Source organism: Henckelia pumila, chromosome 2 (genome assembly GCF_033568475.1).
Source record: "Henckelia pumila isolate YLH828 chromosome 2, ASM3356847v2, whole genome shotgun sequence".
NCBI classification, from domain to species: domain Eukaryota; kingdom Viridiplantae; phylum Streptophyta; class Magnoliopsida; order Lamiales; family Gesneriaceae; genus Henckelia; species Henckelia pumila.
In genome coordinates this window covers 107,687,148-107,831,326 of record NC_133121.1, presented here as the reverse complement: position 1 = coordinate 107,831,326, position 144,179 = coordinate 107,687,148, and the positions used below count along the sequence as shown (strand labels likewise).

Genomic DNA, 144,179 nt, shown 5'->3' with positions numbered 1-144,179 from the left:
TCTCGCCATACAGATAATGACGCCAGATCTTCAAAGCAAACACAATGGTTGCTAACTCCAAATCATGGACTGGATAGTTGTCCTCGTGAAGCTTCAGCTGTCTAGAAGCGTATACGATCACATTCCCATTCTGAGTCAGGACACAACCTAACCCCTGAAGAGAAGCATCAGTGTACACCACATACCCTCCAAATCCTGACGGTAATGCCAACACCGGCGCAGAAGTCAACCGCCGTCGAAGCTCACAGAAGTTCTCCTCACACTCGGAGGACCACTCGAAATCCACACCCTTGCGGGTAAGCTGCGTCAAAGGTCAAGCTAGCTGAGAGAAGTTCAGAATAAAGCGACGATAATATCCTGCTAGACCCAGAAAGCTACGGATCTCAGCAACCGTCGTCGGACGTGACCAATTAAGCACCGCCTCAATCTTGCTTGGATCAACAGAAATCCCCTCCCTGGATATGATATGGCCAAGAAAGACCACTCGATCCATCCAGAACTCACACTTGCTCAGCTTGGCGTATAACTGCTCATCTCGAAGAGTCTGCAGTACCAACCGCAAGTGAGAAACATGCTCTTCCGTATTACGTGAATACACCAAGATGTCGTCAATGAAGACCACGACAAACTTGTCCAAATACTCCCTGAAGACACGGTTCATCAGGTCCATGAATATAGCCGGCGCATTATTCAAACCAAATGGCATCACTAGAAACTCATAATGCCCATAGCGAGTACGGAATGCAGTCTTGGCTATGTCTTGATCTCGGACTCTCAACTGAAAATACCCAGATCTCAAGTCAATCTTGGAGTAAACTGAAGTGCCCTGCAGCTTATCAAACAAGTCATCAATACGATACAAGGGATATTTGTTCTTCACAGTGACTCGATTCAGCTGCCGATAGTCAATGCATAGCCGCATAGACCCATCCTTCTTCTTTACAAAAAGAACAGGAGCTCCCCAAGGAGATACACTAGGACGAATGTACCCCTTGTCCAAAAGATCTTGTAGCTGATTCTTCAACTCACGCATCTCTGACGGAGCCAGACGATACGGTGTTCGAGAAATAGGCGAAGTTCGCGGCATCAACTCTATGCCAAACTCGAATTCTCTAACAGGAGGAAAACCCGAAATCTCATCAGGAAATACATCTGAAAATTCATCCACGACCGGAATGCTCTCTATCCCAACGCTCTCAGCGGACAAATCAACTGCATAGATAAGGTAGCTTTCCCCGCCAGACTCTAGAGCTCGACAGGCTCTCAAAGCTGATATCAAAGGCATCGGGGGTCGCGCTCCCTCTCCATAGAAAAACCAGCTATCACTCCCCTCCGGATGAAAGCGTACTAATCTCTGGTAGCACTCCACTGAAGCTCGATAGGTAGTCAACATGTATATCCCCAGAATGCAATCAAAATCATCCATCGCAAGAACCATGAGATTCGCTAACAGAATGTTCCCCTCGAACTCTAAAGGGCAACCCATCACTAGACGCTTAGCCAAAGAAGATTGGTCCGTCGGAGTAGAAACAGACATCACTACGTCTAGTGCAATGCATGGTAACTTATACCTCTTAACAAAACGTGCAGAAATGAAGGAATGAGATGCACCAGTGTCAATAAGTACAAGAGCAGGTATACCATAAAGCAGAAATGTACCTGCGATGACTTTCTCATTCTCCTCCACTGTCTGATCATGTCTCAGGGCAAACACCTGGCCAGAAGCTTGTGGCCTCAAATGAGAACTCCCAGCAGGCTGTCCCTGCGACCTCTGCTGAACGGTGGCCTGAGAACCAGATCCTGAACCAGAACCAGAACCGCCTCCCCCAGATAGTGGACAATCCCTCCGGATATGACCAGTCTCTCCACAACGGAAACAATCTCCAGAAGCTCTACGGCAACGGTCGGTCGGATGGTTCTTCCCACAGTGATCACACTTGTCCTTCTTACCAAAATGTACAACACCAGCAGAGCCAGAGGAAGAAGAAGTAGATCCAGACTTCTTGAAAGATTGGGCACGGGGACCCAAAGAACTAGCAGGTCTCGACTGAGAGAAAGACCTGTTTCGCCGAATGCTGTCCTCCGCCTGGTGACAACGGCTCACCAAACTCTCGTAAGACATGTCGTCGCCAACCGCCACACGATCATGGATCTCAGGGTTAAGGCCCTGAAGGAACAGATTATACTTCATCTCGGAGCTGTCAGCAATCTCGGGGCAATAGGATAGCAGATCAAAGAACTTCTGCGGATACTCATCAATAGACATGGCTCCCTGTCGCAGACTCAGTAGCTCACCTGCCTTCGTCTGCCGGAGTGCAGGAGGAAAATACAGCTTCTGAAAAGCTGTGCGGAACTCGGCCCAGGTGGCCACTCCTCTCGCCGCAACAAAAGGTGCAGAAGTAAACCTCCACCACCTGCGCACACGTTCATCCAGAAGATAACCCAGGGTCTCCATCTTCTGCTCCTCGGTGCAGTGAAAAGTCTGAAAAGTCGTCTTCATGCGATCTAACCAGTTCTCCGCATCCTCCGGAGACTCACCCCCAACCAAGGGCTTAGACTCCGTCTGCAAGAATCGACGTACATTGAAACGGTCCTCATCTCGATGACGATGGCGGCGTTCCCGATGAGGCTCCCGATCGGCATCACCCCAATGCCCACCAATACTACCATGAGAACTCTGGTCATCACGATCTGCCATCTACAAAATTAACCTAACGGTTATCTTATGTAGAATCTAAATCCCAAGAATACTTTGCATGCTCTGATACCATAAATGTAGTGACCCTTACCTGGATCACCTACTAAACAGAACTTAGGCATGCAATTAACTTAATCAAAACAGTAATCAGAATTAAGCTGCGGAAACCATAGACATTATACAATCCCAAGTAAAGGAATCTGTAAATACACAAATATAATACAACCAAATCGAATAGTTGTATCAATCCAATAACAACAGAATAAAACCTAGGCGAAGCTCCAGCTGGCCAACCACTGCCTAGCCCCTCTTGGATCCATACGCCTCGTCCAATCGCAAACCTGCCCCATGGAATAGGGTGTCCAGAAACACAGAGTACGAGACGTGAGCATAAAACGCTCAGTACGAGAGTATGAGTATACATGCATGCAAAGTGAACTCCCTATAACTCGAGGTCAAAGATCAGATAACATAGACAGACCGGGCCCTGGTATGTAGCACGCTGTGGCGTCGCTTCAGGAGGTGGCTCCCATACCATAATACCAGTGGATTTACCGGACCCAAAGCCATGGAAGTCCATCCACTAACAGGATAGGGTACAACCCTACTAATAGACATCTCGAAGGAGATAGCTCAATATGCAAATGAATGCAGCATAAATCATGACATATAAATCATGCAGTCACATAATACATGCATACTCAGTCAGGATATCTCGAACAGTACTTTCGTACCTCAAATCAGTGCAAGCTCTACCAACTCTAGGTCCACGCCTATAGTCTGCTCTATACTGCCAAATGATACTACTATCATTATAGTGCTCTAAAAGCCTTAACTAAGCTATTGTATACTCCTAAATATTTATAGGAAGCAAAAGCTACACCTTCGTCCGTCGTTAGCCCTTTGATGTCGATGCCTCCAGAACTTGGGCACAACTCCGCTACGACTATCGAACGCCTCGCCAACCCCCGGATCAAGCCTATGAAGACTAGAACTACTCAAATATGCTTGGAATAGAGAGGAATTCTCGGAATTGGCAAATGAAAGTGAAGCCTCGGCCTTCTATTTATAGACATAGATCGAAACTTCCGATCCTACATCGGAGCTTCCGATGTCGATCGGAACGTCCGATCCTGCCATCGGAGCTTTCGAAGATCCTCATCTGCCATGTGTCAAAATATCACTGGTTGACTTCGGATAGGGGCGATCGAAGCTTCTGATCCTACATCGGAGCTTCCGATGTCGATCGGAACGTCCGATCCTGCATCGGAGCTTCCGATCCGTCCGATACCCAATCTATTTAATTAGCGTTGATTAATCTTTAATCATTGATTTTGGGTACGGGCTACAACACTACAATTCATATTCTCAAAACGAGAATCTAATTCAAGTCTATTTCCAGATCAATGAATTTGTTAAACGCGCTAGAGCCGTCAAGATCCATGCCTACGTAATTAGTCATCTCAAGAAAGAAATGCCTACTTTAATGGGCAAAGCAAAAACTCAAAGGAAACTTATCGCTAATCTGGATAACGTATTTGCAAATTTAAACCACCGAATACATATCTTAGTTTTACTCTCTTTTAAAATTATGGTAATAAAACACAAACTCAAAGGTTATGATCATAATCCATGATTCATGACAGGTCCAGCGAGAATTTCATCTCTCCGAAGGGGACTTCCTGATGTTGATCTGTTCAAGGAAGTCTTGGCTTGTTATAACATTGATGAATTTGAGAAACTAAAGCCCAAAATGATTCAAACTGTTGATGAAATGCTTGGTTATGACATCCCAGAGTTATTGAAAAATCTAAGGAAAGGTACACAAACACCTTCTTCAGTCCCAAATTCTCAATTTCCTGCATTTTCATCACAAGTCAAACTCGAAGTTATCACTGTCCATAATAAACGGAGGCAGGCCAAGAATCAGATGTAGATACTGGAAAAAAAACTGCGTGGATAGTTGCAAATAAATAAAAGAAATATTAAATATTTTAAATTTAATGAAAAAAATTATAAATTAAATTAATTATAGTAAATAAATAAATAAAATAAAAATTTTGAAGGCTGTGATATATAGATAATGACGTGAAAATGCTAAAATGACAATGAGTCCCATAAATATTTGGTTGGTAGGATGTTTGATTGTGGAATGTGAGATATTTGAGAGGTGGAATATTTGATAAATGATGTGAAATGATGGACCCACACATGTTTGGGAGAAATATCCCACTTATTGTGGCTGTCCTAAATAAAGGAATATGAAATCTAGTAAACTTATCTTATGACTAGCATCAAGATGATGATACTGGATACAATTGATAATGTAATCACAGGATGGTGGGCCCGCCCGCCTCGTCCCCACCTCACCCTACCAAATGTCGGGTTTTTGGTGGGACGGGACGGGGCAGGGCAGGGTTGATCCGTCTGACAGAGCTATGACAGTAGGTGACCAAGGCTTGGGAACGGAGGTTTCCATTGACTTGGTATAAATTTATTTTTGATATTTATGTTATTCGATTGAGTTGTAAATTTGTATTTTGGTTTTCAGTTATTGTTACAGTTGTATACTGCCACATTAGTAACTTTTTTTAAGTTCCGCAGTTTTACTCTGATTATGATTATTTGTTTAAATTAATTGAATGCATCAGTTTCCTATTAATAGGTAATCCAGTACGGATCATTGTACTTGTTTTGCAAGGAGGGCCCGATTAAACTCAATAAGACTCCGAAATCCAAAACCCCCAAATTATTTTGGTTTACTCAATTTTTTCCATTGAGCCCAGGTACATACCACCTTCATTTGAGTTCGAAATCCTCCAAAATTTTGCACAAAGTTGTTCCATTTCATGACACAATGAAACCGGCAAGATTGAACAATATGTGGCATAATTCGGAGCAGCTTGCAACACTATTTTATAAGAGTTTGTTTTCCCCCAGCCGAGAAAAATCTAAAGTTTGCAACACTGATTGAGTTTGCAAATAAAAGATAACAAAACGACCATTTGATTTCTTAACGCATAGATAATGTTGAAGGCACAAATCAAACAATCAAGTAATTTTGAAGTGATACTTAAATATGAACATTTGCTCGCGTCATAAATTAGTATCTCTTTTAATCCCTAGATCGAGGGCTCAATATATTTAGTTACTACTTCATTGTCCAAGATGCGGGTGAGTTCGAAGTTTTATTGGAAATATTACAAAAAAGCACTCCCACTATAAATAGGTAGAGTTGGGTAATGTCATATATGTGTTGAAAGTAAAACAAAAATAGAAATATGAATGTATAGAAATCCCGACAATAAAAGATCAAATAAAAGGAAATATACTACGAATAAAAAAAAGATCTTAGTTAGGTATCATCTAGTACCAAAAATTTCACAGTAAAGGCATAATAAATTGTCTAAAAAAAAAATTATTTGTGTAGAGTGTCACTAAACTGTAGTTGTACTGGTTCATCCCGTAAAATCTGATAAAAAGTCAATCTGAAACAACACTCATTACTTCAGTTAAGTCTAAAGATGTATACACAACTACGTCCTCTCTTCAGTTGGCCTCATACTTCGAATCTGACATCACCAGGGCAAATCTCAGATCATGATCATCAATCATCTGTTAATACACACAAAATAATGATCAACACCGTCAGTATACCTTAATAACATATATGATCATAGGCTCTTACATAAAACAAGCAGTTAACAGAATCAGTACAATGCAGCGTCAACTATCCAAGGCTATTTTTCCCTCTTTACATTGAAAGAGTAATTGTTAAACTCGATATATCCATCAAAATACAAAGAAAATGTTACAGTCCTTGAGGTTGACAATGCTAAAATCTGAACCTCGGTTCCCGATAAATCCTCCAACTTGATGTTCGACAACTCAAAACATCAAACAAATTATCAAAACCATCACACAATCATTAGGTTCCTACTAAATGAAAAGAAATGCATTGAGAAATTAAACTAGTGGCATGGGAAGGTTTGAGGGTGTCTTGGTGTAAAAAGGTTCCATTAACTCATCGCTCAAAAGCCAAAATACTATTACAATAGATTTATTAGAGACTAAGTATTAAAATATGACCTTCCTTCTCAGATTCCACAATTTTTTCTTCAACAAAAAAATTTTTTAGAAACCAAGACAACTTCTTGCACAGGCTCGACCAATAACATGTCATTCCATAACAAACCACAGACATAACAACCGCTATATGTGTTTACCAAGCAAAGAGCAGCATATTCCAGTCGCATTAAAAACTCAATCTCATTAGAAAATATGTCGATGGAAAGTTAACATAAAATGGATCTGCCATTTACAAAAAATTGGAGAAGAAGATTCCATTGAAGAATGAGGACAGTAAGATTGTGAACCTTATGCTGAGAAGCAAGACTAGAATAATTTCCATACAGAATAGACATAAAGGATTTGTCACTCAACGAGCAACGACAAATATTCATCCTCCTTCCCATAAAAATATTTCGTATAAAACGGTAATTAACATAACATAACATTTACATGATTACTACAAAATCTAATTCTATTGTTATGACATATTTTCTTTAATTCTATTTTTTTTCCTTTTTAAGAAACATCTTCTACCACTTTTTCTCCAGAGAATTAAAATCTAAACTTAATCAAGAGCAAAAACTATAGATCCACACAACATGATCGCGAGCTGCAATTACTCCTCAATTGTTCTGGTACAAATCCATCCAAATAAATTTAAATCTATCTATTTTTTCCTCAGATACACCATATTGCAGAATAAATCAACTGGAATGAATGTGGTATACATAAATTAAGTGGGCATATAGATCAAATACAGTATAATTACTTTAGTTTGCATATTCAAACTCAAGGTCTACTTTGTGAATTTGCATAATTTCAGTATCAAAAATATTATATAAAATAAGCGAATATTATATAAATAAGCTTAAAAATGAGAAATGACATAATGAGACACGTGGAGAAATTACTCACCTCATGGCACAACGGGAGTAGAGATGGCAATGGGAAGGGCGGGGACGGGGATACCTTCCTCATCCCGTCCCCAAATACAAAACCCATTTTCATACTCGAATATATATTTAAAAAAATTTAGTTTTAGTTTTATATAAATTTTTATTCCATTTTATTGTAAAATACATTTAAAAATAAATTGGTATAAACAATTTTGATTCTAAAATTAAAATTTAACATTAATCACAATATCTTGAATAAGATATATCCCTACCAATCAACATTATCTATATAAAAGAGTGAATAAAAGGTCAAAGTTTTACCATTGTGAAATAACAATGTTGTCCTTTATTTACATTATAAGTAAAATCATATAATAATATATAGGGTTAGAAAAGTAAAAACAACACTTTAGTTATAGGACATAAACGTAAATAAATTCCGCTTGTCATAATCTTGTCATCTATGTGGGTTCAATAGCTATTCCTTCAGCTTGCTTTGCTGGAGCTGCTTCGGCCTGATGCCTGACCTTGGCTTCTAGCTTCATAAAGAAGAGAATAACTCGATTCACACTGAAAAGATAAATTCCGATCACTGTGAACCAAAAAAGATTTTTGAACTTGAAACAGACCACCCCAAAAAATACCGTATAAACGAAATCAACAAAGAATAAATCTACATCGTGGAGTAGTCATATCTCTACCATAGATATAACTATAAAATCTAATACAATACAGAGCAGTGCATCAATTCATTCGAGTTCATTAGTCCATTTTCCACAAGTTCATGCTAAAAATTCAACCATCAACATTTCTACCCATGCTAAAAATAATGAAAAATAGACGTTAATTAGTTTTTATGTGATACTCTACTAATAACTGTGGAACTAAAAAATATCAAATTTAGCGCGCATTGCAAGATCCCTGTCAATCAAGATTATTTTTTAAGTAAATGAAAATTGTTCTTTTAAAATAAAATATTATATATCAAAATTTTAGTAAGAATATATTTTTTCTCAAGTTTTTTTTAAATAAATAATAAATATACATGATTAATATTAATAGTTTATTTATGTTACGTAATTAAATAATATTTTTATATTATAAAAATTATGTTATAATAAGCGTAATGATTATATATAATGGATAAAAATAATACAAAATAAAAAATACTATTATTTTTAATTTTGGAGATAGCATCCCATACCCGCTCCAATATGCTTCGGGAATTTTAAAAATCCCCGAACCCAAGACCCAAACACATACCCGAAAAATCTCTTCCATAATCGCCCCGTTTCAGGTTTTTTTTGCGGGTCCCCGAACCTTTGGGAAAAATTGTCATCCCTAAACGGGAGAGAAACCCACGTCAGGAACAAAGTGAGTATGTATATAATCGGCAAGAGCCGTGAATGTCATGAAGTCAGCTTCATTATAAAATTCTTTGTCTTCACTACTCTCCTCAGCCTCAATACATAAACTTAGTCATCTATGTGGGTTCAAAAGCTATTCCTTCAGTTCCTTCAGCTTGTATTGCTGGAGTTGCTATGGCCTGTATTGCTGGAGCTGTTTCGGCCTGATGCTTGACCTTGGCTTCTAGCTTCATAAAGAAGAGAATACCTCGATGCACACTGAAAAGAGAAATTCCGATCACTGTGAACCAAAAAAGATTTTTGAATTTTAAACAGGCCACCCCAAAAAATACCGTAAAAACGGAATCAACTAAGAATAAATCTACATCGTGGAGTAGCCATATCTCTACCATAGATATAGCTATAAATTCTAATACAATACCGAGCAGTGCATCAATTCCTTCGAGTTCAGTAGTCCATTTTCCACAAGTCCATGCTAAAAATTCAACCATCAACATTTCTATCCATGCTAAAAATAATGAAGAATAGACGTTAATTAGTTTTTATGTGATACTATACTATTAACTATGGAACTAAAAAATATCAACTTTAGCGCGCATTGCAAGATTCCTATCAATCAACATTATTTTTTAAGTGAATGAAAATTGTTCTCTTAAAATAGAATATTATATATCAAAATTTTAGTAAGAATATATCTTTTCTCAATTTTTTTTAAATAAATAATAAATATACATGATTAATCTTAATAGTTGATTTATGTTACGTAATCAAATAATATTTTTATATTATAAAATTTATGTTATAAAAATCGTAATGATTATATATTATGGATAAAAATAATACAAACTAAAAAATAATATTAATTTTAATTTTGGAGATTTAATCTCATACCCGCCCCAATATGCTTCGGGGATTTAAAAAATCTTGGAACCCAGACCCAAACCCATACCGATACCCAAAAAATCTCTTCCATACTCGCTCTGTTTCATGTTTTTTTCGCAGGTCCCCAAATATTTGGGAAAATTGTCATCCCTTAACGATAGAGAACCCCACGTTAGGAACAAAGTGAGTATATATAATTTGTAAGAGCTGTGAATGTCATTAAGTCAGCTTCATTATAAAATTCTTTGTCTTCAATGCTCTCCTCAGCCTCAATACATAAACTTGTCATCTATGTGGGTTCAAAAGCTATTCCTTCAGTTCCTTCAGCTTGTATTGCTGGAGTTGCTATGGCCTGTATTGCTGGAGCTGCTTCGGCCTGATGCTTGACCTTGGCTTCTAGCTTCATAAAGAAGAGAATATCTCGATGCACACTGAAAAGAGAAATTTCGATCACTGTGAACCAAAAAAGATTTTTCAACTTTAAACAGGCCACCCCAAAAAATACCGTAAAAACGGAATTAACTAAGAATAAATCTACATCGTGGAGTAGCCATATCTCTACCATAGATATAGCTATAAATTCTAATACGTGCATCAATTCCTTCGAGTTCAGTAGTCCATTTTCCACTAGTCCATGCTAAAAATTCAACCATCAACATTTCTATACATGCTAAAAATAATAAGGAATGACGTTAACTAGTTTTTATCTGATACTATACTATTAATTGTGGAACTAATAAATATCAACTTTAGCGTGCATTGCAAGATCCCTATCAATTAACATTATTTTTTAAGTGAATGAAAATTGTTCTTTTAAAATAGAATATTATATATCAAAATTTTAGTAATAATATATTTTTTCTCAAATTTTTTTAAATAAAAAATAAATATACATGATTAATCTTAATAGTTGATTTATGTTACGTAATCAAATAATATTTTTATATTATAAAAATTATGTTATAATAAGCTTAATGATTATATATAATGAATAAATATATTTCAAACTAAAAAATACTATTATTTTTAATTTTGGAGATTTAATTCCATACCCGCCCCAATATGCTTCGAGGATTTAAAAAATCCCCAAACCCAGACCTAAACCCATACTTGAAAAATCTCTCTCATACTCGCTCCGTTTCAAATTTTTTTGGCAGGTCGCCGGATCTGTGGAAAAAATTGTCATCCCTTAACGGGAGAGAAACCCACGTCAGGAACAATGTGAGTATGTATATAATCGGTAAGAGCTGTTAATGCCATGAATTCAACTTTATAGTAAAATTCTTTGTCAACAATGCTCTCCTCAGCCGCAATACATAATCTTGTCCTCTGTGGGTTCAAAAGCTATTCCTTCAGCTCCTTCAGCTTGTATTGCTGGAGTTGCTACGGCCTTTATTGCTGGAGCTGCTTCGGCCTGATACCTGACCTTGGATTCTAGCTTCATAAAGAAGAGAATACCTCGATGCACACTGAAAAGAGAAATTCCGATCACTGTTAACCAAAAAATATTTTTGGACTTGAAACAGGCCACCCCAAAAAATACCATAAAAACGGAATCAACTAAGAATAAATCTACATCGTGGAGTAGCCATATCTCTAGCATAGATATAGTTATAAAATCTAACACAATACCGAGCAGTGCATCAATTCCTTCGAGTTCATTAGTCCATTTTCCACTAGTCCATGCTAAAAATTCAACCATCAACATTTCTATACATGATAAAAATAATGAAGAATATACATAAATTAGTTTTTATGTGATACTATACTATTAACCGTGGAACTAATAAATATCAACTTTAGCGCGCATTGCAAGATCCCTATCAATCAACATTATTTTTTAAGTTAATGAAAATTGTTCTTTTGAATTAGAATATTATATATCAAAATTTTAGAAATAATATATTTTTTTTCAAATTTTTTTTTAATAAATAATAAATATACATGATTAATCTTAATAGTTGATTTATGTTAAGTAATAAAATAATATTTTTATATTATAAAAATTATGTTATAATAAGCGTAATGATTATATATAATAGATAAAAATAAAACAAACTAAAAAATACTATTATTTTTAATTTTGGAGATTTAATCTCATACCCGCCCCAATATACTTAGGGGATTTTTTAAATCCCCAAACCCAGACCCAAACCCATACTTAAAAAATCTCTCTCATACTCGCTCCATTTTGGATTTTTTTGGCAGGTCCCCGGATCTATGGAAAAAATTATCATCCCTTAACGGGAGAGAACCACACGTCAGTGTTGGAAAAACGTGTTCAGATCAATTAAGAATTGATACCCGATGTAGTGGAAGTTTAAAATTTTATTTTTATATATGGAACGATTCCATATCATGGGTATCAAAACTTTACGATTAAATTATGCAAGTAAAAATAAAATCACAATTAAATTTTTACCTCTTCAAGCAACGGCTTGATTATGGACACCAACAGAATTTAATCTGCTCTTTTTGTATATCCCGGGAACCGATGGCTTCACGATCAATCTTCGAAATCAGGTCCACGAACAGAAAACAGAAACCCTCTGATTGATTGCACTAGAAATCAATCAGATGTTTATCGATGAGAATAAACAGATTTGATCTGTCAATTCAGAATGTAATTTTCCGTAAAAATCAGAAACTGAATTTTCTCAAAAAGGGACAGAGGATTTCGAAAATCCCCTTGAAATAATATGAGTGATTTTCGAAAATTGGTAGAATGAATTCCTATGATTTTCGAACACTACTCATCTATTTATAGATAATTTTTAGACTAGATTAAGTTATGATTGTATTAGGACTCTAACTCCTTAGGGCCTACAATCCATAACTTAAGCCCAACAAGCCAAACCCGTTATTATAGAAATTAATATAAAATTCATCATGACTCCGATTGATAAACCGATTTCACCAATGTGCACAGAAACCATTTCTGCACCTTTTAAAGTCAAGATAATTTTTTTGAATCCGAATTCAGTGATTTCCAAAAAGGCCCATCCCTATGTTATTTTAGGAAATTTCACTCCCTTTTAGTTAAGAAGTACAACTTCTCTTTCATTAAATTTAACTCTTTAAATTTAACTATCTCAACGGGGTTTAGTAATCCATTACTTGTGTGACCCTCAATGGTTCAGGGATACAGCTAGCCGTGGGCTCACAACTCTTTGTTACTCGGAACAACAATTTCCGACTTGCCCAACGAATCATGGTAAGAGCGTCTAGCAACATCGCCCCATGATTCCCTAGGTATCACTGATAGTGCCTGCAAGAACCAGTAGATTTTGGTTAGCGTACAGTACGGTCCCTTCATCCATATATCCCGATCGAATCAACAACCATTGGTGCATCGAGAGTCGTTCGAGATTCGATAACTATGCATTACATCTTGGAGATCAAATAGTGACATTGCATGTGTTACTAAAAAAACCGAGTAACCTAAAACACATCATGTACTCTGGCCAGAGATTCGTCACACTAATATCTCCTCAGATCGCATAGGATATCCACACTCGCAAGTATGTGGTGAATCCTTGACAACAAAGCATCGACTCCTATATTTGTCATAACTGTACCCAATCCCGACACTTGTTGACCCCAATATAGTCGGTAAACGAGTCAAAATACAGTACTAGCATATAGAATCTCAATGATGTTTCAAGTAGTAAGGACTAATGGTGTACAACCAAAACCGCGGACTTTATCCACTCGATAAGTGATAACCACTTGGAAAGTCCGAATAGGGTAGTTCGATCATTCATCATATGAATATCCATTTGCATGCTTTGAACATCTCCATGTCCATTACCAATGAAACGTGGTACTTGGCATCACAAATGCTAGTCTCAATCTCGAGCGATCCTTATCCTTATTAGCGGACGGCTCAATTGACTAGGAACTGTTTAGAATATACAGTGACTATAATATGTGTTTCATAATAGTGATCTCTCTTTATTCACTATCTTATCTTACTTACACTATAGTATATTCAAGGTCTTTATCAAAACATCAATAGTATATCACAATATAACAATATGAAGAAAGACAAAGAAAATGCCATTAATGAATGTAAATTATATTAAACAAAGATTGTTTATACATAGAGTCACAAAAGCCCTTAGCCACAAGTTGGCTAACCGAGCACCCACTCTTTCAGTCAGGAACAAAGTGAGTATGTATATAATCGTTAAGAGCTGTGAATGCCGTGAATTCAGCTTCATAGTAAAATTCTTTGTCTGCAATGCTCTCCTCATCCGCAATACATAATCCTATCCTCTGTGGGTACAAAAGCTATTCCTTCAGTTCCTTCTGCTTGTATTGCTGGAGTTGCTTCGACCTGATGCGTGACCTTGGCTTCTAACTTTATAAAGAAGAGATTACCTCGATGCACATTGAAAAGAGAAATTACGATCACTGTGAACCAAAAAAGATTTTTGAACTTGAAACAGACCACTACAAAAAATATCGTAAAAATGGAATCAACTAAGAATAAATCTACATCGTGGAGTAGCCATATATCTACCATATATATAGCTATAAAATCTAATACAATACCGAACAGTGCATCAATTCCTTCGAGTTCATTAGTCCATTTGCCACTAGTCCTTGCTAAAAATTCAACCATCAACATTTCTATACATGCTAAAAATAACGAAGAATATACGTTAATTAGTTTTTAAGTGATACTCTATTATTAACTGTGGAACTAATAAATATCAACTTTAGCGCGCATTGCAAGATCCCTATCAATCAACATTATTTTTTAAATGAATGAAAATTGTTCTTTTAAAATAGAATATTATATATAAAAATTTTAGTAATAATACATTTTTTTCAATTTTTTTTAAATAAATAATAAATATACATGATTAATTTTAATAGTTAATTTATGTTACATAATCAAATAATATTTTTATATTATAAAAATTATGTTATAATAAGCGTAATGATTATATATAATGGATAAAAATAATACAAACTAAAAAATACTATTATTTTTAATTCTGAAGATTTAATCCCATACCCGCCCCAATATGCTTCGGGGATTTTTAAAATCCCCGAACCCAAACCCAAACCCAAACCCATACTTGAAAAATCTCTCTCATACTCGCTCCGTTTTGGATTTTTTTGGCGGGTCCTTGGATCTATGGAAAAAATTGTCATCCCTTAACGGGAGAGAACCCCATGTCAGGAACAATATGAGTATGTATATAATCGTTAAGATCTGTGAATGCCATGAAGTAAGCTTCATAGTAAAATTCTTTGTCTACAATGCTCTCCTCAGCCGTAATACATAATCTTGTCCTCCGTGGGTTCAAAAGCTATTCCTTCAGCTCTTTCAGCTTGTATTTCTGGAGCTGCTTCGGCCTGTATTGCTGGAGTTGCTTCGCCCTGTTGCCTGACCTTGGCTTCTAGCTTCATAAAGAAGAGAATACCTCGATGCACACTGAAAAGAGAAATTCCAATCACTGTGAACCAAATAATATTTTTGAACCTGAAACAGGCCACCCCAAAAAATACCGTAAAAACGGAATCAACTAAGAATAAATCTACATCGTTGAGTAGCCATATCTCTACCATAGATATAGCTATAAAATCTAATAAAATACCGTTTATGTTACGTAATCAAATAATATTTTTATATTATAAAAATTATGTTATAAAAAGCATAATGATTATATATAATGGATAAAAATAATACAAACTAAAAAAATACTATTATTTTTAATTTTGGAGATATAATCTCATACCCGCCCCAATATGCTTTGGGGATTTTTAAAATTTCCAAACCCAGACCCAAACTCATACCCAAAAAATCTCTCCCATACTCGCTCTGTTTCGGATTTTTTTGGTGGGTCCCCGAATTTGTGGGAAAAATTGTCATCCCTTAAAGGGAGAGAACCCCACGTCTGGAAAACAAAGTGAGTATGTATATAATCGTAAAGAGCTGTGAATGCCATGAAGTCAGCTTCATAGTAAAATTCTTTGTCTACAATGCTCTCCTCATCCGCAATACATAATATTGTCCTATGTGGGTTCAAAAGCTATTCCTTCAGCTCCTTCAGATTGTATTGCTGGATCTTCTTTGGCCTGTATTTCTGGAGCTGCTTCGGCCTGATGCCTGACCTTGGTTTCTATCTTCATAAAGAAGAGGATACCTCGATGCACACAGAAAAGAGAAATTCCGATCACTGTGAACCAAATAATATTTTTGAAGTTGAAACCGGCCACCCCAAAAAATACCGTAAAAACGGAATCAACTAAGAATAAATCTACATCGTGGAGTAGGCATATCTCTACCATAGATATAGCTATAAATGCTAATACTATACCGAGCAGTGCATCAATTCCTTCGAATTAGTCCATTTTCCACAATTTCATGCTAAAAATTCAACCATCAACATTTCTATCCATGCTAAAAATAATGAAAAATAGAAGTTAATTAGTTTTTTTTGTGATACTCTACTATTAATTGTTGAGCTAAAAAATATCAAATTTAACGCGCATTGCAAGATCCCTATCAATCAACATTATTTTTTAAGTGAATGAAAATTGTTATTTTAAAATAGAATATTATATATCAAAATTTTAGTAAGAATATATTTTTGCTCAAATTTTTTTTAAATAAATAATAAATATACATGATTAATTCTAATAGTTGATTTATGTTACGTAATCAAATTATAATTTTATATTATAAAAATTTTGTTATAATAAGCGTAATGATTATATATAATGAATAAATATAATACAAACTAATAAATTTTATTATTTTTAGTTTTGAAGATAACATCATCATACCCGCCCCAATAAACTTCATGGATTTTTATAATCCCCGAACCTAGACCCAAACCCATACCCAAAAAACATCCTCCATACACGTCCTGTTTCGAAGTTTTTCCCGCGGGTCCCCGAAGATTTGGGGAAAATTGTCATACCTAAGCGGGAGAGAACTCAACGTCGGGAACAAAGTAAGTATGTATATAATCGGTAAGAGTTGTGAATGTGAAGACAACTTCATTGTAAAATTCTTTGCCTTCAATGCTCTCCTCAACCTCAATACATAATCTTGTCATCTATGTGGGTTCAAAAGCTATTCTTTCAGCTACTTCGTTTTGTATTGTTGCAGCTGTTTCGGCCTGTATTGCTGGAGCTGCTTCGGCCTGATGTCTGACCTTGGCTTCTAGGTTCATAAAAAATAGAATTCCTCTATGGACACTGAAAAGAGAAATTCCGATAACTGTGAACCAAAAAAAAATTTTGTAATCAACTAAAAATAAATCTACATCGTGGAGTAGCCATACCTCTACCATAGATATAGCTAAAAAATATAATACAATACCGAGTAGTGCATCAATTCCTTGAGTTCATTACGCCATTTTCTACAAGTCCATGTTAAAAATACCACCATCAACACTTCTATCCATGCTAAAAATAATGGAGAATAAATGTTAATTAGTTTTTTTGTGATACTCTACTATTAACTGTGGAACTAAAAAATATCAACTTTAGCGCGAATTGCAAGATCCCTATCAATCAAGATTATTTTTTAAGTGAATGAAAATTGTTCTTTTAAAATAGAATATAATATATCAAAATTTTAGTAAGAATATATTTTTTCTCAAATTTTTTTTAAATAAATAATAAATATTCATGATTAATCTTAATAGTTGATTTATGTTACGTAATCAAATAATATTTTTATATTTTAAAAATTATGTTATAAAAATCGTAATGATTATATATTATGGATAAAAATAATACAAACTAAAAAATCTCTCCCATACTCGCTCTGTTTCGGGTTTTTCGCGGGTCCCTGGATCATTGGTAAAAATTGTCATCCCTTTAACGGGAGAGAACCCAACATCAGGAACAAAGTGGGTATCTTTACTATCTTATAATTGATAAATTCATTAGAGTAACTAACTTTGGTCATTTTAATAGATTTCCAAATTTATCCTTATAATTCTTTCAAATATATTCAATGATTAAAAGGTAAAAATGTAATTTAGGATTAAAAAACTCTCACGTCTTATCTTCACTATCCCACTATCTTAATTTTTAATTATTATTTTTATAAAATTATATTATGTGCACATGCAATGCATGTGCTTAGTATACTAGTATATATATAATAGGTAAGAGCTATAAATGCCATGAAGACAGGTTCATTGTAAAATTATTTGTCTTCAATGCTCTCCTCAGCCTCAATACATAATCTTGTCAGCTATGTGGGTTCAAAAGTTATTCCTTCAGCTCCTTCAGCTTGTATTGCTGGAGCTGCTACGGCCTGTATTGCTGGAGCTGCTTCGGCCTGATGCCTGACTTGGCTTCTAGCTTTATAAAAAATATGTTATAATAAGCGTAATGATTATATATAATGGATAAAATTAATACAAACTAAAAAATACTATTATTTTTAATTTTGGAGATATAATCTCATACCCGCACCAATATGCTTCAGAGATTTTAAAAATTCCCAACCTAGAACCAACCATACCCAAAAAATCTCTCTCATACTCGCTCCGTTTTGGGTTTTTTCGCGGGTCCCTGATCTGTGGGAAAAAAAAATATCAACTTTAGAGCGCATTGCAAGATCCCTATCAATAAACATTATTTTTTAAGTGAATGAAAATTGTTCTTTTAAAATAGAATATAATATATCAAAATTTTAGTAAGAATATATTTTTTCTATATTTTTTTTAAATAAATAATAAATATACATGATTAATCTTAATAGTTGATTTATGTTACGTAATAAAATAATATTTTTATATTATAAAAATTATGTTATAATAAGAGTAATAATTATATATAATGGATAAAAATAATATAAACTAAAAAATACTATTATTTTTAATTTTGGAGATTTAATCCATACCCGCCCCAATATGATTCGGGGATTTAAAAAATCCCCGAACCCATACCCAAATTCATACCCATACCCAAAAAATCTCTCCCATACTCCCTCCGTTTCGAGTTTTTTGCGGCGCCCGGATCTTTGGTAAAAATTGTCATTCCTTAACGGGAGAGAACCCAACATCAGGAACAAAGTGAGTATCTTTACTATCTTATAATTGATAAATCCATTAGAGTAACTAATTTTGGTCATTTTAATAGATTTTCAAATTTATCCTTATAATTCTTTCAAATATATTCAATGATTAAAAGGTAAAAATGTAATTTAGGATTAAAAAACTCACACATCTTATCTCCACTATCCCACTATCTTAATTTTTAATTATTATTTTTATAAAATTATATTATGTGCACATGCAATGCAAGTGCTTAGTATACTAGTATATATAATTGGTAAGAGCTGTGAATGCCATGAAGTCAGCTTTATTGTAAAATTCTGTGTCTTCAATACTCTCCTCAGCCTCAATACATAATCTTGTCATCTATGTGGGTTCAAAAGATATTCCTTCAGCTCCTTCAGCTTGTATTGCTGGAGCTGCTACGACCTGTATTGATGGAGCTGCTTCGTCCTGATGTCTGACCTTGACTTCTAGCTTCATAAAGAAGAGAATACCTCGATGCACACTGAAAAGAGAAATTCCGATAACCGTGAACCAAAAAAAAAATTTGAACTTGAAACATGCCACCCCAAAAAATACCGTAAAAACGGAATCAGCTAAGAATAAATCTACATCGTGGAGAAGCCATATCTCTAACATAGATATAGCTATAAAAGCTAATACAATACCGAGCAGTGCATCAAATCCTTCAAGTTCATTAGTCCATTTTCCACAAGTTCATGCTAAAATTCAACTATCAACATTTTTATCCATGCTAAAAATAATGAATAATAGACGTTAATTAGTTTTTATGTGATACCCTACTATTAACCGTGGAACTAAAAAATATTAACTTTAGCGCGCATTGCAAGATCCCTACCAATCAAAATTATTTTTTAAGTAAATAAAAATTATTCTTTTAAAATAGAATATTATATATCAAAATTTTAGTAAGAATATATTTTTCTCAATTTTTTTAAGTGAATAATAAATATACACGATTAATCTTAATAGATTATTTATGTTACGTAATCAAATAATATTTTTATATTAAAAAAAATATGTTATAATAAGCGTAATTAATATATATAATGGATAAAAATAATACAAACTAAAAAATACTATTATTTTTAATTTTGGAGATATAATCTCATACCCGCCCCAATATTCTTTGGGGATTTTAAAAATCCCCGAACCCATAACCAACCATACCCAAAAAATCTCTCATACTCGCTCTGTTTTGGGTTTTTTTGCGGGTTCCTAATCTGTGGGAAAAATTTTCATCCCTTAACGGGAGAGAACCTCACGTCAGGAACAATGTGAGTATGTATATAATCGGTAGGAGATGTGATTGTCATGAAGTCAGCTTCATAGTAAAATTATTTGTCTTCAATGCTCTCCTCTGCCTCAATACATAATCTTGTCCTCTGTGGGTTCAAAAGTTATTCTTTCAGCTTGTATTGCTGGAGCTGCTTCGGCCTGTATTGCTGGAGCTTTGGCTTCTAGCTTCATAAAGAAGAAAATACCTGGATGCACACTCAAAAAAGAAATTCCGATCACTGTGTACCAAAAAATATTTTTGAACTTGAAAAAGGCCACCCCAAAAAATACTGTAAAAACGGAATCAACTAAGAGTAAACCTACATCGTGGAGTAGTCATATCTCCACCATAGATATAGCTATAAAAGCTAATACAATACCGAGCAGTGCATCAATTCCTTCGAGTTCATTAGTCCATTTCCACATGTCCATGTTAAAAATAATGAATAATATACGTTAATTAGTTTTTATGTGATACTCTACTATTAACTCTGGAATTAAAAAATATCAACTTTAGCGCGCATTGCAAGATCCCTATCAATCAACATTATTTTTTAAGTGAATGAAAATTGTTCTTTTAAAATAGAATATAATATATCAAAATTTTAGTAAGAATATATTTTTTCTCAAATTTTTTTTAAATAAATAATAAATATACATGATTAATCTTAATAGTTGATTTATGTTACGTAATAAAATAATATTTTTTTTATTATAAAAATTATGTTATAATAAGAGTAATGATTATATATAATGGATAAAAATAATACAAACTAAAAAATACTATTATTTTTAATTTTGGAGATTTAATCCATACCCGCCCCAATATGCTTCATAATTTAAAAAATCCCCGAACCAAGACCCAAACTCATACCCATACCCAAAAATTCTCTCTCATACTCGCTCCATTTCGGGGTTTTTTCGCGGATCCCCGGATCTTTGGTAAAAATTGTCATCCCTTAATGGGAGAAAACCCCACATCAGGAACAAAGTGAGTATATATATAATTGGTAAGAGCTGTGAATGCCATGAAGTCAGCTTCATTGTAAAATTATTTGTCTTCAATGCTCTCCTCAGCCTCAATACATAATCTTGTCATCTATGTGGGTTCAAAATCTATTCCTTCAGCTCCTTCAGCTTGTATTGATGGAGCTGCTACGGCCTGTATTGCTGGAGCTGCTACGGCCTGTATTGCTGGAGCTGCTTCGGCCTGATGCCTGAACTTGGCTTCTAGCTTCATAAAGAACATAATACCTCGATACACACTGAAAAGAGAAATTTCGATCACTGTGAACCAAATAATATTTTTGAACTTGAAACAGGTCACCCCAAAAAATACAGTAAAAATGAAATCAACTAAGAATAAATCTACATCGTGGAGTAGCCATATATCTACCATAGATATAGCTATAAAACATAATACAATATCGAGCAGTGCATCAATTCCTTCGAGTTCATTAGTCCATTTTCCACTAGTCCATGCTAAAAATTCAACCATCAAAATTTCTATACATGCTAAAAATAATGAAGAATAAACGTTAATTAGTTTTTATGTGATACTCTACTATTAAGTATGGAACTAAAAAATATGAACTTTAGCGCGCATCGCAAGATCCCTATCAATCAAAATTATTTTAAATTGTTCTTTTAAAATAGAATATTATATATCAAAATTTTAGTAAGAATTTTTTTTTCTCAAAATTTTTTTAAGTAAATAATAAATATACACGATTAATCTTAATATTTTATTTATGTTACATAATCAAATAAAATTTTTATATTATAAATAAATATGTTATAATAAGCGTAATGATTATATATAATGGATAAAAATATTACAAACTAAAAAATATTATTTTTTTTAATTTTGGAGATATAATCTCATACCCGCCCCAATATACTTCGGGGATTTTAAAAATCCCCGAAACCAGACCCAACCATACCCAAAAAATCTCTCTCATACTCGCTCCGTTTTGGGTTTTTTTCGGGTCCTTGGATCTGTGGGAAAAATTGTCATCCCTTAACGGGAAAGAACCCCACGTCAGGAACAAAGTGAGTATGTATATAATCGGTAAGAGCTGTGAATGGCATGAAGTCAGCTTCATAGTAAAATTCTTTGTCTTCAATGCTCTCCTGAGCCTCAATACATAATCTTGTCCTCTGTGGGTTCAAAAGTTATTCCTTCAGCTCCTTCAGCTTGTATTGCTGGAGCTGCTTTGGCCTATATTGTTGGAGCCTTGGTTTCTAGCTTCATAAAGAAGAGAATACCTCGATGCACACTGAAAAGAGAAATTCCGATCACTGTGAACCAAAAAGGATTTTTGAATTTGAAAGAAGCCACTCCAAAAAATACCGTAAAAACGGAATCAACTAAGAATAAATTTACATCGTGGAGTAGTCATATCTCTACCATAGATATAGCTATAAAAGCTAATACAATACCGAGCAGTGCATCAATTCCTTTGAGTTCATTAGTCCATTTTCCACAAGTCCATGCTAAAAATTCAACCATCAACATTTCTATCCATGCTAAAAATAATGGAGAATAGACGTTAATTAGTTTTTATGTGATACTCTACTATTTACTATGAAACTAAAAAATATCACTTTTAGCGCGCATTGCGAGATCCCTATCAATCAATATTATTTTTTAAGTGAATGAAAATTGGTCTTTTAAAATAGAATATAATATATCAAAATTTTAGTAAGAATATATTTTTCTCAATTTTTTTTAAATAAATAATAAATATACATGATTAATCTTAATAGTTGATTTATGTTACCTAATCAAACTATATTTTTATATTATAAAAATTATGTTATAATAAGCGTAATGGTTATATATAATGGATAAAAATAATACAAACTAAAAAATACTATTATTTTTAATTTTGGAGATATAATCTCATACCCGCCCAATATGTTTCGGGAATGTTTTTAAATCCCCGAACCCAGACCCAAACCCAAATCCATACCAAAAAAATCTCTCCCATATTCGCTCCGTTTCGGGGTTTTTTCTTGGGTACTCGGATCTTTGGGAAAAATTTTCATCCCTTAACGGGAGAGAACCCCACGTCAGAAACAAAGTGAGTTTATATATAATTGGTAAGAGCTGTGAATGTCATGAAGTGAGCTTCATTGTAAAATTCTTTGTCTTCAATGCTCTCCTCAGCCTCAATATATAATCTTGTCATCTATGTGGGTTCAAAAGCTATTCCTTAAACTCCTTCAGCTTGTATTTCTGGAGCTGCTTCGGCCTGATGCCTGACCTTGGCTTCTAGCTTCATAAAGAAGAGAATACCTCGATGCACACTGAAAAGAGAAATTTCGATCACTATGAACCAAAAAAAAAATTGAACTTGAAACATGTCACCCAAAAAAATACCATAAAAACGGAATCGACTAAGAATAAATCTACACCGTGGAGTAGTCATATCTCTAACATAGATATAGCTATAAAAGCTAATACAATACCGAGCAGTGCATCAATTCCTTCGAGTTCATTAGTCCATTTTCCACAAGTTCATGATAAAAATTCAACCATCAACATTCTATTCATGCTAAAAATAATGAATAATAGACGTAAATTAGTTTTTATGTGATACTCTACTATTAACTGTGAAACAAAAAAATATCAACTTTAGCACGCATTGCAAGATCCCTATCAATCAACATTATTTTTTAAGTGAATGAAAAAATTATTTTTTAAAATAGAATATTATATATCAAAATTTTAGTAAGAATATATTTTTTCTCAATTTTTTTAAATAAATAATAAATATACATGATTAATCTTAATAGTTGATTTATGTTACGTAATCCAATAATATTTTTATATTATAAAAATTATGTTATAATAAGCGTAATGATTATATATAATGGATAAAAATAATACAAACTAAAAAATACTATTATTTTTAATTTTGGAGATATAATCCCATACCCGCCCCAATATGCTTCGGGAATTTTTAAAATCCCCGAACCCAAACCCAAACTCATACCCAAAAAATCTCTCCCATACTCGCTCCGTTTCGAATTTCTTTGGTGGGTCCCCGGATCTGTGGAAAAAATTGTTATCCCTTAACGGGAGAGAACCCCACATCAGGAACAAAGTGAGTATATATATAATAGATAAAGCTGTGAATGCATGAAGTCATCTTCATAGTAAAATGCTTTGTCCTCAATACTTTCCTTAGCTTCAATACATAATCTTGTCAACTCTATGAGTTCAAAAGCTATTCTTTTAGCTCCTTCAGCTTGTATTGTTGTCTGTTGATGCTTTTTAGGCTTGTATTGCTGGAGCTGCTTTGGCCTGATGTCTGACCTTTGCTTCTATCTTCATAAAGAAGAGAATACCTCGATTAACTCTAAAAAGAGAAATTTCGATCACTGTGAACCCAAAAATATTTTTGAACTTGAAACAGGCCACCCCCAAAAATAACGTAAAAACGAAATCAACTAAGAATAAATCTACATCGTGGAGTAGTCATATCTCTACCATAGATATAGCTATAAAAGCTAATACAATACCGAGCAGTGCATCAATTCCATCGAGTTCATTAGTCCATTTTCCAAAAGTCCATGCTAAAAATTCAACCATGAACATTTCTATCCATGCTAAAAATAAGGAATAATAGACGTTAATTAGTTTTTATTTGATACTCTACTATTAACTGTGGAACTAAAAAATATCAACTTTAGTGCGCATTGCAAGATCCCAATCAATCAACATTATTTTTTAAGTGAATGAAAATTGTTTTTTTAAAATAGAATATAATATATCAAATTTTTAGTAAGAATATATTTTTTCTCAATTTTTTTTAAATAAATAATAAATATACATGATTAATCTTAATAGTTTATTTATGTTACATAATCAAATAATATTTTTATATTATCAAAATTATGTTATAATAAGCGTAATGATTATATATAATGGATAAAAATAATACAAACTGATAAATACTATTATTTTTAATTTTGAAGATAACATCACCATACCTGCCCCAATATGCTTCGTGGATTTTTAAAATCCACGAACCAAGACCCAAACCCGTATCCAAAAAATCTCCCACAACTAGGGTGCAATCGAGCTCGATTTGTATTTAACTACTCGAGCTCGATCGAGAAGTTAGTTTCGTACTCGAGATCAAGCTCGAAAATTATATATATATATATATATATATATATATATATATATATATATATATATATATATATATATATATATAAATAAAAAAAATATATGAATAAATATATAAAAAATATTATATACATTATATTTATATTATATTATATATGTGTGTGTGTGTTATCGAGTAGCTCGCGAGCTACTCAAACAAATATATTTGAAGCTCGAGCTCGAGTTTGATTGTATGCTCGAGCTCGAGCTCGGTCAAACCGAGATCGAGTCGAGCTTTGACCGAGCTACTCACGAGTAGCTCGGCTCGTTTGCACCCCTACCCCATACCCACCCCGTTTCGAAGTTTTTCCCGCGGGTTCCCGAACCTTTGGGGAAAATTATCATCCTTAAACGGGAGAGAACTCCATGTCAGGAACAAAGTAAGTATGTATATAATCGGTAAGAGCTGTGAATGTCATGAAGACAGTTTCATTGTAAAATTATTTGCCTTCAATGCTCTTCTCAGCCTCAATACATAATATTGTCATCTCTGTGGGTTCAAAAGCTATTCCTTCAGCTTGTATTGATGGAGTTGTTTCGGCCTGTATTGCTAGAGCTTCTTTGGCCTGACGTATGTCCTTGGCTTCTAGCTTCATAAAGAAGAGAATACCTCGATGCACACTGAAAAGAAAAATTCCAATCATTGTGAACCAAAAACGATTATTGAACTTGAAACAGGTCACCCAAAAAAATACCATAAAAACGGAATCAACTAAGAATAAATCTACATCGTGGATTAGCCATATCTCTACCATAGATATAGCTATAAAAGCTAATACAATACCGAGTAGTTCATCAATTCCTTCGAGTTCATTAGTTCATTTTCCACAAGTCCATGCTAAAAATTTAACCATCAATATTTATATCAATGCTAAAAATAATGAAGAATATACGTCAATTAGTTTTTATGTGATACTCTACTATTAACTGTGGAACTAAAAAATATCAACTTTAGCGCGCATTGCAAGATCCCTATCAATCAACATTATTTTTTAAGTGAATGAAAATTATTCTTTTAAAATAGAATATTATATATCAAAATTTTAGTAAGAATATATTTTTCTCAAATTTTTTTTAAATAAATATACATGATTAATATTAATAGTTGATTTATGTTACGTAATCAAATAATATTTTTATATTATAAAAATTATGTTATAATAAGCGTAATGATTATATATAATGGATAAAAATAATACAAACTAAAAAATACTATTATTTTTAATTTTGAAGATATAATCTCATACCCGCTCCAATATGCTTCGGGGATTTTTAAAATCCTCAAACCCATACCCATACCTGAAAAATCTCTCTCATACTATCCCCGTTTCTGGTTTTTTCCACGGATCTCTGTACCTGTGGGAAAAACTTTCATCCCTAAACGGGAGAGAACTCAATGTCAGAAACAAAGCGAGTATGTATATAATCGATAAGAGTTGTGAATGTCATGAAGTTAGTTTCATTGTAAAATTATTTGTCTTCAATGCTTTCCTCAGCCTCAATACATAATTTTGTCATCTCTGTGGGTTCAAAAGCTATTCTTTAACTCCTCCAGCTTGTATTGTTGTCTGTTGATGTTGTTTCGGCCTGTATTACTGGAGCTGATTCGGCCTTATGTCTGACCTTGGCTTCTAGCTTCATAAAGAAGAGAATGCCTCGATGTAGACTGAAAAGAGAAATTCCGATTACTGTGAACCAAAGATTTTTGAACTTCAAACAGGCCACCCCCAAAAATACCGTAAAAACGGAATCAACTAAGAATAATTCTACACCGTGGAGTAGCCATTTCTCTGTCATAGATATAGCTATAAAAGATAATACAATACTGATACCCCGTGAAATTATTTTAACCCGAATCCGTTCGTTATGGGTGTATGAGGGTTGGCCCAATTATTGAATTATAATCATTAGGTAAGGTCCAGCCCAGTTTTACACATGTTAGGGCTTTACTTAAATTGGGTTGTTATTTATGGGCCGACCAGAGCTGGCCCCTAATGGGATGGATAGACTTCTCTTACATGCATTGTGGATAAGTTTGACCATCTCAAGATATTTATGAGATGGGGATAAACTTGAAGGCGGTCCAATGGATGAAGAGTCCCAGTACAGGACATGTTATAATTCGACTAGGTAACTTACTCTATTTTTCCTATAAATACAGGTATTGTTATGGTTGTATGATTCATTATTCATTACTCACTTCTACATTCACGCACTCATATTTCTCAGTTTTTGCATTAATCATACCCTCTGCCTTCAAGACACTGACATAGGCATCGGAAGGGGTCACGCCGAAAACACTTTCGGCGCCCCTTTACCTAGTTGTTGTTTGTGCAAAACTGGTTGTCCCGACCCGACCTGCTTCATTGGAAATTCGGAGGATCCATTCTACCAGACCGAACCCGAGGTAAAATTTCAACATCATCAATTGGCGCCGTCTGTGGGAATTTGAAGAAAAAGAGTTTCGATGGCTAATCAGAATGGAAATCACCCAAATTTAGAGAAGTTAGTAACTCAGGCTGTTCAGAGGGCTTTGGCGGAAAGAGATGAGGCCAACCCTCCGCACCCCTATCATAATGCCCACCTCGAGGAGATCAAAAAGTTGAAGGAGGAGATGGAGCAGTTAAGGAAGAAGCAGGCCGGGTACCTAGCTACCACAACCAGAAACATTCCTTTTACTCAGGAGATATTGGACGTCGACCTCCCCAATCAGTTCAAATTGCCTCATGTTGGGGAGTATGATGGCAAAGGGGATCCTGAAGACCATTTGGCACGCTTTGAGAATGCAGCTCTGTTGCATAAATATTCTGATCAGATTAAGTGTCGGTCTTTCCTTACTACTCTCATAGGACCAGCCCAGCAATGGTTCAATATGCTACGTCCTGGGGAGATCAAGGAGTTCAAGGATTTCAGCAAATCCTTTTTGCATCACTTTGCTAGCAGCAAAAAGCATCCTACCACTACTTTCAGCCTATTTGCAACCAAGCAACGAGAACATGAAAATTTGAGAGCATACATCCGCAGGTTTAGTGCCTTGGCTCTCGAGGTACCCATGGCTACTCCAGACCTGCTCATCAGTGCCTTCATGCAAGGGCTGGATACAAAAGATTTTCTTAAATCTCTAATAAAGAGGCCGCCAGAAACATATGAAGAATTACTTGCCCGAGCTGAAAAATATGTCAACATGGAAGAGATACAGGTTTCGCGGGCAGCTGTGAAGAGGGAACGGCCAAAAATTCCAAACAACAATAGGGTTCCAAACAATAATTCAGGGATGGGACAGCCATTCCGACCTGCATTGTTGGGAGAATTCACCTCTTTCACTCCTTTACACATGAGTAAAGTCCGAGCCCTACAAATTTGTGACGATCGAAAACTCACACAAAGGCCTCCGTGGACGGAAAATGGACCCCGAAACAGGCAATCAGATAAATATTGTCACTTTCATAATGAATATGGGCATACTACAGAAGACTACCGACAATTAGATCAGGAGATTGAGAGGATAATACAACAACATTCTGAAATAAAAAATATTTTGATCCGACAAGAGGGGTACCGTCCGAAAAGGAAACAACGAGGAAGATCGAGACAGAGAGCCAGGACTACTACTCCTCAGGAGGATTTCAATCGCCCAAATCAGGACCAGCCTAGAGATGACCGAGCTCATCAAAGACCGGCTCCGCCTGCTCGGGGAATTATCAATATGATTTCAGGAGGCCCTACTGATGGAGATTCCAATCGAGCTAGGAAAACTAGCAGCCGAAAATTAGTAAATATGGAAATTGACAATCAAACTGTCAACATTGGCCCGACCCTTTCTTTTGGGCCGGAAGATTTAAAAGGGGTTGCTAACAACCATAATGATGCACTGGTAATAAGGGCCATGGTAGCGAATTACGATGTGGCCCGGATATTTGTGGATTCAGGCAGTTCTATCAATGTTCTATTTCAAGAAGCTATCAATCAAATGGACCTGGGACAGTATAGAATAGAGCCCGTTGTCACATCACTCTTTGGTTTCACGGGTCATGCAATCCGGCCTGTGGGGTTAGTACATCTGCCCCTAACTCTTGGGAAAGGCAACGGTCGCAAGACCAGGATTGTGAGTTTTATTATAGTAGACGCTCCGTCTGCCTATAACGCTATACTGGGTAGACCTGCCATGACCACTTTCATGGCCGTCGCATCAGCTCTGCATCAGAAAATTAAGTTCCCAGTGGGTAATCAGGTCGGTGAGGTGCAAGGTGATCAAGTTGTTGCACAAAAGTGTTATGTGGAGGAATTCAGAATAGAGCAAAAAGTAGCCAGGACTGATAATGTTGACAGACCTGGATTTGCTGGCATGGAAAAAGTCAACTTGATAGAAGACGCATCTGTCACCGCTGAAGAAGAAATTGAAGAAATAATTATCTCCCCTCCTTCGGGGATGGTAAAAATGGCCCGTACCCTTGAAGCAGAGGTGAAGCAACTACTACTGGAATGCTTGCAAAAAAATAAAGACGTCTTCGCGTGGTCAGTTTCAAACCTGGTAGGGGTCCATCGGGAAATTGCAGAGCACAAGCTCAATGTAATAAAGGGATGTCGCCCTATTATTCAAAAAAAAAGGCACTTCGGTCCTGAAAAAGATGCAGTAATAAAGGAGCAGGTGGACGAGTTACTCAGGGCTGGGCATATTGAAGAAATCCACTTCCCGACCTGGTTGTCTAACATAGTCTTAGTCCCGAAATCTACGGGAAAATGGCGTATGTGTGTAGATTTTCGAGATTTGAATAAAACATGCCCTAAAGATTGCTACCCCCTACCTAGAATAGACCAGCTTGTCGATTCCACTGCAGGGCATGAATTACTTAGCTTTTTGGATGCTTACCAAGGATATCACCAAATTCCCTTGGCAAAAGAGGACAAAGACAAGGTCAGTTTTGTCACATCAACAGGAACCTATTCCTATGTGGTCATGCCGTTTGGACTCAAAAACACAGGGGCTACATACCAAAGGTTGATGGATAGAGTATTCGAGCAGCAAATTGGGAAAAATATCGAGGTCTATGTAGATGATATCCTGGTCAAGACCCGTACTGCGGACCAGTTCATTACCGACCTAACTCAAACTTTTCAGACTTTAAAGCACTATCGACTTAAGCTAAACCCCAGCAAGTGTACTTTCGGAGTCCGAGCTGGAAAGTTTCTGGGTTATATGGTTACAAGAAGGGGAATCGAAGCTAATCCCGAAAAGGTCCAAGCCATCATTACTATGAGCTCCCCCAAGAATATACAGGAAGTACAGAGATTAACAGGAAGAATTACAGCACTGGCCCGGTTTATAAGCAGATCAGCAGATAAAAGCCTTCCTTTCTTTAAGGCTCTACGAAAAACGAAAAATTTCGAATGGGATGATGAAAGTGAGAAAGCTTTCCAGGACTTGAAAGCTTACTTACAGCAGTTGCCCGTGCTGAATAAGCCTATCCAAGGGGAAGAATTGTTCTTATATCTGGCGGTGACCAACCGAGCAGCCAGTTCAGTCCTAGTCAGGAAGGACGGAATAAATCATCAGCCTGTGTACTTTGTGAGTCATGCCTTGAAGGGAGCTGAACTCAACTATTTAACGCAGGAAAAACTAGCCTTAGCTTTATTTATCACTGCGAGAAAATTGCGTCCTTATTTTTTGTCACACCGCATCACGGTGCTCACCAACAGCGTTTTGGGAAAAATTGCAGCTAATCCAGATGCATCAGGGAGACTTATCAGATGGATTACAGAATTGAGTGAGTATGACATCAAATTCGAGCCCCGGACAGCCATAAAAGCTCAAGCCCTAGCTGATTTCTTAGCAGAGACAGTACAACTAGAACAAGAAGAATTATGGAAGATTTTCGTAGATGGGTCATCATGTCAGTCCGGATGCGGGGCTGGAATTGTGATCATCTCGCCTTGGGGGGAAGAAACTAATATTTCAATCAGGTTAGACTTCAAGGCCTCAAACAATGAAGCAGAATATGAGGCATTATTGCTCGGGCTCAAAGCAGCACGAAACTTGGGCATCTCCCGAGCTAATCTGTATTCCGATTCCCAATTAGCAATCCAACAGAGCAACGGAAGATTTGAATGTAAAGATGAGAAGATGCTGAGATATATCAAAGCATTAGACAAAGCCAAAGAAGGGTTCACCGAGTTGAACTTAGAGCTCATCCCCCGGGCTGAAAATATGAAGGCAGACCACTTGGCCCGCTTAGCCAGTGCTCTGAGTAACCGATCTGATCCCATTGTCGCAGGTCGGGAACTTGTTTCGCAACTAGAAACTCTGGATGAAATTATAGCTCAGGTACCGGAAGGAGACTGGCGATATGATATGCACAAATATCTAATAAAAAAGAATTACCGAGTGATAATAAGAAAGCAAAGGAAGTTAAGAGAAGGGCTCTCCGTTTTGTCATGATCGATCAAATTCTGTTTCAACGATCTTTCTCTCAGCCTTTGTTAAAATGTTTGGGTCCTGATGAGGCCAATTATGTCTTACGAGAAATTCATGAAGGGTCTTGTGGCAGTCACCTGGGCAGTCTGGCCCTAGCTCGAAAAGCACTTTTGGCAGGATTCTTCTGGCCAACCATGCGGAAAGACTCAGCAGATCTGGTTAATTCTTGTTATAATTGCCAGAGACATGCTAACCTACAATGGAGTCCGGCAGAATACATGAAGGCAGTGGTGGCTGCTTGTCCTTTCGATCAATGGGGAATGGATATTGTGGGGCCATTCCCTGTTAGCACAGGACAAAGAAAATTTTTGTTGGTCGCAGTCGATTATTTTTCCAAGTGGGTTGAAGCCGAGCCCTTAGCCAAAATTACAGAAAATGAAGTGCTCAATTTTCTATGGAAAAATATAGTGTGCCGCTTCGGAATCCCTCGCAGGTTGGCATCAGATAATGGGAGACAGTTCTGTGGATCCAAAGTTCGGGCATGGTGCCAGGAAATGAAGATCGAACAAGTTTTCACCTCTGTAGCATACCCTCAAGGGAATTGACAATTCGAAGTTACCAACAGAACGATAGTCCAAGCCCTTAAGACACGTTTGGATGCAGCCAAGGGCAAGTGGGCAGACGAGCTCCCTTCAGTATTGTGGTCTTACCGAACTACAACTCGATCCGATACGGGTGAAACCCCTTTCAGCATGGTGTATGGGACTGAAGTTGTCCTCCCAGCAGAGATCGGACAAGAGAGTTCCAGGATCATGGCATACGGCCCAAACAATCAAGAACTGCGAGCAATGGATTTGGACTTACTTGAGGAGCACAGGTCCCGATCTGCAATTAGGCTCGCAGCCTATCGCAAACGAATGACCCAGGCCTATAACAAAAGAGTATACCCTAAGGTTTTCCAGGAGGGAGATCTGGTTATGCGAAAGATACAACATCCAGGGAAAAGAGGAAAGCTAGAGGCCAAGTATGAAGGCTCATTCAAGGTGATAGGAAAAGCTGGCATAGCTGCATATTACTTGGAAGATGCCCAAGGCAAGAGGGGTAAAAGGTCATGGAATGCTCAACACTTGAAAAAATACTATCCCTAGTAGCTCAGCTCGGGCCTCATCATGCTATAGCTCCCTAAGCTGGATAACCACTTAGTCATTCTCTTTTTGCTATTTATTTCTCAATCTTTTGCAAAAGTCAGTCCTGGTTTATTTACTTTACGGTCAGTCCTGTTTAGCGTCAATTTTTGGGAACAATTTAAATGCAAAAGTCAATTTTGTTTTATGGAACTTACCACTCAAAGTCCACCTCAGTGGCCCACATTAGTGGAATTCAAAGCCCAGGCAGGTCTGGCACCCAAAGTCCACCTCAGTGGCCCACATCAGTGGAATTCAAAGTCCAGGCAGGTCTGGCACCCAAAGTCCACCTCAGTGGCCCACATCAGTAGAATTCAAAGCCCAGGCAGGTCTGGCACCCAAAGTCCACCTCAGTGGCCCACATTAGTGGAATTCAAAGCTCAGGCAGGTCTGGCACTCAAAGTCCACCTCAGTGGCCCACATTAGTGGAATTCAAAGCCCAGGCAGGTCTGGCACCCAAAGTCCACCTCAGTGGCCCACATCAGTGGAATTCAAAGTCCAGGCAGGTCTGGCACCCAAAGTCCACCTCAGTGGCCCACATTAGTGGAATTCAAAGCCCAGGCAGGTCTGGCACCCAAAGTCCACCTCAGTGGCCCACATTAGTGGAATTCAAAGCCCAGGCAGGTCTGGCACTCAAAGTTCACCTCAGTGGCCCACATTAGTGGAATTCAAAGCCCAGACAGGTCTGGCACTCAAATTCCACCTCAGTGGCCCACATCAGTGGAATTCAAAGCCCAGGAAGGTCTGGTACCCAAAGTCCACCTCAGTGGCCCACATCAGTGGAATTCAAAGCCCAGGCAGGTTTGGCACACAAAGTCCACCTCAGTGGCCCACATCAGTGGAATTCAAAGCCCAGGCAGGTCTGGCACCCAAAGTCCACCTCAGTGGCCCACATCAGTGGAATTCAAAGCCCAGGCAGGTTTGGCACACAAAGTCCACCTCAGTGGCCCACATCAGTGGAATTCAAAGCCACAGGCAGGTCTGGCACACAAAGTCCACCTCAGTGGCCCACTAATGGAATTCAAAACCCAGACAGGTTTGGTACTTAAAATTAGTAATTAGCAATACTAACACCCATATTTTGGTGGGTAATTGAAAATCCAAGTATGATTCAAGCTCGAGGGTCATAGTAGAGCTTAAAGAGCTTAGAAAAGGTACTAATTTGCATTCAACTAGTCCAGGCACCCTTGAAGGTCGGAATTCAATTCTCACTCATCCAGTCCGGGTACATGTAGCTCGGGTTTTAGGGATACACTGGATTAATTATGACTTGATTCAGCCAGTCCGAGTGCATATAGGATAAGTCCTTAAAATTTTTAAGGGTGTGGTTTTGTCATCCAGCCAGTCCGGGTATATTTAGTACGGGCTTTCAGTACTTTACACGGTAAAGTTTGACTCAACTAGAATTCAACCAGTCCGGGTATATGTGTAGGTCGGACCCTTAAAGGATTTATACTTGATAAGTTTTGTGGCTAGATTTGCATGCACATTTATAACAGTAAAACCATGTTAGAGAAGGAAAATTCTTAAATAAACCTGAACTGGGAAGAAACATTCATAGGTGAAAGAGTAAACAATGTATCAGCCCTACCTGGGCAACAACCAAAATCAATGACCTCGCAGGGTCTACCATTTAGATCATGTTTTTAAACAATATACAAATAATCAAGGGGCGGGGGCGTCCTGTGACTTTGAGCTCTGATCGGGATCTTCTGGCTTCTCTTGCTCGGCCTCCTCCGAGTCTTCATCAGGCATGTCATCAAGAGCCTTGGTACAATCTAGGAAAAGGGCGGGTGCTCGGCTTCTGAGTACCCATTAGCCCTGAACTGGGCTAAGCACCCCTTGAAACCCTCATCAAAGAAGGTAGCCGACTTCTCAGCTACGGCGTTAGCAAAATCAACGGAATTCAAGAATTCTCTTTTCCCGACCTCCTTCGCAGCCTCAAGTTCCCGAGTCAGGGCCCGTACTTGGTTCTTTAGCTCAATTTTGTCCACTTCCAGCTCGGCAGTATTTTTATGAGCAGCCTCCAGAGCATCCCGTGTGGATTCAATCTCCACCCTCATCTCGGTCACCTTTTCCTCATGATCAGCCTTCATTTCCCGGGTTTTTCGTGTGAGCTCAGAAATCCGAGCAACGAAGGCCTCCTGGTTCAGGTTGTGTTCCTCCCGATCTTTGAGAGCTCGGCTGGTGATCTCCCCTCCCCAAGCTAGAGCCTGTGAAAGCACAAAGGGTAAAACCCAGCTCGGTACATGACAGCTCAGTATACAAGGTAAGATCGAAAAATACAATATACCTGCAGGGATGCAAGAGCGAAGTTCTGTTCAGCTTCCAAGGTAGGCACTCCTTGAAGGATTTTTAAATCAGAACGAGAAATCAGGTTCTGCATTATGCCTAGGCACCCTTGGGGGTCGGGCTTCAAGAAAAATGACATCTCTGGGACCCCGAGCTGATCGGGCATTCCCTGAGGCTCAGCGTCAGGTAGGGACCCGAACTCTATTATGGGTTCTTTGCCACGGGCTCGGGACGAGGAAACAATGGACGGCTGCTCAAGCTCGGGAAGATTAGTGTTGGGCTTTTCCTTGGTTTTGGAAGCTTTCTTTTTTGACTGTTCAGTGGGAGGAGGTTCGGGATGAGTTCTGGTCTCACTGTCCTCTGTTTTCTTCCTCTTCAAGTTCTTCAGTGCAGCTCTGAAGTTGGCAGGCATAGTGGCAGATTTGATCCTGTCGTCTAAAAAAAATAATAATAATAAAAATACGGTAAATCAAAGGCATAAGGGGAATCAGTCTAAGATAAGGATAGCACGGGTACAGGGGTACTACCTACATCCCCCTGGATCTCTACTCCCTTCCCACTGAAGCCATAATGACAGAGCAGATCCTCCTCAATCAGGCTCTCAATATCAAAAGTTTGCGCGGACATGGTGTTGATAAAATTGGTAAAGTTATGAGTAGGCAGGGCTGGGGGTTCAGGACTGGTAAAGTTCATAGCCCAGTTAGACCGGAATTTCCATGGCTGGTTGGGGTTGACAAAAAAGTATCTGTTTGTCCAGCCTTTGTGTGAGCTAGGCTTACCCTTCAAAAAGGGGTATTCGGGTCGCATGGAAATATAGAAGCGGCCCGGGGCGGTTTTCTTAATTTGCAAAAAGTAAATGAAATTTCCTATGTCTAAGGGAATTCGGAAGAAACAAAAAAGTACACCTAATGATAGAATTGAACTAAAAGAGTTCGGGGATAATTGACTCGGGCACACACAAAAGTATTGACATAAATAGGAAATGCAGTTCGGGACTGGAAATCTTAAACCCATCTTGATTTGATCTAGGCTGAAGCTCAAGAAGTGAGGGGGGGTCTGTGAGCCCAGTCTTTACGGCCCGGGATTATAAGATCATAGGTATCGGGCATTCCCGATTTCTCCCTAATGAGGGGACCTAGGTCTGGACTTAGATGGGAGGCCAGGACTTCATACCATTGTTTCCCTTTGGCAGATAATCGGGCTTCATCCGATCTGAGTTTGTGCAGTCGCTTTAATTTTTCTATACGAGTCTTCGACAGATCCAGCTCTGAGCTTGGATTATTGGAATCGGAGGGCTCGGGGTTGTTAGAGGGAGAATTGGATGCTTCAAAAAAGGCTACTATTTCCCGAACAGAAGTCTCGTCTGGGGAGGACATATTAATCAACCTAGTGTAAGGATGGTAGGACTTACAGGTGAAAGAGTTGTAGCTCGGGAGTGACACAAACAAGACAGACGCAGTAGTCTGGGTCGGGCGAGCTCTCGAAATTCTTGCAGTGTAACAGTACAAAAGTAAAAGGTAACAAACAAAATTTTACTGATTCATATATATAGAGATGGTGAATCGATCTGGACCGTTGATTTTTTACTGGATCTACGGCTCGGGACGGGACAAGTCAAGGTTTTTGGCTTCGATAAATGAACCGTCAGGGGACATCTAAGCCGTTCATGAAAAACACATCACGCGGATCTTGATCTGGACCGTCCAAAAAAAACACATTTCATGAATAAAATGCTGGACTGTTCTAGGGACACATGTACAGTGCGGGGACCGGACTCCATTCTTAGTCTAAACTCATTCTTCTTTTAGACCAGTTCGGGAGGTACTATTGATACCCCGTGAAATTATTTTAACCCGAATCCGTTCGTTATGGGTGTATGAGGGTTGGCCCAATTATTGAATTATAATCATTAGGTAAGGTCCAGCCCAGTTTTACACCTGTTAGGGCTTTACTTAAATTGGGATGTTATTTATGGGCCGACCAGAGCTGGCCCCTAATGGGATGGATAGACTTCTCTTACATGCATTGTGGATAAGTTTGACCATCTCAAGATATTTATGAGATGGGGATAAACTTGAAGGCGGTCCAATGGATGAAGAGTCCCAGTACAGGACATGTTATAATTCGACTAGGTAACTTACTCTATTTTTCTTATAAATACAGGTATTGTTATGGTTGTATGATTCATTATTCATTACTCACTTCTACATTCACGCACTCATATTTCTCAGTTTTCGCATTAATCATACCCTCTGCCTTTAAGACACTGACTTAGGCATCGGAGGGGTCACGCCGAAAACACTTTCGGCGCCCCTTTACCTAGTTGTTGTTTGTGCAGAACTGGTTGTCCCGACCCGACCTGCTTCATTGGAAATTCGGAGGATCCATTCTACCAGACCGAACCCGATGTAAAATTTCGACATCATCAAATACCGAGCAATGCATCAATTCCTTCGAGTTCTTTAGTCCATTTTCCACAAGTCCATGCTAAAAATACTACCATCAATATTTCTATCCATGTTAAAAATAATGAATAATAGACGTTAATTAGTGTTTATGTGATACTCTACTATTAAGTGTGAAATTAAAAAATATCAACTTTAGCGTGCATTGCAAGCGGTCAAAATCTTCTGACTTTGGACATACTATTATTGTGCAGGGTATAATGTGCACTACGGATAGCATACATGCGCGCCGCAAAAACCCATATTTGTTGATTGTTGTGTGACTTGATTCAAATTAACTTGAATCTTACTTGGTATTTCAATTATCAATTGAATTTATCTGTCGATGAAATTTTATTTTCTTAGGCATGAGCCTAATTGATTGGGTTTCTCGTAAAAATCTTATGGGCTTATCATATTGAGCCCAAAACTTATTTTTAGCACAAACTGTTTGGGTAAAAAAATTCGAATGTGGGTTTTAGTTGAGTGGCCTCTGATCTTTTTTTTTCTAACAAAATTTTAGTCAATGGGCGTTGATCATTTTTTTAACGTAGGTTTTAATTGATTGGGATGTGTGGGCACACAAGTGTTTAAGACACAAGAACTTCAAATGTGAAAAAGTATTGTATTGCATTCAACTTGATGGTTTACAAATGACAACTCCACCTTATTTATACTAGTGGTTTCTTACCATGAACGGCTAAGATATATTCGATCTAACAATATAGTTCAACTCTCTAGAAAGTTCTGCCATCTACACTAATCTACATAAATTTTAAATGCACAAAAGAATTCTAAACAAGTTTAGATGATAATGAATTTAGAAGGTTCTAGATGTCACCGAGCCTCTACAAGACAACATACTTTGTTGATACTCTAGCCACCTCAAATTGTATGATTAATTCTTGGAATTTCCACAAGTCGTTTTTGTTTTCCTACACTACTTCGGTCTATCCTTTCTACTTGATCAAGTATTAAGTGTTAGGTTGCACTCCACGAGTCCACGTTGTCGTTCAATACGTTTAGCAAGCATCTCTTAAAATCTTAAAGACGTCAGTTAGATCTGTCAATTCGAAATAGGCCGCCCTGAGTCGTTAAACAAGGCTGGGTGGGCTGGTCCAAAATCTCAGCGCATTGTGGAAACATCAACGCAACCTGCTAGAAAATTAAAAAAAATGATAAAAAAATATTTAAAAAAATTGGCTAAAAATTAAAAAAAAAACATATATAATAAATTATAAATAATATTCATATTTAAAAATTCATCAAACATACATAAATCATAATAATATAGTTTTTCAAAATTATTAATTATACATAAACTATCAATTTATTAATCATGTATAAACCCTTTAAAATAATATAAATCATTCAAAACTTATCAACCATGCATAAATTATTAAAAATAATAATTATAATATAATTTTTTTTAAATGTAAAAATAATGACGGGTCGGCCCACCCGCCTTGACCCGCGTGGTGAAACGGGCCAAACGTGGCAACCAGTTTCAGTTTGCCTCCAAACCGACCGTTAAAATCACAACTCAACCCATTTTTTTTAATGGCATTACGGGTTGGTCCGACAGACTTAACGTGAATTAACAACTTTATTATCATCCAAGGAGGTGTTTGATGTGAATTCCCTCGACTAATGCCATCCTCATTCGGATAGTAAGGATATTCACACGAAAAACTAGATAAATCTTCAATGTGTTGGGAAGATAAGGCAGTATGATACCGTTTTATAGACCATTTCAAATCTTCGTTTTCGAGAAATGTAACTCCGATGCAAGGAGCTAAAAAAGTTCTGTCCATGGGGGCTTAGAAATAATGCCGCAATGGGTGGTACTTCTCTATGTTCCAGAGCATCGTGGTTTGCTATATGTGCTGCTGCAAAGGTGGCTCGTGGTAGTAATTGGAAGGGGAAAAGTCAGAAGATTAGAGCTTCATTTGAACATGTATTTTAAAACCGTTTTTAGTATTTTATAAGTATAAAGAAACTTGAAGTATGTGTTTGGATAAAATTTTTGTAAAATGTTTTTAAAAAATATTTTTGTATAAGTGTTCTTCAAGTATAGTTTTTAAAGAATACTTGACATGTGTTTTTATATGTTTTTAGAATGAAACTATGGAATACAAAGATGAACAACATTAGTTTGAAATGTTAAAATATTTTTATAGAATAGTTGTCGAAACACATATTTATTCTTAAAACAACTTTTGAAATATTTTATAAAAAAATTTTTAAAAAAAACACTTGTAAAAAAATTTTATAAGTACATATCCAAACAGAGCCTACTTCTTGCAAATGGATTTTCGGTTGATCATATGAGAGCTGGAATAGTCAAGAATCTGACTCAAATATGGATCATTGACTTCAAATATTATAAGCAAAAAAATTTATGTTATATTTTTGGAGCAATAGTACTAGCATAATCACAGTAATATTAAGATGATTATATGTAAATTGTATGTATAATGAAATCCACAACTGTTAAGGGTGACTGCCTATATGTAGGTGGTGATGATTTTTTGGTTTTTGTTATTGTTTTTTTGAATAGATGTATATGGTGATTTGTTTAAGGATGATTACGTCAAATAAATAAATAAATATCATATATATTATCGTAATTTTAAATATAAATTTATACTTTTAAATGATAGTTAAATATATTTAAAAATTATTTACTAAATATTTAGAAATCATTGGAGAGAAAAGTGGAGAAAAATTGTGAGAAAAATTTCAACCTACCCCATGGATATTACTCCATGGGACAGGTGTATGTATTTTATTTGTTCAAATCATGTGGGTCTCATATAATTCATTGGAACCCATATGATTTGAACCAAGCATTGATTGCCAATCTAACCTACCTGAAATATGATAGAAATATTATGAAACCTGTATTAATAAGGAACGTTTGGGAGCAAATTTGAAAAGTTTTTTTATATGATAAATACAAAGTGGTTAGTTTCATAGCCACAAGCTTTATAAGATTAGTACCTTTTGAAACGAATACACGATTTTGGGCTTCACATTTTTGTGTACTTAATTAAGGGCCTCCAGTCGTCGAGTTTCCAATCTTTGTGTAATGGGATTATACAACTTAATTATGGGCCTCCCGGCTCCGATAAATAAGCCCAACTTCCCAAGCAAAACCTAGTTGTAACTGGGCTCTCAAATGTCTAAATTGGGGCCGGGACGGGCCCGCCATCATGCAGGTTGGGAATAGGTTGCTTTATGGAAAGAGTCAAGGTTACAAGTGTGAGTCAACCCGTTTAAAAATCACACCTAAACAATTATAAAATGGATATCTATCCATATTTAAAAATTCATCGAGCATACATAAATAATTATAAATAATATAAAATTTTAAAATTAATCAATTAAACATAAATTATAAAAAAATATTTTAAATCTTATCAATCATATATAAATCATTTCAAATAATATAAATCATTCAAAACTTATCGATCATATATAAATTATTAAAAATAGTATTTATAATGTAATTATTTTAAAAAAATGTAAGCCCGCCTCGCGGCCCAAACAGATTAGCCCGTTTCAGCCCACCTTAAGACGTGCCGCCAAAAGCATGATCTAACCAGCCTTTTTTTAGTGGCGGAGCGGGTTCGTACGACGGACCAAATTATAATTGACGAGTCCAGTTATAACCATAGTCCGTAGAGATACATATTAGGCATTAAGCAAATTTTTTTTCTATGATCGGAAAAATCGGATTCTCAATTAAACCAAACCGGAATCCTTTTAAAAGAATATGACCGGATTCCAAGTCAAATTATTTGTGCTTTGGACAGCAACTACTATTACTTATATACCACTATTTGTCGCACACATGTTACGTATAAAACATAATATATAAATATTGTTTAAATTTAACTACAACAATCGAAAGCATGTCACGGATATTTAGATAAAAGGGAGGTTGGAGGCCCGTATGTTTACGTATATGTACAATATTGAATCTTACATATCCAAATGACAGGAGGACAAAATCGACATAAGTTTTTTGGTGTGTTTTGACATATCAAATTAGTCAATTTAGCATGTTCATACTTTATAATGTCGTAAAGATTCCAATTATTGTTATTCACACTACATTTTATGAACAAAGTAACCATGAGTCCATGATTCCGAACATAAAATGTGGTCCACTTAACAGAAGTCAAAAAGTGGAAATAACATCATTCTAAGTTAATTGTTAAATACTGGTTTATGGACAAGAAAAAAAATAATCATAAAAACTCACTTGAAACAGTTTATTGGATCAATTTTGTAACACGGATCTTTTATTTGGATCACAAATGAAAAGTATTATTTTTTATGCTAAAAATATTACTTTTTACTTTAAATAAGAACAGAGTTGACTTATCCATCTCACGAATAAAAATCCGTGAGACGGTCTAACAATATACCTATTCATGGGTAATTTATGGTTAATTTCATCACACACATTTGGTAAAACTAGTATTATGCATGATTTTGTGCATTTCCCTTTGTCTCGCCATAAAATAATTCCACCCTATCTTTTTGACAAAAAAATAAATCATTCCTTATTTGGTTCCTTACTTTTAAGCAAACTATCGAGTTTACCTCAAACCCTACTTTTGACCCAAATATTTACCCATCTACGGAGGAAACAAACACTATGATTGTGTTAATTAAATACACGCATAATCCACTTCTGATTTTAAACTTCAAAACTATAAGAGTGATACTCGAATTCTTTTCATAGAATTGATATTTTAAAAATAAAAAATGAAATGCATTACAAATTTTATTTTTGCACTAAGCCACTACTGTATCCGAAATTCGAAAAACAAAATTGAAATGCTTCTATTCTCTAACCAAAATGACCCATAATATTGTGCGTATGACTGAGAGACAAACTATGGATGAGGTGGACATGATTTTCTTCAAAAAGATAAACAACATTTAGCGGACTCCGAAACCAGGATGGCCCATTCATTTTCTAAATTTTCTTTTTTTGCCCAAAAAAATATTTTCCTTTTTTTCCTTGAAAGACGTTTCATGCATGTAAACTTTTAGGTTTTGTTTGAACGTGTACTTATAAAATGTTTTTATAAAAGTGTTTTTAATTTTTTTTTATAAAGTATTTTAAAAATTTTTTTAAGAATAAATATGTGTTTGGACAATTATTCTATAAAAACATTTTAACATTTCAAAAATAATGATGTTCAAGTGTCTTTAAAAATTATACTTGGAGAACACTTTTTTTAAAAAAAAAAAAAAGCTCAAAACATTTTTTCAAACACATATTTTAAGCTTTTTTCACTTATAAAATAATTAAAATATTTTTAAAGTAAATGTCTAAACAAAACCTTAGCATGTAAATGAAGTTCCATATAAAGTTTCTGCTTTCAGGCCTTTCTTCTTCTTCTTTTTTTCTTTTGTTTTTTTCTTCTTCTTTTTTTATGAAGCGTAGAAGCCCTTTCGGTGGTGAATGAATTAATTGAAGCTGCGTCAAATAGTCAAACTTTTTGCTTACTTTTGACTCTTTTGAATTGCTGACTAGTAATTCAAAAGTGTGTATCTTGTGATTCTCGAATATCAATTTCACCTCCCCATATAAAAAAAAACACAAATGAGCCGGTGTCTTACGAGATGGTCTCACAAATATATATATATGAAAATGGCAATGCAATTCATATATATTTACAATTAAAAGTAATACTTTGGACACACAAAAGATATTTTTCTATGAATTGGGTAGATTCGGATATCTATATTAAAAAATTGACCCATAATACGATCTCACAGTCTCATACTCTCATTCATCGATTTTTTTTTTTGTAATGAAATACATACGATTCATGTGACACCTGATCCGGTGATCCCTACCCTTTCGGAGTAATATATATTAATATTACGATCATATATCCACGGTCAATAAATCAAAGGTGAATAGTCGATCATTATACAAAAAGAATTAATGTGGCATGCCATATATTTTATCTAAGTCAAATAGAAGTTGGTTGTGATTTACGATTTACTATCCAAAGTTTGATACGCATGACAGCCTCCATTTTGGACTTCATTAGAACCTAATCATCACGCTAATGTTAATTTCATGCACGCTTCTTCAAATTCAAAAGGCATTGTAGTGTATATTATGTCAAATAAATGAATATTACGTCAGTCGTTGCTCATATAAATGCTCACGGGCTACAAGAGTTCATGAGATCAAAATTAAATATATATATATATATATATATATGACTGAATGTCGATTTCAGACGGAGAATTATATATGGTATGCATGCGATTTTCCGACCAGCATTTAGTTGTATATGGATTTCAAATGACTATCACGTTGATGGAGAAATGATTTGAAATTGAGTTACAAAAACATATATTCGAGTCATATGAGTACAATGAATTTGAGACGTAAATTTGAAATCAGATCCATAGCTTAAATGTGTTTCGATCAAAATACGATCTTTGTGTCATTTTCATTTTTCTAACCTGGAAATATTTGGAGCATTAAAAATGGTATATTGACTTTTTAGTGTAACGGTATTAACCACCAACGAGATTCTCCATTTTGGAATTAGAATGGAATGTGGGGTCATATAATAAACTGGGTTTTCTTTTTAACCTCGATTACAATCGGCTAACCTAAACAAACATTTTTAATTTAAAGTTAAGTAAAGAAAATTTAATTAAAATGATTGAAAAAGGCATACATAAATACAATACATATATATATATATATATGGATATCATGTCCCACACTTTGATTAGTCAAAGTGAATTAATCTGTCAATTAGTTCCTTAATGAAGCAAATTAATTATTAACGTTGTCTGTGGGTGCAGCCTGGCTAGGAAATTAAACTTGGTTCTGATTCAAGTGTCCACAAAAACTTATAACACACTTTTAATGTAACTTAATATATAGTATTTACTAGATTTAAAAAAATCGATCAATTAATTAATGATGAGGATTTATTTATTTTTTAAAATTTCCAGTACTGAGAATGATGCTCAGAAATTGTCCAATTGAAGTCAAAAGTATTCACAGCTTGGTCGGTAAAAAAATATACATGTGATCATAAGTGTCATAAATATTTTAATCAATATGCATACAATATATAAAAAGTTTAAATCTCTCGAGGATTGGCCGTCGCAAAGTAAATTTTCTTAAGAAAGTAAACGAAATGATTAGTAATTATCACAAAGCCAAGACCATATGACCTCTCCACTTTCAAATATTATTACTTCTTTAATATATAGATTTTTTTAAAAAAATTCGTAAAATAGTTTTATGTTTCTCAAAACCTAACAAGGTATTTTATTAAAAAAAGAAAAAAAGTATTTTAAATATAAAAATTATACTATATAGTTGAAGCAACCTAAAAAACATAAAAAGAAACCTAAATTGAATAACCTTATAAACGAACTAGTACTACTAGCTTCCAGTGAAAAGAACTCACACGATTATTTGTGAATATTTCCCTAAATGAAAATCTACATGAAAACAAGATATTTTTAATTAATTTGTTGGCACTTGCGCAAGTGACTGCCCCCGGCCCTAGTATGTACTATATATTTTACCTTTGGTATTAAAACCAAGTATTTTATAAAAAAAGGATTAACCTTCGGAAATCCTATTTCACATAATTCGAAGATATATTGGCTCATACGTGGATTAAATCGAGTGATATGCATGAATTGGTAAAAAAAAAAAACCAAGTATTTTATGGTTGTCTTTTATGTCGTTTCCATGGAAATTAAATAAATAGCCAATATATTAACGTTTGAGCACAATTTCATCATGAAATTTGAGAGAAGGTTAAAGTTTTGTTGTCTTCATATATCTTTTCTTGCTTTTGGCCTCAGATTTGCGCTGATTTTTTGACAAAATAATATGATTTCCATATCCATTCCTATTCGACGGTCAATAAGAATAATAATCTACACCTTCTTTTACCAGAGCCGTATAATAAAATATTTAATTTAAAATCTAGCTTTACAAACTAGTACGTTGTCTATATGAATTTGTACGATAGATGAATATATGGTTGCGTTTATTTGATTTGATAAACATAGTATGAGTTTATTAATCCAATTTTATCAATTGTTTACTTATAAAAGTTAATTTTTTACAAATTTGAAAGCCCGTCATTCAATCTTTATTTCACGTGATATCTCATCCTTCATTTCTGAAAGTATAACATATCATGATCTATATTTGTGGGAAAAAAAATCCACATAAAACCTAATCTACCCTCCCTTGATTTTTTTTATCTCCTTCTTTCGTTTCCATCCCAATTTCTCCTATTTAATTTTATGTAACTATGAAAAATACATATTTTTATACCCAATAATTTTGTTAAATAAAAATGTTTCACATGTGAATCATTAATAATTTTAAATATTCAATAATAACTCAATCCAAATTTAATTTATGAATACAAAATTAAACATGAGATTATTTATCATAGGTGGAAGGTAAAAATGTAATTCGTCTCTCAATCATTATTTCAATCCCAAAATTAATAACTCAAAGTAAACATGTTACTGTTTATCCATTATATTATTCAACATCCTTTAAAATCATTTTAATAGTCCTAGTATGATTTATCCATATATAATTATCTCATCTTACTAAGTAAACGCAGTCTATATATAGAACAATATATATTAACGGACTAAAAAAAACAATATATATTAACAAACAAAATAACGATTTTATTTACGTTAATGTTAATAATGACAATCGTTACTATCATAGGTGAAAAGTGAACACTAATTTTCGGGTTTGGATCCCCTGCTGTGGGGTTGTCCACAGCAGGGGGTGCTGTTGGGGAAACGTTCCCCCACAGCCCTCTTTCTTTTCCCTTTTTTTTTTTTTTTTCTTTTTTTGTTCTTTTTTATTATATTTACGTTTTTATTTTTATTTATATTTTTGGGTCTTTACTCTTTATGATTAATTTTTTTTTTTTGCTAAAATTTTTGTGTTTAAATTTTGAGGAAGATTTTTTTGTGTTTTTTGTTCCTCTCTTCTGACTTTTTAAAATTTATTTAAAATTTTTAATTTTTTTAAAAAATATATCATTTTTTATCTTGTCATTTTTTGTATTATTTTAACACATTATTCTTGGAAAAAAAATTTAAGTATAATATTAAATATATATACAATTAAAAATATCATAAATTATAAGTAAATTCTATAAAAATCCAAATTAACTCATTTGTAAAAGTGAAAATTATAAAATATTTGGATATGAGATTTTATCATAATAAAACACATTAATTATGCTCGAAAAATTAAAATTAATTATAATTTTAACTATTTATGTAACGCCCAGAAATTCGTCATGTAAATCCGCATGCATAACTAGGGAATTTAATAATTTTAAAATAATGTAAAAATGTGTTAAATTGTTTTTATGAATGATTATTTAAATTATGTGATTTATTTGCATGTTTTAAATAATTTCTTTCGGCATTTAAATCGGTATGATATGATTTATGAATTTATTTGAGAAAGTTTATTTTATGATCGCGTAGGCGAGACCGTGGACGGACGAGATGTTTGTTTTCACCCAAAATATTTTATGATATTTTTAGGAGCCTTAAAATATTATTTTAAGGTATAATTGGAAGAAAATTATGGTATTTACATATATATTTATTTATGTGCTAGTTTTTACCCAAAATAAGTTATTTTAATTACTTTTATTAACCTTTAAAAATCTCCTATTTTATTATTTCGAGATTATTAAGTTCTTAGCAAATTATCATGTATTTTTTTCAAAGGTTAAATTATATTAATTATCTATCCAAAGTATTTATTTAAATATTTAACCTAGATTACCCAAAATATTATCCTAAGATTTTCTACCCCAATCCACCTACCCCTTACCCTACGTAAACTCACCTTTGAGCCGCCTCCATCATTCATCAGAAACATCCTCCAATTCACAGCACACACAACACGATTACCTTGAGGAAAATTTAGGATATTTGACGTCTCGATCGTCCCGGTGCGCCGATACGTGTTGTTATCACTTTTTGGATCAAGAAATCATCGAGGCACGTTTCGAATCCCTTTTTGCTCACCGTTTAAATCGTAGTACACTGATTTTTACATGATTGATCAGTTAATGCATGTATAATGTGGCGTGAATGAAAAATCTTACAAGATCATGCATGTGTTTCACGTTTTTCTGCATACATCCAGATTTTCGGTTGTTTTTTTTATTTTGGACAGATCTAAGCTGCTGATCCATGTGTTAGGGTCGTTCTAGGGTCCTTAGGAGTGTCTTGGGGTGGTGTCTCGGCCATGGAAAAGGGCTGCATTCAAGCTGGACGTGGCTTTTTCCGGGACGCGACAGATTCTCGCATCGGCTTGGGTAGGGGTTCGGGTTATTCTTGCTGGTTCATGGTCGGATTAGGGACTAACCAAGGGCTAGGGGGTTCGAGTTAGGGTCCTTAGGGGCTGGTCTGTAAGGTGGCTCGGTCTTGGTAAGGGCTGGAACCAAGGCTGGTCGTGAGTGGGTGCAGGTGGCGGGTTGCACAGGTTCATGGGGTAGATGGGATCAGGTTGCTCGGTTAGGGGGCTGGATGGACCAGGGGCTGGTCTGGTCGATCCGACAGGACCCTGGGGAGGTCCTGCCGACGGATCTCCGGCCAGGGGTGGCCGGAGCTGGGCAAAGGAAGCAAGAAAGGATGGGGCAGCGTGAGGTACGTGGGCTTGAAAAGCCACGTACAGTGTGGGTTTTTGGGTTTAGGCGGGCCGGGCCCGGGTTTTGGGTCCGGGTCGGGTCTAAAATGATGGGTCAAATAACTTTAGTCCGGGTCTAGATTTTTATTATTTGGGCTTGGGTATTTTATTTTAATTAATTAAGAGTCTAAGTAGTTAATAAATGAGTTGGGCTTGTTAATTAATTAATTGAACTAATTTATGGGCTTTAATAATTATTGAAGTGAGCCCACTAATTTTTCATGGGTCGTGTGATCCATGAGAATTATTGGGCCAAGTTGAGTCGGGTTTAATAATTTTATCGGTCTAGTTTATAATTAATGGTTAAATAATAATTTTATTAATTTAATTTTAAGTTAATTAGTTAATGGACTTAAATTATGTTTTTAAGTGAGCCCATTAGTTTCTCATGGTTCTGGGGGCCCATGAAGCTTAATGGGCCAGGTCAAGTTGGGTTTTTGGTTTTGAGCCAGTCTAGGAATTTTTTAGTTTAAGTCTAGTGGTCAGCAGCTCGAACAAGTCCTTGGAAAAATAAATGTCCGTAAATATATATTTAATTCATGCATGCATTTTTATTAGATATATAAGTATAATTTTTTAAGAAAATAAATTAAATATATATTTACGGACAAATTTTCATGAAATAAAGAAATAATGAGAATTTTTATGGTCATGCATCATTAAGAATTTTTATGATAAGCTTAATTGCATGTTAAGAAAAAAATATATTTTTATGGAAGTTGAAGTGAAGGTGGAAAGTGATGTGGTTGGAGGCCGGGATACCTGGGCCCGGTGACCTTCCTAATGATGTTTATGTATGATGAGCTTATGGATCCAGCTGAGAGGGCTGGTGAAGTGGCAGCACAGAGGTGGAAATCCCACCGCCACGTACGTTGGTTTATAGATTGATCAATCGCTTAGTATGATGTCACCGACATGGATACGACCTGTTGAGAACTAAGAAATCATGATAAGTTATTTTTTTGAGATTTATAAAGTATGATGAATTATGTTATAGCATGATGATTTAGCAGTATGATTATTTATTTATGTTTATATGCATATAATTTTAAGATCATGCACGTATAATTATCATCCACGTATTTTATATGATGTGTTCTTGTGTGTGGTTTCATTTTGTTATGTAAGGATAGAACGTGCTGAGCCTCTAGGCTCACTAGATTTAAATGGTGCAGGTGAGCAAAATTTCAATAAGGATAATGTGTTTTCGACTGGCGGCGAGGGCGTATGAGTTTCCAGGCGGCTAGAACCCGTGACCATTGCTCTAAGATGAATTTTATGTTGAGACTAGAACATTTATTTTCGCATATGATTGATTATTATAGATTTTCAGTATATGCATGGATTTTTAGATTTAAGTATTTATTTTCTAAGTTTTCATGATTTTTTGTGAAAGAAATATTATTTAGAAATTTTATTATGAAATTCTTGTGAATTATTATTTAGTAATTAATTTTAAGTATTTAATTGCATGCGTGTATCTTTATTGTATTTTTTGTGTATTTTTATTTTAAATTAAGTAAAGTTATTTTTAAGTATTATATATATATATGTATGGGCATATATATATATATTTATATTTATTATTTTATATTTTAACGTTAGAAAGTTTTAAAAAAAAAAAAATCCAGTAGAAGTCCTAGATGTTTCATTTGGTATCAGAGCCATGGTCCTTGGAGGGTGACTAGTCTGCTTCTCGGAGCTCAGAAGCCGCACTGCCAGTCTGTAAGTTTTAAGTGTTTAAAATTATGATTTATGCATGGGACATAGGAGTTATATTTTTAATGATTTATGAAAATGAGAATTTAAAGTTACGACAGTCTTAAAGTCAAAAATATTAGTTATGCATTGCGATTTACGTGGAGAAATATGTGGTGGTGCAGTATGCCTCCTAGACAGATGAACCGACGCGGGAATCCTCCAACTCCTCCTCAGCAAAATTCGCTCACAGCACTGGAGCAGGCCAGTGCTAATATGATGACAGGGATCACCGCACTGTTGGAGCAACATGCAGCACGACCCCGACTTTCACACGACGAAGACGTTGCGGAACGGTTCCAGAAAAAGGGACCGAAGGAGTTTTCTGGTGCCACTGACCCACTCGTGGCTGAGGGGTGGATCCGTTCCTTGGAGAACATATTTGCTTATATGGGACTCACTAATGTCGATAAAGTAAAGTGTGCGGTATACATGATGAAAGACGATGCAGCCCTTTGGTGGGAGGGCGCAGTTCGAGGTGTGAACCCACGGACTTTTACGTGGGAGGAGTTCAAGCGGATGTTCTTCGCCAAATATTTTACTGAGGATGTGCGCAGTCGAATGATTAGGGAGTTTATGAGTCTCCGACAGGGGGACAAGACAGTGGTTGAGTACATCAAGCAGTTCGAGAGGGGGTGTCATTTTGTGCCCCTGATTGCTGATAGTGCGCAGGAGAAGATGAAGCAGTTTGTCGATGGGCTTAGGGCGGACATCAAGCATGATGTACGCATGTTGGACGTCACTACTTATGAGGCTGCGGTTAGTAGGGCATTGAGATCCGAGGATGGTAGGAAGGAAATCTTGAGGGAGCAACAGAGGAAGAGACAGTTCCAACCATCGTACCACGAGTCGCATCCACAGCAGGATGCAAAGAAGCAGTCCACTGGGCCGTCGAAGGTACCAAATCCACTGAGACAACAGGGAGCTATCGTTCCTCGTGCAGAAGCACTACCTCTTTGCCAGAAATGCCAGAAGCCCCATCCAGGGCCGTGCATGAAGGGATCAGGCATGTGCTATCATTGCAAGGAACCAGGACACATTATGCTGCACTGTCCCAAGAAGAATGCTGTCGGACGTGTTTATGTGATGCAGGCGGAGGAAGCAGTGCCGGATACTTTGCGCATCACGGGTAATTTTTCTTAACGCATTAAAATTTGTCGTTTTTGGATTGCTCTATTCGGGACTACGCGAAGAAACTTGTTATTGCCTGAAGTTCGTTTCAATTTCGAGGACGAAATTCCATTTAAGGGGGAGAGAATTGTAACGCCCAGAAATTCGTCACGTAAATCCGCATGCATAACTAGGGAATTTAATAATTTTAAAATAATGTAAAAATGTGTTAAATTGTTTTTATGAATGATTATTTAAATTATGTGATTTATTTGCATGTTTTAAATAATTTCTTTCGGCATTTAAATCGATATGATATGATTTATGAATTTATTTGAGAAAGTTTATTTTATGATCGCGTAGGCGAGACCGTGGACGGACGAGATGTTTGTTTTCACCCAAAATATTTTATGATATTTTTAGGAGCCTTAAAATATTATTTTAAGGTATAATTGGAAGAAAATTATGGTATTTACATATATATTTATTTATGTGCTAGTTTTTACCCAAAATAAGTTATTTTAATTACTTTTATTAACCTTTAAAAATCTCCTATTTTATTATTTCGAGATTATTAAGTTCTTAGAAAATTATCATGTATTTGTTTTAAAGGTTAAATTATAGTAATTATCTATCCAAAGTATTTATTTAAATATTTAACCTAGATTACCCAAAATATTATCCTAAGATTTTCTACCCCAATCCACCTACCCCTTACCCTACGTAAACTCACTTTTGAGCCGCCTCCATCATTCATCAGAAACATCCTCCAATTCACAGCACACACAACACGATTACCTTGAGGAAAATTTAGGATATTTGACGTCTCGATCGTCCCGGTGCACCGATACGTGTTGTTATCACTTTTTGGATCAAGAAATCATCGAGGCACGTTTCGAATCCCTTTTTGCTCACCGTTTAAATCGTAGTACACTGATTTTTACATGATTGATCAGTTAATGCATGTATAATGTGGTGTGAATGAAAAATCTTACAAGATCATGCATGTGTTTCACGTTTTTCTGCATACATCCAGATTTTCGGTTGTTTTTTTTATTTTGGACAGATCTAAGCTGTTGATCCATGTGTTAGGGTCGTTCTAGGGTCCTTAGGAGTGTCTTGGGGTGGTGTCTCGGCCATGGAAAAGGGCTGCATTCAAGCTGGACGTGGCTTTTTCCGGGACGCGGCAGATTCTCGCATCAGCTTGGGTAGGGGTTCGGGTTATTCTTGCTGGTTCATGGTCGGACTAGGGACTAACCAAGGGCTAGGGGGTTCGAGTTAGGGTCCTTAGGGGCTGGTCTGTAGGGTGGCTCGGTCTTGGTAAGGGCTGGAACCAAGGCTGGTCGTGAGTGGGTGCAGGTGGCGGGTTGCGCAGGTTCATGGGGTAGATGGGATCAGGTTGCTCGGTTAGGGGGCTGGATGGACCAGGGGCTGGTCTGGTCGATCCGACAGGACCCTGGGGAGGTCCTGCCGGCGGATCTCCGGCCAGGGGTGGCCGGAGCTGGGCAAAGGAAGCAAGAAAGGATGGGGCAGCGTGAGGTACGTGGGCTTGAAAAGCCACGTACAGTGTGGGTTTTTGGGTTTAGGCGGGCCGGGCCCGGGTTTTGGGTTCGGGTCGGGTCTAAAATGATGGGTCAAATAACTTTAGTCCGGGTCTAGATTTTTATTATTTGGGCTTGGGTATTTTATTTTAATTAATTAAGAGTTTAAGTAGTTAATAAATGAGTTGGGCTTGTTAATTAATTAATTGAACTAATTTATGGGCTTTAATAATTATTGAAGTGAGCCCACTAATTTTTCATGGGTCATGTGATCCATGAGAATTATTGGGTCAAGTTGAGTCGGGTTTAATAATTTTATCGGTCTAGTTTATAATTAATGGTTAAATAATAATTTTATTAATTTAATTTTAAGTTAATTAGTTAATGGACTTAAATTATGTTTTTAAGTGAGCCCATTAGTTTCTCATGGTTCTGGGGGCCCATGAAGCTTAATGGGCCAGGTCAAGTTGGGTTTTTGGTTTTGAGCCAGTCTAAGAATTTTTTAGTTTAAGTCTAGTGGTCAGCAGCTCGAACAAGTCCTTGGAAAAATAAATGTCCGTAAATATATATTTAATTCATGCATGCATTTTTATTAGATATATAAGTATGATTTTTTAAGAAAATAAATTAAATATATATTTACGGACAAATTTTCATGAAATAAAGAAATAATGAGAATTTTTATGTTCATGCATCATTAAGAATTTTTATGATAAGCTTAATTGCATGTTAAGAAAAAAATATATTTTTATGGAAGTTGAAGTGAAGGTGGAAAGTGATGTGGTTGGAGGCCGGGATACCTGGGCCCGGTGACCTTCCTAATGATGTTTATGTATGATGAGCTTATGGATCCAGCTGAGAGGGCTGGTGAAGTGGCAGCACAGAGGTGGAAATCACACCGCCACGTACGTTGGTTTATAGATTGATCAATCGCTTAGTATGATGCCACCGACATGGATACGACCTGTTGAGAACTAAGAAATCATGATAAGTTATTTTTTTGAGATTTATATAGTATGATGAATTATGTTATAGCATGATGATTTAGCAGTATGATTATTTATTTATGTTTATATGCATATAATTTATAGATCATGCACGTATAATTATCATCCACGTATTTTATATGATGTGTGCTTGTGTGTGGTTTCATTTTGTTATATAAGGATAGAACGTGCTGAGCCTCTAGGCTCATTAGATTTAAATGGTGCAGGTGAGCAAAATGTCAATAAGGATAATGTGTTTTTGACTGGCGGCGAGGGCGTATGAGTTTCCAGGCGGCTAGAACCCGTGACCATTGCTCTAAGATGAATTTTATGTTGAGACTAGAACATTTATTTCCGCATATGATTGATTATTATAGATTTTCAGTATATGCATGGATTTTTAGATTTAAGTATTTATTTTCTAAGTTTTCATGAATTTTTGTGAAAGAAATATTATTTAGAAATTTTATTATGAAATTCTTGTGAATTATTATTTAGTAATTAATTTTAAGTATTTAATTGCATGCATGTATCTTTATTGTATTTTTTGTGTATTTTTATTTTAAATTAAGTAAAGTTATTTTTAAGTATTATATATATATGTATGGGCATATATATATATATATTTATATTTATTATTTTATATTTTAACGTTAGAAAGTTTTTTTAAAAAAAAAATCCAGTAGAAGTCCTAGATGTTTCAATTTAAATATTTAAAAAATATCATAAACTGCATGTAAAGTCTAATTAAAAAAAAATCAAATATAATTATATATAATTTTGTTAATTAGGTGAACCGATTTTTTTTATGAAAACCAAAAATCAAACTGAACTAATCGAAATTTTTTAAAACTGAAACCGAATTTTAAAATTTAAGACGAAAAAATGATCCAAGAAAATGATAAGATAAAAAATAAATGTTTTTTAAAAAAAATTTAAAATGTATGATTTAAAAATGCCAAAATAAAGAAAAAAAAAACCTAAAAACCAAATATGTTTTTAAAAAAATATAAAAACTTAAATATAAAAAAAAAAGCAAAAAAAAAAAAAACAAAGAAAAAAAAAAGAAAAGAAAAGAAAGGGGGCTGTGGGGGAAACGATGCCGTTTCCCCCAACAGCACCCCCTGCTGTGGATAACCCTACAGCAGGGGATCCAAACCCCTAATTTTCCTAGTATGGTTTATAAACATGATCAGGCTAAGAGGCGGAAACAAACCAGATAACTAATAATATGTCTTGGGTAGTGTTTGAGATTGTTAAATATTTTACATCTTTTTCTTCACAAAATTTTCAAATATTAATCGAGTGACAGTGCTGATTGATTAATCATATTCATATCCTACCAAAAAGAGAATCAAATATAGAAGACAAAAACAAAACATGCATTAACTAATATTTCCCAGCCTCGATATGAACTTCAATCAAATAAATCCACGGCCCCTTCTTATTTATAACTTTTTTCGATCAATTTTACTTTATTTGATGGTTGAGTGTTAAATAAACACAAAAGCTGAGACAGTTTTACTAGTTCATTTTATGAGACAGATATCTTATTTGGGTCATCATGAAAAAATATTATTTTTTGAAAAACACTCTTGTGAGACAGTCTCATTCGTGAGACGGGTTAACCTTACTCATATTTATAATAATAAATAATATTTTTGGCATAAAATGTAATAATTTTTAATGGATAACCCATATAAGAGGTCCATCTCAAAACAATGACCATTGAGACCGTCTCATAGGAGTTTTTATCTACTTTTTATTGTAAATATGGTTAATGTTGATTCGTGCGATATATTATTGACATCGTCTCACAAAAGAGTTACTCTTAAATAAAAAGCTTTGTTCAAGTATACAAAAACTTGACTTGGACAAGACAACAAAGAAAGTTAAAACGATTACAAAAGACAAGCGGTTCATTTTTCCTTCCAAACGACTCTATGTCTCAAGGATTGACATAATTACTCATATCTTTCAAATAAATAATTTATCGACCTAGCTATCTAAAGACAAGTTAAAAAGAACTAATTAACAACATCTTTTAAATAATAAAACATAATTTATATTAATTATTACATATATAATATTTTTAGAATATAGACACACACTCAGAGGGAGTCAAATATATTACTCAATGCTTGTCAAATACATGCAGCTGGATTATGTTTTCAAAGAGTTGCGGCTGCACTAAACTTTTAGCTTCCTACTTAGGTTTTAATTTAAAATCACCATCTCTAGAGTCATTTTCCACTTACTTACTTTCTTGGAACTAACTTAATAATGCACGTTTAATCATGGTACTTAACTTAAGTGTCTCCCATCACTCCCAACCCGACTATAGATTAATTTCTCTTTTGGCATAATGCATTAGATAATAGAGAAGATTAAACTTAACACGTCCGTTAAACATATCTCAAAAATTCTGATTGTTTGTTTAAATATTAATAAAATATTTTTATAAAAGTGTTTTTATAAAATATTTTAAATTTATTTTAAAAATAAAAAGTATGTGTTTTGACTAGGGCTGGGATACCGAGCTAAAATACCGGTTTTTCCGGATATCGTACCGAACTTTTTTTGAAATATAGACATTTTTTGGTATATTGAATTTTTTTTCGGTATCTATACAGTACCAATATGGATTTTTTCTATACCAACATTTCAGAATTTCGATATCGTTACCGGTATGAATTTTTTTCATGCCAATATTTTTCATACGGTATAGCGAAAACCCACAGTTTTGACAACTATTATATAAAAACGTTTTTACAATTAAAAAGTAATGTGTTTTTATTTCTATCATAAATTAATGTTTTGAGTTACATCATAGTCTTCAATTCTAAAAAAACGCATCTCAATTGTTCTTTAAAAACTATCCTTCAAGAACACTTTTTTAAAGATATTTTTCTTTACAAAAATCTTATCAAAACATATGCTTTAATTAAGTGTTATTTTGACTTATAAAACGTTTTTAACATTACAGTATCAAAAAAATCATATAAGAATATTTCACGGGTCAATTTTATGAGATATATATCCTATTTGAGTTATCCTTAAAAAATATTATTTTTTATATCAAATGTATTTGTTTTTTTTAATTGTAAATATAGGTATGTTTGATCTCTCTCATGAATAAAAATTCATGAGACCGTTTCAAAAGATACATACTCTTATAATATATATATATATATATATATAAACTTTTGTTATGCTGCCCACTTTCCGTGTCCACCTTTATGCCCACCTATGTGGTGGCACTCATCCATTGGATGAAACATTTGTATATGATTCATCTCATCTATTGGATGATTGCCACCTCATAGGTGGCATGAAGGTAGGCACGGGAGGTGGACAACATAGCATAACTCATATATATATATATACACACACGTACGCAACTGTACAATGTTATCAATCTTTCTTTTTTTGTTATAAATATGGATAAAATCGATCTATTCATGAGATCGTTTCACAAGAAACTAACTCTTAAAATATATATAATCATCCAAATGGAGCCCAAATATACGAAACTGTATAATATTTGCAAGAAGGAAATTTATATGACCTTAAAAGGAAATAATATTAAGCTGAAATTGGAATCTCAAAACCAACATATATAGCCCATACTCGCATAAAATCATGCGCTAAAGGCGTGCGGGCATGAACAGAAGAATGCACATAGTTTTAAGCATAAAAATGCACTAAGTACATCTTTTATTATTATTATAATTAATCTCATTATAGGTATGTGCTAAAAAAAAGTACGGAATGTTGGCGTAAGCAGACAGACTCCATAGGGATCTGGAATTTTTAATTACATTCGGGGGTTTAAATGGCTCACAGGCTCAGTTCCCACATTCCAGGTATACTATATTTTTAACCCCAATAATTGTGTTGTCTTATATGTCTCATCTCATCTCATCCATATTACATATATATCACTTAAATATGTGCAAATCAACATAAATAGCTTCCGATCTCCATTCACGCAAAGGGATATTGTTAAATTGAAGTTCTAGTTTTCGAGTTTGCACGATTTCACGAGTATATTTATATATGGGCTCGAGTTTATAAAAAAAAATCGAATAAAACATACATATATATATAATATATATAATTAACATGATGGGAAGAAATGAGAAATGACACAAGGGTTGGGGACAAGTATGGTAGTAGAAATAATGTGTATGGGGAAATTAAGAAACTCATGTGGGAAAGAATAGGTAACACGAAATGTTTCCCAAGAAAACAACAAGGTTGTCTCTTAATGGAATGTGGCGAGGGCACCCACCATTGTTTTTTTTTTTAAAAAAAAAATTTAATCTCCAAATTATTACACGGTGCTCCATATATGGAAAATTATTTTTTATTTAACCCATACACATGTCCGGATTATGTATAGTTTAAATCAATTTTGTCACGCATGCTCGTCTATTTATAAAATTTAAAAAGGAACCCCCATGTCACACTGTCTATTTTAAGCTTTTTACCGCAGATGATCAAAAGGCAATGATCTTTTCAAGTTTACAGTCAAAATATGAACAATTTTAGGATAATCCCAATGCTATATGGATCGAAGTCTATGTATTTGAGATGAAAGAAAAAAGTACGAAAAAAAGATATATAAATTGTAGAAACTAGATTATATATTTGGGATAATTGGAAAATAACAATTGGGTCGAATACGAGCAAATTAAATATTGGATTGTGGGGTGTGTCGAAGATGAGGTTAGGCATAACCCGACCCGATTTGAAAGCTAGCTTCCTTTCCCTAAATAGGTGTCCCGAGACAAATGTTGGTGATAGGCATCGAATAATTTCCTCTCACATTGTCACTTCCTAGGTGTGCGTGTCGACTGCACAAATTTTGCACTCCATTAATTTTATTTCTGAAATTTTTTTGTATGCATGGAGTGAAGAAAACTAGAAAAGAAAATAAGTTTTTCTAGCCTTTGATTTGATGAACAAACTAGTTGCAAAAATTAAAATATAGAGTAATATTTTATTCGTTGATTAATTACTGGAATTGGATTTTTTAAAAAAATATATATAAACTCATTAAATTCATTGAAGCGTTTATAAAATTCGATTTTTCGTAAATTGGAAAATGGTTTCGCCAAATTGTGAATCGAGATGTTCATACTTGTCATATTAATTAATCAAATCACTAAAACTAAGATATATATGGAAAAAAATGTTATAATGATCATACACAAGCTTATAATAGTTAATATTATACATTGGATCTAACTCCATCCAAAACCTAGTCATAATACTACTCACCACTTTTAATTAACAACATGACTTGTATAAACCAGATACGATGGTCGATGTATACTTTCTCAAAACGTATCATTTTATTATATTGTTATACAAATTGATTAATGACTTGTAATGATAAGTATTTTTTATAATAATAATAATAATAATAATAATATTCATGTATTATTATATTAATAATGGAGTCAATGCCATTCATTTTTAACCATTATTTAACGCCTAAACATGTCATTCTTGGCATAAAAATTTTTCATTCCTACGCAAAATATATGTATGAATTTTATGAATGCCTTTTTAATTTAAATTTTATAAATAAAATAGAAAATTATTTCATTAAAATTGTTTTTGTTTTCCAGAAAAAAAAAATGAAATGTGTCGTTGTCGCATAGATATTAAATTACGTGGACTTCCCAATCACCACGACTCATAAAGATATTACTGTCTAAAACCGGAAAAAACATGCACTTTCCACCACTTCATTTTTTTAATGTCAAAAAAATAAAAAAGAAAAAAAAAAAGAAAACGAAAAAGGCAATTGGATAAAATTTGGGAGTGCTCAAATTTTCATTCTTTACTCTAAAAAAAATACATTTAAATAAATAATAAACCAATTTTCAAAAAGAAGAATGTGTGTAATTTATTATATATATTAATTCCGTTGAATACAAAACAAAACACAATTTAAGCCAAGGATATCATATATATAATATATCCATTTCATTTTTACAAAGGATAAAAAAATTATTTAGATATTTTATATTTAACTTACATAAAAAAAATTTACATTTAAATTGACACAAAATTAATTAAGTTGAAGGAAATAAAATAGAATGAATAAAAAATAAAAAAAAAACTTAACAAATGGAGTGGTCCACACGTGCCAGTCACGCATGCCAAGTTTCCTTCCCACTGTATAAATAAAACCCAACCCATCTCATATAGTAAGCGCAGAGATCTCATCTCCAGTTGATGCGTGTATTCTTCCATTCTCTCCCGCTTCTTTTACTGATAGATATAACTAAATAGATGCTGTTTTTACTATAAAGGAGGCATTATATCTGCAGATAGTAGCCATGTCGGGTGTATTCTGGGGACTGCTGTAAGAAAGATTGTTCTTTTATTCTAAGGTGCCACCTAAATTTGGAGATAAAATGGAGAGAGATAGCGAAGTGAAAGCGTCCAAATTCAAGAAGATTTGTGTGTTCTGTGGGAGTAGCCAAGGAAAGAAGACTAGCTATCAAGAATCCGCCATTGAGCTGGGCAAAGTCTTGGTACATGCATTTTCTTTTTCCCATTGAAGTGCGTTTCTTTCTTTATTTGGGAAAATGTTGTGTTTGTTCAAAATCTTGTCTTTGTGTTTTTCATTGTTTTGCTTATGTTTTTGACATGGGATTTTGCAAAGAAATGGGATCCATAGTTTCTGAATGCTGTGTCACTCTCTGCTCTGGAAAAATTTCGTGGCGTTTAGCTTTTGGGACTCCTAATTTTCACCCCGCCGGTTGGTTTAAATCACTGGGAACTGGATATTTTGAGGTTATCTGTTCTCGAAATGAGATGGGGAAGATTAGATCTTTGTGCTTTTAGTTTTTAGACACTCCAGATGTCATGTTACTTTCATCTACAGGTCTCTCTCAATTTTTTTCCAATGAAAATCTTGTTTTCTTCCTCAAATGGATAAGAACCCCAACATACGGCTGTACTGTATTAGCCTCCATATTTGGTAGAGAATAGTTTTCCCCCCTTTTTCACTATGTCGAAGTTGTGATAAATGTGCATTTTTTAAGAGAGATGGTGTGGGGTGGCTACTGTACAAGAAGTCCTACTCGGTCAAAGTTTTCTTGAAAGAAGACAAAATTAATTTTTGCTTGAGTCTTGGAACTCTGGCCTAATGTGTTCCATGTGTTCTTAGGTTTCTAGGAACATTGATTTGGTGTATGGAGGAGGCAGCATAGGACTTATGGGTCTGGTTTCACAAGCTGTTCATGATGGTGGTCGGCATGTCATGGGGTAAGCTTCTTTCAATAAGTTGTTAATGGCAGAAGTTGCTGCTTAATTCTTCACTTAACTGATTTTTTTTTTGTCATGTTATTGTCTCCCTTTTCAGGGTGATTCCCAAGACGCTCATGCCTCGAGAGGTTTGTCTGCTATGGTTAAAATGTCTTGTGCTTTTTCCAGTTTAAATAATTTGTCTACAACTTTTTATTTGTTTGAATATCGCATACTAATAATATAGCTGATGGAGTTGATACAGTGATTTTCTTGGATGGCAACATTTTTCTTGATTCATAGACTATAAGCTCATTCTGTCTTGAATCTTTGATCGAAATATGAGTCTGTTTGCTCTGCATTTCTTTCATCTGCTTTTGATTTATGCTCCTTGATTCTGGCCAAATGCAAGCCATTTGTTTCTTCGTTGGTTGTTGCAACCTTATCCACAAGGATAAAGGTTCAAGTGGATGTTGTTTCACTACAATATATGACTCATGACTGCATTCGGACTCCAAATATTTTCACTGATTTTCACATATCTGAGTGTTCTGCTCTGTTACCTGCTGGATTTTGTATTTTTCTTCCATGGCCTTTTCTGTGATTCAATTTTACCGTTGCTGACTTTGAAACCACCCATTCTTGTTTCACTGCAAAAAAAAATTAAAAAATGCACGGCACTCAACATGCAAGAAAACTCTCCCTTTCCTTTTTCAGCTTTATCAACAGTTTTGGTTAATGGGAATGAGTATCCTTTTGCAGTTAACTGGTGTAACAGTGGGAGAAGTGAAGGCTGTTGCAGATATGCACCAAAGGAAAGCAGAAATGGCTAGGCATTCTGATGCTTTTATTGCTTTGCCAGGTTGGTGTAAAAACCCTTCACTCTCTCTAATTTCACAGTTTGACTTTTGTCATTTCTCTCATTTCTTGGTCTTAAAAGCATGTGCAGATTGCAGAACAAGGGTTACACACCGTTACATATTCCTTCTGAAAGTACAAAACTACCCAAATGCATTTTTGAAATTAAAGTGTATTTAGGATAGATATGTGATCTCATATAACTCTAGCTACTGAATGGTATCATTTCTTTACTTAAATGCATTATAATAGTAGCAAATGCAATAAATGGAGTTGGGTTCTTCTTAATTGTTGTTTTCATCTACAAAGTTTTTGCTTAAAGTCTTAAACATAGGACCAAAGAAGTGCAGCACAGCAGCCAACTTCGAGTCAATTTATAAGTTTTTACACAAACAGTTGCTCTGTGTAACATAAAATGTAACAAGCTACAAAATATAACAGAATATTTAAAATGAGCACAAGAAACTCGTATTGATTACGGAGATATCTCACTTTGAATTAGGTTTTGTGTATTGTGTTTGCTATATTTGATATCCCCCCGAGAAAATTTTTGTTTTAAAATACAAAATAACTCAAAAATATGTGCGTCAAAATTTACTAGCATGCATAAAATTGTAGCTTTCTTGTGAGTTTTGCTTCCTACATTTAATCCTTTGTCAAACCACAGCTTCTCTCAATCAACAAGTACTAGGAGAGTAAGATACTTCGAAAACAGACTAGAATATTATATATTTTCACTTGTCTGTAGGATAAATAGAAATCACTAATGATGGCTTCCAGAGAATCTTGCCTTGATATAAATGTTTTTATTTATCGAAATCGTAATTTTTGGCTATTTTCGATATTAAGAACTTGGTTAAGGAATTCAACATATGCTATAAATGAACTGTTATGGTGCATACAGGTGGCTATGGAACTCTTGAGGAGTTGCTTGAAGTGATCACATGGGCTCAACTTGGAATCCATGATAAACCGGTACTTTATTTCTTGATACGTCATGGATTCATTGATCTCTATATTGTTCAGATATCAGAAACTTCTATTGTTAAAGAAAATAAAAAGAGTAAGAACTTTATCAAATCCCACGACGAAAAATTAAATACTGCTTTCGTATTTTTGCAGGTAGGATTGCTAAATGTGGATGGATACTACAACTCGTTACTGTCGTTCATCGACAAAGCCGTGGAGGAAGGATTCATTAGTCCAAGTGCGCGTCATATCATTGTCTCTGCACCGAACGCAAAGGAGCTTGTCAAAAAATTGGAGGTAATAAACTATTTTCCTGGATAAATCCAGCATAAGGAGGCATTTTCACTCAAGATTTGGATCCCATAATTGATGCACATTTCGTCTAAATTAATACGAGGATGTCTTTACGCATTCACAGGATTATGTACCTCGACATGAAAGAGTGGCCTCAAAACATAGCTGGGAAATGGAGCAGCTTGGCTATTCTCCTATATACGATCTTTCGAGGTGAAAACGATGGATTATCCGCGAACCATCGCTCCATTAGAGCATGTGAATCGCGACTGAAAAGCAGCTGACTGGCTATTTCGAATTTTTGTAGTGGGAGAAATCTCATATTGTAAATTTTTTTTTGTCTTGAAAAGGAAGGGACCTGATCATGACCATGTGATAACTTGTTCATTCAGCTTCACATGGACACACTTAGTTTCCTCTGTTTGCAAGTTGTAACTGGTCTGCCAGACTGAATGCATCAATATTAATCCCATTCCCCGCAACCAATGACTCCAATCTTTTGTCATGTCAAGTCTATTCTTTCTTGTTTCAAGATTCCATTCCTCTACAAGATGCTCATATTTTTGGTCTGCTTTGACTTGGAAATAAATTGCAGGTCAGATCATGCCTTGTGATGAATGGATGGCACTGTCATTATCATGTTTCCCTTGGTGAAAGTTGTGTAGGAGACCATTGTCATCATCTTATCTTATCTTTATTTATTTTATTTTATCTTATTTTTGCCAAAAAAATGGATAAGGGCGCCAAAAAACGCACGAAAAATAGCGAGACGAAGTTCCAACGCCCAAGTTATGTCATCAAAATAATGAAAACGAGAGCATGCATGATACTGAAAAGTATATATGTGATGTAAAATTAGAATGTTCATCTAGGATAAAATGGGAGTGGTTGAGTGTTGGTTGGTAGTGGTTTGTTATTATTATGAGAAAATATGAAGGGTTGCAGGGTTTGAATGAATGGCAGGAAAGGAATGGGGCAATTGTAGTGTTCCACAATGGAGGAATGAGAAATGAGGGACCATTTTTGTTACAAACATGTTTCTACTCATTCCCTCTCTCTACCTTCCATCAACTTTATGGTAGGGACACCACATATTTCATTGTGATTTTTTTATGTCGTCGGAACTCACCATCGCTAACCTCCGAGCTAATACAATAGTCTTTACAAACCGCACCAGCCAAGAAAATCGCATTGGGCAAACAATGTTTGCGACTGACTCGCTTGAGAAAGTGTTAGTAGGAAAATCAAACTCATGATTAAATTTGGGGGATGATTTATATATTAAAATAAGATAATATGATAATTATAAATTACTCAAGGGTTGTCTCGGAATTTTTATAATAGAAGATAGAAGATGTTAGATTTTAAAAAATAATGTTTGCATGTATTTAAAAGCAATCTGCAGCAAAAGACAAGCCCATTTATTTATGGTTTTGGGCCAAAACGTTTTCCCACAATTGGATCTGAAAAATTCTTAAAGATCAAACTCTTCCTTGTCCAACAATGAATTGGACATCCAACCAATGGGTCATTTTCCGTGTGTGTGAATAAGTTAACTAACTTCACTGTTGTTTCTTTGACATTTTTGTTTCATTTCGATTAGATATATAATCCTCATTCATTAATTTAATAAATTATACTTTGAAGAAACACATGTAATGTATTCTCGAAAGAGACATTTTATTATTCCTTCTCATGCGTTAAAGGGACCAACCAACCTATATTAACGACGAAAAATATTTATTTTTTTGCCAGAAATTTATCACAAAAAATACCATTCAGTTACAAATCTATCATTATTAGCATCAAATATACAATTGCAATACATATCGAATATCTCAATGGGCTTTGAGAGATACAGAAGCAAAACAATAATTATAATTATATATATATATATGTATATATCTTTTCTATTATTTTCTATCTATTTTATTAAAGTTGAGGGGTTGATATGTTGTATGCAAACCCTTTAGTTTTACTCTTCGATAACCATATATAATTACAAAAATGTCACTTTCACTTTTTTTTTGTGCATTTTTTGCCGATATCCATTTACAAAATTTCTATTTTTTCTTTCACTATTTTTTAAAAATTTTCAATTAAAAAAATTTACAAAATTTTTATTTTTTCTTTCACTATTTTTTTTAAATTTTCAATTAACATTGAAACGTATAAGACATGCAACGCGTTCGTTTGTATGCTAGTATATATATATATATATATATATATATTTGCGTTTTTCGGATTAAAAAACCGACAGAGATTCGGCAAAATGGTCAGTGGTCGGGTGCACACGAGGGACAAACACCATACGTCAGCATCCAATAATATTCGAACACGTGTAAGAGATTGCACGAGTCAACGTCATGCTCCAACAACACCAAAGCTTCCCTCTGCCCACATTTTGTTGTCTTGTAGCTGTCAACTTAACGTGTGCCCATTTAAGCCCTTCCATACTCTATTTTTCTTTTTATTTTTATTACCCCATGCCTTATACAATTATTATTATTATTATTATTCATTTTTATATAATATAATATAATTTGATGAAAAACTAAAAAGGAACAATATTGGAGCAGCAAAAAAATTGATTGTTGACACCAAATACTTTTTCTATGATGATTTTCATATATATACTTGATTTAGGCATTGAAAATTTTGTTCAAAAAAAAATTTTTGTGATCATTTTTAAGTATTTTTAAGCATTATCGTATAGTTATTCAATAACAGCATATCCAAAAGCTTAATTAGAAACAAAAACAATTTCATTCTACCAAAACTTAGAAATGGACCAGCAAAAGTTATTGCTTTAAGCGAAATTTATCGTCCTTGATAGAAACAAGAAATGCTTTCTAATATAATAATGAATTTGTATTTACACATTTCCATAATATATCGAAAATGGCCAATTAAACAATCTAGTACTATTTTACATATATTATTTTCAGTGCAAATCAGGAATCCAAATGTAGACTTAAAGAGCAGCGACGTAGGAATATTAATTTAAGCACTAAAAATCGGCCACATTCTTTATATATAAATTTTTTTGCCTCGCGGCTTTAAATGCTAAATAAATTTATTTCATAGGCTTCACGACGCCTCAATGTAACACACCTATTGCATGAGTATATTACACTTATCTTAGCTGCCCAAATAAGAATTTTTATTTTAGGAAAAAATACCGCCACGAAAAACGAGTACATATCTTATTGAAGTTCTCATAGATAGTTGATTCAATTCAATCCATATAAATTGTAATGAAAAGTAATATTTTTTGTCATAAGTTGGATCGGATATTTGTATTTTAAAATTAAAGAGTCTTTGTAATGTATTAGTAAGTCTTTTGTAAGACGATCTTTCGAATTTAATTACATCCATAAATGATTCGATTCGATTCATATTTTAAGTGAACGTTTCATATGAGTTTTTATGTTTCGAAGATTAATTCCATTACCTGGTTAATATTTTTATAAATAAAATTATATATAAAATAGCTATATATATATATATAGTAAATATGACATAGATATCTAATATATATACTCCTTGCATTTATTTCTGAATTATATTCATGAAAAGAATAATCACAAAATCCAATTCGATCGACACATCCAGCCGAGTGCTAGCTATTGTACTGTTGCTTGTATCATTGTAATTTCTCAGCTTGCACCTGCCGACATCTGTTATTTTCGCTGCCACAAGTTAACATTTCAATAAATTAAAACTATTTACGTAATACAATCTTGTGGAGTGAATATATGAATTGAACATGGGTAATTATTGTTTTTTAAATAAAAAAAGGAAAAAAATCATAAATTAATTTATGTATTCTTAAAAACAGATTAAGCTATGATTAATTATGGTATGACGATTAAAGGGTTTTATGTAAGTGGGAAAACCGACCAAATAAAGGATATATAAGAAATTTGAGATTTCTTAAAAAAAAAAAAAAAAAAAAGTTTCATCACGAGGTTTTTTTTTTTTTTTTTTTTTCTCTTTTCTATCAAATTTTTATTTTAAAAAAAAAACTACGTACATCACTTCATCTGGATGCAAAACTAAATACTACATATACATTAGTTATTGAAATTTGAAACTAAACAAAATTATCCCTATAATGAATTACTATTAAAATCTTATGGGACGGTTGCACATATCGATTTTGTAAGATAGATCTCTTATTCAACCAACTTATTATAGATGTCTTTCAGATCGACCCGTCTCACAGTCACGGAAAACTCACTCATTAATTACTATTTATACATGGAAACAAAGAATATGTGTGTGGTGAGCTATGCTTAGGGTTGGGTGGGGTGTGTGTGTGTGTGTGGACAGCAATATGGATGGAGTCGTGTTATGTTTGGGCTAAATGGAGAGACAAAATCCACCCAACATTTGAACTGCCCCATCTCATCTCTTAGCATTAATTATATGATTTGATTTGATTTAATTTAGTTAGGATTTAAATGGTGCATGAGAGTGTGTTTTTCATGAGTAGTTGTAAAGACGTTAGGGGAAAGTGAGGTCCAATGAGTGGGCTAAATGTCACCATTTGGTCTTTCTGTTGCATTACATTTTCCTTGTGTTTTCTTTGTCTTATCCAACCACCCTTATATATATAGTGATGATAATATGTTTGGATACGTCTAGATTATAATAACATAAAACCCATTAAAAATAATACAAAGATATTTAAAAATGTCCAGATATATTATTTTGTATAATATATTATAAGTGGTAATAAACACATGAAGTATATAATAAAATTTGGTGTCATTTTTGTTAAATAATATGTTAAAGATGCATGCATGTAATTTATATGAATTATGTAGTGGACATGGGCAGGGGTTATTGTATGGCAGCAAATGATGTGGTTCATTAGTCCCTTTCGGTTTTATGTGGCAGCATTCATTCGTTTCATATATTGTAAGTGGTCATTGTTTGTGACATAATAATGTAAAGACCCCAGCCTTTGCCCTTTGTCAAGTCCTAATCATATCTTCTAATATCATCTACAATCTACTTACATTTTATATAATTATTATCATACATAGTTTCATCTCATACATTTTTGTTGATTTAGAATAACAGACATGTATGATATAGACTTCGTGATAAAAAAATTCGTGGTATAGTGTGTTGTATCATGTATGTTGTATAATGGTGAAAAGAGGTCAATTTTTTGGGAAAAATAGGGGGAAAGTGTAATGATAAATTTTGTAATGTCTCCCTATTTCCTGTGTGGCCAACTTTTTCAACAGTCAAAGGGTGAAAAGGAAGGGGAAAAGTGGAAGTAAATATATAATGTGATGGTAAAACTAGCTTCACTGAAAGAATGTGTGCGTTTGTGTATATATGTATGTGTGTACTATTGTACTTAGTACATATTAACACCGAGAATAAATGATGGACACAAAAAATATAAGAATTCTTGGTACATTTCACGATGGAGATAGAGGATTAATGGTTACTCATAATTTGAATTTTGAGTTATTATCACAACTACATCATCTATATCTATTTAAATTTGGGTAATCTTTTATTTATTTAAATTATGTCTTCAAAATTGGACTCAATCATCTTTATCAGATTATTCCAAACAATATCCTGATATGTTAAAGAGCGTCATTAAAACAGAAATATTCGTAACCAAGGAAAAAAAGCAAAAAACTAAATAAAACATTTAAATTATTTTAATTTTCCTTAAATTTTATGTAATATTCTTTCGATCACTTGTAGATATGCGACACTTGTACTTGTCACAGTTAGATATTATGGATGTAATTTTTCTTTTCTTTTCTTTTCTTGTTTTGTTTCTTTTTTGCCATCACTCATTGATTACTACTGTCTCCAATCTTTTTTACCATAGGTGAATAATGATTTTACCTTCTTTGTCTCCTTAAAAGACTGCCTTGCTCTCAGAGCAACTGTTGACTTCCCTTGATTGAATCAATTCATTAAACATTTTTAAGATTATTAATTTAATGAAACATGTTCACTCACTACAATACCTTGGTCTTTTCAAAATCCCATTATTATCTATTGAATGAAACGATCACAACTCCCACGATCAACAATAACAAATGTGATTGAGTAAAGACAGTCTCTCCGTTCTTGATTTCTTTCTTTTTTTTCCAAAAAAGTTGATAAATTTTTGTGGGGTAAATTTATTTTGGTCACCATATTAACCTCCACTAGTCTCAAATCCATACCCATAAGCAACAGAATAAATATAATAGTTTTATAGTAATAAAGAAAAACAGATAAAGCTTGCTTTTTTAAGATCTTTGTTGTTTTGCTGAAGGTGCATCAGAAGGTTCTTCAAATCCGAAGAAAAAGGTAAGTAATTTATATTATAATAGTTCTGTGAAAAAAAAATCAAACAATTATTTTACTCGTCAGGTGAATGGAAAAAGAAAAGGACTTACTGAAAGACGCTTTGTGTACGTGTGAAGACTTCACGGATATACATACACATACATGTATGTATATCTTGTATATATATAAGAGAGAGAGAGTCGGAGAGAGATTGGTTTATTGTGTGAATGGAGTTGAGTGTAAATGTGGGAGACAGAAACAGAGAGTTGAAGTAAAGAAACCCAAAGGGATTTCATCTGTTCCTATTTTTCAGGGATTTTTGTGTCTTAGATCAGATTTTTTTTGGGTTCTTGCAGGATTGTTTTGATTTTGCTTTTGTTTCGATTTTTATGTATTGATTGTTTTGTTTACAAAAGTGACTCGAATTTTCTCGGGTAGTCATGGGTTTCTTGTGCTTGATGTGAACAGTTTTGGGTGAGAAATGAGATGTTGGATGGCGAAATTGATGAGACTGAGATTTTCTGGGATTCAATTTCTGAAAAAATTCCCTCTTTTTTCTGTAAAATTGATATTTGAGTTTGTTTAGATGTTTCTGCAGATGGGTATAAACGCTTGTTGAAGATAAGAGAGGTAAGAAACTGGAAATTCTCTGGGTTCAATTTGGTTTTCTTGATTTCTAAATGTTCTGCGTTTTTCTTTGGTGGCAGCGCCATCACTGTATGACGCCTGTTAAATTGTTGAAGGGCTTCTAAAGTTTGGGTTAGAATTTTGCGATAGTTATTGCTAAAATTGCAATGATTACCTTTATGGAATCGAAGGAAACAGTGAAAGAAACTGAGAAATGTTTGGACTCTCAGCTATGGCATGCTTGTGCCGGTAGCATGGTGCAAATGCCGCCGGTGAACTCGAAAGTGTTTTACTTTCCTCAGGGACATGCTGAGCACGTCTCTGGGAATGTGGATTACAGGAATTTTCCTAAGATTCCTGCTTGTGTGCCGTGTACGATTTCTGCAATCAAATTCATGGCAGATCTCGAAACGGACGAGGTTTTTGCGAAAATTCGGCTTGTTCCTATTAGCAATGATGTTGATTTTGATGATGAAGGGGTTTTAGGGATGAATGGTCCTGAGAACCAAGAAAAACCCACTTCGTTTGCCAAGACTTTAACACAATCTGATGCCAACAACGGTGGGGGGTTTTCGGTTCCTAGGTACTGCGCAGAGACGATTTTTCCTAGGCTGGATTACACGGCGGATCCTCCGGTTCAGACAATTCTTGCCAAGGATGTTCATGGTGAAACTTGGAAATTCAGGCATATTTACAGGGGGACACCTAGGCGACATCTCTTGACCACAGGGTGGAGTACTTTTGTGAACCATAAGAAGTTAGTGGCAGGCGATTCCATAGTGTTTCTAAGGGCGGAGAACGGCGATCTTTGCGTTGGGATTAGACGTGCAAAGAGGGGAATTGGTGGGGGGATTGAGATTCCATCGGGATGGAATCCAGCTGGGGGGAATTCTACCATGCCTTACGGAGGGTTTTCGACTTTCTTGAGGGATGATGATGAGAATAAGTTGGCAAGAATTGGTAATGGGGTTGGGAATGGAAGTTTGATCGGTCGAGAACGAGTGAAGGTAGAAACGGTCATTGAAGCTGCTACTCTTGCCGCCAGTGGACAACCCTTTGAGGTTATTTACTACCCTCGAGCTAGCACGCCCGAGTTCTGTGTTAAGGCTTCTCTTGTAAAAGCCGCATTGCAAATACGATGGAGCTCGGGTATCAGGTTCAAGATGGCATTCGAAACAGAAGATTCCTCGCGTATAAGTTGGTTTATGGGAACCATATCGTCGGTCCAGGTTGCTGACCCAATTCGCTGGCCTGATTCTCCTTGGAGGCTTCTGCAGGTAATATATTTTATGTTGAATGTCTTGTGTTTTAACTCTGTACATGATCCCTATCTATGTGAGCATGATTTAACCTTGATCTTTGATTTTATTTATGATATATTTACCGCCTTAAATTCGTATATTTGATTGTAATAATAGACTCAAAGCTACAATGAATGTAAGTGACGGTGTATTTATACTGCACGAGCACCAATTTCCATGGTTTGCATCAATGAAAAATCCCTGTTGTCCTATTCCCCTGTATTTCCTGCTGAAATTTCAAATCTTGGGCATATATGTATCAAACTTTGATTGCAAATATTCTTATTCGTTTTCATTTGGATAGCTTGAACTGTAGGATTAGTTGGATCAAAAAACTTGCCCCTAATTGTAGTGTGCATCAAAGTTTGGTGGAAAAACTCTTAAATCTACTATGATCCGAATTGATGCAGGTGACATGGGATGAACCTGACCTACTCCAAAATGTGAAACGTGTCAGCCCATGGCTTGTAGAGTTAGTATCAAACATGCCGGCCGTTCATCTCTCGGCTTTTTCACCTCCTCGAAAGAAATTAAGACTACCTCATCAATCAGATCTCCCACTTGACCCCCAACTGACATTCCCATTTCTTTCAGGCAACAATCTCCTACTTGGGTCCAGCATCCCCTTTGGTTGTCGTCAAGACAACACTCCTGCTGGCATGCAGGGAGCCAGGCATGCTCAATATGGATTATCTTTATCAGATTTTCATCTCAGTAAACTGCAATCAGGTTTCTTTCCGGTCGGCTTCAAACAAGCTGTTGTATCTACCGGAACCCCAATTCCCTACATAGCCACCAAGCCTAGCAATACTGAGAACATTTCTTGCTCACTGACCATGGGAAATTCGAGTTCAAAGAAATCTGATGTTTTGAAGGCAACCCCGTTTGTGCTTTTTGGTCAACCAATACTAACAGAGAAGCAAATGTGTACCAGCTGTGGTAGTGACACTGTTTCTTCAATCCGTGCGGGTAACGGTTCTACTAGCCCTGCTGATAAAACAGGAAATACTTCCGATGGATCTGGTTCGAATCAGAATGATGCACCGGAACGCACTTCATGTGAAGGCGCCCTGAATCTTGAAACCAGTCAGTGCAAAGTTTTCTTTGAATCCGAGGATATGGGTCACACCATGGACCTTTCTTTGGTCGGTTCATTCGACGAACTCTATAGAAATCTGGAAGACATGTTTGGGGTCGAAATTTCAGATCCACTGAATCATGTCCTGTACTGGGACGCCAAAGGTGCAGTCAAGCAACTCGGTGAAGAACCATTTAGGTCGGTTATCTCATAGACATTAGTTGAATTCATGTGCATTCTTTCGTCATTTTCTACATCAAATCATGTATTTGGTACTTTGCTCTGTCAATGTTGCTTGCAGTAACTTCAAGATGACAGCTAAAAGGTTGAGGATTTTAACAAAACTCACGCAGCCGCGAGAACGCAGGAGCGTAGACTTGTGATCATACAAATGGAAACCTCCAGTCTAACAATGAATAACTTAAAAGCTTAGCTCTTAACAACTACTCATGAAGAGTCGGTCATTCCTGGATCATGGCGAACCCGACCCCAAGTGACAAATTCGACCTTTCGAGCTATATCATATCATGTATGTCGGGAGGATTCCTCTTTAGTTGTTTTCTTTGTAAACATAAGTTTCAAGTTTCTTGCATTTTTTGTATGGTTCTAACTTTTATGCTACGGTTTCGAGAGTCGAAGTGAAGTAAAGCTTGGTATTGTAAAAAAGGGCTGCACTTCTTCAATAGTCTTTCTCTCTACGTTGGCAGGAGAAATCTGTCTTTTGGAAGAGTCCCACTTCACAATTTGCCTCGCCATTTTGGAAAAAAACTTGGGTTGATTGCGATAGCCCCCTTAATTTTGTCAAATAAAAATGAAATATTAACTTCATTTCTGTGAGATGTAAATCAAGCTATTGATTTCATTCAATCTTGTGTAGTATGTACAAGAGTTACTTATTGAACTATAAAAGGGGTGTGTCGAGATCATTTGGTCTAGTCCGAAATATGAAATTTTGTGTTTAATTCTCACCAATTTAAGTTGTAAGATAGAATTTTCTCGATTTTACCTGCCAACATTTTCTTGGACTAGCCTATCACATAGGGTTTGTCCAATGTGGTTTATCAGGCTAGCGTAGTTTGCAGGCTATTGCGTTAGTCCGAAAATTTACCCAAAACGCATCTAAGGGTGGCAGCTATGGGTTTCCACATCACAAAAAAAAAATAGAATTATAAAAAAGAAGCGGAATAGTCGTTGTAACAAAAATTTCATTGTTGACCAATTAAAGTTGACAGTTTTTAGTTTTTACCATTCAAGTGCCGCAGGAGTTGGTTTTTCATGCTTTAATATTTTGGATTACCATATAGTTTTTATTATTATTATTTATAAATTTGTTAGTATCAAAAAAATATGGTTCCATTTTCTATAATGGCTACATATATCGATTAAAAATGCATTGAACAAATTCTATACTTAATATTATTTTTAACATAGCAACACGCAAAACGAAAAAATTAATGAGCGCACGTGTTAGGAGAAAGTGGGACCAAGTACACGTGCATGATGCGTCAGCATGTGGAGAAGGCTGCGCTGTATTATATTTGTTGCAATTGACATATTAACAAATTTGGTGTGTCAAGTCCTCTCAAAAAAATTTCTTAGTTTACCTTTAAATTTAAGTTACATTTTCTTTAAATTAAATTTCAAATTATTTATCCCCCTTTTTCTCCAATATTTATATATCATTTTCTATTTATCTTTTCTTTCAAATTTCATCATTTATCAGTTTAAATTAAATTATTTATAAAAGGAAAGTGTTATTGACACTTCAATTTTTGTTACAAAAACTAATCTTATGTGTAAATTATATCGCAAACTCGTAATAGAAATTTGGAATCGAGCATCGAAAGGGTTGCTTGAGATCACTTTCACCCGATCGATTGCATCTTTGGTTTAGATATAAGTGTCCTTTTTTCCTATTAATATTTCAAAATAATCAAATCAAACAAATAATAATTTTCAAAAAAAAAACAAAAATAAACAAATAGTTGACATATCCATCTACACATTCTTTGAGGTGTTGGATCGTGTGAAACTGCTAACTGCAACGTCAGATCAACGACTTCTATACAAATTTTGTATAATTTATTTCCCCTTTAATTAATCATGAAACAATTAATAATCCATTATATTTACTTTAAAATGAAACGTCCACAAGTTGTCACGTTTTTTCCATTTTATCAATAAGTTTTAAATCCATTCCCTCTAAAGGAAAAAAAAAAAAAGTCGTTTTGAAAAAAATCATTTTGATATATTAAATTTATCTATTTTCTCTTTTACTTTTATAATTAATGAACTTTAGATATTAGTCCGCTCATTTTTAACTATATATATTCGTTTGATTTTTTTTTTTTTTATCGAAATTTCAATTTTTGCTGGAAATTGTTGAGTAGGTTGATGACATAAATACAAATTTAAAGATTTATTCAATTTGGATGGAAATCTTCCTTCTTGGAATCGAACCAAAATTATAAATAAAATAAAATGTTAAAAAAAATGTCAATCAAAGAATTGTGGGGAGATAAACACATCATATATTGTATCCTGTTACTTTTAGAAAATTAAATGGTGAATTGGGAAAATAGTGAATTGGTTTATTTAATTTAATCGTCTAAATGTAAGAAGATAAAAGATAAAAATCGTCTTCTCCATCCCTGTTTTTTAAATTTGTTTTGTAATATATCTTACTATATTATTAAAGATATTATTAAAGAAGAACATCACATATTAACCGAATTAAAATTAATTTGGTAAAGCCAAATACGAAATATCTAAAATACCTTCAAAAAGCAAAAAAAAAATAACAAAATATTTATCTCTATTTTAAACTTCATTTGTCCATTATAATCTTCAACCTGTGATTTTATTTTATTTTCAAATTTAAATTGATTTGAAACAAATATATAATACATATAACAATAAATAATATTCATATTTTAATCGCACACACAACTCATTTTATTTTCAAATTTAAATTGATTTGTAATAAACATATAATATGTATACAATAAATAATATTTATATTTCAATCACGCACGCACAACGCGTGTGCAGACGACTAGTATATATTATAATTTGATAATTTTTGTATATACGTATTATAATTTTTGTTTGACGTGGTATAATTTAAGTCTTCATTTTGTTGTCACCTTAGCCTAGTTAGCAATTTTCAGCTAAAATTGGAATTCCGGAAAAGATAGGATCAAAATAACCAATGGTTAAAAGTTAGCGAACCAATAGCCAAGTTTAACTAATTACAAGACTAAAGAATAAAATAGATAAATGTAGAGTACCAAAATAGCAATTTTCTGGATTTGATTTCTATTAACAAGCCATGTAAATGTTTCACCAAGGTAAGTATAATTGCGTGAAAAGTAATCGAATACATTGAATGGAACAGTAATTGTTTATGTTCGTAAAAGTTAAAAGGAGTAACATCATTAGATCATGTGAGTCTCTCATATTTTTATGAAAGTTGACATATGTGTTGATATTTAAGACCTAATATTTGACTACATCACATGACGATAAATACTTCAAGTATATCATAAAATAATCCAAAAACTAATATAAACCATATCACTAATATTAGAAATGGCAAATACAATAATTATTGTTACAATATTTCAGAAAATTGACGTGGGGTCATTTAAATCCTTAATTTCTATTTGTAAATAATCACGCGTGGGTTCCAAAATTGTGACTATAAACGGTAATCTCCTTCACACCCATAAAAAGCTGCTTTAATTTGTTTGAGTAAATTTGAGGGAGCGGCATCCAGCAACACGCAATGCCCCCAACCCCATTCCTAATAAATCATATATTTAATCACCAATTTACTCTCTCCATGCTTGCACAAGACAATATACGTGTCGAAAACCGTATATTTTACATCGTATAAAAAATTATGGTATAAGAAAATTTTATATCAATATCGTGTCGAAACTTTCGGTATATCGAACTTTCCAATACATATAGGTAATATACCGACTATATGATATACTGAGATTTCAATACAATATCGATATATATCATTTTATATTATATTTTTTGCAACATAATATATATATATATTGAATATTCGATAAAAATATGAGAATTTTGAGAAAATTTTAGCATGAGTTTTGGTATTGTAAATGGGACCGAAGAGACAGAGATTTGGAGACAAAGACAGATGGTAAGGGCCCAATAGCATGTGGACTCGGAACAAGGACAAATATCCATAACAACAAACAAATGTATTCATCACGACACCGACTTATCAATGATGCTCCAAATCCAACTGAATTTTACAGTTGACAGTTTTAGTGAATTTTTTCTTTAGAGAAAAATAATTGATTATGTCGATGAGGAGAAGGGTTTTCGTTTTTACGTGGGATCGAACGACATCCGGTCTACATTTATAATTTTTATCGCTACATGATACATCAGCTATTCAAATACGTTTATACTTTATATCGCTACATCACTAGGATTGATCTTGATTAATGATTTACGCAGACTTCTTTATAGCCATTGTTCAAATCGGATTTTTTTTTTTTTTTTTTTGGAAAAAAAAAAAAAAAGTGCACAATTATTTATAGACCAATATCGATCGATCGGTTTAACTTGCATTGAATACAAGATTAAATATTTGACATTATCCCTCTAAAAATTGGACCATTCTCCCAACAAAACGTACCGACAATTAATTCTTGTGTACCACGCAATGCCCTACGACTAAGGGTGCCGGAAATACAGTCACTCTCGGTTCACATAATAAAATTTTAAAATTCAATTCTGGAATTTTTTATATTATCGATATCGGCTATCTGAATTTTAAAAAACGTCATCTAAAGAATACTATTTTTATATATTTAAAATTATTTCCAGGGCTAAAGTTAATCCAAGTCGCACCATACAAAATTTATTTGGAATTATTCATGCACATGCCATATTAATCAAATTAAATCAGGTAAAGTTGGAAATATTGTTTGATGGCAGCAAAATTTTACTAACCTAGGGAACACATTGGACCTCAGTATACGTCCAGTGGGTCGTATTTCTTCCATTTATAGGCCCGTTATATGTTGTTGATATAGTCGGACTCATGGCATCCACAATGGTAACACCCCTATCACCATTTTTTTGTGGTCTCCACTCCGTCATATCAAAAACCAAAAATCTCATTCAACTCTCCACTATAACAAAAAACTCAAACAATTTTTTTATGGATCCCACACTCAATTCAAATATATCAACAATCAATTTATTTTACATATTTATATATACATAATTTATATAAATAGTTTAATTTTATTAATGAACTTGTGAATTTTTTTATAGTTAAAGAAAATAAATATATATTTTTTTATAAATATTTAATAATTTAATTAATAAAAAATAAATATAATTTAAATTCAATTTCAAAATTTTGTAACGTTACATACAGATTTTTATGTTAAAAAATTAACTAGAAATTTATTTTATATATTTATTTATTGCAAAATAGATCTCCTAGAGGAATTTGGATTTTGAGACATTCTAAATAAATGTAAATACAAAAAAGAATTCTAAGATGAGTGAGAATTAGAAGACTTCATGTGTATTTATAGGAAATACTTTAACGACTAATTTAATTAAAATATTATAAAAATTTAACAAAAATTCAACAATAAAAACAAAAAAACAACGGTCTAAAAATTAAAAAAAAAAGACAAGACAAACAAACAAATAAATAAATATATGTGTATGTATATACATATTAACAATAATAATATATATTATTAAATAATTAATAAAAAAAAAGCAAAATGCAAAGGGCGCTTTGAACAGTCAGAGCGCCCTTTGTCTGACAATTGAAAAAGCTTTTCCCTGCTATGGGAGAAGCTTTTTCAATTGCTCCACATGGGATAGTGGGAGCTCGAAAGAGCTCCCACTGTGGATGCCCTCAGGAGAAATGTTCTGACACGTCGCGCTCGTGAGCTCATCAATTTTTAAATATTTTTAGTGGGTTGAGGCGGGTCGGCTCGCGATCAGCCTTTTCGTGGGGTGGTAAGGTGGACTGAGCCGCAACAACCCATTATTTGGTGGATGTTGACGGACCCAGAAATTGCCAACTTAAAACATAAATTTTGGATGGTCGGAGCGAATTGACCCGTTTGAATCAACCTCTTTTGATAGCTTTATAAATAATAAATAATTATTTGATGTTCAATTTTGCAATTGAAGTTGGTATTTGATATCCCGGTAAGATATCTCGGGCTATCACCAAACCCGGGTGGTTCTCAAGAACCCAGGTGACGGGAAGAAAGTTGAGGAACATGTGGCTATGATTTATGTCTCGAGTGGTGGAGCCCAGGCATGAACAGCGCCCCAACGGATGGAAGACAACTAGATCAGCATAGGGACCGATTTCCTGTGCCTTTAGCGGTTGGAAAGAGGCCACATCACCATAACGTGGGATAACTTTCCTCACAAGGAAGTAGCTTAGAGCCCATATTGCAACGGCGTTATTTTTTCCAGAAATTACGGGATATGTCACTTAGCATTAAATGTTATCACCTCGTATTTTGTGCTGTCAGACAAACCATATTAGGTAATCATTGGATTTCTCTCGGTATTTCCTATAAATATCAGGTGCCCTGGCCTGAATAAGGTATGTTCTCATATTTACGTTAACTCAAATTCCCAAATTTACATATTTTTCTCATAAGCCCACTCTCTACTCTTAATTTGACTTAAACATTGGAGTGACGACGCCGGAGAACCCTCCGGCACTCCACTGACGATTTCTTTGTCTCCGTGTGTGAAGAATCCATATTGGGAGCAAAAGTTCATCGTCTGGACATCCCGGATGACCACCCACTCACCTTCCCGAGAACTCATTTTATAATCTTCGTATCAGTATTGTTGAAAAGATTTTGTCTCAATAAACTCGATATCCTGGTCAAATTTACTGAATGACAAATTTGGATTTTTTAAATAAATATAATAAATTTTAAAAAATTAAACAAAATAACACATACTAAAATTATTTAAAAAATATAATAAAGCAGGGTTTGAAATCCCGACTCCTCGTAGCCCATAAATTATATATACTAGTGATCGCAGCACACGCTTTGTGTTTGCAATATAATATATATGAGCCAATGAGCCTCTGACTCATGTGAAATGGGGTCCCCTTCGGGGTCAACCCTCTTTTTGTTTTTTTTTTTGTTTTGCTTTGTTTTTTTTTTAATATAATATATATTAGCGATCGTGATACATGATTTTTACGTGTTTGATAATTTGATATATAAATTAAAGATAAGTTATTTACAAAAGTCATATGACACACCAAAATCGGTTAGTCTAAGGGGTTGAACTATTATAATATAGTAAGTATAGATATATAGTATAGATATACATATTATATATATATATGAAAGACTCGGGCTAATTGCATTCGGTCCCCTTGTGAAAATTTTAATTGTTACAAAAACCCTATGAAAAATTAATAAGCTAATATGCCCTTGAATTTTTAAATATTTTGCTCATAACCCCCTGCAATCAATGTTCTGAATTCACGCGTGATAAATGCAATTTTTTATGATATTTGATTTTTTTCACATCATTTGACTAATTTACCCTCCATCTTGAGGCTAAAACATTCTTTTTTTTTTTCTCTCTTATTTTCCATATAATAAACATTGAATTTTTCATTAAAAATATATAGCTTTCCATAATTAATTCCTAGATACTAGCATATTATTTATTTATTATATATATAAATAAAGCGGGGTTTCGTGACAATTAGGATTTTCACAAGGGGGCCGATTGCAATTAGCCCGAAAGACTCCTATATAAATCTATTAAAATTAATAAAACATAATTTTCTTATATAATTAATCTATGTTCATTTTGAATCAAAAGATACTATTTAAAATAATAATTTATTAATTTATCGATTAATTAACATGTCTATAAATTAGTAAAATATCATTGTCTCAATATTATTAATTTATGAAAGTTCAATTGTATAATAAAAATTCTAAACAACTAAAATTTTATTAACCATAATCATCACTTATTTCAAACATGTAAAAACAAGACTGCAAATATAAAACCAAATAATAATAGTGATAAAGATATATATATATATATATATATATATATATATATATATATATATATATATATATATCTACAGTTTTGATATCACGCACCTTAGGATGAGAGGGATCTATGTGCACCCGTACTCAAAACAACTCCGCTTTTCTTGAAACTTTAACGGTAAGGTCGTCTCAAAAATGCGAATCTAATGATACATCATATGATACAAAATTCAATCTTCGTGGTCGGAAATGTGAAGATGGTCAGAAATTGCATATTTCACCTAATTTTCGGTCATCTTCAAATCTCCGACCACCGAGCTTAAAATTTATATCAAATGATACATCATTGGGTTGGAATCGATCAGTTTTGACTTTTGATCCCACACATCCTAGGGTGTGGGGGATCCATGTGCATCCATGCCCAAAACAACTCCAATTGTCTTTGAATTTTCACGGTAGGGTCGTCTCGAAAATGCGAATCCAACGATATATCATATAATATAAATTTCAATTTCGGTGGTCGAAAATGTGAATATGTTCGGAAATTGCATATTTCACATAATTTTCGATCGTCTTCAAATCTCCGACCACTGAGATTGAAATTTATATCATATGATACATCATTGGATTCGCATTTTCGAGTCGACCTTACCGTGAAAATTTCAAGGCAAACAGAGTTATTTTGGGCACGGGTGCACGTGGATCCCCCGAACCTTAGGGTGCGTGGGATCAAAACTGATGTGACGCCCGGGGATGAATGGAGTGATTGCCGGTGCCAAGAGGTTGTACGGACAATGAGCGGCTCCTGGTAGGCTTCTAGGCGGAGGGAGACATGAATGAACCGATCCCGTGACGGAATGAGAAGGATTCTGAGACTGTGTAGGTATGAGACTACATGGTTGAGGAGGGCTTAAAAGATTTCATATGTACTATTCATATCAAGAAGGTGCATCTTCTTTTCGGAAGCTCATCACATAAGAACTCTAAAGTTAAGCGTGCTTGACTTGGGGCAATTATAGGATGGGTGTCCCCCTGAGAAGTTTTCCAGGGTGCGTGTGAGTGAAGACATAAGCACGCTGAAAAGACCCGTCTTGATACAGTGGGGCGTTACAAATGGTATCAGAGCCGACCTCTCTTAGTACGGTATGGTTCGGGGACGAACCAATCGGAAGCTGGTGGGCATGTGACGCCCGGGGCTGAAGAGGCAGGGAGTGATCGCCGGTGCCAAGAGGTTGCATAGACAATGAGAAGCTCCTGGTAGGCGGCGGAGGGAGACATGAATGAACCGTTCCCGTGCCGAAATGAGAGGGATTCTGAGACTGTGTAGGTATGAGGCTACATGGTTGAGGAGGGCTTAAAAGATTTCATATGTACTATTCATATCAAGAATGTGCATTTTCTTTTCGGAAGCTCATCACATAAGAACTCTAAAGTTAAGCGTGCTTGACTTGGGGCAATTATAGGATGGGTGACCCCTTGGAAAGTTTTTCAGGGTGCGTGTGAGTGAGGACATAAGCACGCTGAAAAGACCCGTTTGATACAGTGGAGCGTTACAAAACTGATGTATATCTTTTTCTATATATAAAGATTCTTTCCCTTAGACACCATTTTTTATATCAAAATTATCCTTATGTGATATAGATACTATATTGTTTTTTATTTCGTTTTTTTTTATTTTGATATTTTAAATTACAGTTTGGTCTTTCGATAATTTTTACAACTATGATATTACTCTTATTTAAATATAAATCAAATTAATTACAAAATATTACACAAGCACATAGCATGTATATCAATACACTAGTATATAATTATAGTCTACGAGAACTGAGGAGTCGAGGTTTGCTCATCGGAAAGAACAAATGAGGAGTCGGAGACTCAAAACCCACTCCTCAATAAAGCGGGGTTTATATTATATTTTTTAAAAAAAAATTAGTATTTGTTGTATTTGTTTAAATTTGTTTAAATATTATTATATATAAAAAAAATCTCGAAAAATTACGTTAATGGAATTTTTGTATTCACCAACTTTTTACTCATTGCATTTGATGCTTACCTCGTTTTTAAGTGTAAAATGTACAATAACATATAAAGAGAGTTAAGGTCAATTACAGAAACAGAGTCAGAAAATTCTATTAAGAAGGGCAAAAATTATATTTTATCGGATGAGGAGTTGTGCAAGTAGATCATTTAGGAATATGACTCTATTGTAAATTTAGATGCTAACATACTATATAATGGACAAAATCGATGGGAGATGGGTGCAACCATCAGCCTCCCTTGGTTCCATCCCTGGTGTCAAATACATGTGGAGAATCTGAAGGAATAAAATCTTAAAATTATTATTATTCAATAAAAAAAACCTCATAGTAACTACTTTTAATGATTAAAATATATATTTCCATTCGTAAAATATTATCACGTCCTTTAAATTTTTTTTTAAAATTTTATATTTAAAATCACATTTCATATTGGAATGAAAAATTGGTATATATAAGTCACATTCATGTTGTGTTTGTCTTCAATATATAAATGTGTACTATATCTATTAAATTTTTTTTTACTCTTTTAACAATATACCTTTATTAACTAAATTTTTTTGAAAAATCATTTTTTGAATGAATTGAATTGAATAAAATAAAATATTAATTTTCTATGCAAATTCGTTTTTTCAATAATTTTTACATGTTAAAACAAACAAACCGCGGAAACGGTATTAAATAAAAATATTAAAATAGTATTTGAGAATATGTCTCGAAAGCATTTTTTGAGTTTTTCTTTTATATAGTTTGAAATCTTGTAATTGAAATTGAAAAGTTCAAAAATATATATTTTTAGGAGCAATCCCAACACGGTAACACTATATATATAAATTTGATTGGGCGTGCGTGTTGTTAGAGGCTTTCCATAATGCTACTGTGAGGGGCGAAAAGGTCCAGATTAATGGGGTGACACCACATTCTAAGTGGACGGCTCCGGAATAGAATCAATTGAGATTGAATGTTGATGCCGGTTGTGATGAATCAAAGAATATTTTTAGTGTAGCAGCTGGGATTCGGAATAGCAAAGGATGTGTGTTGGGAGCTAAGGCTAATTTAATCTGTTATGCAGGGCCTGTGAAAGGAGCATAGTTAGCATCCATTCGGTTTGGTTTGAATTTTTTTTTACATGCTGGTTTTTCTAATATTTGCATATTTTCGGATTCTCTCTAGGCAGTTCAAGAAGTATCTCAGTCTAGAGAGGAACGAGGGCTTGAAGGATCATTTGTGTTGGAGATTCGTTCCATTCTTGACAACCCGAATTTTCTGTCACTGACACATATACATCAATCGACGAATGTTGCTGCTCACTTATTAGCTCGACATGTAATTTGTAATTCGTCTTGTATTGAGTGAATAAATTGTGTTTTACCAGTGGTTAAAAAAATCACTTTTTTAAAAAAATGTCTATGAAATCCAAAAGGGCTCTCGGTCTCGTGATCTTTAATTATGTAATGTTTGATTCAAAAAAAAAAAAAACTACTTATATATGTATGTATGTATGTATGTATGTATGTATGAACAGAGTCACGGCCTCACGGGTTATGCACAATCCATTATGGGATATGCCAATTTATTTAATTAATTAGTCCATTGGTTAAGTCCACTTGGTCCATCGGGTTCGGCCCACAAAAACTAATGTTCAGCCCACGTTAAGTCCAAACCCATGTTGACATTCATCTAAATTTTCTTAATTCAAGTAACTATTTTTTTGTGGTTATAACACATGCCACCTCGAACTTAAAATTTTATATTTTTACAACTATATAGTAAGTAATTTAAATAAAATACTATATAGTAAGTATATATTATTTTAGTTTAATAATAATTTAATTAAGAATTTTAACTATAATTAAACATGTCAAAACAGGTCAGCCGGATGGGCCGGCCCAACACTCGTCGCAATCTACCATAAGGCAAGTCGGGCCGAAGCGACCCACCTTTTAAGTGGGTTGGGAAAACACCAATCCAACTCATCTATTTTAGGTAGGGATAACAAAAATTCCCGAAATCCCGACCCTTCCTGAATCTTATCCCATTCTCGTCTCGAAAAAATTATAACCCGAAATTTTTACGACCCGAACTTTCGGGATTTTTCCATCCCGATTAATATCGGGAGAGGGACCGAGAATAAACCTTTTCCTTACGGGATTCCCGACCCGTTCCGAAATAATATAATAATATACTCCCTCCGTCTCAATTATATAGTTCACGTTTCCTTTTTTGTTTGTCCCAAATATAGTCATATACCATATTTAGTAATATTTTTTATACTCCTTTACTAATATACCCCTATTAACTATACCTTGAAAATTGTGCAATTATATTTTAATACATTAAATAGGGATAAAATAGGAAGTTTGTATAAAATTTAATTTTCCAATATTTTTTTCTTAATCTGTGTGAAAAAAATAGGACTATGTATTTGAGACAGATGGAGTATTTTATTAATAACTTTGTTAATATAATAAGCTAAATATTCTTAAGTTTTATTTCATATAACACTTAATTGTGGACTTAATTCGCATAATTTTTAATGTTGAAACGATCAAATTATAAAATCACGAAATGATATTTTATTTTTGTGTATTTTTTTAAAAAAATTAATAATTTAATTAATTCATATTTACAATTATCTATTAGAACAAATATGTCGAACAAGACTCAAGAGATTAATTTGACAATTTATTTAACTAAATTTATTTAGTAATTGTATCCAAACATTTTATTAATAATTATCCGATACATTTTTTTCTTAACAAAACCTTAAAACATTATCCAGAATATTTTAATATTATATGTTTTAAGTTAATATTTATTTTTATTTATGAATATAAGTTTCTATCTAGTATATTTAATAACATAATCACATTTTTTTATTTGTTTGAACGAAATTTTGAATATGAAAAAAAAATTCGGGATTTTCTCTCCTTACCCGACGGCCGACGGGATCCCGAATGTTTTGGGTACGGATCGGGAGAAAAACAAAGTTTCTCAATTCTTTTCGGGACGAGAGTTAGGTAGGGGATTTACGGGACAGGTTCCAACCCTATTCCACCCCTAATTTTAGGTGGCAGGACGGGCCAACCCAACGGGCCTAAGTGTAATTTGACAGATTTTGGCGGACAATCCGCAACTCACCCCAACCAACCATTAGGCGGGTTGGGGCGGACCGACCCATCTTTTAAGCAAGTTGAGAAATTGTCAACTCAACCCACTTATTTTGTATGACGGGACGGATCAACCCGATTGAATAGCCCATTTTGATACCTCCAACTATAATAAATAATAATAATAATTAAATAATTAATGAGTGCCAAAAATATGTGGGCATATAATCATATTTACTTATTCAGCGTGTGCCCCACGAAACAATTGCAAAGCGATCCGCGTTTAATAAGGTCTCCCTTTATATCGCTAAATTAGGTAAGCTGCCAATCTACGCATCCTATAAATCCATAATTTCTCCGCTACTTCTCTGTATTTGCTTTCTCCCCAAGGATTCAGAGTTTTCGAATTTGTTTCTCGCTTATCGCTCCGTTTTCAGCAATTGTTTAAGGTATTTTTTACAAAATTTACCGCTCTAGTTTTACGTTGCCGTGTAATTTGTATTCAGATTCGTTGTTGTTTGAATGGGTTTGGTTTTGTTATGAATCTGTTTTAATGTTGAAATTTTTTGTTGACGGTAAGGGTCTCGATTTTATATTTGTTGTTTCTTTTTTTAGATTGGGATCCATCTTAGTTTTGTTTGATCAATTTTTTTGTTTATTTTGTTTACCGAATTTGATTTTGGAGATCTCTTTATCTGTAAGGTTACTTTTGTTTATAGTTTTTGTTCCTGATTTGCGTGTGAAATCGGTATCGATTAATTCATTTTCGATGTTGATTATTAAAGATCATATTTCCTGATAGTTAAATCAACTTTAATTAAAATAATAAAGGCTGATTTTAGTGGGTTTCTTGAAATTGTTTGCTCCGGATCATGGTTCCTTATATGCCAATGGTTGAATGAAAGCGGATTTTTTTGTAGGAGTTTTAACGACATGGAACATTAGATTATATGTCTGTATACATAGATCAATAAAACAATAATCTTATCTTTACGTTTTTTCCAAGAAATATAAACGACTAATCCAAGGTGTATAATCCCTTAGCTAATTTGTTGTTCTGGTGCATGCTTTGTTTACTCAGATTTGAAGTTTGGGTTTGTATGGTAGATCCATAGATGATACTTTTGGACTGTCTCTATGAGTAAAACTCATGAATACTCTCTGAAACATTCTTCAATTTCATGTGCCATTGCAGATGCAAATCTTTGTTAAGACTCTCACCGGCAAGACAATCACTCTCGAGGTCGAGAGTTCTGACACCATTGATAATGTAAAGGCAAAGATTCAGGATAAGGAGGGAATCCCTCCTGATCAACAGAGGCTAATCTTTGCCGGAAAGCAGCTTGAAGATGGGCGAACCCTGGCAGATTACAACATTCAAAAAGAATCCACCCTCCATCTTGTCCTCCGCCTACGTGGTGGGATGCAGATTTTTGTGAAAACTCTTACTGGGAAGACCATCACCCTGGAGGTTGAAAGCTCAGATACAATTGACAATGTCAAGGCAAAAATCCAGGATAAAGAAGGAATTCCTCCTGATCAGCAAAGGTTGATATTTGCTGGGAAGCAGCTTGAGGATGGCCGAACACTTGCAGATTACAACATCCAAAAGGAGTCAACTCTCCATCTCGTCCTCCGTCTCCGTGGTGGAATGCAGATCTTTGTTAAGACCCTCACCGGGAAGACCATCACCCTGGAGGTGGAAAGCTCGGACACAATTGACAATGTCAAGGCAAAGATCCAGGATAAAGAAGGAATCCCTCCTGATCAGCAAAGGTTGATATTTGCTGGGAAGCAGCTTGAGGATGGCCGAACACTTGCAGATTACAACATCCAAAAGGAGTCAACTCTCCATCTCGTCCTCCGTCTCCGTGGTGGAATGCAGATCTTTGTTAAAACCCTCACCGGGAAGACTATCACTCTGGAGGTGGAAAGCTCGGACACAATTGACAATGTCAAGGCAAAGATCCAGGATAAAGAAGGAATCCCTCCTGATCAGCAAAGGTTGATATTTGCTGGGAAGCAGCTCGAGGATGGCCGAACACTTGCAGATTACAACATCCAAAAGGAGTCCACTCTCCATCTTGTCCTCCGTCTCCGTGGTGGAATGCAGATCTTTGTTAAGACCCTCACTGGGAAGACAATCACTCTTGAGGTGGAAAGCTCCGACACAATCGACAATGTCAAGGCAAAAATCCAAGACAAGGAAGGTATTCCTCCAGACCAGCAGAGATTGATCTTTGCTGGGAAACAACTCGAGGATGGCAGGACCCTGGCAGATTACAACATACAAAAGGAATCAACTCTACACCTTGTGCTTCGTTTGAGGGGCGGCATGCAAATCTTTGTGAAGACCTTGACTGGGAAGACCATCACCTTGGAGGTCGAGAGTTCTGACACGATTGACAATGTTAAAGCCAAAATTCAGGACAAAGAAGGAATTCCTCCTGATCAGCAGCGATTGATCTTTGCTGGGAAGCAGCTGGAAGATGGCAGAACACTTGCTGACTATAACATTCAAAAGGAGTCGACTCTTCATCTGGTGCTGAGACTCAGGGGAGGAATGCAGATCTTTGTTAAGACCTTAACAGGGAAAACCATCACTTTAGAGGTCGAGAGTTCAGATACCATTGACAACGTAAAAGCAAAGATTCAGGACAAAGAAGGCATCCCTCCAGACCAGCAGCGATTGATCTTCGCTGGTAAACAGCTTGAGGATGGCAGGACACTTGCAGACTATAACATCCAAAAGGAGTCCACGCTGCATCTTGTTTTGCGCTTGAGGGGAGGCATATAGGTGGAACCATTTGTCTAAGACTACGATGAGGAAAATAAATTGGACAGTCGTATGTGCCTTAGTGTTTCGCGTTTGTGGTGTTAGACTTTGGAACATGAATTTCTACGTCTCTTAAATTGCATGTGGATCATATGTTAGTTTTTTTTTTCAGCCTCTCAATGCATATATATTTGAATTTGTTTATGAGCTTGTGTAGTATTTCAAAACTGGGATCCAACGTTAATAGGTAGGTAAAATATCAAAAGACTATGGAGAGATGTTTCCAGTAAAATTACACATATATGCTGGAAAATCTTTAACCCATAATTCTGATTGGCAAGTATACAATTCACAAGTCAGAGACAAGTAATCCAATTCTGAATCCATTCAAATAAAGAACGAAAGTTTTAGTTGGAGGGGCCTCTCCTAGGAATTCACCAACAAACATAGTGCATTTCCGAGGTTTCATGACACATGTTGCCATGTCTGTTGTGATCCAATAGTTCATCCGGAATCAGCTACCAATATGTCCACCATGCAACAACCAACATCATCATCTATTGCACGCTACATCTCAACTTCTCAGCTTCAAGCTCTTGTTTCATTAACTCGACCCGTTCAAGTAAATCCATGTTTTCCTAATAACACAAGGCAATCGAACGAGAAATCATCAGCTAAAAAGCAAATGTCACGACGATGCTATGATGATTATGTAACACACCTTTTGCAGGAACTCCATTTTCTTCTTCAGAGTTCTTGATACTTCACCCGATTCTCCAACAGAACCTTGGAGCTTTACAAACACAAAAACAGAATATGTGTTGTGAATATAACTCAAAGGTCTATCAAATAATGCCATCCTAAAAATGGCACCGGAGTGGCAGGCGTGCTATCGACGGTAACAATTTTTCCATAAATATAACCATTCACTCGAATAGTTCAAGCCTTCCCCTCAACTAAAATACAAGCAACACTCATAGCTAGAGCAACTCCAACTTCGAAACGAACAATTACTCTAAGACAGAAATGATAACAAGGCACTTACTTCACTCAGCTTCTTGAAGCACCTGCCAGCCTTCTCTACCTCAGCATCATATCTCCGTCTCCAGTCTGCAGATTCATCCATGGCTTCTCTGTTAGCAAGATCAAATTGTCTCCTAACAAAATTAAATGCGCACCCTTATGAGGAAACACTCATGATACTATAACTCGTCTCACCAATCAATATCACAAAATAGTATACAATACCATACCACCATGATTCTTTCACAATTTGTATATAAAATGCCTCAAAGAAAAAAAGAACGTCTTCCTGCTGACCCATTGGAAAAAAAGAAAATAATAATAATAACTGGAAGATGAAATCTTTGCATCAATCAAGTGTCCCATTTTGTCTAAACAAGTTTAGCAATTATCCGCATGAAATCTTTGCATCAATTATATAAAGTAATCAATCAGCCGATTAAATTGACAATCCAAAGTGCAAAATAACAAGAAACAAAAGTGGTAAATAACTCGAAATATTAGTCGTATACCTAAGTAATTCAGTATCAGAAGAGGAGTTACGATAATCGACCGTCCAAAGCATAAAGTAAACGGCAATTCCCAAAAGCATTACGAACCCTAAAATTTTCAAAATTTGTCTCCTCTGCGCTCTCCCCATTTCCCCAATTATTATTATTATTTTTTACTATTAATTTTTCCACAACAATGGCCCAAACCAAATTCCGATTCAGGTGCAGTGGCACGGCACGCTTGGGAATTTGGGATGGAGCTATGCGTCGTTCGTTATTATTTATTTATTTATTTGAAAATAAGACAAAAATCGAATTTTATAATATGTCGTACATACTTGTGGATTTCACTTAATAAATTTTTTTTTTATAAAAAAAACTTTGGTTTACTGTATTATATATTACTTTTGAGGGATGGATCTCCGTTTCAATTTAGTCCATTAAATTATTATTTTTTATGAAAAATCCATTATTTTTTAATAAAAAATAAAGATACCAATCTCACATATATAAATTCATGATAACATCTCATAAAAGACCTACTCAATAATTTTTATGTTGAGAATTGCGAATTTTTGGTGAAATAAAATTTTGTTTTTGTTTTCAAACAAGTAAATAAATAAATAAAAGCTATTCTGACATCAATAGCATAAGTACTTATCATCATCGTATATTTTACTCTCATGCTATATCTAATTATCTATAATTATTAGTAATCAATGCGTACGAAAATTAGCATGCATACATAATATATCTATAAATATATTGTAATTATTTTTCGAATTATAAAAATAAATATGGGAAAATGATAGTTATTACTTATAGTCGAAAATAAATTTATTAAAATACGTTCTTAAAACAACTTTTTATCAATTGAAATACGAAAATGATGAAGATAGTTACTGTAAATATTTATATATTATTATATATTATATAAAATAATATATATATTTTCATTTGTAAAAACATATTTGAGTCCCGATAAGCAAATTGAATATTCATTCGACACTATAACATTGAATGAACCAAAAATACATAGGAATAATTAATATCATTAATGGGTTCGATGAGAATAATTAATATCATTAATGGCTACTTAATCATTTTGGTTCGACTCACACTCCATTGACAAATTTGCTGCTTGATGGAGTTTACGACAAGGATAGATCTTGTTGAGCAATAAAAACAAGTGTTAATATATTTTATTTTATTCTTTCATTTTCGTTTCCTAGCTATTAAATCAACTTCACCAATTCTCACTAATCAGATCCAATTTTGTTTTTCTCATCCATTCGACTTTTTATTCCCGAAAGAATGGAAACCACAATTTATTTCCTCATTTCTTTTCATAGTAAAAAATATAAATACGTTTTTCCAAAAAGATAAAGTCGAAACAAATGAGAAATAAACACATCATCGTCCGGTGATGAGATTTTTTCTTGAGTAGTATAAAAGTTCATCTACTATGAAAATTTTATCATTACATGTGGAGAGTCCACATGAATATTATTACATATCCGTCTTCGAATACATTGCTATGATAGTGACCGGAGGTCGTCGCCATCACTAGCAGAAAGACACAAAAAAAAAAAAAAAATTCTAAATATGGACAAATGAGAAATCCAAGAGTGCAATGAGATAATGAATTTTAGCATTATTTAACGATTTTCTATTTCCTTTTTTCAAAACCAATTAATATACCAATCTGAAGTTGACTTCTATATGCTACAACCGAACAAGAGACGTAATCAATCTCATTTTACAATGGTCCTTGAATCGGCATCGAATTAAACAAAACAAGTTGATGAAAATTGTACAATAAAATTTATATATATAAGAGTATAAAATCTTGAAAATGAAGGTTATTAGCCCAAGATTCTTCAGTGAAATTGGGAGGAAATTTTTTTTTAATAATTTGATCAGCACGTACCACTCACTCACCTTTAGTCTTCAATACCGGTTTTCTTCAGAACCGCATTTCTCAAGTTACTCAAATCCCTCCCTTTCAACGTCCTGCCCACCCCTTCGTGCACAGACATGGAAGCGGCTCTGGTCCTCACCAAATACTCGTGCGGGGGAATTCTGTGATCGTTTCCGCCCTCCCCTTCGCCTTCGCGATCGTCTCCCCGATCACTGGCGGGGGTTATGCGCTCGCTGCGGAAGATTTTGGACCAGTTCGGGATATTTACTGGAAGAGATTTCGATCCGACGGGCGACTGATCCACATCGACGCGCCTCCTCGCCGGCATTTTAAGCGTACGCGAGCTGGAAACTGCGATTTTGCTACCTTCGGGGAGGATGATTTCTCCGACGTTCCAGATATCAGCTTCGTCGAATTCGAATTGATCTCCGCCGGGTTCGGGGTCGAGCTGATCGGCGTCGCCGAGATAGCGGTGGCTCCTCTCAGCTGCCATCGGGGAGGAAAATGATTGAATGGAGAAGTTTTAAATGTGTGTGATGCACGATAGATGCGGTTTATATAGTTTGAGCGGAGCAGGGGCTTATTTGTCATTCTATCCAATTTTTCTGCATTCCGGCGATAATGATTGACTTTACACGATATTTTATGAGACGGATTTTGAATTTTTGAGCCAATTTTGTAAATTGTATTTTTTGTTCGACGTCATTAATAAAAATTACTAATAAATTTTTATATTAAATTATTGCTTTTCAAAAAGAATTTCAAATAGTTTTTAAAAAGATTTTTTTTGTATGTAAGCATCGCGATATGTGAAACGATCTCGTACTAAAAGAAATTACTTTCATTGTAATATGAATGAAATAAATCTGTTTTGCGTATATAAATCATGAGGCAATCTTATTTGGTCGTCTCGAAAAAACTTATTTTTACATTATTGTTATTGGTATCAATTAATCAACCTATTAGGTCACCCTAGCAAATTTTTTTAATGAGTTGTTTGTTTATTGCCAAAAAATTTATTTATATTAGTGACCCCATATATTTTAGCACAAATAAATGATAGTATAATTAATGTTTGGATATATTCAAAAAAATTAATATTTTGGATTTTGTCAACTTAAAGAATATAGAATTTTATAGATTATATTATTTCGCGTATATTGTTAACATTGCGCGTAAACTATACTTTATGCATTCGATATTATTTTCGCGTGAAGATTATAAAAGATGTAAAAATCAAATACATAAAATGCAACGAGACTTAAATGCATATTACGCGTTAAAAAAAGTATGTGAAAAATGAAATGGTAATTGAATACTATTGGCAAGGGTGAGAGTTCGGTTTGGGGGTTTGGGTGCTGACCCAACCCTACTGGATCAAGCGATTTTTGAAAACGTCGTGTTCGGGTAGGTGGGTTCCAAACCCTATAATAAGGGAAGTGCCACAAAATTCAATTAAGGAGAACGAAGATGATTTTATAATGGACAAGCGGACGTCGATAAATCATTTAGAAAATGAATTAATATTATAAATTTGAAGGATATAATACTATAACTTAGACAAAGCCGGGGGATGCCAAGTGCAACCACTGAACCTCCCACTGGCTCCATCTCTGTCGATAATATTATTTTATGAGTAGGTCGCGGATGATGTGTTGGCTACCAGGATCAGGTTCGGACACCAACATATAGGTCATAATTTTTAAATATCTCATATGATAATTAATTAACTAAATGAATTGAAGATCATGTAGTTTAATTTTGATTTTTTTAAAAAAAAATTTACTTTGTGGGTAATTGTATTGACTCGACCTAGATCATCTATTAACCAAAAACTTAAGCATGCAATAATAATAATCAGAAACTTGACAACGATATTGCCAAACCCAAGGCACTCAATTCGACGCTAACCCCTAAGTTGGAAAATATTTGTGAGGGTTCAGTCACAAACGCTTTTCAAAAATAGCCAATGAACCCTTAACCCAATGGCTAAGGGTGAGGCCCTGAAACCAATTGGTCTCAGTTTCGATTCTCGTTGATTGCGAGTATTTTTCTAATTTATTTAGGTAGATTTAATTAGTTTTTTTGCCCGACATAAACAAATCTCGGGTCAATGCTCAAATACCGTCGATTATACGGACAGTTTTATTACATTGTTATAATGTATTACTTGTACTTGTACTATAAAAAAAGTTAAAAAACGCTTTTCAAAAATAATATTTTTCCATTAATATAGTTGAATAAAACAATTAACTAAGCATTCTTCCGGATAAAAGTCCAAGCCCAAGAATAAGCCCAACCTCAAGCTCAACCCACTCCACCAACAATACAAGACAGCAGGCCCAATCAATAAATCAGCTCATTTTCAGTCTTCTCCACAAAACCCTAGGGGAAGTATAAGCCACCATTTTCATTTCCCCGTCCTCCAACTCTGATTTCCGGGGATCCACCAAAATGCCGCCGAAGTTCGATCCCAGCCAGGTAGTGGACGTGTTTGTCCGGGTTACCGGAGGCGAGGTCGGGGCGGCCAGTTCACTCGCCCCTAAGATCGGTCCCCTCGGTCTCTCTCCCAAGAAGATCGGTGAGGATATCGCCAAGGAAACTGCCAAAGACTGGAAGGGCCTCCGCGTCACCGTTAAGCTCACCGTCCAGAATCGACAGGCCAAGGTTACTGTCGTCCCCTCCGCCGCCGCACTCGTCATCAAGGCGCTCAAGGAACCGGAGCGCGATCGCAAGAAGACGAAGAACATCAAGCATAACGGCAACATCTCGCTCGATGACGTCATCGAGATTGCCAAAGTAATGAGGTCACGCTCCATGGCTAAGGATTTGAGTGGCACAGTGAAGGAGATTCTGGGGACGTGTGTCTCCGTTGGATGTACGGTGGATGGAAAGGATCCCAAGGATCTTCAGCAGGAGATTTCCGATGGGGATGTCGAGATTCCACTGGATTGAGGTGCGGGGAGATTTTGTCATCCGAAGCTGAACCTATGTGGGGTTCGTTACTTTTGATCTTGTATCATTTCTTTTTTCCTTTTTCCTTTTCAATTTAATATGTGTTAAATGATTGTTAGCACTTCTAAAGCTGCTTAGATTAAATGGAACTTGCGTTTATTTGATAATGGATTAATGTTTCTCACTATCTTTTGTTCAAGCTTTGATTATTTGTTGCCAAGGTTTAAGCTTTTGAATGGTTTGTATGTGTAGATCGATTAGCTGCGATGAATTGCGAAATATTACAGCAATTGTTCTTTGCAGCTACGGGAATGAATGGAGTGGTTGACTGTGTCGGATTGCTTATTTCTTTTTTGCTTTCATTATGGATCTGAAATCATAATCATTATAGTATTTTTCTTGTTTTTAAAATCAATTTCTGTTACATACGTGTATTTTAGTCATTTTTTCTTGCACCTTGGTGTTGTTTGTGGGTTCCAAGTTTCTTACGAATTGGTGTCTGAATTCGAATGATTGTCAAATGAATAGTATTCGTTTTCTTATATTCAGATGCAAGTTGCTGTTTTTGTACCAACAACGTCGATCATGTATCTTCACTATGCTATACTATACACGAATACACCATTTTCATGGTTTGGGTTTTTGCAATATTTCGTTACCAGAATGAGCAAGTACTTTCCTTGTGCCGATGGTTGTCTCTCTTGCTGGATCTTGGTTGTATAGTTCATTCCAGTCCTATGTTAACTACGGTTTGGAAAACATTTTTTGGTTTGATCATGGGATGTTCTGATTTGGTAATTACATACTTTTGAGATCATGTGATGTAGCCGATGCTGGCTGTGTGAAGAGATACAGGGAACATTTCTCATGTGCAGAATTTCGACACATGGATAAATTTTCATTGGTTCTCCATTGATCTGAGGGCAATTTATATTACTTTGAGTCAATGACCTTGTATATTTATATCGAGAGTAGACATCTATTAACTGGATTACGTTTTGTGAAATTAGTTGGAAGGGATATATATCTTGTTAATGAATTTGGTAACTTGCAAAACAACCGGATTGATCGTATCATTATCGGCCACGGCTTCAATCTTTCTATGAGGGAGGTCTGCATTTGCAGTGAACATGTTCAAGTGTATTTCTGGGGTTTGTTTGATAGATGTTTTCAGACCACGTACAAAATGTTGTAAAAGCCTTCTATAAAATGCACGGCAGTATATTGTGAAATCAACTAGAATTTAGTGTTTTTTTTAATAAAAAAAACGTTGTAGGCGAGTTTGGACTGTGGAGTCGAGCACTTTTGAAAAATGCAAGGAAACCATTTATAAATGTGGACTCCACACAAAAGCTTTTGCCTTTTTGGCCTCATCCCTTATTAATTAGTTATAATTAATGCATATTGCTACACAAAGCAACAAATAACATGAGCCAGAAATGCAAATATAGAAATTGCGCGGATGGCTGGTGGTGGGTCCAAACTGCAACCATCTCCCAAAAAACAAGCAACAATTTCAGTGTTGTGTTTCACATTTTCCCCGTTTAGCTCACCACTTTCCGTGTTCTTTCCCTCTGCATTCTCCTCCTATAAAAACAAGTTGAATTCACCCAACTTTCTCAACTCCAGCTCCCGCTCTCTCTTCTGCACTCGATCAATCCCCCCTTAGTTATTTATCTAGCATTCTTTCTTGTTCTCAACAGTCCACGATGACCATGACGTTCGGGTCGCCTCAGGTCGGGTTTGGATCATTGAGTTGTTGGATGATTGAGGTGGCACCAGCCCTTTACATCGTTCCTCTAAAGCCCTCCAATTCCCCCACCCTGGAGACCATTACAGAAGAAGATTCTGAGAATTCTGATGATGAAAATTGTTCTGTCATTCAACAGCAGGATCCGGCCGCTTAAACCCTCTATAGTGTATTAAATGTTTTCTTTTTTCCACCGAACAAAAATCAGAGTATGTTAATGGGGAAATTGTGTTGGTTTTTTTGACTTTTAACCAGTAATAATTTCAACCATCGTAATTGAAGTGACTTCTCATCTATTCCTTTTCTATTGATTTCATTATTCCTCAATTGTCACTGCGTTTATTAATAAATAATAATAGTAGCCTCGATGGTTAATAGAGTTTTTAATTTTTTATAGACAAATCACACGATAACTTCCACTTGTGTGCTCCACATACGAGCAAGATCAGCGAGATTTGTACTAGACACAAGTACTCAAATGCACTTGTTACTGCTTGTATAATCTATTTTTTTATAAAAAACAAATAAATAAATAGATGGTGGATTAAAAAAAATACAAAAATAAAGTTTTCGTATATAAATATCTATCGAATGACAAAAAAAATAAAAGAATAACGTAACATTTCGTAATTAAATAACTATCAAATGATCAATTATTGGTCATAACAATGTACCAAAGTCTCTTTCATACTTAATATGGTTGTTACATTAAATTATGATAATTTTGACATTACAATGACGAACCATGATACTAAAATGTCTCAAGTTTAATAATATAGTATAGATATCATAGATAATAATAATAATAATGTTGGAAATTGTATTATTGAATGAATTACAATTGAAATGGGCTTGAAAGGGTTTGAATTGATTAACCCAAATTGTTTGTTAAAGCCTTGTCCAAAGTATTACAAAATTCAAAATTTTGGTGAAATAAATTGGAGGAAAATGGGGAAATGGTAGTCCCACATTGAAACAACTCAAATTTGTTGTTCACCTTAATTAGTCCAACATTGGACTATGGGATTGGGCCCTTAGGGCACCGGATGTTTTGTAAAGGGGCAAGACGCTAGTCGATGCAAAATGGCGAGGCAGTGTGTTGGCTTAAAATTAGGCGCTCGCGCGGTAGAAATAACACAAAAAACAGTAGAAACATCTGATAACATACATTTCAGATTTCTGATTTCTCAAAATCTCTTCCTCACTTTCTCAAAGAAAAGTTAAAGCATATTTTCGTTTGTTGAAGTTCGTGATATTTGTTGTGCTGCTATATCACGATCGAAAGTCGTTGTATCTTAGAGACGATTGCCGCTAACGTTTAGCACTTGGAACGGGCAATTTCGTCTTGCGGATAGAGAGTTTCTCTCGCCTCGACTGTGTTGATCATTTTCGTTGCTGTTGATTGATTTCGACATTGAAGTTTTCAGAATTCAGAATACAACCTACTAACAATCGCAAGACGAAATTCTTTGTATTTCCCGGATTCTGAAGATGTCTACCGTTTCATTCACTCCGCTCGCTTCCGCCCCCGCTCATGGAGAAAAGCCGCCAAAGTTTTCTGGTGCCGACTTCAAACGTTGGCAGCAGAAGATGCTGTTCTATCTGACCACCCTTAATCTGTCTAGATTTCTCAAGGAGGATCCCCCCGTCGTCGTTGAAGGCGATTCTGACACACAAAGAAGGACAGCAATAGATGCATGGAACCACAGCGATTTTCTCTGCAGGAATTATATTCTGAATGGCCTCGACGACACTCTCTATAGTGTCTACTCCTCTGTGAAGACGGCCAATGAATTATGGGATTCTTTGGAAAAGAAGTACAAAACTGAAGATGCCGGCATAAAGAAGTTTGTAGTTGGCAAATTTATGGACTTCAAGATGGTAGACTCAAAAACTGTAATGAGTCAAGTGCAAGAGATACAAATCATCTTGCATGACTTATTGGCCGAAGGAATGGAAATCAATGAACCATTCCAAGTCGCGTCTATCATTGAGAAATTGCCTCCACTGTGGAAAGACTTCAAAAACTACCTTAAGCACAAACGTAAGGAGTTGAAACTTGAAGATCTTATTGTGAGGCTTCGCATCGAGGAGGACAACAGAAATACCGAGGCCAAGTCACATAAAAAGCTGATGGAAACCGAGGCCAAAGCAAATCTGGCGGAGTCTAGTACGAGTCAAAAGAGGAAGCGCCCCCATGATGAAAAGCCAAAGGGGAAAGCGAAGAAATTCCAAAGAAGTTGCTACAACTATGGCAAACCGAATCATATGGCAAGGGCCTGCCGACTTCCAAAGAAAAATAACAAAAATCAGAAACCAAGGCAAGTGAACATGGTTCAAGAAAGGTATGTACCTTTAGCACTTTCTAATATTGATCTTAGTGTTGTTATATGTGAGACCAACATGGTGGATGATCCAAGATGATGGTGGATCGATACCGGCTCTACGAGTCACGTGTATGCCGAGAAAGACATGTATTTCACCTATGCCACCGTTGGGGATCGAAAGTTGTTCATGGGAAACTCCGCAACGTCTGAAGTTGTGAGAGTGGGAAATGTGGTGTTGAAGATGACCTCTGGTAAAGAGGTGACGCTAAACAATATGCTGCATGTGCCAGACATTCGGAAGAACTTAGTTTCTGGTTCACTCTTAAGCAAGGCTGGATTTAGAATGGTATTTGAATCTGATAAATTTGTGTTAACTAAATCTGGTGTATTTGTTGGGAAAGGGTACCAAGATAGTGGTCTCTTTAAGTTAAATGTAATGAATGTTTCCCGCCTTGAGGCAAAGAATAAAGTTATTGGTTCTGCTTACTTGACTGAAAATTATGATATATGGCATGAACAATTAGGACATGTTAACTTCAACACGTTGCAAAGACTTGCAAATTTAAATGTAATACCTATGTTTAAAAGAAATCCACAAAACAAGTGTGAGATATGTGTTGAAGCGAAAATGGTTAAAGCTCCATTTCATAATGTCACGAGAAGTACTACGCCACTTGAATTAATACATACTGATGTATGTGATTTAAAAATGGTACAAACACGAGGTGAAAATAAGTACTTTATAATATTCATTGATGATTGCACCAGATTTTGTTATGTATATTTATTGAAAAGCAAAGATGAAGCGATCGACGCTTTCAAGAAATATAAAACTGAGATTGAAAATCAACGAAGTTCGAAAATTAAAATGATTCGAAGTGATCGAGGCGGAGAGTATGTGGCTCCTTTTGAAGAATTTTGCTCAACTTCGGGCATCATTCATCAAATGACGGCCCCTTACTCACCTCAATCCAATGGCGTTGCAGAACGCAAAAATCGAACATTAAAGGAAATGATGAACGCGTTGCTAATAAATTCTGGCTTACCTCAAAATATGTGGGGTGAAGCGATTCTCTCAGCAACACACATTCTAAACCGGATTCCAATCAAAGGAAAAGACGAAACACCATATGAACAGCGGAAAGGTCGTAAACCTTCTTACCAATACCTCAAAGTGTGGGGGTGTTTGGCGAAAGTAGAAGTACCTAAGCCAAAACAAATAAAAATTGGGTCTAAAACGGTTGACTGCATATTTATTGGTTATGCATACAATAGTAGTGCATACCGATTCTTAGTGCATAAGTCAACGAATCCTGATATACATGAAGGCACAATTATGGAGTCAAAGAATGTTGTATTCTTTGAAAATATTTTTCCATGTAAAGACAAGAAAGAAATAAGTTCGAACAAGCGAACTCATGAAAACACAATTGAAACTCCACAAAACAACGTGGAACCACGACGCAGCAAGCGTGCAAAAGTTGAAAAATCGTTTGGTCCTGATTTTCTAACATACATGTTAGATAATGAACCAAGAACTCTTCAAGAGGCTTTATCAAATCCTAAGGCTCCTTTTTGGAAGGAAGCCATACAAAATAAAATAGATTTCATAATGCATAATCATACATGGGAATTGGTTGATCTCCCTCCGGGATCTAAACCTTTAGGATCCAAGTGGATTCTTAAAAGGAAATACAAAGAAGATGGATCTATAGATAAATATAAAGCTCGACTCGTGGTTCAAGATTTTAGACAAAAAGAGGGATATGATTTCTTCGATACCTACTCTCCGGTTTCTAGAATAACATTCATTCGTGTTCTCATAGCTATTGCAGCATTGCATGATCTTGAGATTCATCAAATGGATGTTAAAACTGCGTTTTTGAACGGAGAATTGGATGAAGAAATATATATAAAACAACCAGAAGGGTTTTTTGTACCCGAGAAAGAACAAAAGGTCTGTAAACTTGTCAAGTCATTGTATGGACTTAAACAAGCACCTAAACAGTGGCATCAAAAGTTTGACACTGCAATGTTGTCAAATGGTTTCACAATAAATGAATGTGATAAATGTGTCTACATTAAAGGTACTACAAATGCATATGTAATTGTTTGTCTTTATGTAGATGACATGTTAATCATGGGTAGCAACCATGAATTGATTGTGAAAACCAAGAAAATGTTGAGACAACATTTTGATATGAAGGATTTGGGATTGTGTGATATAATTCTAGGGATTAAAGTTTCTAGACTTCCTGCTGGAATTATGTTATCCCAAACTCATTATGTAGAAAATGTTCTTGAACGATTTAATGCCACAAATCATCCTACGGCTAGAACACCTATGGAATTGGGTACACATTTAGCCAAAAATAGAGGAGAACCTGTTTCACATGTGGAATATGCAAGGGTGATAGAAAGTTTAATGTATTTAACTAACTATACCCGTCCTGATCTTGCATATACCGTAAATAAGCTAAGTCGATTCACAAGTAATCCAAGTAAGGATCATTGAAAAGCACTAATGAGAGTGCTTGGATATTTGAAATACACTTTGAGTTATGGACTCGTGTATACAAAATATCCTGCGGTCCTAGAAGGATATTGTGATGCAAATTGGATTTCTGACACAAAAGACTCCAAGTCTACGAGTGGATATGTGTTCACTATCGGTGGAGGAGCGGTGTCATGGAGATCCTCTAAACAAACTTGTATAGCTCGGTCGACTATGGAGTCCGAGTTTATTGCTCTAGATAAAGCTGGAGAAGAAGCCGAGTGGCTTCGAAACTTTCTCGAAGATATTCCATGTTGGAATAAACCGGTGTCTTCCATTACGATTCATTGTGACAGTCAGTCAGCAATAGTGTAATGGCCCTTTTTTTTTAGGATAATTAATTTGATATATATATATATATATATATATATATATATATATATATGTAAATAAATTTCTTTATAAATATATTATTATAATATCTTTATGCTTATATATATATATATATATATATATATATATATATATATATATAGTTAATAGGTTTCTTGGCCACCACTCCACCTCCCCTTTGCCCAACCGGTGATCGGAAAGTGTGTTCCATGGATAGGATATCATGTTTGGTTCTTTCCTATATATAGAGACCCTTCACATACCTCATTTGATGAGCTTTCCTTCAGATTTTTGTGATGATTAGTGGTCTAGTGTCAAGTTGAAGAGGTGTGAGAATATTGTGCTTAAAGGTTGAAAAAAGAGGGGATTTACTCACTTATACCCAAGAACACGTTCCAAAATTCTCAAAAAATTATACAAGATACTTAGGATGTCCAGTAAAATAGTAGTGAAGGAGGTGTCATAAAAAGATCAACCGATTCTAAGTTAAAATTCTTAAACTACCGCTGTCCGGAAAGGAAAAATAGTGCTCAGAAACCATTTGCAGGTACTGTTTTCACCCTCGTTTTTCATACCTTTACTCTCAGTATTTGAACCTAGTCTAAACATGAAAGTTGCTCCAGATGTACCCTAGTTTGCATCAGTACCGTCGTTTTTCCGGGAATAACGTCGGAACAGTATTTTGTTCTTCAATCTAGTAGAGTAAAAGTCACAGTAGGTTATTCCATTTCTGGTACTGTTCGGTTAGGAATTTGAGAAAACTCATTAAACAAAAAATGTAGGAAATCATGCAACACATCTTCGGTAAAAGTTTGGGCCGCGCGTGGCCGCCGGAAGCTATGCACGCGCCGCCGGAAGTGGCGCGTGATTTACACGCGCCGGCAGAAACAAAATTTCCGGCAGTCGTAGTTTTCTGCACTTGTTTTAGGCTTTTATTTCAAGTTTCATAATTTTTTGACAAGTACATGAATTGTTATGATTTTCCTTAGAAATCCTTAAATCTTTGAAACTTGAGTTTTGAAAGTGGCTAGACGCAAGATTGAGGCTCGATTTTCTCAAAGATAGAATCTGTTTCTAGCCTAGATCTTAAAGTAAAAGTTGTTCCCTGTACTGTCTAGTATACTAGAATGGTGGCCTATGACCGGAATAGTTTCCGGAAGAAGCATTTTTCTGGAGGTCAATATACCTAGAGAATCAGTTTGGAAAAGCTGATTTGGTCAAAGATCGACTTGGAATTTTGACATGCTTTGAACACAAAAGTTGTAGATTTCTTTGAGTTATACATACTGTCAAATTTTCAGAATTTTTGGATCTACTTTCAAATTATTATAAATTTTCTTATGAATTATCAAAATGTTCCTTCCTTGTTTGAGCAACAAATTTTAAATATAAACTAGCCTAGCATCTGGTAGTATTTCTAACATATGAAATATCCTAAAATTATAGGAATTTGAAGTTATCTACTGATTTGGATAGTAGGTATTGAGGTGAGGTTTTCATTACTTAAGGAATTATTATTTTTATACAGCCCTTTGGCATTCGGCCTGGAAATTATAATATATCCTAACTATTGTTCATATTAATTTGTTGATTCGATATTATTATACCTGATTTTCATAATGTATTGGTCTATCATCAAAACGGATGGTGGAATGATCGAAAGATCAAATGATTGATTGATCGATTGATTGATTGAATGAATGAATGAATGAATGTTATTCGAAGTGAGAGCCCTGGACAACGGACTTCGGTCTGGATATTGAGTCCAATGAACAGCGGGTTAAAACCGGGTATTCGTGTTCACTTTGGCTCACCCTCTTTATCACAACTGGAATGATTGCTACTAAACTATTGAATTCATACCTACCTACTTAAGCTTATTATCCTGATGTTTACTACTATTACCAGGAAATTTTATCCAATGAATAATCTTTTATTCTCACTAAGTCCTTAAAGACTTAACCTCCTTTATTTTTTTCTCTATTGTAATTTCCAGAGCCAGGGTTTCCAGATATGGATAATGAAGAAAAATGTCAGTGAATGAACCATCTTTGCCACAAATAATGTTCTCAATTATGTTTTATGTAGTCTCTTTTATGCTCATCAGAGACCATATGCTTAGTAAAATAAATAAATGTCTTATCCATGTACTTCTACTTGTTTAAGAATTCAGTCCTGTTGTTATAAAAGATCCTTATTGATATTTTATTATTAAATCTTTACTTTCGCTTCCGCACACACTAATCGTTTAAATGATCTATTACTGCCTAAGACACTTTAATTAGGGATATTAAATTCCCACATAGAGTGTTGTTAAGGAATGTGATACCTAACAAAGGTTAGACTACAAGTCAGGTGTCACAGTAGTGGTATCAAAGCAAACGGTTGCAGGTTTAGGTTTGATTATTTTCTAATTAATGATAATTGTTTCTATAACTCTTTTATTACAGGATGTCTGATTTTTCCAGTAACCATGGAGGCCATCTAGATACTATTTTTATCCGCAGAGACTCCCCCATCCGTACTTTTAGTCTTGGACCTCAGTATGTATCCCGTTTTCCTGAGCATGTCACCTTAGAGGTTTCAGAGGATCGGGATAGGGTGTTGGCAGCTAGGGAGACTGATAGGGTCCTGTCTGAACAGGAGATTGCCCGATTGACCCAGGAAAACCAAAACCTACTTAATCAACTAGCCATATATCAATGGCACATTGATACTTTTGGAGCACCCGAGTTCTTTCAGACTCACATGGAGTATGTCTTGAAGAGTCAGATTCCAGCATATGATGGTAGCGTAGTCCGAGCCATTTATGAGAGAGATAGGATGATTGTGCACCTTTGTGAGATTCATGGTTACTATGACCGAGAGCTGAGGAGATTCATGAGGGAGGAGTTCTACACCAACGACCAGATTAATCACATTGTTATCGAGGGTCGTGGCATGGTTGAGTATGCTATTTATGGGTTGGAGCCCGGCGTAGTGGGTATCTCTAGTCCTTCTGACATCGCTGGGCCTAGTAGTTTTCCTATTGATTCATCAGCTCCTCCAGCAGTGACTCATTTAGTTGTTCCTCCTGTAGTATCATCAGAGGTTCCACCTACTGACACTCCAGTCGTACCCCCAGCTGAGCCACCTATCATAGGACCTGAGCTACCACCCTTGCCTCCAGTTCTAGATGATGATGTTTGGCTGATTGACCCAGAGTATGAGTCTGACCCCGAGGAGTTTCCCGATGATCCTCCACTGATCATACAGCTTGAACCTTTTCAAGGAGAGGACCCACTACCACCTATTGGAGCCTGGGATGATGAGGTGATCATAATTATTTCAGACGACGAGGATGTTTCAGATGCTGAATCTGGTGTTACTGGGGATTAGTACCCAACTATCATCATCACTAGTATTATATTAGTTGCTTTACTGTGATCCCTTGCCATTTTGTTGTTACGGAAGGGAATAATAGTATCATTATATATTATTAGGAAAATTTGTCTGTATCCTAACTTTTGCAATATGGTGTGACTAAATAGTTGTTATTAGTCATCAATTTTCTCTTCAATGAATGACTATTTTATGTTTACTTGTTCTAACTTTTAAATTATAACCTTCTATGCATATCACAAGTCTCTATATCTGAAGGTAGTAACATGGCATCCTCAAGTGAAAGTTTACAAGAAGAAAACCAAGGGAATCAAGGAAAACCAGATGACCAAGACAATCAACCACAAAATACTAGAGATGCTACAAATCAGCCACCAGAAGAGCCTAACCCACTCCTTATGATCGAAATGATGAAAAAATTCTTTCACTATTGCCAGCAATCACCTAGGAACCCTGATGTGGATGACCGGACCTTTGAACGTTTTCTTCGTTACAACCCCCCAAAATTCCTGGGAACTCCGGATGCTACGCAAGCAGAGTCATGGATGACAAAAATTCGGAAAATATTCTCTGTTCACAATTACTCAGATGAACAGAAGATAAATCTAGCAACTTATCAATTCGAGGATGCTGCTTATGACTGGTGGAGAGTCATAGATCACCAATGGAGTAGAAATAAGACGCCAAGAACTTGGGATAACTTCACACAAGAATTTAAGGATAAATATATCCCTCAAGTAGTTCAAAACACCCGAGAGAGGGAATTTATGGATCTAGTTCAAGGGTCAATGACAGTAGCCCAATACGAAGCTGAGTTCCATCGATTGATCCACTATGCCCCACACTTCATGGAAGATGAACTAAGGAAGACAAGGAAATTCGTTCAAGGACTAAACCTAGAAATTCGCTGGTCAACTCTGTCAACGGAGGCTACTAACTATAATATCACGGTCAATCAAGCCCTACGAGTGGAAGCCGAAATGAAAACGCTCCTCAAAAGAGAAGAAACGGAAAAGAAAACCAAAACTTCCAATTTCACAGAAAACAATCAGAAGAAAAGAAAATTTGAAAGGGAATTTCAACCTGACAAGAATGGGGGACCTAGAAGACAAAATTTTCAGGAAGATCACAACAACCAAAAATGTGGATACTGTGGGCTACCTAATCACAATGAAGATAAGTGCTGGAGGAAAAATGGGAAATGTTTGGTCTGTGGAAGTGAGCAACACCGCATTCAAGAATGCCCGAAAAGATCCCAACAAACTTCTTCAGCTCCAAAAACTAAGATCCCAGCAAGAGCATATGCACTCATGGGAAAAGATGAAGAAGTTGACCCCACTGCTGTGGTAGAAGGTAAGTTTTTCCTATTATCAAAGGTTGGGAAAGCCCTATTTGATCCAGGAGCAACTCACTCTTTTGTTTCCAGTACTTTTTTGTGCAATCTAAATCTCATATCTAGTAAACTACCATACTTCTTGGAAGTAAGTTCACCAATGGGAAACAAGATTTCCAGTGATGTCCTTTACAAGGATTGCCCCCTGGAAATTAATAAAAAAATATTTTATGCTGATTTAGTTGAGCTCCCTATACAAGGATATGATATCATTTTAGGGATGGACTGGCTGTTTAGACACCAAGCTTAGTTGAACTGTTATACAAAGGAGATCAAACTTACAGATTCAGGAGAAGCCATGTCTGGGAATCATAATAACAAGTCTTTTAGCAACGCCTTTATATCTGCTTTAGAAGCACATTCTATTATTAAAAAAGGAGGACAAGGATTTCTGGCATACCTTTTCAACAAGCCAAAAGATCAACTAAGGGTATCTGAAATTCCCATTGTGCAAGACTTTTCTGAAGTCTTTCCAGAAGAGATTAACTCTCTACCCCCTCATAGAGAAATCGAGTTTACCATTGATATAACCCCCGAAGCAAGGCCCAGGTCTAAGGCTCCATATCGAATGGCACCTGCAGAGCTAAAGGAATTAAAAATTCAATTACAAGAACTTTTTGAGAAAGGTTATATCCGACCGAGCTCTTCGCCTTGGGGAGCCCCAGTATTGTTTGTAAAAAAGAAAGATGGCACTCTCAGGATGTGCATTGATTATCGAGAACTAAACCATGTCACCATAAAGAATAAGTATCCGCTACCCCGAATTGATGAACTATTTGATGTATTACAAGGATCCCAAATTTATTCAAAAATGGACCTGAAGCAAGGATACTACCAGCTACGGATTCGAGAAGAAGATGTACCCAAAACTGCTTTCAATACTCGGTATGGTCACTATGAATTTATAGTAATGCCATTTGGATTGACAAATGCACCCGCTGCATTTATGGATTTGATGCATCGAGTTTTCCGACCTTATTTAGACAAGTTTGTGGTAATTTTCATTGACGATATCCTTGTTTACTCCAAAAGCAAGGAAGATCATGAATGTCATTTAAGAATGGTTCTCCAAACACTGAAGGAAAATAAACTATATGCCAAATTCAGCAAGTGTGAGTTTTGGCTAGAGAAAGTGACATTTTTGGGTCACATAATCTCTAAGAATGTGCTGGAGGTAGATCCTACCAAAATAGAATCAGTAATGCAGTGGAAACAGCCAAGCAACGTGACCGAAGTCCGGAGCTTTCTGGGCCTAGCAGGGTACTATCGTAGATTCATACAAGACTTTGCAAAAATTGCAGTTCCTTTAACTCAACTCACCCGCAAAGATTACCCATTCCAATGGAACCAAGAATGCGAAGCAAGCTTCCAAGCACTGAAAAATTTGTTAACCTCTGCTCTAGTATTAGCACTACCAGAAGGAACTAAAGGATTTATAGTCTACACTGATGCTTCCAAAGAAGGCTTAGGTTGTGTATTAATGCAAAATGGGAAGGTCATTGCATATGCCTCAAGAAAATTGAAGGGACATGAACTTAACTATCCCACTCATGACTTGGAGTTGGGAGCGATAATTTTTGCACTAGCTAAGTGGCGGCATTATCTATACGGAGCAACATTTGACATTTTTACCGACCATAAAATCCTGAAATATTTATTTACTCAAAAAGACTTGAATATGAGGCAACGTCGATGGATGAAGTTTTTAGAAGATTATGATTGCTCAATTTTATACCAGCCCGGTAAGGCTAATGTTGTAGCAGATACATTAAGCAGAAAGACCAGTTTGGCCCACTTAGAAGGAAGGGAAGCTAAAACTCCATACAATCCACGAAAGGGAATACATATTTGTTCTCATGGTCATCTGGCAGGTCTGAGACTTGAACCAGAACTCCATATAAGGATCAAGAGAGATCAAGACTTAGATCCTAATTTAAAAATACTCAAGGAAAAAGGTCAAGATTCTGATTTCAACACCAATTCACAGGGTATGTTATTACTTCGTAACCGAATCTGCGTACCTTGCTCAATGAAGAAGGAAATTCTGGAAGAAGCTCATAGATCTCGATTTTCTAATCATCCCGGTGGGGCCAAAATGTACAAGGACTTGAAGCAGTACTTTTGGTGGAGAGGCATGAAACAAGATGTTGCGAATTTTGTAAGTCAATGTGCTACTTGTCAAATGGTAAAAGCAGAACATCAAAGACCATAAGGTCTTTTGCAACCTCTACCTATTCCCGAGTGGAAATGGGATAAGATAACTATGGATTTTGTGATAGGATTACCCTTTTTAAAAGGGGGACTTGATAGTATCTGGGTGATCGTAGATCGTTTGACTAAATCAGCACACTTCATTCCTGTTAGTAGTAAGTATGGAGTAGAGAAACTCGCAGAACTGTACCAGAAAGAAATCATTCGATTGCATGGGATACCCTCAACAATTGTGTCTGACAGAGACCCAAAATTTACATCTAGACTGTGGAAAAAGCTTCAAGAATGTCTTGGGACAAAATTAAATTTCAGTACAGCTTCTCATCCTCAGACAGACGGACAATCCGAACGCACCATTCAAACCTTGGAAGATATGCTCCGAACCTGTGTTCTAGATTTTGGTAACAATTGGGGAAGAAGTTTACCACTCATAGAATTCGCTTACAATAACAGCTACCAGGCCACGATTCAAATGGCTCCTTACGAGGCATTATATGGACGAAAATGTCGCTCACCTTTAAATTGGGACCTTGAAGAATGGCGTCACACCCAAGATGAGAAAACTCGTATCTTAAGGCCGGATATTATTCAAGAAGCAATTGATATTGTACAAGTCATCAAGCAAAAGATGCTAACAGCACAGAGCCGGCAAAAGAGCTATGCTGATAAAAGGAGAAAAGATTTGGAATTTGCAGTTGGAGACCAAGTTCTCCTCAAGATATCTCCTAGAAAAGGAATTCGAAGAGTTGTAAAAAAAGGAAAACTACAACCCAGATTCATAGGCCCCTTTGAAATCCTGGAAAGGATAGGATATGTAGCCTACCGACTACAACTTCCTGAATCACTCTCCAAGTTACATAATGTGTTCCATGTATCTCAGTTAAGAAAATTCTACACTGATTCTACACCCTTGTTGGATGCTACGCTTGTAGAACTGGAACAAGATTTGTATTACGAAGAAAAACCTGTTCGAATACTTGATCAGAAAATAAAAGAACTTCGTAACAAACAAATCCAGTTGGTCAAAGTACTTTGGAGGAACCATAATTTTGAAGAGGCTACTTGGGAAAAAGAGGAAGAGATCAAAAAAATTTACCCCGAGTTGTTCTTGCAATCGTGATCGAATCTGGGGACCAGATTCTCTAAAGGAGGGAAGGTTATAATGCCTCTTTTTTTTTTAGGATAATTAATTTGATATATATATATATATGTAAATAAATTTCATTATAAATATATTATTATAATATCTTTATGCTTATATATATATATATATATTACTTGTTAATAGGTTTCTTGGCCACCACTCCACCTCCCCTTTGCCCAACCGGTGATCGGAAAGTGTGTTCCATGAATAGGATATCATGTTTGGTTCTTTCCTATATATAGAGACCCTTCACATACCTCATTTGATGAGCTTTCTTCAGATTTTCGTGATGATTAGTGGTCTAGTGTCAAGTTGAAGAGGTGTGAGAATATTGTGCTTAAAGGTTGAAAAAAGAGGGGATTTACTCACTTATACCCAAGAACACGTTCCAAAATTCTCAAAAAATTATACAAGATACTTAGGATGTCCAGTAAAATAGTAGTGAAGGAGGTGTCATAAAAATATCAACCAATTCTCCGTTAAAATTCTTAAACTACCGCTGTCCGGAAAGGAAAAACAGTGCTCAGAAATCATTTGCAGGTACTGTTTTCACCCTCATTTTTCATACCTTTACTCTCAGTATTTGAACCTAGTCTAAACATGAAAGTTTCTCCAGATGTACCCTAGTTTGCATCAGTACCGTCGTTTTTCCGGGAATAACGTCGGAACAGTATTTTGTTCTTCAGTCTAGTAGAGTAAAAGTCACAGTAGGTTATTCCATTTCTGGTACTGTTCGGTTAGGAATTTGAGAAAACTCATTAAACAAAAAATGTAGGAAATCATGCAACACATCTTCGGTAAAAGTTTGGGCCGCGCGTGGCCGTCGGAAGCTGTGCACGCGCCGCCGAAAGTGGCGCGTGATTTACACGCGCCGGCAGAAAACAAAATTTCCGGCAGCTGTAGTTTTCTGCACTTGTTTTAGGCTTATATTTCAAGTTTCATAATTTTTTGACAAGTACATGAATTGTTATGATTTTCCTTAGAAATCCTTAAATCTTTGAAACTTGAGTTTTGAAAGTGGCTAGACGCAAAATTGAGGCTCGATTTTCTCAAAGATAGAATATGTTTCTAGCCTAGATCTTAAAGTAAAAGTTGTTCCCTGTACTGTCTAGTATACTAGAATGGTGGCCTATGACCGGAATAGTTGCCGGAAGAAGCATTTTTCCGGAGGTCAATATACCTAGAGAATCAGTTTGGAAAAGCTGATTTGGTCAAAGATCAACTTGGAATTTTGACATGCTTTGAACACAAAAGTTGTAAATTTCTTTGAGTTATACATACTGTCAAATTTTCAGAATTTTTGGATCTACTTTCAAATTATTATAAATTTTCTTATGAATTATCAAAATGTTCCTTCCTTGTTTGAGCAACAAATTTTAAATATAAACTAGCCTAGCATCTGGTAGTATTTCTAACATATGAAATATCCTAAAATTATAGGAATTTGAAGTTATCTACTGATTCGGATAGTAAGTATTGAGGTGAGGTTTTCATTACTTAAGGAATTATTATTTTTATACAGCCCTTTGGCATTCGGCCTGGAAATTATAATATATCCTAACTATTGTTCATATTAATTTGTTGATTCGATATTATTATACCTGATTTTCATAATGTATTGGTCTATCATCAAAACGGATGGTGGAATGATCAAAAGATCAAATGATTGATTGATCGATTGATTGATTGAATGAATGAATGAATGAATGTTATTCGAAGTGAGAGCCCTGGACAACGGACTTCGGTCTGGATATTGAGTCCAATGAACAGCGGGTTAAAACCGGGTATTCGTGTTCACTTTGGCTCACCCTCTTTATCACAACTGGAATGATTGCTACTAAACTATTGAATCCATACCTACCTACTTAAGCTTATTATCCTGATGTTTACTACTATTACCAGGAAATTTTATCCAATGAATAATCTTTTATTCTCACTAAGTCCTTAAAGACTTAACCTCCTTTATTTTTTTCTCTATTGTAATTTCCAGAGCCAAGGTTTCCAGATATGGATAATGAAGAAAAATGTCAGTGAATGAACCATCTTTGCCACAAATAATGTTCTCAATTATGTTTTATGTAGTCTCTTTTATGCTCATCAGAGACCATATGCTTAGTAAAATAAAGAAATGTCTTATCCATGTACTGCTACTTGTTTAAGAATTCAGTCCTGTTGTTATAAAAGATCCTTATTGATATTTTATTATTAAATCTTTACTTTCGCTTCCGCACACACTAATCGTTTAAATGATCTATTACTGCCTAAGACAATTTAATTAGGGATATTAAATTCCCACATAGAGTGTTGTTAAGGAATGTGATACCTAACAAAGGTTAGACTACAAGTCAGGTGTCACAAATAGGAAGAGCACAAAGTAGTATGTACAATGGTAAATCTCGACATATTCGTCGGAGACATAATACCATAAGACAATTGATCTCGAATGGGGTTATTTCGGTTGACTATGTGAAGTCAAAGGAAAACCTTGCGGATCCGCTTACAAAAAGTATAAATAGAGATCAAATGTACAAACTACTTGGAGGAATGAGTTTAAAATCCACAAAATAAAATATTTATAGCGGTAACCCAACCTTTAGAATTGGAGATCCCAAAACCTTGGTTCAATGGGACAACTAAGTTATAAATATTAGTTTGAGTACTTGGAAAAATTACTTACTCATTTCTGGAACATCCAAGTTGACATAACCTGCAAAATGTGGTGAGGTTAAGTTTTTCTTTTAATGATTCCTATACCTATAAGGTGGAGTAATGCAGGATACCCTTGATAGGAGATCAACTATATAAGTGCAAAGTATTGGCCGCTTTGATTGCAACACTTATGAATCTAAGATATGGTCCAGGGCCGAAATGGACACAACGTGAGAACAAAATATGTAAGAGTATTGTTATGTAAGTACTATTGTCTTGGTTTACACAAACGGTTGACTAGTTCAAAACATCGCGTTACTATGCAACTAGTAAATCCGATAGTATTTTACTACAATAGGTTCAAAGCCACAAGCTACCTATCCTGATGTAACAATAACTCAAAATGATTTTTTAGTGAGAATGTTACTATACGTGAAATTCATTCATGTGGGGGATTGTTTGGAAATTGTATTATTGAATGAATTACAATTGAAATGGGCATGAAAGGGTTTGAATTGATTAACCCAAATTGTTTGTTAAAGCCTTGTCCAAAGTATTACAAAATTCAAAATTTTGGTGAAATAAATTGGAGGGAAATGGGGAAATGGTAGTCCCACATTGGAACAACTCAAATTTGTTGTTCACCTTAATTAGTCCAACATTGGACTATGGGATTGGGCCCTTAGGGCACCGGATGTTTTGTAAAGGGGCAAGACGCTAGTCGATGCAACAAACACACATGCGCGTGGCCGGCCGGCTCGGCTCGGCTTGAATAAAATTTATTTAAAATAATATTTTATTATTTTATGGAGTAGGCCCGAGCGGTAAAATATTACCGCGCGGGCGCAGCACCGCACATGCAAGACAGTGAGTTCAAAGCGACGTGCGCCCGCGCGGTTAAAAATTACCGCGCGAGCGCGAGGCAGTGTGTTGGCTTAAATTTGGGCGCTCGCGCGGTAGAAAATTACCGCCCGAGCGCACCTTCTGCAGAATGAACAGTCACGACTGTTTCTGGCATTTTTCTGTCATGGGTTGCATCCTTACGCCTTCAAACGTGTTGTTTCGTGTATAAGACTATATATATGGTGGTTATAACACAGAAAACAGAGATAGAAACATCTGATAACATACATTTCAGATTTCAGATTTCTCAAAATCTTTCCCTCACTTTCTCAAAGAAAAGTTAAAGCATATTTTCGTTCATTGAAGTTCGTGATATTTGTTGTGCTGCTATATCACGATCGAAAGTCGTTGTATCTTAGAGACGATTGCCGCTAACGTTTAGCACTTGGAACGGGCAATTTCGTCTTGCGGATAGAGAGTTTCTCTCGTCTCGACTGTGTTGATCATTTTCGTTGCTGTTGATTGCTTCCGACATTGAAGTTTTCAGAATTCAGAATACAACCTACTAACAAATAATAATAATAATCATCGTCTCAAGTTTAATAATATAGTATAGATAGCATAGATTATAATATAATAATAATAATAATAATCATCATCATCATACTATATACTAAAATGCAGTATAAATATAATACTAATAATCATATTATATACTAAAATGCAGTAATGAGAAATATATGATATATCAGTTGGTTGTTCCATTAAAAGATAGAATCCAGCATATAAGATTATATACATATTAGTGTTATTACGATCAATAAAGTGATTAATCAGAATGTTGAAGATGAATCGATAAATAACATGTTCGGTTGACCGAAATTATGATTCTAATTGAGTTGGAAATGATTATTTTGTGTTACTAGTCCATATCTTACAAAACATCAGGTTCTCGAATTTCAAATAAAAGTTCAACTTCAGTACTCAATTATAACAATCTTCATTTCTCACCAAAAAAATGATTGTTAAAGATCAATTTAAGTTCATATATACAACTCCTATGAATTTTATCAACCAATGTGAAAACTAACTTGTTCCATCTCAAAGATGTATATATACTTGAGGGTATTTTCCTCTCTTTTAATTATTTATCGGGTAATGAAAAATTGATAATCACTTTTTTATTTGAGAATACTTTGTTCAAGTTTATTATTTGTTTTATCAATATGGAATCCGATTCTTCGAGTTTGGACCTTGTTTTAAAAGATTGTAAAATCACCACTCGTTGTAGTTTTGTTTTTGCTTTTAGATCAACTAATAGATTGCCCATGTCTTGGCTAAGAAAGCTGTTTTTAGGACTTCTATCTTGATTTTCAATGTAATTATTTCGCATATGGTGTGGTAATATCATGTGTTATTATATTTTTTGTTAAAAAAAAAACAACAATAGTAATAATATCTGTACGTATGTTTCCCGCCAAAACAAGAAGCAAGCCCAAGGGTTGGCTGCAAGAGACGGTTGTAAGAGGCCTCTGTCTCGGAAAATCTGTCCGAAATGTCTCCGGCGGGCGATCCTTTGGTCCCACCGCCCGTTTCCTCCGCCGACAATAATCTCCAGGTACTTTTCCCACAGCATATATATGAACTATGAGTCTGTGCCTCTGCCTTTGTTTAGTTACCATTTTTTTCTCAAGGATATAGATGATTTGGAAAACATTCATGTAGTAATTACTCACGATTGCCACAGCCGTTCTTTGTTCTTCATCAAGCAACTCCACGCAGCAAATCAACTGTAAAAATCCGTAGAAGAATCGATTTATCCTTCAAAACTTCCGATGCCGATGAGAAAGATGCCGCTGAGGGATATGATGATAACGCGCGAGTAAAGAATTTTCAATTTCTTTGGTCGAAGATTGAGTCCACCATCACGGTGAGATATAATTTTTTTATGGGGGTCTTTCTTTGATACTTCAATTGGTTTTCTTTGGTAAATATGCACACTCTGTTTGGTATTGGGTTTTCGATCTAAAAACGTGAACATTCAATCCAGGATGTTTTGAAAAATATTGATGCCGGTGTATTTGAAAAGATTGATGAGTGGGTTCGTAAGTCCTTTGATGCAATTCGGGGTTGCTGGTCTGATCCCATCAGCACTATTCAGAAAAATATTCACTACCCAATTTTGAATAGTTTGTCCTTCGATTCTGCTGTTGCACCCAGGAAACTATTTACTGCCCTGGTCTTCACGAGTATGTACCCTCCTCCCTTTAAATTTCCTTTCCCTATTGAATATTGTTGTATTAACTGTAAACTGGTGATATTACGGGTGGGTATTGCAGAAAACATGGAATTCGTTGATGGTATAATTACATTTGTGGATCTTGGTGTACATTTGAGGACCCGTGGATGTCATGTTGCTAACCTCACATCATTGGATTTCTCTGCCAAGAATGGAGTTGGTGGTTGTCTCAAAACTTTATTGAGACAATTTCTCATGGTTGGCATTGATGTAAGCTTGTAATTTACTCCACCCTTCTGCAACTTACCGCGATATGATATCTAAATTGTCTGTATTTTGTTAAACAGGCACCTGACATTTCTGCGCTAGCATCATGGTACACTGAAGCAGAGAACTATGGGAGCCCAGTTGTTGTTATAATTGACAATGTGGAAAGGTGCAGTGGTTCTGTCCTGGCTGATTTTATCATTCTGTTGAGGTATAGTTGATTTTCTCTCCGCACATATCTTTCTGTTGGCATCTCAACTTATATAGCAATATTTAGTGTCTACCTTTGCCTAGCACAATTATCTTATTCATAATCTTATTCACTTGCGCAATTAGATAATTTGCTCTTAAGCTGTCAATTCTATTTTCATGTACAATTTAAAGTCAATTGAATTGCTATTTCCAACAATCCAGCCAAGAAAATTTTTGTGGTTTTTTCATAAATCTTGTCCTGATGAGAAAGATCTTAATATTTATGCTAAACGTGGACCCAATTTCACTGCCTTTCATTCCATATTCCAGGTTTAGAATGCTTATATTTTCATTGGCACATCGTCTACTACTCCTCACTTCATATCCCTCTAAGGCTCTTCGTTTGAGATTATATAATAATAAATTTCCAAACAAGCACAAATTGTTAAACGGAAAATGTAGGACATACTTGTGCTTAAATATGTAAGATATGAAGGATCATTATTGCTGCACAAAAAGTTGTTGCTTGCTCATTGTTGTTGCCTGAAGACACCATCTTGCATATATAGCATGGAAAATCATTTATTGTGTGCCTTGGTATGGCAAATTGAAGAGTTATTAGGTTGCTGACATCAAAGATTTTTGTACATAACCTTGATATTTTTAGGTTAAACTCTGTGAGGTTTCAGTATCCTTTTGCCACGCCTCTTTTTCATTTTTTTCGGCCTTTAAGATAGGTTACATCTCATTGTCAAAATTGTATGTATTTTTTTATTATCATTCTCGTTGCATACTATTGTGCATCCTCTGAGGTTTATGGTCGCCCTTAAGATCAGTTTATTATGTTATGAACAGTGAAGGACGAAGGGTGTGAGAACTGAGAAATTTCATCTCTGGCGAGGAACAGTGATTTTGACGCGATGTCTGACTAATTGTTTGAATTAAATTACAAAGGTCTTCCTTGTGTCCTTGTTCCACTATCATCGTTATTAACAACATGTGATATTCAATACCCATTAAATGTTCCAATCTCTTCAATGGGCGACCAGACATACCATATGATATGCATATAGCTGACTTTACAGATTGATCTGGCATGATTTTAATGAGTGGTAATTTTTGTGCATTTCAAATCCTCATCCTTGAATATGCTTACAATGTGGCTCTTTGCAGTGAATGGGCGATAAAAATTCCAACAATCTTAATTGTGGGAGTTGCAACAACTGTTGACGCCCTGAGAAATACAGTATCTTCAAATGCATGCTCTCGTATGTCTTGTAGTGAGTTCACTTTGGGAACTCCAGCTGAAAGGATGGATGCAATTATAGAGGCAGTTCTTCTGAAACATTCCAGCAGTTTCAGTGTTGGGAAGCAAGTGATGAGTTTCCTGAGAAGTTACTTCTTACACCATGATGGAACGTTGAATTTATTTGTTAGAGCTCTGAAGGTCAATACAATATAATTATAGCCAATTTTGTTGCCATCCTTGTATATGTTTTATGTTGATGGCCTTTTATGTTTAACAAGTTAGTTTCACTAAATTTGTCTGCTGTGTCATGTGTTTCCAGATTTCTATGGCCCAGCAACTTTATGCAGAACATCTAAGCTTCTTATATACAAAAATAGCTGATGAGGACACCAAGGCAAGATATATTTCTATCAAATTTGTTTTCTGACTTCCCTTCTTTCTGTCATGTGGTTTCTCCTGGTGATGATAGTTCAATGTGATTATAAACTCGCATATTTTATTGTTAAAATAAAATAAAATAAAATAAAATTCTCATAAATGGAATGCATTTTCATATGATTTGTATCCTGTACTTGATTCCTGAAGAATGAAATGAAGAATAAATCTTGAAGTATATTCACAATGAATTGGTACATATACACGGAGATATAATGCATATTAGGTAAGAATCAATTTCTATCCTAAGATTACGTGAATGGAGATATATAGAATATATGCACTAAATATACGCAAGATTAACTCCTTGAATTATTCCTATCATGCCCCCGCAAGATTGAGCTTCCGTCATGGACACCAATCTTGGATCGATGACTGATGAATTTCTGTCTTGGTAAAGGCTTCGTGAGTGAGTCGGCAAGTTGATCATTCGTATGAACATGAACAACGCGAAGTAGTCTCTTGGCAACTTGGTCACGAACAAAAAAGTCGATGGCAATGTGCTTCATGCGAGAATGAAAGACCGGGTTGGCACATACGTAAGTGGCTCCAACATTGTCGCAATAGATGGTAGGTGGAGATGATATAGTGATATGAAGTTCTGCCAGTAAGTTAGTGAGCCAATTAACCTCGGATGCGGTGGATGCAATGGCTCGATATTCAGCTTCGGTAGAAGAACGAGCTACTGATTTCTGCTTCTTAGAACTCCAACTGATGGGATTGGAGCCAAGAAAGACAACATAGGCAGTAGTTGATGTCCTGTCATTGGGATCACCGGCCCAATCGGCATCTGCAAAGGCATGAAGTGTAAGTGGAGAGTTACGGCGAAGGAAGATTCCATGAGCAATGGTGCCTTTGAGATAACGTAGGACTCGTTTGACGGCGGTCCAGTGTGTAGTTGTAGGGCAATGCATGAATTGAGACAATTTATTAACCGCGAAAGACACATCCGGGCGTGTGATAGACAAGTATTGCAAGGAGCCTAAGACTTGACGATATTGAGTGGCATCAGTTGGTGGACTGCCATCATGTATGGTAAGGGATTCTGTAGATGATAATGGGCTGGATATTTCATTGGCTTCGCTCATCTTTGATTTAGCAAGTAGATCACAAATGTACTTCTGTTGTGATAGAAATAGACCATGAGGTGTGAATTGTGCTTCTATGCCAAGAAAGTAAAATAGCGGCCCGAGATCTTTTAGTGAAAACCGAGTGGAAAGTACATTAATAAATCGGTCCACATGTGTACTAGAAGTCCCTGTCACGATGATATCGTCGACGTACACGAGGAGGTAGAGAGCATGAGTGCTAGCACATTGAATGAATAAGGAGTTGTCGGAGTGTGCATTCTGGAAGCCAATAGAGAGAAGAAAGGATCGAAGTTCATTGTACCAAGATCTTGGCGCTTGACGTAAACCGTAAATAGCCTTTCTAAGTTTGCAGACATGATTAGGATGGCGAGCATCGACAAAGCCTGGAGGTTGTTGCATATAGACGTCATCTGTAAGTGTACCTTGCAAGAAAGCATTATTAACATCAAGTTGGCGTAAAGGCCAACCGTTGCTTGTAGCAATACTTAAAATGATTCGAACAGTGGTGGGTTTAACAACGGGACTGAAAGTTTCAGTGAAATCAAGACCCGGTCGTTGATGAAATCCTTTAGCAACTAGTCGGGCCTTATACCGGGCAACAGAACCATTTGGATTCCTCTTGATTCGATAAATCCACTTGCAACCTACAATGTTTTGTGTGAGGTGTTTAGGTACTAGTGACCAGGTGTAATTGCTAAGCAAGGCATTGTATTCTGTTTGCATGGCTTGTCGCCAGTTCAAGGACTTTTGGGCTTTGGAGAATGTATGAGGTTCGACTTGATTATCAGAGGTGTTGAGTGTGGCATTAAGATCAAGTATTTTCTTAGGCTTGAAGATGTTGTTTTTGGATCGTGTAGTAATGGGGTTACGTAGGCTAGAGTGAGTAGATGAGATTGGAGGTGATTGAGAATTTACCTGTAATTGATCGAGAACCGGAGCATGCTTTGGGTGAGTGGAGGAAGAAATATTAGTGGAGTGATCTGGCACCTTCTTTATTTTGGATCGTGGAGTCAAATTACCTTCACCAATTGAATTAAGAGAATCATGTTGGGTATGGATTAGCTGATTGGGGGAGGAGAGAGGTGCAGATTGTAGTGATAACAAGGGAAGTTGGGATGGCGGTGGCCCATAAGTATTGGGTGATTGAAACGTGGATTGTGGGACAGAATTGTTGAGTATTGGAGGATCAGTAGAATGAGGATTTGTTGAAGAATTAGACGAATTTTCTGTAGTTAAAGCATCATTGGGTGAGACCAAATTTGAACCATTGATGGAAAACAGCATCAGTAAGGGGGGAGGATTTTAAGAAAGAGTTTAGGAAAGGAAATTCCGATTCAATGAACTTGACATGTCGTGAGATAAAAATTCTGTTAGTGTTTGGTGCCAGACAGAGATATGCATTATGTTCATTTGAATAGCCAACAAAAACACAAGGTTGAGAACGGGGTTCAAGTTTGTGAGACGTATAAGGGCGTAACCAAGGATAACATAAGCAGCCAAATGTTCTAAGTTTGTGGTAGTTTGGGGTTTTCTTGAAAATTGTACTGAACGGTGATTGAAAATTTAAGGTGGGGGTAGGCATTCTATTAATGAGATAGACAGCAGCTTGGAATGCTAAGGACCAGTAGCGAATGGGTACATGGGCATGATGTAGTAAACTGAGGGCCGTTTCGACGATGTGTCGGTGTTTTCGTTCTGCGGTACCTACTAGTTCAGGTGTATGAGGTGGGGATTTAAGGTGTTGGATACCATAGTGAGAAAGGAGATGGCCGAGACTACAAGCCTCGCCACTGCAGTCTGAGTATACTGTTTTGATAGTGGTTTGGAAGAAATTTTCAACAAGCTTTTTGAAGCGTTCAAACATGCTGGGGACCTCAGATTTGCATTTGATAGGATATATCCATGTGTATTTTGTGTAATAGTCAACAAAAATCACATAGTATCGATAGTTTTCAAATAATTTTAAAGGAGCAGGGCCCCAAACATCAGTAAATATGGTTTCAAGGGGTTGAGTACAAGTAATAGAAGAGACACCAAATGGTAGTTTGTGACTTTTATTAGAAAGACAAGCATTACAATAAGACACGTTGGAATCAGACTTGGAGATGGGAATAAATTCTGAAGAGATTATTTTTTGGAGAATTTTAGCAGATGGATGCCCAAGACGGCAATGCCATGAGTCCAGTGTGTTAATGGTGGATACAAGGGCAGTAGGTGAAGTGTTTGACATTGATGCGCTTGTAGGCCACTCGTAAATATTTCCTCTATTCCGGCCTCGGACCAAGGATGCCCCCGTACTCAGATCCTTCACAAGAAAATAATCATGAAAAAATTCAATAGATGTATTATTGTGAGAACAGAATTGGGAAACAGAGAGAAGATTATGTTTAATATGTGGAGTACGCAAAACATGTTTCAACTGAAAAGTGGTGGTAGGTGAACCAAGTGTACTCGAGCCTATGTGAGTAATAGGAATGCTTTTACCATTGCCGATCATGATGTCTTCATTGCCGTTATAATCTGAATGGATCGATAAGTTCTGTAGATCAGAGGTGATATGATGTGATGCACCCGAATCGACGATCCAATTAGTGTTGTTTCCTTGCAGATTATTTGCTGTGTAATTGGCTTGTGGCCAAGGTTGCAGCTGAGATGGTGCTGGTCGAGAGAGAGAGAATTTTGCACTATGTCCATCCTTGTCGCATAATTGACAAACAATTTTTGGTTTATTACCTCCGTATTGCCGACGCCAAGATTGATGTTGCGGATTGGTACTTCCAGTACTGAAGAATGTTGGAGTATGTCCATGAGAGCTACGATTGTTGTAGGAATTTCCAGACTGATTCTGAAAGTGCCGAGTCCCAAAGGTTTGACTTGGATTTTGATTGAAAACTGAACTGTTGTTGTTGCTTCCCCATTTCCCTTTCTTGTTTTGTGTCTTTTGATTGAATTGAGCAGTAATAGGCATAATGCCTTTCTTTGCCTCTTCACGCTTTTTGAATGACTCTTGATTGAGAAGTTTGTCATATAGCTCTTCAAAGGAAATGGGTGTGTCTCTGGCACGTATTCCTCCAGCCAATTCTTTGAATTCATCACCAAGACCATTAAGTGTGTAAACAACAATTTCCCCGTCACTTAAGTGATGTCCGATTAGTGCAAGATCATCAATGACTGTTTTTATTTCTCGCATATACTCAGCCACCGTTTTCCCTTCTTTGCTGACTTTAGTGACGGTATCAATGAGATCGATAAGTCGCGAGCTCGACTTATTTGCATATGTCATTTCCAATTTTTTCCATGCTTCGGCTGCCGTGTTGCACCTAGAGACAAGTGGAGACACCGACGCGATGACGGAAGTTTGTATAGCGTGTAAGATTAGGCGATCTTGCCTTAACCATAACTTGTGATCCGGATTTGTGATAGGGTTGGTGGTTCCTGAAACAATGATAGTCTCGGCTGGGCACGGCAAAGTTCCGTCGAGATATCCAATGAGATCATAACCAAATAAGAGATTAGTGAATTGAGCACTCCATGCTGCATAGTCTCCTCCTTTGGATAATTTTAGTGGAATTTGTGCAGCCGTGTTTATGGATATGAGTGTTGGATTTTGAGAAGCTACAATGGTACTTGTAGAGGTAACGATTGGTGACTCAGAGGAGGATGACTTTTCAGACATGGTTGGTGAAGAAAGGGAAATACTGTAGAGATATAAAAGGGGAGGAGGAAAAAAAAATTTGAAGGATCGAACTTGCTAGTTTAGAGCTTGAGGCTTTGATACCATGAAGAATGAAATGAAGAATAAATCTTGAAGTATATTCACAATGAATTGGTACATATACACGGAGATATAATGCATATTAGGTAAGAATCAATTTCTATCCTAAGATTACGTGAATGGAGATATATAGAATATATGCACTAAATATACGCAAGATTAACTCCTTGAATTATTCCTATCAATTCCTACTTCGGTGATCAGAAGATGTTTACTCTGTTTGTTTTAGAATTGCCTTTGAACCCATTGCAGGGCTTTGGAGGTGGAAGTATTTTGTACCAAGAAACTGTGATCCAGCAAGCTTTGGATCTTCCGTCCATCCAGAGGTTTGGGAAAAAATTTGTTTGCGCTTATAATTTTTTGGTTTATTAGCTATATTTTTAAAACTAATAAAGATAATACACTCTTGTTTAATTTCTGATACTAAATTACTCTTTTTCTATAGCTTTTGTCAGTCTAGCTCTGGCGATGACATCTGGATCTTTGGTTGGTCCAAACTAAACGGATTTCGTGATCTATGGAACTCTGTGGTTATGGTAAGATCCAAAATAATTCGGTTCAGAGTTTCATAGACATTGGTAATATAGACTTTATTGTGTATAAATTTACAATGTCCGTGGAAATAAGTTACACTTTTATAAAGTAACTAACATTTTTTGCTTGTGAAAATATTTCATATTTCAGATTTCACTCTCTTGGTGATTATTCTTTAGGGTTTTTTACATGTTTTTTACATGTACCATTAGCCCTTTCTGATTTTCTACCATGCCAAACACGAAACATCTATCCGTGTGCTCTCTTTTTTTCACAGTTTATGTGTAAAAACTAAAAACTATTAATTAAACTAAACAACATAGAATTTTGTCATTTGATAGATGAACACTGTTGCAGTGCCTGTATGAAGTTGGAAAGTATCAGAAAATCACCCTGTTAGATCTGTACTGTGAGATGCTTGAACGTGAGCTATGCAACAGCAATGCTTCTGACCAATTTCGATTGGCAAAAGATAATCACCAGTCATCTCATAATGAGCATTTGCTTGCCTGCTTACAAAAAGGAGGTTGTGTTCATCGCGTAATTCAGATAGTTAGGTAGCGCTTTTCTTGTTTTGAGTTCAAATAGTAGTCTTATAACTGATGAATTGTCCTCAAACATTGGCAATATAGGAGTTCATTTTGAAAATGCCCCCGCCCTGTTTGTGGTATGAGGAGATTCATTAGTTGTTTATTGAATAACTGAGATTTATGTATCAAGGCTCTGAAGGATTAAGTGTTAAATGTGTCCAGGAATCTATCAGGTGCTGAGATGGCCAAGTTGTTCAGGAGTTGGGAAATACTTACCAGAGGCATAATTGAGGTGGGTTGTCAAATATAAATTGTCGTTTTTTTTAAAAATTATAGAGTATGACAAGGTTAAGCACTGATCTCTACCAGTATATAAAAACCAAAATGAAAATACGTGAGAGAATGCACCATATTTTCTTCCCGAAGAATACGAGAGTTATGGGTACTTGGTGCATTAACATTTAACTCTCATTTGAGACATGTAGATTGAACCGGGCGTAGTGAAATCAAAGAATATGTTTCCTCCTGAATTTGAAAAATACTAAGATCAATGCATAATAAAACCCTTTGCATATGGCAAAAAGTTCACTAAAAACATTCCGCCTCATTTACTTCTATATATTGTGGAAATCTGTCATTTGGCTTTGTTTATTTGGGGACTTTTATAGGGGAAGATTAATTTTCACCTTCCTCACAAGTCATCTCATGTCTTTCTCAGTCCCACTTTTTTCATCTTATTTTATTGACATCACTCGTTGGAAACATAAAATGGGAAGATAACTATGTGTATATACAGATATATACATAAGTACATGCATGCATAAGTACACATATCTATAGATATATTTGTTTGCGTGTGCATATGTATTCACTTACACTAATATATAGAGACACACACATGTAGATACATATGCTTGTATGTAACTTTCTTCTAAGCCCATCTAGAATGAGATTCATGTCCACATCTCTTCCTCCAAGATCCCTCAGTGGAGGTATGGAACACTGACCTATTCTCGATGTACTGTTTATGCACCTTCCTGGGATCACAGCTTTTTGGCAAACACTTGTTCCATTTTTATTATGAGCATAGCAAATAAAAATACATGTTTTTGACCCTAGGATCAAGCTTAGAGCGCAAGTGACTTGATATAATGACAAAGACAGTGCAGACAGACAAGTAACTTTCATGGCAAATCAGAAATGATTCTATTTTCAGGAGAATCATTTTTTAACTCTTTAGATGTGTTGCATGTTTCAATAGGTTCCTGTTAATCAGATAACATGCTGTTAGATAGCACCCCTTCACAAATACTTTGGGCATGCATAGCAGTGCAGACAGACAAGTAACTTTCATGGCAAATGAGAAATGATTCTATTTTCAGGAGAATCATTTTTTAACTCTTTAGATGTGTTACATGTTTCAAAACATGTGTAGGTTCCTGTTAATCAGATAACATGCTGTTAGATAGCACCCCTTCACAAATACTTTGGACATGCATAGAAAACATTATTGTTCTCTTTGAACAATTTTTCGACTTCAGGTTTTTCAATCATCTAAAAATTAATACAAAGTTGAGTACGATCTTTAAGGAAAATTACCACCACTTTTTTTTCAAGTTAAACTTTTAATATTTTAGGGAACCCAAACATCGCTGTGAACCAAATAAAGTGGTTGTGATGCACCAACCGAGGAATAAGACAACGTAAATAAAATCTTTTGATAATTTGTTATGGTATAATAGTTTGCAAGTAGTTCGGGAACATGGACACAATTTAGTCCAATTTTTGCTGAAATTTGGACAAAAGCTGTTCCTGAAAAAGGTCAGAAACTCCCATATGCAGTACTAACCTTTCCAAAGTTCAAATACTATCTAAATATCCCAGAAAAGACATTTTAGAGTTATAGTACATTAAAAATTATTCATGTTTCAGTTCTTTAATGCTTTCTATAATGAACAGGCAGCACAGAGCTTAGATGAAGAATATATAAGGGGCTTTATTTGAATAGCCAATGGATTACCAGTAAAATTTAGAAATACATGAAAATTGACATATTTGCAGTTTAAAATGCTTAACACCGGTGTTTCTGATATGCTTGATAATTTCATCAGTTTTTCTCGTCCATATTAGAATTTTAACATTTAGAACCTTCTAGCTAAAACTGCGAAGTGTATTTAGCAGATTGCTATATTTTTGCTTCGGCGTGATGCCGATAAAGTTCCAGTGTCTATTCAAATTCAAAAACGGATCATTTTTTCCGTATTATGAATTCCATTTCTATCTGAATTGAATGCTTGAAAAACAATGTCCAGGTTCATGAAAAAGTAAAGGAGTTGCAATCTCTGGTAGCCTTGGAGGACAAGCATTCAAAACGGGATTTGAATGAAGCAACCAGGTATTTTCTCTTTGCTGCCTTGCGCTGTATTGTATTATTTGCCCATGTATCGGTCCTAGACCAAATATATGCCTTGGTAACCTCTTCCCTGGACACAGATCTTAGTGAGTGGTCACAAGCTCTGTTAATGATATCTCCATTTTGAATTTTTACTAATTTCCGTATCAAACATTTTATGACTCATGAATGCATCCCCAACGGCCCAACATGTATGGAGAATTCATTATTCATAGGAGTAGCTGACACCCTGAAACCTATTGGTTTACAAATTGTTGTTGGTGCTATGAAAGTTATTTTCCCAGTTACTTCAACTGGTCGATTATGGCGCAGTGGAGAGTCTGATTAGGCCATTAAAGTTTTCATCACGTTAACCATCTTACTGTTTGAGTTTGAACTTGTCTTAGATCTGATCTTTAGTCTGATTGGCATTCGTTTCTTGAATTATTTATTTAGCTTCAACATCTCTGAATATTGTAATTTGGCATACTTGACATGACTAATGATGTACTCTGTGCTGATGTTACAGGAAGCCCGTTGCCAGGAAAATTATTCATGAAAATAAGGATAAAAGTACTCTAAATGAGAAAGTTGCTATATTTCTGGAATGCATGGTCAGGTAGGGATAGCTTTTACCTAGTAACTTTTCTAACAAAGTCGACCCAAGAATAGGATTTAGTTTTCAGTGTCATTCAGTTAATGCAATGCCCCTTCATAGCTTCTCTTACTGGCTCCATTGGATTTATCTTCTAATGATAAAAGAAAAGAAATCTTCACCAATTTGAGCGTTTACTGGAATAAATTTCTGAGGTATAACTGGTAGTTTAATTTATGCTTTGACAAAAATCATCTCTAGTTTTATGTAGTGACCATAACTGCATCTCATAATTATGCTTGTAACATAAATTTTGATTTTGTTGACCATTTTATATCGTCTATTTCTTGTATTCTATACATGTTTTAATGTTAATGACATACTTTATTACTCGTGGTTTTTGCCCAAAAAATCAGGGATATGAAGCCCATTGAAAGTATACCTTTCAATGAAATATTCTTCTTCAATAATGTCCACACGCTCCAAGCAGTTAAGTTCGCTAGAAATCTCGACTTCTACAAGTTAATTTGGTTGATGTATCCATTTGTTTTTGTTTGGCAGACCTGAATTATTGTCGAATATAAGTTTCCCAGCAAAACATTTTGCAAAATCATGCATCATATTAGGTGGTAGAAACATCTAAAATCATTAACATGTGTTGAATTTTTATTGTCTGCTGATGTTGTATACTTAAGTGTATTTTGTTTACATCACGCTAGGCTTTGATAGGAGATCCTAGAAGAAGAATCCAGACTGACCTTTTAGAGTCCAGGAATTTCCTCAAGTGTTCTTGCTGCAAGAATGGTAGTGGGCCATTACCATCCATGCATGATACCTCGATCATGTAAGTAGTGCACATCTACCTCTTTAACAGCGATGTTCCACTGGTATGTTGACATTTTGAACTCTGTTTGTGTATCAGTACTTGTCATCTTTAAGGCTCAGAACTGTTTTTGTGGTATGCTGGCATTTCTATTGTAATTTCCCTGAAGTATTTTCATTTTCTTGTGTAGGTACTATCTGGCTCAAGAACATGGCGATAACATAAATATTCATGAATGGTTCAACTCTTTTAGAGCCATCGTCTCTCCCCCACGTTCACAAGCCAAGAAGAGGTTAAAGTCATCACCATCACCTAAAAAACGAAAAAGTTGCAAGGAACCCGAACGCCGGAATGATGCTTCAATCCAGTATCCTCGCCCTTCTTTTCTGTATTTTCATTTGAAATTCACGGAGCATTTTGGTTATTAACGCCAGCGGATTTACATAATATTCCTTAATTGCATATTGTATAGAGCTGAATTCTGCAGGGCAGTGACCGAGCTACAAATTACCGGGCTGCTTCGGCTGCCCAGCAAAAGGCGCCCTGATTATGTACAGAGAGTGGCCTTTGGACTTTGAAAGTTGCTGCCCCCCTACGCATTTTCTTGCTCCCGAACGTGCTACCTCTGTATATGCTGATGGTTCCAGAATTGGTTTGATCTCGAATACAGATTGACATGAAACAAACTTCATGCTTGTTGAAGGTTAAAGGGTATGCTTATAAGATTATTCATTTTGGCCTCAAAATGGGTAATCATCTCAATATTCAGCGGGATTCTGACATTTGATTGAACTCTTATTCGATAGGCTGTTGAGTGTTTAAGAGCGCAAAATCATCAAATGTGTTTAATGTTCTAGTCAAGATTGTAACGTGATCATACGTCGAGATCAAGTTCCAATTTCACAAATTTAAACATTTTTAATACAAGTTAAAACATGAATTTTAATAATATGACTTATAACACAAGAATTTTGAAGAAATATTTTTGAGAAACATATGACCGAAATGTATTTTTTGATTTTGAAGAAAATACTTTTATTTTGATTTTTTAATTGATATAAAAAAAATTAAATAATCAATTTATTTTAAAAAAATCATTTTTGATTTCAACTAAATACGTTTAATATAGTCACTTAAAATTGACTTCTTTCTCATTTTATCCAAATCTTATCATTTTCATCACGTTTCACTTTTAATTTTGTGTAATCTCCGTTTAAATATGATTTTTAAAATTAATAATGAATATCTACTTGTCATTTGTCGGGTATGCTTTTACTATCCCAGTCCAAAGACATACATAAATCGAGTCTTTCATGGAGTAAGCCAAAGCTTGGGGGTTCCAATACAATAACATTATCATTTATAAATCATTAGCGTTTCAGATAATCGATGTGATCGTTCAAAATGCATCAATGACGAAATTTTTTACATATTCAATCACACAAATTGAAAATGAAACAAAAAAGGAAAAACTAATGGTGGATAAAATCCGAGAATTTGCTTCCTCTGAAAATACAAAGAACCTACGGCTTAATGAATAACACCAGTAATCCATAACTTACTTAGGCAAGTATGAACTCCGAAAAAAGACTAAATTCCCGAAACCCAGTTTCAGATTCCTCGTTGGCCACAAAACATCAAAAAATTAATAATAAAAGGCACACAAAAACAAAAAAAACAAAAAAAAAACAAAAACAAAAAAACACACACACACAACTCGGTCACTGCTATCCTGGGGCAAGAGCAAAACAGAGTGCAGGGACAAAAAGGAAAATTTCAAAGAGGCACAACTCGATTATTTTTCATCAATAATATTTCTTGGACATCCCTTTCATACTTACAAAAGGCTTGTGCTTTCTATCTCAATCTCAAACAAAATCCAATGATATTTAGCCCATATACAATGATCATTTCATGCACTGGTAGACTCGAACCCAAAACCTAACTCAACCCAGCTGCTCCACTACAGGGCTAATTGGTTGGCCACATAATTATCTGTTAGTTTTTATTGAGAGCATACATGAGTAGCTCATATGCTTGGTCAATCCACAAAAGAACTCTGCAAAGAATCCTAACAGCCGCATTCCTCAATCCAATTAGCGTCACACAAGATGCTTTTCTTTTTTGTAAATTGTTTGATCATTATCGTCATTGTTTGAAACGAGGACTTACCACTTTCCCCGATGATATTGATGGCTTTTCTTTCAAGCTTGCAGTTAAGAGGGAATCAGAGTTGTTCGATTGGCTCTCGGGGGAACCAGGTCTCGTCCAAATTTTTATGTGTCCATCCCGGCTACAAGTAAGTACGGATTCTTGAGTGAATATCAAACCAGAAAGAGGTTCTGTGTGAACACGATGTGCGACTAGCGGAGAGAGTTTTGGGATGTCTCTCGTGCTTGGAGCAGGTTGCAAGGTGCCAACAGGACAAGCACCGTCCCAGTGAGCTGACTGGCTTCCGGTACTGAAAGTTGGGGACCCACCAGGGGGACGCCGCACTGGTACCACAAGTTCATCCATTTCAAGATCCCATAGAAGTAATTGTGTGTCCTGCACAAAAATTAAGTTTTTCATATGTTACGAAGAGAGATGGTGAGAGGGAAGAAACAGATGGCAAGTAATCATGTGCATGAGAGACAAATAAGTCTCTGTCAAAAGAAGATTCTTCTTCACTGAAATAAATGTACCCCACAAATTTTCCTTTACATAAATAAAAAACGTTCAAGGAATAAAACATGAAATGAAAAGCCTCCAGGTGTCAGATCTATTAGATAGCATCCTCTTGATCTGTTTCTAAAAGGTAAATTGATGGGACTAGAATTTGGTTAAAATTTAAATTAATAAAAACACATGAACTATCTGGTTTGTAGCCCATAAACTACACAGAGGTGCATTTACTTAACCCAGCAAACATTGGAAGAAATATTACTATATCAAGAGATCTCTTGATTTCAAAAGGAAGCCATATCAGATACTTATCCAGGAATCAAATCAACATCTGGTTCCTTATCCACGTTATAGATGTCCGACATTCTTCCGCAGATGCAAAATTATAGTGCGGAAGAAATAGAAGTTATTTCGAGCAAGAACAAGTGGTTGTAAGATCAATATTCAACACAACTTGTTATCCAGGAATATGATAACATCTTGACCATTTGAGGGGTTTTTTGAAGTCCTTTTGTTGCAGTAATAAGGCATACAGGGACCAGGGTTATAACACATCAGTATACGATGAGTAAGTTACTAAAGACTGCACAATTCATTAATTCACAAATTGACTAATTATGTTCAAAGCAATAATTCAACTTCGATACCTGACCAACTGAGCCAAAACGGTATACAATATTTTCAGCTACACCATCAGAATTTGGTGCCAACCAATATGAATCAAATGACACACCGCTAACCTGACATTGCCAAGAGCATATGTTAAAAAGGTAATCAATATCCACAAGAAATTAAGCTCATAACAACTCATCTACACCCTGATCCAGGTGTTAATATAGATTATATTTAAAAAAGAAAAAGAAACTACTCATCTATGCTACCTGTACTGCTGTACAAGTATCGTGTACTAAATGATTGATTGAGCAGCTCTTTTGGTCTTACTACTTCAGGTCTAGTTGTTTCAAAGGGTATGCAAGTGTTGATTCCAACAGAAATAAGAATCCGGAATCTTAATAACACAGCAAATATTACTTTTAAGTAAACATTAAGATGGCTTTCAGCACCATTCAAAACTTTTACAGATCAAGTTGCAAACCATCTATCTAAGTAAACTGGAGATAACTATTTAATGGATAATTAAGCATAGAACTCTCACCCATGAGTTGTGTCCCTCGCCCCATGCCACAATCTTCCGATCTTCCATGCTCCAAACTTGAACTAGGTCATCTTCACCTCCGGTCAAAATGTATTTACCATCCATACTGTTGTTTCATTCGCCATCAGTAACTTCATTTTCTTTTAATATTGACCACAAAGAATACTCGCAGAAGCAGTATTGTAGAGAATCGAAGAATAACAATTCAAACTAGAAAATAGGAATGCCCACCTCCAAGCACAACACAGTAAAGCACCATAATAGCTTTTTCCACCACATATAAGTTGTTCATTTTTATAGTCAAAGACTCGAAGATAACCTGCAACCATTAAATTTACTTAGCCTACAAATGAGGGGGAAACTCGACAAGTGGTTGGAGACAAATTTTCACACTTGAGAATTTGCAATAGCGAAACAAAGTACGAAAATGGCAGTACCATCCCTTCCGACGGTTGCTATATAAGATCCACCACTTGAAAATGCAATGCCATTTATTGAACTATGGGATATATGCCATCTAGCAACAGGATTCTGCAGTGAACCATATAATCAGTTCCAGTTAAGACTACCTTTCCACAACAATAGTGAAAACCCAAGTCCTGAAAATTATGCATTATAAGCATTTGTCAAATCCTCTAATCTACAACCAACTACTGAGCCTTTTCTTTATAGATGTCCATCCTGTCATCAATTAACAAGAACATAAATATATCTCTAAGCTCAGAAAGTATAACTCTGCGAAGGAAGACTTATATGAAGACATTGGCAATCGCCTCCCCCCACCACCCAAAACTTATTTTTGACTAAATTTGTGCTATTAACTGATCCCTAGGCCCCAGCTAAAAATATAAAGAGACTGATGAGGGTTCAAGAAAGTAGAAACAATAAACTAAACCACTCCAATCAGGTTCAGAAAAAAATACTGAAGGATTATAAGATGGATAACCTTTGACAGAAGGCGTAGAAACAACAACTTCTTGTTCACACTTTACCCATTAAAAATGGATGAAAAAATTCAGAAAAAACTTGGTAGGTGGAAATACAAAAGTAAAACAAAAGCAAAAAGTACAGAACATGATTAACAGTAGCCAATACCTTACTGTAGCGTGCATGTGAGACAGAAAATTGAGTCGGGTCCTTGATCACGTGGAATGAAGGATCACCAGAACTATCTTTGTTCTGCAAAGGACAACAAGATATCTAGATTTTCACGTCGTGACCACTTAGAGAATGAACTTTATTCGTTTAAAAACTTGCCTTTTCATAAACATACATATTTCCATCCGCATGAGCAACTACAAATGATCCATCGCTGTTGGGAATCCATGCAGCACATGTGCAACGACTGTTAAAAAGAGAAGGAGCAGTAGATCAGCTGAAAAACTCCAAGACTTCAACATATGCCCTACATATTATATTCCAAAACGAAAAACTGAAAAAACATGAGATAACATTAGGATTTCAGAAACTCCCAAACACACTCGTATGGCCATATAGTGCGTACAAAGTAGATTCAATCCATGAGAAGCAATTGGAATAAAACCTACCTTGGTTCAAGTCAATAATTGTGTACAATACAATAAGGTTTGAGAATCCCGTAAATAAGAAAATTTGGATGAAGAATGTTCGTGTAGAGGAAGATAAACTGAAAGTGACATCTCAAAACATAAAAATAAAATGAACTCAAGGTGACAACCACATTTGTTCCAAGAATCACAGAAAGAGATTTAATGCACAAGTATAAGTGTATAACTAAGGAAGGGGTTCAAAACAAGAGCCGAGTTCTTGCCTATTGTTAACAGAACCATCTTTGTTATAATGTTGAGCCCCAACAAGCTTCTTCCCAACATCTTGTAGTTGTTCTCTTAGTGACACTGAATAGACTGCAAAACATTGAAACCAAAATCTAATTCAATGAAAAGTGTGCTATTCATGATAGTCCATTAGAAGTTAGAGAAGAAGGCGCACCATCTCCAGTGCTTAAACCAATAAGCAAATCATGCCCGTCTTTTGCATCAGGGTCATATGCATGACAAACCGGATATACGTTATTAAACTGCATACACTTTATAGGATCCTGTGGAAAAAATAATAGGCCTCTAAAAAATTAACACCATTATGATCTTAAAAATAAAAACAGAAAACCTTCAAATTACCTTATCCTGCGAATTTAAGTCGCTGATGAAAACTGAATCACCAGCGTTGAACACCAAGTAAGTCCCCTTACCATCGAAGTTTGAATTCCCAACCACATTATTCGAACTTGACGCGCCTAGTGATCCTATTCTACTACTAGCGCCACTCACCGACTTACCTCCATTTGCTCCAACAAAACTAAGGGCTCTACTACCGTTTCCACCATTCCATAACCTTGCTGCCGCAGACCTCACGCCACTGCTAACACCCAAACTTGAGGATGACTGTGATGGTGTCTGCGTTGGTTTATCCTTGAGGTGAGCCAGCGTAACCTGACCAACAACCTTCAGAGAATATTCATTCAGCAGTTTCAAACTGCCTACAAGTCACATTCATAAAAGAGCAAGTAATCTAGTACCATCGAACATCATATCGGTGACATTACGTTTTCACCCTTGCGCACAAGCCGAAAGTAAAAAGCAGCAAACTTTAGGACATGTTAATCGGAAGATACTTGAATTATAACAGCAATCATACATATCCCCGCCCACAACGTATGCATATCACGTCCTACGGTTTGAAGACCCAAAAGATGAATATGGATATGGACTGCTAAAGCCATTCCAGAATCTAGACTAAACTGATAAACCTTACAATTTCCAACATACACAAATAGCCACAAAAAAAAAAGTGACTCGACAGCGAAATATCAAATTGAAACCCTAAATAGCCAGAAATCGACAAACCTGAACGACAGTTTTGCCTTGGGAATACTGTTGACCAATCGCTGGGTGGGTCTTCTCATACTGGAGCTTGTATTTGCCCTCTGGGGTCTTGAAATAAGTCTTCAAACCCGGCGACTGTGCGTTGTTCCCAGACGCGGATGCTGAAGACATCATATTATTACTCGTCGCAGAGTTCATCATCTCTCGAGACCCCAAAAATATATAACAAAATCGTTACCACCAATATCGTCAAAACTGTACAGAGATCATATAATCCGAATGGGTTTTCCCTTCGGGTCTGCGCGAAATTCTGCTGTTGATGAAAACCTGTGACTGCCTTCGTGCAAGTGTTTTTGTGGATCAAGGGTTTGTTCTCTTGTTTTGTTATGCAAATTGTAAATTTGTGAAATTAAATACGAAGTTCTCTGTATCGTCAATTGACTTTATGTGGGATTAGGCTAACAAAATCGATGGAATTTCGCCTGATATTCTTTTGTATTTTTTGTTTATTTGGGTAGGTCTAAAGATAATTCAGAATTCATTCGCAGAACGAATCGAGACTATATATATATATAAAGATAATAATTGACATTAGAAAAAAAATATTTTTATGGATAAAATCGAATAAGATAACATGTTTCACACAATAGTTTTGTGAAACTCATCTACCCATCTCGTATTTACAATAAAATGTAGTATTTTAATATAAAAAAATTAATTTTTTTTACATAAATCAAGTCGAATTGAAAATTTATCCTAAATGTATATTTATATATATATATGAAACGTCTCATGATATCTTTTGTGAACACGTAAACGTATGTTTTGGAAAAGTGGTTTATGATGAACCAAAGGGTAAGAATTATGACAAAACATAAGAACTGACAAGAAAAACATAAAGAGATAAAATAATGTTGGGGGGAAATAATAAAATGAGTTTATCGGTTAATTTTGTTATACAAATTTTTATTCATATGTACCAAACAAAAAAGAAAAAGAAAAGAAAAATTTAATATAATACTAGTACTCGTGTGCACGCATTACGTGCGTATTCTATATGTTTTCTTAACGAAAAACCAAAAATAAAAGTAGAGAATAATTTTAGAAGTATTTTTTTTATATAAACAAATTAATTTTATAAAATTGATATTTTTGTAAATTAGTAGTTATCATTTGATAAAAATAAAATAGCATTTTGGTAGTTAAATATACATTAAAGGGTAAAAATAAAGGGGTTGGTCATACCAACGTACCAATCTTTCACGTTTAATAAAATAGAAAAAACTATCTATTGAGGCATACGCAACGCGTGTGTAACGTAATATATGAAATAAATGTGTTGTACGTGTAATAAAATAAATATATAAATATAATATAGGATAAACGTGTTGCATGTTTATGTGATTTTTTAAAGAAAAATAATTTATTTTTAAGTTAAGTAAGTTAATTTGTTTTTATGAATTTGTGTTACTTTATAGAAAATTATGGAAAAAGTAACATAAAAAGAAGTTCAAATTTGTAATCTTGAAATTTTGGTATGGTTTACAAATGAAAGTTGAATAGAATATTCAATAAAATTGAATTAGACATGTTAAGAAATCCAATAGAAATATATAAAAGATTTCTTGTGAATTTAATTCAACATCCAACAAATTAAAAATTTTAAGATATCCGGAAGTAACATTGAAATCGTAACAAAATTATGTGGATTTATAAATCTTATTATTACCAATTAAATGCATGTGTGTGTAAATATAATATATTTAGACACACCCTATCAATTAAATGCACGACCCTCTATTCACAGATATGACATGCATACACAATGAATCAAATTTTTAAGTTAAAAGATTTGGAATACTAAGCACATTAATTATTTTTTTAATTAAACTCTCAAAGTACACGTGACATAAAATTCACTATATTGTCTATGCACTTGGATAGGAAAACCATTAGGTAAATGAAAATGAACCATAGTTGGGTATGGTATAAATTGCATCCTACATCCACATGCTTCATAATCAAATTTTCCTCAAAAAATTCTCAATTTCTGCTTAATGAAAAATAACCACTTAGAGAAAAAAAAATGTAAAATATAATAACCACAGCTATAACAACCAAAAGAAGCAATGACAGAACAATTGAGGCAGCACAACCTAGTGGTTGAATCATCCAAAACAATTTATGATCATGCACACCAAAATAAAAGTCTGCGCCAACAAAAATGTCTCCAACTTTTCCAAGATTCTGAATAGAGAACCAATTTTTTTTAAAAAAAAAATCGGAAAATAGTTGCGGTTGAGCTACTAATACATTAAAGCCTAATGGTTAAACTGGAAAGTTCATTATTCAAAAGCATAATATAAACAACCCAATTTCATGTGCATCAAATGGCATGCACAGTCTTATTGGTATGAATGAAAAAGTTTTCAAATGAACCAATACGACACAAAAATAATATCACTAAGTTTAAACATGCATACAACCCTTCAACAATTTAACAGTGGATATGTCATACATTAATGACCATAAATATGTTTATAATCAACTAACCACACCGATGAAACCAAAAATAACTGATAATCCAACATCAAATGTGAGTCCATCCCTTCGGTAAAACTCAGAGCTTCTTCCTAGGAACCTTTCACTACTAGCTGAGTTGCCGCCACCAATCCTCCGATCACAGAACCGACAACGATCACATCATAGTAATGACTTTTCAAATAACCTTATGTCTTTCTACCATCACTTTTTCAATATTTTCTCTGCATCAATCACTAATTTCCTTCCCAGACTTCAGTGTCTTCCATTAATTACCTCTATTCTTTCCACAACTTCCCTCTGGTATTATGAATTTTAGAAAAGGTAGCTTACGATTATGCAATAAAGGGAAAAATTGATATTTTATACAAAAAAATTGAGTACATACCACATATTAAGAAATTGAAAATGTTATAATTCATTACTACAATCCTTTTAGCAAACCATTGAGGCTCAACTCCTATGTAATAATGAATCTGGAAAATTGATAAAATTACTTGACATAAGATACATCCTTTTAACACAATCGAAAACATTCCTCTCATTTTCGAATCAATTAAATTGCAATCATGCCATCCAATAGTAGTTACTAATAAATAACCCAAAATTCGTCCTTGACATAATTAAAACCTAAAAAATTAACACAATCAAATCTCATACTACGTGTTATACATACAATGAATGTCTTCCTTAATCAAATAATCTTATGATTTAAGAAGAACCAAGAGGCCATGCACAAAACAATGCATCCCGTTGCATCAACTGGTTTTGTTGGTGGCACATTGTGTCAAACGGTTAATGAGCAAATGAATCCAAAACATTTGATTCAATGTAAAGCCAACATCATCAGTTGATGAAAAAAACATATTTATAATTTATTTTACACACTAATACTAAGCTAAATTAAATCTTAATCCAAAGCATTTTAACATTATTCATTCCTAAATATGGGTTAGCAAATAATTTTATAAATAATTTTTTGCATTTTAACATTATTCATTCTTAAACTCATATATGTATCCATTGTTAGAGTTTTTATAAGCACATTTACTTTGAAAATTTGACGAAATAGTTGAATTTAGTGTATTTTTGGAGGATGTATTATACAAGGGGTAGGAAATTTCCTTCACTAGATCAAGTCCTTGACGGATGTAATTTTATTTAAGAGTTATTCGAAAAATGAACTTGAAAAACAATTTTTTCTCGAAACTATTTTAAATGAGTTATTTGCACCAACCACCCCTGTGAAATATTGAAAATGCACACTTTTTCCCTGTGAAATTTTAATAGGCATCTTCAACCCTAACATTTTAAAAAATTAGCACACTCGCCCCTTCAGATGAGTGCTTATTGCGCACGCGCCCCTCATGCGACTGGGCAAAGATTTTGATATTTTTTTTTTGCACCAAATACCCCTGTGAAATATAAAAAATGTATATTTGACCCCTGTGAAAATAATTTTTAAATCTATTCAACCCATAATACATAATTTTTATTAAAATCTAATTATAAAATATTTAGCAAACATTTTTGGTTTTATTAATTTATTTTTAATTTTAAATTTATTATGATTATATAATGTTTTTTAAAAAATATTATTTTTTTATCTTGTTATCATTATTTTATTAAACTTTCTTTTTGTTTCCAACTTCTCCATTAAAAATGCATTCATAAACGAGATTTAAATACCTAAAAGTACCAAAATATTAAATCAAAATGATAAGTGAATGATAAGTGAATGATAAGTACCAAACATTTTTAATTTTATTTATTTTTATTTTTAATTAATTTATTTTTAAATAAAATTATTAATTTATCTCGTTATCATTATTTTATCAAATCACTTCGTTTTTTCAACTTCTTCATTAAATATGATTCATAAATAAATATTTAAATATCTAAAAATATCAAAATATTGAATCAAATGATAAGTTCATGAATGTTACTTTTTTAATGTAGAATTATATTAGCATGTTATTTTTTTATTATTTATTACAAATTGTGCAATGCATATTTTCGAAAAATTTAAATTTTGGTTCAATAATATATAGTTCTAAATCAAAAAAACAATATGTTTGAACTTATCAGTTTAGTTCAATATTTTGGTACTTGAAATTATTTAAATATTTGTTATGAATGCATGTTTAATGGAAAAATTGGAAATACGAAGTGAATTTAATAAAATAATGATAACAGGATAAAGTAATAATATTTTTAGAAAATAATTAATTAATGATAATACATTTAAAATAAAAAATAATAAATAATAAAACAAAAAATATTTTCTAAAAATTTATAATTGTATTTTATTAAAAATTGTGTATTATGGGTTGAATAGATTTAAAAATTATTTTCACAGAGGTTAAATATGCATTTTTAATATTTCACAGGGGTATTTTGAAACGACCCTAACTCTATAATTAATAAATAAATATGCGGAATTTTTTTTTTTTTATACTTTCTAAATAAAATATGTACATATATGCCCATGCATATATGCACAGAATAAAAAGATTTAAAAATAAATAAATAAATAAATACTTAAATAAAAATGCATTCTTTAATAAAATAAATATCTGAGTCTACATTTAATTAAAATACTGTCATGAGGAAATAATTAAAAACTGCATGCACTAAAAATATTTAAAAGTAACATTCCAAAACCCAACCACTGAAAAATACTTAAAAAATGTAACATACTAAAAATATTCAAAACATGCATAACGACTCAGACATCTATCACGGTCACGGGGTCACTGCATGTCCGCTCATATGTCCTCGCCGCCGGTAGGAGCTACATCCTCCTCTACGTACTCACCTGCACCATACCAGTGTAGTGAGCCTAGAGGCCCAACATGCTAACATAACAAGGGTTTAAAATAATTTAAATCAATTTAATACTAATACATAACATATACATGAAGGTGCATGCTTAAAAACTTCATAACATATCATAACTTAAATTATCTTAAATAACATAACACATAAATATTGTTGAGCAAATTATTTTCTAACATCGCATGGTTGTATCCGTAGTGTAACCTTAAATCATACATTAAATACTGATCAGCGTGGAAACCAACGTACGTGGCGGTGACGAATCACCTCTTAAATTGGCAGTAAACTGCCCTTCAATAGATCACATATGGGGACGAATCCCCCTCAAATCTCAAATTGTCACACTACTTCAACTTCCAACATAAAATATTTTCTTATTGCTCAACCTTAAACATTTAATCGTACATAAAATTATTTCATGAATGCATGTACTTAATTAAAATGTGTGTCCTTCATATATATTTAATTTAATTTCATACTAACATATAAATATTAAAATAACTTCAATGCATAAAAAAATTAATTAAATATATATTCAGGACACATGAATTTCTCATAGATTGTACTGGACTGCTGGCCCTAACACTCAAGCCCAATTACTTAAATCTGGCCCATTAACACTGAGACTGGCCCATTAACATACTTAAGCCCAATAAAATTATTCTAAACCCAATTAAATAATCAAAGCTCATTAACAACCTATTCTGGCCCAATGGGTCCAAAAGCCCAAAGACTGGCCCAATAACTTTCATGGGCCCTAAAGCCCATAAAAAAAATTAGTGGGCTCCCTTAATTAAAATAATTAAGCCCAAATAATTAAATTCAACCCAAAAATAATTAAATGGAGCCCAATTAAATTTTGAGATTTAATAAGGCCCATTAAACCTTTAATTAAACTAAAAACTTAAAAATAAAAAAATACCCGAGCCCAACTAACTTAACCCGGACCCGGACCCAACTAACTTAACCCACTAACTTCCAGACCCGACCCGGACCCAAGACCCGACCCGGACCAACCCTGAAACCCTAAACCTGATCAGCCCTTCCCTCAACTCCTCTCGGCCGCGAGCAGCAGCCCTTCTAGGGCTGCTGCCGCCCTGCTCCGACCGCCCCTGGCCGGAGCCCCGCCGCCCAGACGTAGCCCACGTCTGGGTGGTTCGAACCTGGCCCCTGAACCTAACCCATGCAGCCCAGCCCCTAGCCGAACCAAGCCCCTCCCGAGAACCCTAATCTGCGCACCATGGAGGGCAGTCCGACCTTTGTGGCTTTCCTGGGCTCGTTTGGCTCGAACCACTCGAGCCATTCGAGTACAGGCCACACCCACACACTCTCTGGACGCTCGACCAGCAGCCAAATGCAACCACGGAAGACAAACGTGAGTATGATAATTCAAAACACAAGGGCCATGCATCTTCAACAATAAAATTCGAACTCTTTCTGAAAAAAACAACAAAATTCGATGCATACACAATCCACACAACATAGTATCTGATAGGTACGAAAAAAATGGAAGAAGATCATGCCTTTCACCGAAATTGAAGAGAAAAAACGTGCGTGAGACGATTCCAGGACGACGAACGACCAACTTGGAGCTTGAACAACCGAGGCTATGGGGTTTTTCTGTGGGAAGCCGATGAAGATGATGAATATGGTGGGGTGAGGTGGCTGAGTGAAGGGAATCGGTTGTGGGGTTTGGGTAGATTAGGTTTGGTTTTTGTTTTAATTAAAATATAGGTTAATTAAATATAGAAAAAAAAAGTTTTAAATATAAAAATATACAACTTAATCTTTCAAATAAAAGTTAAAATCTGATAACTCAATTTAAAAATATAAAAATCCCGAAATTACAAATTAAGGGAATTTTAAAAATAATTAAAAGTCATTAAAATGGCTAAATTTGGATAAAAATGGACTCCTAAAATTATATAAAATTAAATACTAAAAATTTTGAGGTAATAAAACTCAAAATAATATTTTTGGGCTCTAAAAATGCTCATGAAATAAATTGGCTAGAAAGTTGTCATCTCGTCCGTCCACGGTCCCGTCTACGCGATCAAAACAATTAAAATACTAAAAATCGTAAAATCACTAATTATGGGTTAAATGCTTAAAAAATAAATTAAATCATGCACAAATAATTCACATAATTATTTAACCCATAAATCATAAATTTAAATAATTAAATATCCTAATTTTGCATGCGGATTTACGTATTTAAAATACCGGGTGTTACAATTCTCCCCCCTTAAATTAAATTTCGTCCTCGAAATTTAAAGTACTTACCCGAACAACTCCGGGTAGCGAGTCCTCATGTCTGCCTCGGTCTCCCAAGTAGCTTCCTCCTCTGAGTGATTCAGCCACTGGACTCTGACCATCGGTATGACCCGCGTCCTAAGCCTCCGCTCCTCCCTAGCCAAGATCCGCACTGGCCTCTCCTCATAAACTAGATCTGGTGGCAACTGCAAGGGCTCGAAATCCAACACATGCGACGGGTTAGAGACATATCTCCGAAGCATGGACACATGGAAAACGTTGTGCACTGCCGCTAGCCCTGGTGGTAGAGCTAAACGGTAGGCCAACGTGCCAACTCTCTCCAAGATCTCGAATGACCCTATATACCTCGGATTAAGCTTGCCTCTCCGGCCAAAACGCACTACTCCCTTCATAGGTGACACCTTCAGGAATACGTGATCACCTACAGCGAACTCCAGATCTCGTCGTCTGGCATCTGCATAACTCTTCTGACGACTCTAAGCAGTCCTCATCCGATCTCGAATCTGAGTCACAATGTCAGCTGTCTGCTGCACAATCTCAGGACCCAGTAAAATCCGCTCACCAACCTCATCCCAATGCACAGGAGATCTGCATCTCCTTCCATACAATGCTGCATAAGGAGCCATACCTATAGACGACTGAAAACTGTTGTTATAAATAAACTCCACTAATGGCAGTCTAGTCTCCCAAGAGCCCCGAAAATCAATGACACAAGCTCTCAGACGATCCTCGAGAACCTGGATCACCCTCTCAGACTGACCATCTGTCTGGGGATGGAATGCTGTGCTGAACAAAAGCCTAGTCCCCAAAGCTGTGTGCAGACTCTTCCAAAACGCAGATGTGAATCTCGGATCTCTATCTGACACAATCGACACTGGGATGCCATGCAGTCTAACAATCTCCTTGATGTAAAGCTCTGCATACTGTGTCAATGAGTAGGTAGTCCTCACCGGCAATAAATGAGCTGACTTGGTGAGTCTATCCACAATCACCCAAATCGTTGTGCAACCTCTGGCACTCCTCGGTAAGCCAACCACAAAGTCCATCGTAATATTCTCCCATTTCCATTCCGGAATAGGAAGAGGTCTAAGAAGTCCTGCTGGACGCTGATGCTCTGCCTTGACTTGCTGACAAGTCAAGCACTCTGACACCACTCTCCCGATGTCACTCTTCATCCCGGGCCACCAATACAATAGCTGCAAATCTTTGTACATCTTCGTACTTCCGGGGTGAATGGAGTACAGAGATGTGTGAGCCTCTGCTAAAATCTCAGCTCTCAACTGATCGACGTTCGGTACCCACATCCTACCACGGTACTGAACGATACCATCCACCACTGTATACAAGAGGTTACCCCTAGCCTCATCTCTCTGTCTCCATCGCTGCAACTCCTCATCAGTAGACTGTCCATCCCTAATCCGATCTCGCAGAACTGGCTGCACCGTCAACACTGACAAGCTCGGTGCATGACCACTCGGATAACACTCCAAGTCAAATCTCTGAATTTCGCTCTGTAGTGGTAACTGTACGGTCAAACATGAGACCACTGACGACTTCCGACTCAAAGCATCTGCTACTACATTAGCTTTACCTGGATGGTAGCTAATGTCACGGTCATAATCTTTCATCAACTCCAACCATCGGCGCTGTCTCATGTTCAACTCCTTCTGTGTGAAGAAGTACTTGAGACTCTTGTGGTCTGTGAAAATCTTGCACTTCTCTCCATACAGATAGTGCCTCCAGATTTTCAAAGCGAAAACCACTGCTGCTAACTCCAAGTCATGCGTCGGGTAATTCTGCTCATGAACCTTCAGCTGCCTCGACGCATACGCAATAACCTTGACACACTGCATAAGTACTGCGCCTAAACCCAGCTTAGACGCATCGGTGTACACCACTAACTCCTCGTGTGGTACTGTCACTGCTAACACCGGTGCAGTAGTGAGTGCTTCCTTCAGCTGATCGAAGCTCCTCTGACAGTCTGAACTCCAGATAAACTTCGCATTCTTCTTGGTTAAGGAAGTCAAGGGTACTGCAATAGAGGAAAAACCTTTGATGAACTTCCTATAATATCCTGCCAAACCCAAGAAACTGCGAATCTCC

General features: G+C 35.3%; 9 protein-coding genes across 12 annotated transcripts; 6 read left to right on the top strand and 3 right to left on the bottom strand.

The window, feature by feature from the left end:
* Positions 1–32,600: 32,600 nt before the first annotated feature.
* On the top strand, positions 32,601–32,996 carry LOC140878112 (uncharacterized). The gene has a single exon (XM_073281718.1). The coding sequence runs from the start codon at positions 32,601–32,603 to the stop codon at positions 32,994–32,996; it is 396 nt and encodes a 131-aa protein (XP_073137819.1).
* Positions 32,997–60,178: 27,182 nt separating this feature from the next.
* On the top strand, positions 60,179–63,806 carry LOC140879665 (cytokinin riboside 5'-monophosphate phosphoribohydrolase LOG1). The gene is made up of 7 exons (XM_073283483.1): positions 60,179–60,488; positions 61,127–61,224; positions 61,322–61,352; positions 61,966–62,065; positions 62,966–63,036; positions 63,184–63,327; positions 63,449–63,806. The coding sequence occupies exons 1-7, from the start codon at positions 60,369–60,371 to the stop codon at positions 63,539–63,541; spliced, it is 657 nt and encodes a 218-aa protein (XP_073139584.1). The 5' UTR covers positions 60,179–60,368; the 3' UTR covers positions 63,542–63,806.
* Positions 63,807–69,686: 5,880 nt separating this feature from the next.
* LOC140881416 (auxin response factor 18-like) lies at positions 69,687–73,476 on the top strand. Of its 2 annotated transcripts, XM_073286706.1 has the most exons (4): positions 69,688–70,272; positions 70,350–71,546; positions 71,981–72,846; positions 72,950–73,476. In XM_073286706.1, the coding sequence occupies exons 2-4, from the start codon at positions 70,437–70,439 to the stop codon at positions 73,029–73,031; spliced, it is 2,058 nt and encodes a 685-aa protein (XP_073142807.1). In that variant the 5' UTR covers positions 69,688–70,272; positions 70,350–70,436; the 3' UTR covers positions 73,032–73,476. The 2 variants fall into 2 exon arrangements, with proteins under 2 accessions (XP_073142808.1, XP_073142807.1); XM_073286707.1 differs by having other exon boundaries at positions 69,687–71,546.
* Positions 73,477–86,116: 12,640 nt separating this feature from the next.
* On the top strand, positions 86,117–88,849 carry LOC140879853 (polyubiquitin-like). 2 transcript variants are annotated; one of them, XM_073283790.1, is made up of 2 exons: positions 86,117–86,185; positions 87,065–88,849. In XM_073283790.1, exon 2 carries the CDS (start codon positions 87,065–87,067, stop codon positions 88,664–88,666), a length of 1,602 nt encoding a protein of 533 aa, XP_073139891.1. In that variant the 5' UTR covers positions 86,117–86,185; the 3' UTR covers positions 88,667–88,849. The 2 variants fall into 2 exon arrangements, with proteins under 2 accessions (XP_073139891.1, XP_073139890.1); XM_073283789.1 differs by having other exon boundaries at positions 86,180–86,318.
* A 31-nt stretch (positions 88,850–88,880) lies between these two features.
* LOC140879854 (uncharacterized) lies at positions 88,881–90,418 on the bottom strand. The gene is made up of 4 exons (XM_073283791.1): positions 90,181–90,418; positions 89,691–89,802; positions 89,367–89,438; positions 88,881–89,283 (listed from the first exon to the last, which is right to left on the bottom strand). Exons 1-4 carry the CDS (start codon positions 90,306–90,308, stop codon positions 89,203–89,205), a joined length of 393 nt encoding a protein of 130 aa, XP_073139892.1. The 5' UTR covers positions 90,309–90,418; the 3' UTR covers positions 88,881–89,202.
* Positions 90,419–92,102: 1,684 nt separating this feature from the next.
* LOC140878111 (protein S40-4-like) lies at positions 92,103–92,573 on the bottom strand. The gene has a single exon (XM_073281716.1). The coding sequence runs from the start codon at positions 92,571–92,573 to the stop codon at positions 92,103–92,105; it is 471 nt and encodes a 156-aa protein (XP_073137817.1).
* A 1,875-nt stretch (positions 92,574–94,448) lies between these two features.
* On the top strand, positions 94,449–95,222 carry LOC140883443 (large ribosomal subunit protein uL11). The gene has a single exon (XM_073289903.1). It carries the CDS (start codon positions 94,535–94,537, stop codon positions 95,033–95,035), a length of 501 nt encoding a protein of 166 aa, XP_073146004.1. The 5' UTR covers positions 94,449–94,534; the 3' UTR covers positions 95,036–95,222.
* A 19,818-nt stretch (positions 95,223–115,040) lies between these two features.
* LOC140883557 (origin of replication complex subunit 3) lies at positions 115,041–128,596 on the top strand. The gene is made up of 17 exons (XM_073290078.1): positions 115,041–115,238; positions 115,368–115,550; positions 115,671–115,869; positions 115,960–116,129; positions 116,207–116,337; positions 117,492–117,765; positions 117,887–117,961; positions 123,121–123,194; positions 123,314–123,404; positions 123,760–123,959; positions 124,155–124,224; positions 126,245–126,327; positions 126,854–126,943; positions 127,336–127,408; positions 127,639–127,763; positions 127,933–128,109; positions 128,215–128,596. The coding sequence occupies exons 1-17, from the start codon at positions 115,176–115,178 to the stop codon at positions 128,318–128,320; spliced, it is 2,184 nt and encodes a 727-aa protein (XP_073146179.1). The 5' UTR covers positions 115,041–115,175; the 3' UTR covers positions 128,321–128,596.
* Positions 128,597–129,160: 564 nt separating this feature from the next.
* Positions 129,161–134,946, bottom strand: LOC140881185 (probable catabolite repression protein creC). Of its 2 annotated transcripts, none has more exons than XM_073286297.1 (11): positions 134,445–134,946; positions 133,719–134,030; positions 133,531–133,639; positions 133,352–133,445; positions 132,820–132,907; positions 132,658–132,741; positions 132,000–132,093; positions 131,794–131,881; positions 131,563–131,668; positions 131,054–131,146; positions 129,161–130,289 (listed from the first exon to the last, which is right to left on the bottom strand). In XM_073286297.1, exons 1-11 carry the CDS (start codon positions 134,622–134,624, stop codon positions 129,891–129,893), a joined length of 1,647 nt encoding a protein of 548 aa, XP_073142398.1. In that variant the 5' UTR covers positions 134,625–134,946; the 3' UTR covers positions 129,161–129,890. The 2 variants fall into 2 exon arrangements, with proteins under 2 accessions (XP_073142398.1, XP_073142397.1); XM_073286296.1 differs by having other exon boundaries at positions 129,167–130,289; positions 133,719–134,042.
* Between the last annotated feature and the right edge of the window lie 9,233 nt (positions 134,947–144,179).

Excerpts from the sequence above, each read along its gene's own strand:
- LOC140879854 (XM_073283791.1), bottom strand. The coding sequence starts at position 90,308 with ATGGGGAGAGCGCAGAGGAGACAAATTTTGAAAATTTTAGGGTTCGTA. Across the intron at positions 89,439-89,690 it reads GCTTCAAGAAGCTGAGTGAA|CTCCAAGGTTCTGTTGGAGA; the intron begins GTAAGTGCCTTG and ends GTGTTTGTAAAG. Across the intron at positions 89,284-89,366 it reads AAATGGAGTTCCTGCAAAAG|GAAAACATGGATTTACTTGA; the intron begins GTGTGTTACATA and ends TTGTGTTATTAG.
- LOC140879665 (XM_073283483.1), top strand. The coding sequence starts at position 60,369 with ATGGAGAGAGATAGCGAAGTGAAAGCGTCCAAATTCAAGAAGATTTGT. Across the intron at positions 61,225-61,321 it reads GGTGGTCGGCATGTCATGGG|GGTGATTCCCAAGACGCTCA; the intron begins GTAAGCTTCTTT and ends CTCCCTTTTCAG. Across the intron at positions 63,328-63,448 it reads AGCTTGTCAAAAAATTGGAG|GATTATGTACCTCGACATGA; the intron begins GTAATAAACTAT and ends ACGCATTCACAG.
- LOC140879853 (XM_073283790.1), top strand. The coding sequence starts at position 87,065 with ATGCAAATCTTTGTTAAGACTCTCACCGGCAAGACAATCACTCTCGAG.
- LOC140883443 (XM_073289903.1), top strand. The coding sequence starts at position 94,535 with ATGCCGCCGAAGTTCGATCCCAGCCAGGTAGTGGACGTGTTTGTCCGG.
- LOC140881185 (XM_073286296.1), bottom strand. The coding sequence starts at position 134,624 with ATGATGAACTCTGCGACGAGTAATAATATGATGTCTTCAGCATCCGCG. Across the intron at positions 133,640-133,718 it reads ACTTAAATTCGCAGGATAAG|GATCCTATAAAGTGTATGCA; the intron begins GTAATTTGAAGG and ends TTTTTTCCACAG. Across the intron at positions 132,742-132,819 it reads ATATGTATGTTTATGAAAAG|AACAAAGATAGTTCTGGTGA; the intron begins GCAAGTTTTTAA and ends TGTCCTTTGCAG.
- LOC140878112 (XM_073281718.1), top strand. The coding sequence starts at position 32,601 with ATGGTGTATGGGACTGAAGTTGTCCTCCCAGCAGAGATCGGACAAGAG.
- LOC140881416 (XM_073286707.1), top strand. The coding sequence starts at position 70,437 with ATGATTACCTTTATGGAATCGAAGGAAACAGTGAAAGAAACTGAGAAA. Across the intron at positions 71,547-71,980 it reads CTCCTTGGAGGCTTCTGCAG|GTGACATGGGATGAACCTGA; the intron begins GTAATATATTTT and ends GAATTGATGCAG. Across the intron at positions 72,847-72,949 it reads CTCGGTGAAGAACCATTTAG|TAACTTCAAGATGACAGCTA; the intron begins GTCGGTTATCTC and ends TGTTGCTTGCAG.
- LOC140878111 (XM_073281716.1), bottom strand. The coding sequence starts at position 92,573 with ATGGCAGCTGAGAGGAGCCACCGCTATCTCGGCGACGCCGATCAGCTC.
- LOC140883557 (XM_073290078.1), top strand. The coding sequence starts at position 115,176 with ATGTCTCCGGCGGGCGATCCTTTGGTCCCACCGCCCGTTTCCTCCGCC. Across the intron at positions 115,551-115,670 it reads AGATTGAGTCCACCATCACG|GATGTTTTGAAAAATATTGA; the intron begins GTGAGATATAAT and ends CATTCAATCCAG. Across the intron at positions 127,409-127,638 it reads ATGTCCACACGCTCCAAGCA|GCTTTGATAGGAGATCCTAG; the intron begins GTTAAGTTCGCT and ends ACATCACGCTAG.